Source organism: Sylvia atricapilla, chromosome 10 (assembly GCF_009819655.1).
Source record: "Sylvia atricapilla isolate bSylAtr1 chromosome 10, bSylAtr1.pri, whole genome shotgun sequence".
NCBI lineage: Eukaryota > Metazoa > Chordata > Aves > Passeriformes > Sylviidae > Sylvia > Sylvia atricapilla.
Window position 1 is genome coordinate 13,746,639 of NC_089149.1, and position 141,356 is coordinate 13,887,994.

Genomic DNA, 141,356 nt, shown 5'->3' on the forward strand with positions numbered 1-141,356 from the left:
GAAGGAGGGCACAGTGGGCCGGCCAGCTCCCGGCAGGGAAAGCCGGGCGTCAGCACCGACCCGGGCGTGAAGGAGTCAGTGTGAGCCGTGACCGGGAAGCCGTGGGGCTAAGCAGGCACAGCTGGCCACGGAGCCGGTCTTGTCCTGCCCCGATCCCGGCGGATGGCGCGGGCTGTGGGTGCCAGCCTGGAGGACGCGCTGGTCGTGGCCGTGCCCGCGGGGCCGTGCGCGACCCACGGCGATGCAGCGCATCCCCAGCCCGGGGGCTGCTGGGCCCGCAGCCGCCCGCCTCCCTGGCTGCAGGAGCCGGGCAGCTTTGTGCGGGTAACTTGATGCTGATGACAGTTGGCAGCTGCAGTTCCCCAGCAGACTGAGGCAAATAAAAGCATTAGGGCTCGTCCCCGAGGAGAGCGACAGGTGTTCGCTCCCGCTCCTTTGTTTCCCTGCTTTTATTCTCCTCGCGAATGCGTGTCATATTTTTACCGCCCGAGGAAACGGGAGACGCGTCCCCCGCTTAACTCGGCGGAGCCGCACGCTCGCCTCCCCGTACGTGTCCGGCATAGCTCCTCTCCTGCTCCAGTTTCCTCCCGGTTCGCCTCACCGCGGAAAGCCCTTTGGTTTTGGTGGTGCTGAGGTTTTCCTTGCGGGGAGCTCTGGCGTGAGCTAGAGCCGCTCAGAGCTGCGGGACGGCCGGCTCCATCAGTTTTTATGGATCCGCAGCTGGAAGGGTGCCTGGCGAGGCCCGTGTGGCCCAGCGGGCGCCGGGAAAGGCCGGGCTGCCTCGCTCCTTGGCAGTCCCGCTGTTGCTTAACCCCGCTTTTCATCCTCGAAGTTCGTGAAAACCTCCGTGCCTGCCGTGTGCTGATCCACGTGTGACAGGAGAGAAAGCCGGGATGAAGAAGTTCAGCACCGCCGTCCCAAAGCCAGCACGGAGCACATCAGGGTAAAGCCGGGACGTGGGATATCCTAGCTGGAGACCTAAGCTCAGGCCACTCTTCGTTTTGTATCGCAATGGACAGGAGGTGTCATTTTCAGAAAGGTGCTTCTGGTGTGTTTTTTCCTTTTATGTTAAAGCATCAGTGCTCGGGTTTTGTCAGAGTCTGTTCAGGTGGTGACGAGTTTCCCTGCACCAGGCAGGAGCAGAGCGGGATGTACTGGGGGCTGGATGTCTAAATCTGTCCTTCAGCTTCTGAGGCACCGAATTCTCTGTGTAACACAATGTGGAAAGCAGCCCATTCTTTCCAATGATATAATTAATGCTGGCTAAGCAGAAATGCTGTGTGGACCAGGCCAGGCACAGAACATTTTTTGTATTTAAGCAAGTAGAGACACCTGTGACCATTCTGGGCCTGGCTGATGCACACTTAGCCCACCTAAGTGGCAGGGGAAAACCATGACTGTATGTGTACAAACTGCAGCAAAGTAATGGGTGTCACAATTTTGAAGAAACCATCTTCATTCTGAACCAAAACTAGGCACCTAAGATCATCAGAGGTGTAAAAAAGCCACACAAATGCACACACACATTTGGGAAATGTGCAGTAGCACACAACGTGTGTAATCGTTGGTAAAAGGTGAACTCCAAGCATATGTGAGCTTGTTTTCTCTTCAGAGAAAGCTCAGCTTTTCCTAGAATGGAGGCAGGGGGAAGTGGGTGAGCCTGGTTGCTGGCTGGGGTAAAACCAAACCACACAGATATTCATGTATTCATTGCTGAAACAGTGTGGTTTACGGTGGTGTGAATCGTGTGCAGTCCCCAAACCTGCCAGGCCTCTTTCCTGCTGGTGTGTGTACCAGTTGTGTTTCAGAGCTAATTTGGGTTTGAAGTGCTGCATTGTTAATGTAGGGAAATGAGAAGTGAAGGAGTTCCTGAATTCGCCCCAGTCAAGGTTCAGATGTGTCAGGACTTGGGTGATGAAACTCTGGTGCCTGCTGAACAGCAGTGATCTCCCACAAGCTTCTATGTGAGTTTTTGAGCAGTGGGGAGCTGGAGGCACAAGGTAAGCACTTCTGGATGCACGAGGAGACTTCAGCAGTAAATCTTGGCTAAGAACAGCCAGAGAGAGCTGGCCATGGTTATAACATCCTGTTTCTGTTCTGACTGGGCAGGTGCTGATAGTAAAGCATTGTACACATTGCTGGCTCTTGTTCTGCAGCATGTCTTTTTGTATTTTCTTTGAAAAGCTGCAGGTCAAATGAGTTGACAAATGCTGGAGCTGTTTGTGCTGGGCATTAAAAATGTATGTGCCATAAATATCAGGGCATCACTAGAGCTGCCATTCTGGAGGAGGAAGTCACTGTAGGCTATCTCCTCTAGCCCACAGGGACAATGTGACATTTTAGTGCTACTTTAAACAAGTTCCATCGCATCAGATGAAGCGAATCATGGTAACCTCATGGATTTTAATGGAAATGTCAACTGCAATCTAGTAAAAGAAAACATTCCTTAGATACCTTATCCAATACCTCAGTGCTTGTCCATGTGTGGTGGTTTCCTGAAGATTTCACTAACCCCATGGACTTACCTGTATTTTATCCACGTTAAGCCCATCCTGCTCCCTGCTCAGGGAGAGGTGTACAGGCACTGCTTCCTCCTGCATGAAGGGTGGGAGTTTAACCTCTGCTAGAGCAGGGGGCTCTGTCCTGCCGGATACAGGCTCCTGCACAAGTTATAAATTGCAGTTTGGCCAAGGAACAGCATTGTTTTAGCAGAGATAATGGCATGTGGGTCTTGCTGCATGTGTTCTCCTGCAAGCCTGTGTGTAGAGCAGTACAACACAGCCTATAAAACAGGCTTTGATTCCTTTTAGATGATGCATGAGCACTAATGCAGCGGTGGTGACAGTGGCAAAGGCAACTGTGGGAGGCTATCCTGCAACCTCAGCTATGTGCTATGTGTTTTGGAGGTCCAGGTAAGTGGCGAATCCTCATTTCTGACATGTCACACCCTCACGTGCTTCTGTTTGAGTTGGCAGGTGCATTTGGAAGGTCTCTGGCTCCCAGAAGAACGTTCACAGAGACATAATGAAACTCAAAACATTTTTGAGTACTCTACAGGCAAGTCTGCTGCCATCCATGCTCATCCAGGAGGTGACCCAGGCTCTGCGTGGATAATACAATCAGGCCACAGGATAAAGACATGATGAGCATGCACAAGGTCCATTGGAAATGCTTGAGTGGTTTCTTTCATAAATGGTATAACATCTGTTGTCGCTGGAGGCACAAGTTCCTGTCAAAGAGACACGTCATCCTTATAAATATTAATGGTGCATATAAATGGTGGTGGGTGTGAGCTGTGGATGTGAGGTTAATGGGTGAGCTGCTCCTCAGGCATCAGTAAGCTGCCATCAGACTTATTTCTACACTAACAAATACAAACTGTTTAGGTGGCAGAGCAAGCAAAAAGCTTTCTCCCCCCTCCTCCTCTCCCTGGGGTCCCTTCACAAATGAAATGTGTACTGTAATTAGTCTCTTGCCTTGTCACTGATGAAAATTAGTCCTGCTTGCAGAGGTGAGGAGAAGAGGAGTGAGGCTGGAGCTGGAAGAGCTGAGGATGTAGGTGATAAATGAAGCAAATGAGGAAGGCTGTTGGGAGAAGTCTGCAGCATCCCCATCAGCTTGATCCTAGCTGCCTTCAGTGCCATCGATTTCTCCGCTGTTAATAGCTGATGTTTAAGAGGAAAATAGGATTGAAATCACCACTGAGCTGTTCTTGGACTCCAGTCTGTTTGTTACTGCAAATTGTGTTTGCTGCCTTGAGCACTGAGTTCCTGCTGCCCTTTTCAAAAACCATAAGGCTTTTCCTATCCTTATTTATTTATCAGCAGACTTGGCAGCAGTGCTAGTGTTCATCAGCTGGGGCACAGAGGAACAGTTCATGCCAGCCAAAACACTAATGAGTAGCATTCAAAAGGGTCTTATGTCCATTCAGAGAAGAGCCCCAAGACTGCCTTTGCTGCCTGTGGAGGGTGGGGGTCCTCTTGGCCTCAGTAGATGGGCCCAGCCTTCTGTCACAGGTACTTTGACTTTCTGCCCTTTCAGAGGTGGTGATTTTCAAATGGAAAAAATGGTGAGAGGCTGTGCTGAGTAAGCTGAGAAGAGATCAGAGCCTCTCCCTTAAGGTGAGGGATGGATGGCTGCTGTGCACTGGGGCACTGCCCCAGCAAAACCCTCTGTGCCACATTTCTTACCTTGTCAGCTTGTTGGGCTCCCACAAAGAGAAGCCTAAACTCATAAAGCTTTCCAAACAGCTTCAGCTCCTGCCATTTAGCTGTGTTCTGTCATCAGTGACTGTGGCAGAATCCTGTGCCTTTGAGGTTACAGACAGCATCATTTGGGCATGTTATGTTTGTGGAAGGTATTTCAGGGAGGTGAGAATAACTGTCTGAAGCAACTACAGAGGGTTTTTTTCAGTCGGACAAAAAAAACAGAGTCTGCCTGTAGTGCTTCAGGGAGCAGTTCTATCATGTTTCCAGGGAAGCCTCTTGTATTCGATTTCTCTAATATTTTTGGGTAATTAAAAGTTATCTTTATCATGGGGCTGTCTTCATTGTAGGCTTTATGCTATGTTTGTAACAGGGCTGCATGTATCACTAGTCCTCCTCTGCAAGATATTTCTATTAGTTCCTAAACGCCTTACAGGCATCCTCATTAAAATACATTTGCAACAGAGAAGGCCCTGAAGCCCTTAAACACAATCCTGACTAGGGCTGAAAGCTTTTAAAGTGTGTACCCTTTAAGAGAGTATTTCCTCTGACATGCAGTGCGTGCCCAGGGTAACTCCCAGCCTGAACCTCTGGCTGTGACACTCCATGTTTGTTGACAGGACACAGGTTTTATTTTTATCACATTAACGTGTACATAATCAGGCTCTGAACTTTGCTCCTGTGTGTTTTGTGAAATGCTCTGGAAAATGCCCCCTTTCACTGACCCTCAGAGGTTTGCATTCACGTTACAAATTGCATATCTGTAGGTAAGGAAAAGTCCTGTTCCCTAGAGGAAGTCTGAGATCCTTTTTAGCAATGACAGAATGTATTTCATGGTCAGCTTTGAGAAACACTGGTCTTTTTCTAAGTCAAAATATTTTAAAAGCAGAGACCAACTGAGAGTCTTGGCGCCCCATTTTGTGTTTTGCACAAATACTGGGTTTGATCCAGCTGCAGGGGATGCCTCAGATTGGACAGACGTGTTTTCTGGAGGGATCCATGAACAACCTGGGGCATGGCCACAGCACACAGATATTTGTGGATCTTGTCCTAACTGTGCCATACTCCAGCTCTAAGCTGATGTTTCTTCAAGGGGGTGACACTCTGTAACCCAGGGTCCTTTAAATGGTGTGGGAAAAGGAACCTGAGGGCTTGGTCCGCGGTGGACTGTGGTTTTTAACCACTCTAGAGTGGATTTTAGCCTTGCTGCCCAGCACAGCTCATCTGTTTGGCATAGTGCTCACTTAATTTATGCCCATGGCTGAGTCCCCTAAGCCTCTGCAAGAGCTCTTTGCATCCATTTTGGTGAGGAGCCATGGTTAAAGGGGTGCTGGAAGGCAGTGATAGGTGGTTGTGTGAAGGAAGCTGTGCAGGCAGCTTTGAACAAGCAGGTGAGTGCTGCCATTCCCTCCTCTCCAGATGCATTTGTCCTTTCTGGAGGAGCTTAGCACAGTTTAAGAGGAGAACAACACTTTTGAATACTTGGACTAAGAAATTGCTCTGGCACTTGAGCCCAAAGAAACATGCACTCTACAAGGTCTCACCATGCAGGATTACAGCTGGCAGAGGAGAACACAATTCCTCTGCTTGGATCATCATTTTTCTTCATGCCTTTTTTCAGTGGCACTCAGGTGTTTGCAGAAAAATGCCAAATGTCTTCCCACTGTTTTCCATGTGCTGGCTTTTGGTCACATGGGGCTGCTCAGTACTTCCACTCAGCTCTCGTGGGGTTGTGATGGAAAAGGCCTTCTGAGGGCTGGTGTGAAGGTGCCGTGACACCAAAATCTGTAAGAAATGAGGGCTGCTCCCATGGTTCTGCCCGTGTCAGCAGGCACAGGGCACTGCATTCAGCTCCCCTGGCTAGTCACAAATCACAGAAGCAAAAAATGCTCAGTAAAGAACAGTGGAAACATGGAAAGTCAGGATCACCAGGTAGGCTCCTATTTATGTTATGCAGTGTGACTCAAAAGAGAAAAAATACTAGTTCATATTAAACCACATTAATTTTTAATTAAGAATTAAAAGTTCTTTATTTTGGTGGTGGTTTTTTTTTTGTTGTTTGTTGTTTTGTTTTTTTTTTTTTTTTTTCCCCAAAGTCTGGAGAAAGGGCAGTACTATCCCTGCAGCACACCTGGTTTAATGGGGCATGATGGGAAGGGATTCATTTACTCCATGAATTCAGGATCCAGTTTAACTGGACTCTGAAATGGCTAGTTTGGGGGGTGAAGCCATTTTATTGGCTTCTGGGGATTACTTGATGTTCTATAAACTCCAGTAAAAATTTCTTAGCACAGCCATAGCTTCTGTGTCCTTGCAATTAATAGAAAAGCAAACACCAAGTTTGCTCACATGCACAAGCAGGGGGTTCTGAGCAGAGTGGTAGGATTAGATCCACTCAAGCCTGGTGCACATTGCTGGAACAAATCAAAATCCCAGTGATACACAGCCTAAAATTGTCATTAGAGGGCAGGTCTGAAAAAACAATATACAGGCTGAAAATGTGGGCAACTCTCCCTGGGCTGTTCTTTGCTTCCTTTTCAGAGAAGTGCTGTGTGGTCTGCGAGCTGGGGTGCCTTGTCCCCAGAGCTGCTGGAGCTCGGCAAGCCCATCTGTGCCCTTGGCTGGGCGCTGGGCAGCTGGAGCTCTGGGGTTGGGACCAGTGGCTTCCTCCGTGTCACACAAGGCACGTGCTGGAGGACATGCACAAGGTGGCCCTTGCTCCTCCAGGGGGTCTATAAAATGCCCCTGGCCCATACGGGTACACAGTAGAAGTTTTGTTAGGAAAATTCTGTCGGACCAGAAAGGGAAATCACTGGAGCTTGCCCTCAGAGACACCTCCAGCTCCTGCCCTCCTGGCCATCTCCTCTGGCACCTCCCTCAGCTTTGCTCTTCAAGGCTTTTTGGACAGACTTCACGATCAGGGAAGAAATCAAGTTGTTGGTGCCCACCTCCGTGCTGACGTCTGGGACCAAGCCATCCCCTCCAAGCCATGGGCTCCGGCAGCTGGCCAGCACCAAACCCACAGCTGCCGGTCTGGAGCAGGGCTCACTTCCCTCTCTAACACCTGTCATTAGGGACAAGCCCGGGAGAAACAGGCCTGATTCCTGAAGAGCCCATCTGGAGGAGCAGGAAGGACGGAGCAGGTGGTTTCAAGTACAAGCTCTGAGGCAGGTTTAAGGCGGGTGGAGTCAGCCCCCGGGCCTGACCCTAATGTCAGTGTAAACAGATCCTCTGGGCGCCCATTATGGAAAGCAAGGGCAACACGGCAAGCCCCTACGTGCCAGTGTTGAAATGCAGCCAGCCCGGACGGGCAGGGAGCGCTGGGCTGCCTCCCTCAGCTCTCCGGGAGCCGCCCGACCGGCCTGTCCCTGGGCACAGCACAGCCCGGGGCTGCAGTGCAGGGCTGGCCTGTCCCTGGGCACAGAGGGGACCCGGGGCTGCAGTGCAGGGCTGGCCTGTCCCTGGGCACAGAGGGGACCCGGGGCTGCAGTGCAGGGCTGGCCTGTCCCTGGGCACAGCACAGCCCGGGGCTGCAGTGCAGGGCTGGCCTGTCCCTGGGCACAGAGGGGACCCGGGGCTGCAGTGCAGGGCTGGCGTGTCCCTGGGCACAGAGGGGACCCGGGGCTGCAGTGCAGGGCTGGCCTGTCCCTGGGCACAGAGGGGACCCGGGGCTGCAGTGCAGGGCTGGCCTGTCCCTGGGCACAGCACAGCCCGGGGCTGCAGTGCAGGGCTGGCCTGTCCCTGGGCACAGAGGGGACCCGGGGCTGCAGTGCAGGGCTGGCCTGTCCCTGGGCACAGAGGGGACCCGGGGCTGCAGTGCAGGGCTGGCCTGTCCCTGGGCACAGAGGGGACCCGGGGCTGCAGTGCAGGGCCGGCCTGTCCCTGGGCACAGAGGGGACCCGGGGCTGCAGTGCAGGGCTGGCCTGTCCCTGGGCACAGCACAGCCCGGGGCTGCAGTGCAGGGCTGGCCTGTCCCTGGGCACAGCACAGCCCGGGGCTGCAGTGCAGGGCTGGCCTGTCCCTGGGCACAGCACAGCCCGGGGCTGCAGTGCAGGGCTGGCCTGTCCCTGGGCACAGCACAGCCCGGGGCTGCAGTGCAGGGCTGGCCTGTCCCTGGGCACAGCACAGCCCGGGGCTGCAGTGCAGGGCTGGCCTGTCCCTGGGCACAGAGGGGACCCGGGGCTGCAGTGCAGGGCTGGCCTGTCCCTGGGCACAGAGGGGACGTGGGGCTGCAGTGCAGGGCTGGCCTGTCCCTGGGCACAGAGGGGACCCGGGTGCTCCTGGTGGGACACATCTAGAGGTCACAGCATCTTCTGGGAGAGTCCCCACACACACCCCACATGCTGCTCCTCGTGGGGCAGGGAGAGTGGGCCTCTGCTGCTGTCTCAGGCTGGGTTCTCTGCCTGAGATTTACCTGGTTGAGAGTCTTTTGCCCTCTGAGGGCCCTGAGCCACAGGCGAGAATGAAATGGAGTGTTCAAGGTCTCTTTTTTCTTGGTTTCTCGCGTTGTTTATTGTTTGTTATCTTACAATGTTCTCTGTGCCCGGCCGAGGTGTTCTGCTGCTGGGACACAGGACGATTCCCCTCGATGGGAGGTCACTGCCTTCTTATACAGATAATTAATTCGGTGTCTATTATTTACAGTGATGTGCCGATACCTGACACCTGTACGAACAGGGTCATCTCTGCTCTGACCCAAACCCCTTAAACTCCTTTGTGCCACCGTCACAGCAGGAGATGGAGGCCAGGGGAGAAGAAGAAGAAGCCAGGGCACCACCCTAAATCCCCCATCTTGTTCCCCATTCACCTCCATACTAAGAACCCTAAAACTACAAAATTTTCCACCTGATGATACACTACACTACTGTCTATCACAACTTTATGGTTTGTAATTCTCTCAATGTCAGAAGCTTTTTTCCACAGGCTGAAGTCAAGGCTGTGTCTCCCTGGGCTCTGTGCCAGGCAACCCCCCAGGACTGGCTCCACACCCCCCTGGCCGGGTCTCAAGCCCTCCTGCTCAGGTCCCTGTCCTCTCTGCCGAGGTCTGTGACCTTCCAGGCCGTCCAGAGGAATGCCCTGGACTCCAGCAGTCCCAGTGTGGCTCTGCCAGAGGAGAGCCCTTCTGAGTGTGTGGGATGAATGTCTGCCCCACTGCCTGCCCTCCTGGCCCTCCGGTGAGGAGAAATCAGCCCAGGAGGGCAGGGGATGACACATGGTAGTGGTAGATGACTTCTGAAGGCATCTCTGCCTTGTAGCATCCTGCAGCATCCTGAATGCCTTTGAGTTCTCACCTTTCCTCCTCCCATCTCTTCCAAACAGCCCTGCACACTCTGGAGCTGGGTCAGACAGATGCATAGAGTTTCTGGTCCTGCCCTTTTGCTGTTTTTCCTCAATCATCTGACACTCACATCTTCCTCAGTGTTCTCTATACTGCCAAAAGCATGTGGTGCTTTTTGGGGAAATTGTCTGGTGATAAAATGTAGTTCCAAGTGCAGGCAGAATAAACTGTCATCAGTTTCTCTTGACTCTCATGTGAGTTGTGTTTAGCAGGTCCTGCAAGTGCTGGAGCGTGTGGTTTCCTTCAGCATCTCCCCACAGCTATGCTGACCCAGTCATCTCTCCTAGAATGCTTCCTGTTTTCTAGGATTTTCTCTTCTAGGTAAAGTTCCTATATTATGATGACTATTTTGGTTTTATGTACTCATATATTGCTTTTTATAGAAAAGAGTTACAAGGAGAAAGAGTTGAAGTTGAAGTTCCTTCCTCTGAGAAGGAACGTAAATGCCAACCATCTAAATATAGTGTCTGAGAGCTAAGTCTCTTGAAAAGGAGATCTAGGAAGCCCATATTCTTAGCAAGAAACCATCTTGCTTTTTTGTCAATTGTGAGGAGACCTTGTGAGGATGTGAATGAAACCCTCCTAATCCCTGGAGCGGATTTAAGGCTTCAGCCAGGTGCTCATCCATCCTGGATCTAGACCCATCTTGTGAGGGCGGGCATGCTCAGGGCTCGTGGGCAGCACTGCTTCCACCAGGACTGGGGCTGCCCTTGCTGTTAGGGTCTCTTGGCAAGCCCTTGAAGCTTGGCATCAAGTAGGAGAGTTGCTTTCAATTTTTCCTTTCAGGCCAGACAAACCCACCTCTTGGGATTGTGAAAATGAAGAGGGAAAGGGAGTGTGGACTGTGGGTTAGGGGTTAAGAGAGGGGAACTCTGGTTTCGTGTCCTGGCTACAAGGCTGCTTTTATTCTGTTTGTGTTGGGTCCCAGGAAAAGGTTTTATGATGTTTGAGTTCAGGCTCGTGTGGGGAGGGCAATTGAATGATTTACTCGAGTGTGATGTGCCTCTTTGTTGTGTCAATAATGTTATTTGCACAGAATTCATCTGAAGGAGGAAGCGATCTTGAAAGCTTCCAAATCAGATTCCTGCTCCTTCTCCAGGCAGAGGCACTACCCGAGGCTCCCAAGGCAGGATGAGCCCCATGGTGGTGTGAGAGTCCCTGGGGAGGGCAGGACAAATTTCAGTCAGTATTTGTAGCTGATGGCCACTGCTGTGCCAGCCTGAGCAGGGCTGGCACCCTGGACACACGGGTTTTACACTGAGCAGCTCACTACTGCCCACTATTGTGAGTTATTAAAGGGTCTGCTTTCACCCTGAACTGCTCAGTAGCTTACTGCAACACCTCTTTCATGGTCCTGCTGGATAGAATTTATCCACATCAGGCTGCCCAGCACCGGCTGCTTCACAGCCCCTGAAATGCTGAGTGCTGGAGTCCTGGTCTGTGCAATGACAACTGCAGCAATGTCCAATTCTGGAACCCCAGGGTGAGAAGGGTGGTGAGGGGAGGAGGAAGGGGTCCATAGGGAACTGCCAAAGTGATCAGGACCTGGGGAAAGGGGGCTTGTTTAGCCTGGTCAGGAGGAGGCTGAGGGGAGTCTGGCAGCATCCCACACTGCACTGGAAGTGCAGTTACAGAGTTGTTTGGGTCAGGCTCTTCCTTCCTATCAGTGACAGCTCACAAACCAAGGGGGTCACACATTGCAGCTTGTGAGGTTCAGATCAGGTGTTGGGAAACCCTCTCTGCCACAGGGCTGGTGCAGAACTGAGATGGGCTGCCTGGAGAGGTCAGGGAAACTCTCTCCTGTGAGGCTTTTGAGGCTCAGTCAGATAAAGCTACAAGACACCCTGACCTGCTGTTGGCAATGGCCATGCTTCAAGGAGTTTGGACCAGAGACCTCCACAGGTCCCTTACAAAAGGCTTTTCAGTCACTCTGTTCATTCTGGTAAGACTGCCAGCACGCTGTCAGAGTTTTCAAGAATTTCTGGATCAAAGTACCTGGTGATTTCTGTTTGACACAGAAACCCAGATCTAGATGGAGGCTGTCTACTCCAGTTTCCCAGGGCAGTACGATCTCTATGTGAAGATTACTGGTCCAGGAAGGGCAGTAGTTGTGGAAAGGAGTCAATTTTGCCCCCTGACCAGGAGGTAGGGGTGAGGGGAGGGAGCTATTCTAGCGGGCCAAGGTGGCTGGAATTTTGTGTGAACCCACTCAGGATTTTGGAATAGAAGCAAGGCAAGTTTTCTGGGCAGCAGCAGCACAGGTGCTGTGTGTGCAGAAGACCCTGGGGCAGTAACAACATTGTCCTTAGCATTTGTGCCACACAAGTAGCCAGTGAAAGAGAGGAGGGGTGACATGAAACTCTCTTTAATATTTTTGGTGATGTACTGTGAGCCTCCAAGAGAAAGTCTTCTGCACTTTCCCCCTAGGGAGCTTCTCTGGGAGTGGTGAAGCTTGATTCCCTGTGGCTTTGTGTTGTCTGGTTGGATCTTCTCTCCTTTGTACCCATCCTTTGTGGCTCTGCATCACAGCAAAAAGAAAACCCCCTTGCAGGACCTCTCACTTCAGCCCAGATGCTCATGTTGACAGAATTTATATGAACTTCATTTCCTCATAGCTTTTTCTTCCTTGTTCCTTTGTTAAATTTATCTGGAGAAGTTGAACATTACTGGGAGAGGATTGGCTGAGGCTTGTGGCAGGATTTTTTCCTCAGGAAAGAGGAGGGGAAGAGAGTAAAAAAGGGCGTCCAGGAAACCCAGCAGTTAGTTTATCCATGTCTTGTCATCTGCAGATCTTGAATTTAATAATCACAAATATGTCATCATTGCTGAAGTCAATAATTAAGTTCAGCATTTTACTGTCAGCATAATTGTATGAACCATCTTCGTGTCTTGGTGAGTCTTGAAATGCAGTCTCTTTTATAGGCTCTCTGCCAAATTATTTAATTTTAATGCTGTTGGCATCAGGTTTTTTAAATGCACTTCAAACACAGTAAATACAGTGCGTTCCCAGGGCCTGCCTTGTTTCTGTACATGAATGAGATCAGCTGAACCAGCCAAGCATGAAGATGTTGTGCAGCTGAGCCCTTCTGCAGGGCTGCACTCAGTGGCACTGAGCCACCTCCATGTCCCCTGGCTCTGCAGACAGCTCATGATGCTCCAGATTTTCCAGGAAGACCTGTAAAAATTCCACATTTCTTTCTTAAAATCCAGAGGTTGCCTCAAGAGGTTTGTACTCCAGTGAAATGCATCTCTCCAGGCTGAGTGTTTTCACAGCGTGGCCTGCTCTTAGGGCAGTGAGGAAGACAGTCCTGCTGGCCCTGCAGGCTGTGGTGGTGGGTGTCCTGGGCGGCAGCCAGAGGGGCACCCCCAGCACAGCCCTCCTGGCCCTCGGCTGCCTGCGAGCTGTTGTGGGACATGATTTGTCTGGACAGACTGAGGGCTCCCTGTGCCGGCAGGAGCTGGAGCTCAGCGGGAGGCTCTTCTGGCAAAGGCTCTTCAGTGCTAATTAGCCCTTGCTTGGCCTCCAGCCCTTGCTTGTTTGTTTGCGTGTTTGTTTTTCTTGCACTGACTCATCTTACTCCTAAGATACAGCAAACATGTCATGAGCTGCCTGTTTCAGGCATTATCCATGTTGTTGTTGATATAACCATCCCATAAAGAAAAGAGAGATAATTCTCACCTTCCCCATTAATGCCTGTCCGCTTTCCCAGTGCTTCAGGAACTGGCGAGCTGGTCGTACAGCTCCCTCTGCTTCCCGCTTTACCTCAGACAAGCATCCCGGGCTGTGGAGCATGCACAGGAGCTGAGGTGCCATGAGAAAACCCCCCTGTCTGTATTCCAGCCCTGTGTGCTGTGTGCTGGCACTGTGAACAGTAGGGATGTACTGCTTCTTCTGCCTGCTGGACCTCAGACATGCGAGGAGCAGTGCTGGGAAGAGCTGAGCGACCTGAGTGTGGTGTTTCCTGGGGGAGTGCTGCTCCAGACCTGTGCTGGCAGCGGCGTGCAGAGGAGTGGGCAGTGCCAGCCCCTGCTGGCTGGTGCTGTGGGCTCTCCTTGCTGTGGCACTGCAGCACAATGGCCTCTTTCGTGTGACAGGCCCAGGAGGAGTTGCACTGCTGGCCCACAAGCTCTCAGAAACCGCGTCTGTTGTTGCAGGAGATGGCAAGAGGAAAAGAAAAGCAGAGGTGACCTGCACCTCCCAGAGCTAGGGCAACACCCCTGGATCCTGAACTACTCATGAGCCATGTTTTTTTTACTGGCCATGTCCTGCGTCTTGTGGGAACTCCCTGGAGATCACACCAAGCAAGTGAACTTCCAGAAATGTGATGTGAATTCACTGCTACCCTTATCATCTGGCTGAGTGGCCTTCTGCTTGCAAGTGGACCGTGATACTTGTGAAACCATATCCTCTGCCAGGGCTTCTGTACAGCTTGATTGCTTTGTTAGACCAGTGAAATGGGATGGCCCATCTTCTGTCTCACAGCAGCCGTCTCTTTTGTTGGGTGACTTGTCAGCTGCTGTCTGTCCATCCTGTCATTCCTTCCCCTCTGGAGAGCCATTGCATTCTTGTGGCAGTCACACCTCTGCATATGTGATGCCACTGATAAATTCCAGTCTGGCTCAAGCAGGAGGCATGGTCCTTAGACAGCCCTTTTGAAGGCCTTCCATGATCTCTCCCTGCCAGCTGGCTCAGGGATATGTTCTGCATTAACATCCCTTGATCTGTCTGCTGGTTCTGACACCGTTGACCGCGATGTCCTTGTGGAATGCTCTGAGCAGATGGTGCATCTGGCTGGGGCTGCTTCAGGTTGATTCAGATCATATCTGGGGGAGAGCTGCTCACTCGCTCATTCCATTCCTTTCAGCAGCTTTCTGTGTCCTGTGGCTCTCCGTGGGGACCCTCCCATTTTAGTGCCTATTGATCTGTTTTGGCTGAGCTGCTTGAGTGTACACTTGCTCCTGGCTGCCTTCAGGCACCCCTGCACTCCCTGCTGCCTTGCCCAGCCTTCACTCCAGCAAAGCAGGGACAGATTCGCAGCTCTTTTGAGGGTATGCCAGTGCAGGTAGTGTTGGTCTTGGTGGATCAGTGCCCCAAGAGACCCAGGCAATGCACAGTCTGTCATAGGAAGGGCAGGGTCTGAGTGTCTTCCCTGTGTTCATTGCTTCAAATGTGCACACCTGCCCAGTAGTGTCTCAGCTGCCATCTCACCACAGTGCCAAATCTGAGCTGGTGACTGAGTTGTTGTGCGAGGGCCTGCCTCTGCTGTTGAAAAACCTCCAGGGATCCCTGCCCCTAACATCACTGCCTGAGAGGGTCATACCAGCAGACCCAAATTGTACAGCCAGGCTGCGTGATTGTTCACTGATCCCCTGGTTGTTGGTGTAGTGTGGGGGAGTTTGAGGCTCTCCATCCTATTTGGGTGCTGTTCTCTGCTACGCCGTACACTGCAGTGGTGTAGCATTACCAGGACTGACAGAACAAAGCACACACGTGTGACAGCTGTGGCCAAAGAAAACGGTGTGTTTTATTAATACAGCACACACAGGTTACTTGGGCTTGAGGAGGCCTGTTATGTATGGGACTTTGGTTCTTCAGTTTGCAGACACTGTCATATAAATACTTGTGCAGACTGGAAGAGTTAGGTGGAGAAATGGCATGGCTTCCCCTGAAGTCACACAGCAGACAGCTGGCAGGTGTAGGAACCACCCAGCCCTTCTGGTGCCCTACCCACCAAAGTACACTGCTCCTGTACTTTTCGTTCCATGTTATTCCTTTGTGTAAATCCCCTTCCCTTGTTCTTTCTTCCTTCCAGCCTCTGGGGCGAGGTGGAGAGGGGATGGGTATGGAGAGTCTGGGTTGCAGAGTTCCATCTGGAAGGCAAAGCTGCCCAATTCCCCTCACTTGCAACCAACCCCATTCAAGGTTTCCAACAGCCAAGCCAGCTGTTAACAGGAATAAACTTGGCTGGGTTTTAATAAATTTTTACCATTTCCAGATCTGGGCTAAAAATGCATCTTCTCCCCAGAGGTGACAAACGCTGCCAGTTGTCCCATCTTGTGTCTGTCTGCACCACCCAAACCTGTGACTCAGCAGTGACCCCAGGATGGAACTGCACAGAGTTATTCACTGTGGGCTGCACATTGCACCTGAACTTCACCATGGGCAAGGCTCTCCTGGCCTGTCTGCTGTTACACTCCCCACCTGGAATTCACCACACAAGTAGTAGCAGCACAGCAAAAGGCAATAAAAGGTGAGCTGATTTCTTGTCTTCAAAGTGGGTGCATTTGGTGCTTTTCTGTGCTCAGGTCAGAGCTCTGCTACCAACATCAGGGTTCCAACAGCAGGGAGCCCCACACCATTATAGATGCCTGATGGTTTCACCTTTCATGGAAATCCTGTTTTTTCTTTCAGTTCCTCACAGTTTTTCTTGGTGAAATATGTCTCCTGACACCGGACTGATGGTACACACTGAAATCAGCAGATCTTCTTGGTATCTTTGTACATGAGTTCTGGCTTGAAATCAGCTGTTGTCCCATGGAAGTCTGGGCAGTGTCTGTCACCTCCCAGGGGGATGTTTTTTGGCAATTTTACCTGGCTCTCCACTGAGCCTAGTTCACTAAATTTAGCAGGGCTTTGTGTAGATTAAGTGCTGTGTGCTGTACCTTGGCAGAATCCATCTGTTCAGAGCAAACCTGGGCTGTTTCCCTATTGCTTATTTTCTTTGAGTCTAACTGTGCTACCGGTCCCTTGATCATCTGGAACCAGGGAAAGATCTGGTTCTTGGCAAGACTGCTTCTCATACCTGATGCAGGGTGCAAAGGAGGATAGGGAGAAAGTGATAATTTCTCTGTTCTTGAGTTACCGTGTGTCTCATTTCTCCAGACCAGACACTGGAATAACATCTGTATGCAACCCCTCCACCACCCACAGCAGCTTCTGCTCTGTACAGGCACCAGCCGGGGCTCTGTGTGCCCACACTGCCCCAGAACACCTCACCTGGGCTGGTTTTTGGCTTTGCTCAGCCTGTTAGAGGCCTCCACTGCTCTTGTAATCAGTATTTGTTTCTAAGTTGTGGCTTTGTTTCCTAGAGCTCTTTCAAGTGGGATTTCAGAGTTTCACTAGGCTTTTGCAATAACACACCCACTTGGAGGAAAGAAGGAAGAGATGCAGCTTTCAGAGAAGAAAATACCTGTGGGCTTCAGTGTTTTAGTAGCTCCATCCTAGAGAACCTGTTTCAAATGCCTGTGCCTGTTCTTTCCAGAGCCCAGCAATGACATGGAGTGCATACCCTGGCAGCCAAGAATTTGGGGTTCTCCTCTATCAGTATATTTACCTTCCAGGAGGTCTGGGCTGCGGGGGGCATGCAGCAGCTGTTGAATTGTGGTGTTGTACAAACACAGGGCAGGTGCTGGCTGGCATCCTCTTGTTCCTGTGTCAAGTGTAACTGCAGGAGCTGCCCTGTTTCCACCAGCTGGGACAGCCCTCCGAGTGTTCCTGTGGGTATTGTGTTCCCATAAATATAGATTGTCACAGCGCCCTGGAATGCTCTCCCCAGCAGTGGTGGCTGTGGGGAGCCCCTGGCTGCCCTCTGGTTTCAGAAACCAGCAGGGAGGTGTTGCACACCCTGCCCACACTGAGGCTTCCAGCAGGCCAGCCATGGGGAGCTGGGCTGGAGGGTTTGCAGACTGGTTCACCTCTCCAATCCCAGTTTGGAAAGGGCTGCCTCTGCTGAGAACTTCAACAGGTATTTCTGATTTCTGAGGTTGGAACGTGGAGTCACTCAGAGCAGGCTGTTCCCAAGTGGAGCACAACCTGTACAGGGAAGTCTTTGTTCATGGCAGTTCATTCCTGTACCGGTTTTCCCACAGGTGTGATGTACATGTATTGTTTTTGGCCCCTCAGAGCAGGTCTGGTGGTCATCCATGCCAAAGTTACATGTGAAATGAGGTATTTCCAAGAGACCAACATGGAGTTTCTCCTCCCCTGGCCTCCCTGTGCTATGTTTTCTGCAGAGGCCTTTGCCTCCTTCTCTGCAACTGTCTGTTCCTCTGACATAGATTTGCTACCACCCAGTAGGGTGGGTTTCACCCACAGGCTCTGTTAGTAGGCAGCTGGGCAACTGTGGCTCTGGTAAAGGCGTTGGTTGTGCAGATTTGGAACCAGATCAGAATCCAAAATTCGCCTCAACTGGGGAAGGGGTGGGGTGCCAAAACTCTGAAAACATCTTTTCTCCCTATGAATAGCTCACTGCACTGTGAGCTGAGAAAAGCTGGCAATCCCTGGGCAGACAAGGTGAGATGTGCTCATGTCTGGGGTCAGGTTTGCCATATAGCACAGCGGGAGCACGAGGTGTGGCAAAATTCCTGGAGAAAATGTTCTCCAGTAATCCAGATGGGAGTTCTCGTGTGCTTCAGGCATCAAAGCAGCCCCCCTTTTGCAGGTGGGAGCCTGGGCTGGTCCCTGTGCCATGGCCAGACTCCACACGCCTCTGGTTTTGTTACTCATGCCTTAATCTTTTCATTCCCTCGGGGAAACTCATAAAAGTAATTATAAAACCTTTGGCAAGGTGATGGGAGGAGAGGGGAAGCGTGGGGGAGATCCGTGCCCTGGCTGCTCTGCCTCAGGCTGAGCTGGCCCCTTCCCAGGGCACCCATGCAGGGACTCAGCCATCCTCTTCCCCTCAGCTGATCCAAAACCTCCCCTGTAGAGAATGGGACCATGGAAACCCCACCCAGTCCCCATCACCTCCAGTGTCCTCACCCGTGGGCTGCTGAGGTGGAGGGGCACTGCTGCAGAGACCAGCAAGGGACCCTGGGGACAGGACCTTCTGGAGAGCATCTCCTGCTCTGTGAGGCTGCACCATCCCTTGGAAAATGGGATTAGGGCAAATATTTTTTAGTATCCCCCAGACAAGAGCCCTGAGCTGCGGGGTATTTGATCTCTGGGCGGGATTGGTCTCTGCCCGCCACAGCCACGGGCGGCTAAGCCAGGGCGCTTAGCATCAGGAAATCCCTCACAGCACAGCAGCCTTTGAAGGCAAATGTGACCCTTTGATTGGCAGCCCTAAATCTGAATGGACTTAAAATAGAACCTCAGCATCAGCTCTCTAAAATTCAGCTCTCCAAAATTCAGCTCTCCTCAAGCTTCATTTTTTTAGCCCTGTTTATTCTGATTTCAACGTACAGGCATTATAATTAGGCAATTTGCAAATGGGAACCATAAAAAAAAAAAAAAAAAAAAAAAAAAAAAAAAAAAAAGGGCAGCAAAATAAGGCTTTGCTATGGAGTGACAGCTCTGTGCTTACCCTGTTAACTCTTCCCCTGGGCCATCAGAGATGGGATGCTGTGTTGGATATGCTCCTACTCTCATCTAAAGGGATTCTTATGCTCTGGTTTTGTAACAGGTATTTCAAGCAACGGTGCAAACAGGGGAAATTCCTGTCTCTGACTTGGCTGTTGGACACCAAACACTCCTGCACAGGGGTATCCCACAGCTGAGAGGGCCTCCAGGCCACTTACATCAGTCTCAGTGATGGTGGTGAAGCCTCATGCTAAGAGCTCTCTTCTGCTTTTCTGCCTCCATTTCCAGCTGCCTACAGGAGTTTTGATTACTTACCAAGCCAAAGAACAGTGAAGTCCACATATCCTTCACCACAGAGCTGGGAGTTTATCATCAGTAATTAAACTGTGCTTTGTGCCTACTTTGCAGAGCACCTCAGATCAGACACCTCACACTGCCAACAGCTGCACAGCGCAGGACATTGATGACAAAGATTTGTTTCTTTGTTTGATTTTAATTATTCTGCCTCACTCAAAAATCTCTTCCAGTTATACCAGTTTGAAAGCACTGGGTAAACAAAGCTGATATGTTGATGCCACCAGTGGATTTTGCTGTGGTGGGGAGTTTTACCAGTATAGCTGCACCAGCAAGACTGGTTAAGGGCAGGTGGCAGGAGCTGGATGTATATCAATTGATTGGCAGCCAATACACTGCATCTCCTGCTCAGTCACTGGTGGCTCAGGAATGTGATGAGTGAGGGTGTTTGCTCCCTAAGCCAGTATCCAGTGTGCAGTGAGCAGGGCATGGGGATCCCTGCTGGTACCTGGAAGCAGGAGTGTGTGGTGGGCTTCCCATCACTGGCAGCAGAGTTTGCCAGGGGAGTGTGTGTGTGTGTTTGTGGGCCTGTGCCCACATTCCCTTACTCCATTACACCTGGAGGTTGGGGTTTTTCCTCAGGGCACCCCAAAGTGAGGTAATTCAGCACTCAAAGCCTGAGCTCTGTGTAAAGGCCAAGTCCTCAAGCAGGCAGGGAGCCTCAGATGGGGCTGTGCCCTGGGCTCTTGCTGTGCCCCGAGGGTCTGAAAGGGCTGGTTGGAGGAAAAACTTTTGCCTAACCATTTCTTCCACCATGACTTGCATTCAAACACTTTGTAGTCATCTGCTGGGGAGCTGCCAGTCCCAGACTGCTGCTCTTTGGGTCTGGGTCATGCACAGACACGCAGGGGAAGGAATTCCTGCCCTCACCTCCTTATCTCCCCAGGAGGAATGCAGCGGAGCCTTCATTCAGTGTGCACACACTGAGCTGTCTCTAGGAATAACCTTCTGAAATTACCTTTATGGAGCTGGGGAGAGGGGCATGCTGAAGAGGAGCTGATGGTTTTGAGGGAGCTGGAGAAAGAAGGGAGCATGGAAATAATTAGCATTTCTGAATTCTTCTTCCTGAAAATGGTGGTTCTCTCGCTCTCACATCTCTGAAATGTCCCTTCAGAAAAGGAGGCCCCTTCTCCACAGTGCACATGCTGTATGATCTTGGAAACCATTTTGTCCTGCCTGTGAGTGCAGTAACTCTTTGGAAGCCCAAGATGAAGTTTCCCTGTCTCTCCTCTGTGCCAGGCTCCCAGTCTCTGCTCTGTCCATGGGACACACCAGGAGCTGAGCTGTGATTTCTTCACAATACTTGGGAATCAGCTCACAAAAACTGCCACAGTAGGACTCTGTTGGCAGTGTGTACAAGCCAATTTGCTGCTTGCCTTATGCACTTCACTTCCCTGTCTGTGGCTATTTGTCTCTTCTCGGCTGTTGCAGATTTCACTGCTTCTTTGGGCTGGTTCTTCTGCCCTGGTGGTGTTGACTTTATTGTGGAAAAATGTAGGGAGGCCCTCAAAGAAGCAATTATTTTGTGTACTGGCTTTAGGCTCCTCATGTTTTGCTGCTTCCTTATCTTTCTGTTCCCCAAGAAGTCTTACAGATATTTCTCTATGTGTATATTTAAATGCATGCACACCCATATATATGTATATATATTTATGTATTTACCCATGCATACATATGCATATATACATATGGTGGGCCAAAGAAACCATTGTTGAATTACTGCAGTGTCTCTGAAAATGAGTGTGTATTCCTTTCACGTATTTATTGAGACGGGTTTTCACATATATTTGAAGGAGTTTTACCAGATGGCAGCAGTGTAGCAGCGGTGAGCAGAGTCCCCAGGTCAGCCCAGCATCACACAGCACTAGAGGTGTCTGGAACTCAATTCAGCCATGGATATTTCGTGCCTCTGAGGCAGCCAGACTCCACTCCTCCTCAGCCTTTTACCTCCCTGAGAAGAGGTGACAAGGTTGAAAAGAGTATTGTTGAAGCTATGAAGGACCTCTGGGACAAGGACATCTTGCCTTTGAGGAGGTGGTTATTGTCCACTTTGCTGTGGTTTCTGACCTTTGGCTGGGAATGGCAGAGACATTGATGCTGGAGTGAGCCTCCTCTTGTTCTAGAACACACAGCTGGTGTCCCTGCTGTCCTGGTGGTTCATTTTACTCTCAGCATTTCTTCTTTGGCTGATGACAGCACCAAAAGCAGCATTTCCCATGTAAATGGAGAAATTTGTCCTCTCAAGCTGGCAGCAGCGAAGGGCAACCCCTGTTGGCTCCTGTGCCCTGGGTGTTCTGCTGCTGGCTGCCTGGAGCTGGCCGTGCCCTCTGCTCCCTGGCCAGAGCCACGGCTGTGGAGGTGGCCATGGCACCCGGGCAGCTGATGGCAGGTGGCCACTACCCAAAACCATCCCAGGAGTGTTTGCCCTGCAAGGAGGGGTGTGCCCTGGGTAGGCAGAGCCCTCCTGCTCAGACTTGCCTCCGCAGGAACACTGTGGGCTGGCTGTGCACCCGCGGCTGGAGCGCTGCCCACCTTGGGGTCAGGGCAGGAGAGCTGTCTGCACTCTGGGCGAGGCCTCTCTGATGTGCATGCCAGGAGCTGGATACAGACACAGACAGCTGGATGAAAGGTGAAAGGTGTATAAAATCCCCCCCGAGGGGCTGGGATTGAAGCCATGAAACCAAAAGCTTATGGAAACACTTTAGGCTCCATCTGGAGTAGCCATATTTCCCTCCAGAACCAGTGGGAGTGGAGAGATCATAGGCTCTGACTCTCCTGGTGTTTCATTTTGGAGCAGCCATGTGGTTTTGAAGCAAATTTCTTCATTGTCCTCACTCTCTGCACACTCCATGGGTTGGTGGTACAGATTTTGTATACAAACTGGGTTCATTTTGGTGGAAACCAGATCAGAAGGTCTTGCCTTAGAACCAGATGTTCTCCAGCTGTAGAAGAGAATGTGGTGGATGAAAGCAGCAGTTGTTCCTCTGGGCAGCTGGCAATGACATGGATGTCTAAGGGCTCGGTCCTGGAGATTCAGCCTAGCTGGAAGTGCCATCCTTGAGTAGCACACGTGGGTGTAGGAGCCTCAAAACCATGTGCTTCAGCCAACTGGTCTCTATCACACACAACTGTTTGCTCATGTAGGCACTGCCCTTGGGCTGATGTGACCTTGAGCCCTTGGTGAGTAGTGGCCTCAAGTGGGTGTTGAAGTTTAGCTCTCCAGGGACCACAGGTCACCTCGCTTGTGTCCCACAGCTCCAGCTGCAGCCTGGCCTGTGCTGAAGTGTTTGCAGGCTTTGCTCTGCCAGGGTGAGGGTCGAGTATCCCCACTTTGTGGTTGGGTCAGCATGGGCCATCAGGAGAACATTGGCTGCTATTTTACACAGTAGGTGTTTGAGAGAATGGCCAGAATGGTTTTGTTCCTCCACTTCTTGCTGAGCCCTCCATCAGAACAGATGCTGGATATTCCCTGGGGTCCCTGTGATCTGGAAAGTGACGGCAGCCATCCTGGGACACCCTGGGAAGGCCCCAGCTACCTTCTGCAGCTGTGAAGGCACCTCTGCTGCAGAAGATCAGGGTGTGGGCACTGGGCTGGGAGCTGGAGGTGTTTTGCTGGCAGGGGCAGAGAGGCAGCACCTCGCTGGCTGCTGTGCCCTGGTTGTGCTGCAGTGGGCTGAGCAACCCGACCAGGAGATGCACTGGGCCACGGAATACTGCCAGGAGCACTTCCAAGCTCCCCACCTCCAGCCTCTGTCCCTCAGCTGTCACTGACCTGGGCAGGGCAGCAGAAGTGCCCGGTGAGTGCCTCAGAGCAGTGCCAGATTCCCTGCAGCTGTTGGAGGAACAGCTGGAACAGAGAGCGGCTCTTGTCAGGCTCAGTGCCAAAGTTTCCCGCTCCTCCTTGTCAAGCTGGGGTATCATCTCAACCCACACGCTTCCTGCATGAATCACTGGGGCCTGGAGTGGCCAGGAAGCACCTCCAGCAGGAAGGGGCAGAGCCTGCTGCTCCGATAGGGACATCCCCTCCCAGCCGCTTGATAAGGGGCCAGGATGGGAAAAAACCTCTCATGAAAGCAACAGAGGGTCACTCCTAAAAACTGGGGCATCTCCCAGCCACAAACTAATCTTCCCAAGCACAGCTTAGTGCTTTCATGTTAACTTTGTGTTTGCTGTTGGAGGATAAGCAATGCCTGGTCTGGGGGTACATGTCCCTCATCAGTGAGTTCAGACAGGGCTGGTGCTGTGCTGAGTTTGAGCTGGGCAGTTTGGGCCAGGTGGGGAGATCTGGGTTGGCAGAACCGTTGCCAACACAAGGGCAGAATGGCAGGAGAGCACTTGAGTGTGCCGTGCCTGGTGGGGAATGTGCCTTGGAGAAGGTTGGGAGCAGTGGGGAGGCTGGGCCAGGCACTGCCTGCCCTGGGGAAAGGCTCCAGTGGCAGCAAAGGTGTGTCTGCACAGAGGGACAGGGAAGAGGCCAACACTGGAGTTGGGAAGACTGGAGAAGTGACTCATATGACAGTCGGTTGAAGAGGTGCTTTTCAGTCCTGCCTCATCTCTTTAATCTGTGTAATCCCTGGCATCTTGGTGGTGCTTTTCATCTAGAGATCTCTCTTTTCATCTAGAGATCTCTGAGATGAACACACCTCCAAGCGGGAGGCTGGAAAAATTTAGGTGCAGAGCAGGTGGAGGTGAGACCTGGGACTAAAACAAGAGCAGCTGCCCCACTCTGTGCTGCTGAAACTGCATCTGCTCTGGAGAGCCACGGGGCCACTGCCTCCAAGCCCAAGGCTGTGGGTGAGCTCAGTGTGCTGGTGGGCTCAGGGCTCTCCTCTGGTGTCTTGGCTCTGGGGGGGGAAAGTGCACCCTGCTCATGGATTTTTATCTAGGACCAAGCCCTGGACTCCTGCAGAGGTTTTCTAACAGGTGTGCTCCCGAGGGCAGTGCCAAAGCATGGGAGATGCCAGGAGCCACCACTCTCCTTTTGCCGAGAGTATTTTCATAGAACGTCTCTGGTTTGGAGAACCTGTCAGTGCAGGTATTGCTTTCGTTCTGTTCAGTGGTCAGACTGCTCTTCTATCACACCTATCAAATAACATCTCAGCACTTCTGAGGAGTGCATGAGGTGTTGTGATTGCTATCCCATGTGGATTGCTTGTTCTCACAGTCTCTCCAGTGGGAAGAGTACATATTTTAAAGTGCTTTGTGCTGTAATACCCACGTAGGCTAAGGAGGCTAGGGCAGGGGACAGAGAGATTTGAGGTTCCGTGGTGGCTCCTGAGGGGTTTCTTCCCGCAGTCCAGAGGGACCCAGGAAAGTCCCAGCTCCCACACAGGGATACTCTGCCCTTGTTTTTGGAGCTGCTGCCAAGGAGCTCAGCCGTGGCTCCCCTGCCTCACTTCACCATCCTGCCTAACATTTGCTCTTCTCAACTGCGTGGAAGAGAAACAGCTTGAGCAGTGGGAGATGGTGCAAACATGGGAAGGTGCTCCTGGGGCTGCCAATTAGCCACTTTCAGGATATGTCTGTTGGAGTGAGAAATTGTCCTACAGCAGACTCCTGCTGCTGTGACAGAGAAGGAGGAGGAGGCTGGGGAGGGAAAGAGGCAGAGAGGAGGAGGCTTGGAAGAATTCCTAGTGAAGGAAGGGCCAACTTGGCAGTGGTTTCTCTTACCCCAGGAAGTCATTCCCTGCTGAGCAACTTGCCAATAGCCACTAAAGCTTCTGTGCTGCCATTTCCCCATGCCTCCTTGGGAAGGGACCCTGGAGAGGAGGCATCATTGCTGTTTCTCCTCGATGGCATTTTGCAGAGCAGAATGGACAGTTCTTCAGCCCTGAAGAAGAGCCCTTTGAGCTGTTTCCAGAGGAGCCAATCTCTTTGTGGCAGCAGATGTGGGATTGATTGAGGAAGTCCATTTGCTTGGTGGTGTTAGTCATGGAAAACTTGATTGAAATGTTATCTAATACACTTTTTAATTCCAAATATGTGGTAGGATTTTTGCAATTTATGCTACTTAATGCAGGAGCCATAGAAGAGTCTCAGAGCGAAGTGTTCAAGGCTCTGGTAGGTCCGTGGTGATGCCTCAAGACATGTTCTCACCAGGACTTTGACTTAGAGAGGAAATATCTCAGCAGTGCAGAACAGATCCAGGGGCTGGCTTCAGCTTCTGCTGCATTACTCATGTGAAAGCTCTGAAAAATGTGACAGACTTTGGGTTAGGTCCTCAAGACAACATTGCTTCTCATGAGATAAAATGTGAGCATGTCCCTCTGATGCACTCTGGAAGCTGTGGGATAATGACATATCTAAAGGGAAAGTGAAGTCTTTGGAGTTCTGCTGATGGTGGGTTTGTTTTCACTTTCTTTCCAAGAGGATCCCTTCTGCCTGCCAGTGATGTGCAAGCACTCCCAGCCATGGCAGCATGGTTCAAAGCAGTTTGAAAACATCTCAATTGCCTTTGCAAGGCTGCTTGCTTGAGAGTGCAGAGGCTCAGGAGCCCCTCCAGGCCCCCTGGAGAGGTCACACTGGCAGCACAGAGTCTCTTTTTTGCCAAAGTGAGCACTCAGCAAAGAGGTCAAGTGAAGATAGAGCTCATATTCCCTTTTTCTGTGCTGTGCTCAGCCCACTCAGGGCAGTGATTGCAGGGACTCAGCACCACTCCTAAATCCCTAAAGCATTTTGGCCTTTGTCACTGAGGGTGGCTGTGGTACCCTTAGGCTGGGAGGAGGAATAAGGGAAAGGGCAGGGCTGCTCAGAGGCCCCAGGGGTTGTGTGTGTCCAGGAGAAGACAGCATGGCAAGGGCCCAGGTTTTCTTACATACTGATAAAGCTCTGGACTTTCCAAGCGGGAAAGGGTTTGGTCCTGTTTTCTGAGAAATAAGTGACAGTTTTCCCCTTGGTTTCCATGAGAGCAGGTCTGGGAGTGAAGTTTATATGAAAGGGACTCTTGTGTGTGTGAGTGTTTTGTCCACCTGGGCTTATGTTGCTATAAAGATCAGTAATTGCTTTGTATGGAAGGCATGTGAGGGTCCTGAGGCTCGGGTCCAGCCTTTTCCACATCCCTGTGTACACAGCAACTGCTCTCTGCTTTTGAATTCTCCATTCACAAAGGCCCAGGACAGCACTTTGGCAGGGGACAAAGCCCAGCTCTGCTGCTGTCCCAGCCCTGCATGTGCTGGGGAGATGTGATGCCTCCAGCAAACAGGTCTGTCTGGCCGTGCCGGAGCTCAGGAATCTGGTCTGGGTGCTTGTGTTGGCTGTTGTCAGCCTGCACGTGGAGAGTCTGTGCCTCCAAACCCTGTCTGGGCCTTGGGAACACAGTCACACTGGGAATGGGTGTGCAGCCTGGTCTGGGGACCCATCCCTGGGCTGTGCTGTGGCACCTCGGGCACTCCAGAGACACTGGTGCCACCAGTGCCTGCTGCAGGTGTGGGAGCAGCATCAGTCTGGGCTCTGCTGCTGTGTCCAGAGCCTGTGTGAGGGCAGCTCCCATCAGCAGCTGCCAGGGACTGTGCTCTCCACTCTGCCCTGCTGGGGGTCATCAGTGGAGAGGTGCTTACATTGAAGAGCAAAGTGTTATTGCTCTTGTGCAGTCCTGGCTTTGGTGAAACCAGATGGATTTGAAGTAAATATGGAGTTCCTTTGTCAAACGTAATTAGAAGCTGAAATTCGTGCATTTGAATTGCTTTGAGTAATCGTCTGCCTTTCTGAAGAAACATCTTGGGGTTTTTTTACTGAAAACTATGACTTGCAGTGGATTCCTGCAGTACAGGTTGAATAAAGGACAAGGAGATCGTATAAAAAGTCACCCTTGGTTTGAAATGAAGGCAGTGAAAAAGGAGTGTCTTGTACTAAAACTGTTACTGCAGGTTGTTGGCCAAGTATTGCAGTCTCACTTTCCTATTTTTAAAACTCTCTCACCAGCTGTGACCCTTCCCTCCACACCCACAGCAGAAAAAAAAAGCCCTTACTGATTAGAAACAGGAAATAATAAAACTCACTAACCACAAAGTATTTTCAAAGACACAAAATAAACAAGCAGAGATAGTGGGAAATAGATATTTCCCACTGATCTCCTTTCAGCACAGTAACCATAGCTAATAATTATAGTCACTGAGGATTTACAGCTTTTAGAGGGAATGTGTGTTTTGAAGATGATGCTGTCAAACTGTAGTGAAATATTTTCATCACAGTCTCTCCCAGCATAGCAATAAGGTGGCCACGAGTGCCACGAGAAGCATTGCTGACACCATCTAGAAGCAAAAGAGCCCTTCAGGCCCGGTCTGGGGTAGGGAGCTGCTCTCCGTGCTGCTCACACTGGTGTGCAGTGCAGGTTCCTCTGCTGGGTGCAGCCGGGGGGCTCTCGGGGGATGGGCTTTTAGCTAAACTCAGCAGTATCTGTGACACTGAACTGGGAAGATCTTTAATGTCTTTTCCTTTCTGCCAGGATTTCACGGTGTCCTTTGCCCAGTTGGTTTCTCTAGCCCTGAGTGTTCTGTGTGCTTCGCTGCCGTGGTTTATTTGGGGTGGCCCCACCTCCCGCCGTCCTCCGGACCTTCGCAGTGCGATGACCATGATGATGATGATGACGATGACGACGAGGTGTATTTTTCACATTGGCCATCACTCCAAAGGGCCCCAGCAGTAAAGGGGGAAATTTCCCCTTTATTTTCGGGCAGAGGATGGAAACTGAGATTGAGGTTTGTGCAATTCTCGACCTGTGCAATTCTGTGTCCTTATGTGACATCTGACCTGCCCTGCCTCTTTGCAACCAGGTACAGGCCAGTTGTTCCTCCTACCACCCTCATGCCACTGCTCCTGATGGCTCTTCCAGGGGGTTGGATCTTTTTACAGAAAAAGATGCTAAACCCGGAGGTGCTGGTTTTCACTCCTTCAGCACCTCATCAAATAGATCTCGCTGCATAATGAGCCCCTCCGCTGCGGGGCCATTCATTAGTATGCGCCGTGTTTGTTTAAGAGCTCCCCGCTCTTTTATTTCTGCTGCGAGCAACTTTTAACTGCCTTTGAGATGAAACACGGGCACCAAATGTTGCCGGCAAGCCAGCAGATTTGTCCCAGTCTCCTCGGTCCAATTCGCAGGGAATTTTACCTTCTGCCCTCTGGATGATTTTTGTGATTCAGTTAGAATACAAGCTAAAGCATCGATCCAGGCTGGTAAACCCAACTCCCTGTTTCCTTCCTAACTTTTAAAGTGTCCCTGTGATCCAGGCAATGCTGTCCGCGTGTGTGCTGAACGCTGCTTTCCTACAAAGTATCAGGATCAAACCCCAAAGCAGCTCTTTCAACTGCATCGAGGGAAAACTGTGAAAGAAGCAAACCAACGAAGATGCTCAAACACTCTTTATTCAGAGCACATGGGACAAGGCTGGGAGAAATGTCAGTCGTTATCTTCAAAAGGTTTATTTCGAACTTTTAGTTATGAAACAAACAAAAAATCCCTAAATATAACTATATGTAACATATATATATATATGTATATACACACACATGCCTTCACAAGCTTAAGAGCAATGTCAGGATGTCTGCGTGGCTGGGGACAACCAGCGTGGGCAACCCAGAGAGCATTTCTGAACAGCCTAAAAAGGCCAGACCAACTATCTCCCATTTCCTCTCTTGTTTTTTTTGTTGTTTTTTTTTTTTTTTTTTTCACTCCTAATCATTGCAGCATTTTTACAGGACTCAACTCTGGAATCTCCTACACTGCAAAGGGATAATAATAAAAAATACAAAGCAGAAGAGACCAGCCGCTTACCCTTTTATCCAACAAAGGGATCTCAGTGGCTTATGTGAGATCTGAAAGGTAAACTTGATGGCAGAGAGGGTCGTTGCTTGTTGTCTTGCGTTTTTTTTTATTAATAGAAAGTTAATTATTTTAAATGTAAGACAAGAAAACTATACAATTATTATACACTAAAGGGGGATTCTATACAATAATTTAGATGTATTAAATAAATTTAAAAAAATAATAGCAGCCTTCTACAATGCAGGCTACACATAGGTTTACTTCGGCTTGAAGTACCCAGGTCTTTAGTACACCTACAGGAACAGATCTGCTCCACAAGTGTTTTAAAGAAACATATCTATAAGATACATAAGTAAGAGTGTCTAAGGTTAGGACAAAAATTGAAAGCACACTTTACCACGGTCTCCACATATCTAATGACCCCACTCTGGGGTTGTTATGGGAAAAATTTGGCTGCAGAACCTGTTTGGGAGGTGCAGCGTCCGCCTGGTTAAAAACCGACAGCGAGAGCAGCTGGCAGGAATTTTTGGAAGCTTGCTTGTTGTCGGCAGGGCAGAGGCGCTCCTGTGACGGGTTCGTGCCTCGGGTGCTGCCCTTGGCACTCAGGGGACTTTTCTGCATCAGGAGAGGCTGCTGAGGGGGGCTCAGAGACCTCAGGGCTGCTCTGCAGGTGTCCTCCCCAGACCTGGGCAGGGATTTGAGCAGGTGGTTCAGGAGGCGAGCTCCGAGGGTCTTGTCCATCCACTCGCAGGTGAGCAGCAGGTTGTGCACCTCGTGCATGCACTGGATGTAGCCGGTGCTGTACCTCTGCTGGGCCTCCTGCCCCACCTTGGAGTCTGCTGCGGGGACAGGACACAGAGGGGACGAGTGAGCGGGTGGCAGTGGCCGAGCTGCTCGCTGCTGAGACCTTCCCGAGGTGTTTGTTCGCTGAGCCTTGTGCCCCGCTGCCCGCCGCCGAGGCCAAACTGCGCCCGAAGAGCAGGAATGGGCTCGGGAAGGAACAAACACCTTCCGTGGATTCAGCAGCGGCCGGCTCCATCTCCCCATCTAGTGGAGAATCCGACTAGATTCTCCTCGGGCGGCCTGGAAGATGCTTGTGCCGGGCTGCCAGCGGATCAGACCCGCTGGTGTCGGGAAAGGGACCGGGCACAGGGCAGGGGGCTGGAAACACCCTGAGGGAGCAGGCACTCACCCATCATCTTGCTGCTCTGGATGTTCTGGAGGTGCTTCACTGTCATTTCCAGGATGTCTGCCTTTTCCAGCTTAGACTGCTGATGGGGGAAGAGTGCAGCAGTCAGAGGCAAAGAAGGGTTTGCACCATGCCCAGTTTCTCTAAACATGAGGCATTTCTCTTCCTCACCCCCTCCCTCCAGCCCAATTTCCCACGAGCAAAAGGACAAAAAGCAGTATAAAATGAGCACTTACATCCAGGTGAAATGCACCCACAACAGTCTCCTTCAGCTGGTCTAAGCAGTTATTAATCCTTTCCCTTCGCTTCCGCTCAATGAGGGGTTTCCTTAACTGGCAGAGAAAAGGAGCAGGAAAAATTGCAGTTGATGTTTTCATTTCCTCTCCCTGCTGCAGGTCAGCAAGGCCAGAGAGCCCATCCCCTGTGTGAAGCCAGAGCAGTGCCCAGCAGGGATGGAGTGTGTGCCAGCTCCAGCCATGGCCTGTCCCCGAGGTGGCATCACCTCTCCCTTCTCCCACTTCCAATCATCTCAAACAGAGAAACTCATGTCACCCCATCAAAACAGAGAGAAGACATAGAAAGGAAGCAGAAAAACACCCGCACGAGTTCAATTCGGAGAAAACATCTTTCTAACAGGAGAAAAAGCGTTGTCCCTTTTCTGTGTGCTGGAAGCAGTGGCCTGCTAACCCCTCATTGCCACGGCCGCTGCAGGGGACACTCACCTTCCTCTCCTCCTTGGTGCTGGTCGCCTTGTGCGTGCCCGTGCTGGCCGCGGCCGTCATCCTGCTCCGGGCGGCCGGCCCGCTCCGGCGGGATGGACGGGCCGGGAGGGATGGGTGGGATGGGATGGATGGAATGGGACGGGATGGATCGGATGGGATGGATGGGATGGATGGGATGGGACGGGATGGGAAGGACGGGATGGGAAGGGAAGGAGGCACTGGGGCAGTGGCTCTCTCCCCTTCCAGATAAGCTCTTTGCTGCTCCGCTGCTCCTCGGCTGTATTTATAACCCCGAATTAGCATCTGAAAGGCAACTTTCCTTGGCGGGACTTCTTTTCCCACACGAGGGGTCGAGCCCGGAGGTTTGTGGCCATCAATCAAAGCTGACAGGTCACTGCTTCTTTTCAATGACCACGCCGGCCCCCCCAAACGGCGACAGATGTCCGGCCTCCGACGCTGGGCTTTGGAGGGATCTTTTGTTCGGGAAGAAGGGAAGGAAAATGGGCGCGCTCGGAGCAGCTTGCACGGCTCCTCGTTCAATTTGCACAGATTCCCAGGGAGGCACACAATAGCCGGGAAGCGGTTGAATTACACCTGGGAAAATGCCTTCTACTCATCTTTTTCTCCTTCATCTCCTTGAAGCGATGCCTATTTTTACCTGCTAACCTGACCCCAGCAGTTTCACATCATTGTAACAGCCTCTTAATTTAATAATAGAGTGCTTCAGCCTGGAGTTCCTGCTCCCAGGGATTATTATTACAAGGAAATGATGATCGATTAAAAACTGTTGACAGCAGACACCCGAAGGAAGGTTGTTTCCATCGCAGGAATCCTCTAGGGAAAACATGGGAACTTTATTTACCTCCTGGGAACCTGAATTATCTGTTGCACCTAGGTGGATGTAGGAAATATATAACTCCTCTAGTTTTTGGCTGCTCTGCAGAATTTAGTATTAAATTTACAGGGCATTGAAGATGCAAACAAACCCAGAGATGAGTTAGTCCTGTGGGAGCTTTACTTTGATTTTTCCCCCCCATGCTGCAAGGCTTGGGCGGCTTTGTGAGGAAGGGGGTTTTTCTGTTTGCTCCTCTGGAATGCCGGTGCAGGAGGAGAGGGGCCTTTTGAGGAGGCTTGGTGTGGGGTGAGAACGCACTTTTATACTTCCTCACTTCTGCCTGGCTTGGGGGAGAGTACAAAGACGTTTTTCATGACTTTGCATTTGCTTTCTGAAGCTGCTTTGCTAATGAGCAGGATTTGGCAGTGTCCTGTCGAGTTCCACAGGTGAAGCCCTTTGGATTGGTGTTGAATGTGTCACCTTATTGAAGTGGAGAGGAAGGAGCTGCAGCGGTTCAGAAGCACTGCAAGCTCCCACAATACACTGGTGGGATTTCCCAGCTCCTGGGAAAAAGAAATAATTTTATTCAAATAAATAAAAAACAATGGCAGCCTTCTACAATGCAGGCCACACATAGGTTTACTTCAGCTTGAAGTGCCCAGGCCTTTAGTGCACCTACAGGAACAGATCTGCTCCACAAGTGTTTCAGAGAAACATATCTGTAAGATAGATCGTGCCATGGCTGCAGAGCTGTCTCCAGCTCTGGGTGGGGACATACCCCAGTGACAGCAGCGAGGACATCACGTTGTTCCTTGCCCAAGCACCGTGTGGGTGTGAGTGTGTTTGCTGGTGTGTCGATGCAAACGTACCTGCAGTATGTCTGCACGCCCTGCTGCCTGGGCTCATCACCAAAGCATGTCCCCAGCCACGGGATCTGGCAGGCAGAGGCTGTTTGTCAGGCACATGGAGAGCTGGGGTGCACTTACTTGGTTTTATAAGTGCCCTACTTGGCAATGGCCTGGGACCAGCTGGGGTGGTTGTTGTGCTGGAAGAGGAGGGTTGGGAGGGGAAGGTAAATCACTTACCCTTTGTGCCAGGTAAAGGGGTGGCATTCTTATCTCTGATGTGCTGCCTTCAGAGACAGCAAAAGGATATCCCACCACCCCATACATGAGCCAGCCTGGGCTGCTCACCAGTGAAGACTCCTTTGGTTTTCCAAGCTTTTTCCAGTCCAAGGAAGTGGATTGTTGCTGATATTTATGAAAGGTGTAGCTGAGGCATCTGAATTGTCACAGGATCCCAGCAGCTCGGCCTGGAGGAGGTGGTGGCTGGGCTGGGGCACAGGGTAGCAGGGGGAAGCCAAGGTCACCTCAGCTCCTGGCCCAGCTGAGCATGGCAGGGGTGTCAGCAAGGTCAGAACCACCTAAAAGCTCGGAGAGCTCTGAGAGCTGTGTCCGTGCCTGCTGGCACTGCTGCAGGGTGCCCCTCGTGTTGGTGGCCCCGAGGCTGGCCAGCCCCCGGTGCCACAAGCAAAGATGTGTCAGGTGTGTGTGATGGCAGCACCTCCTTCCTCACCCTCTCTCCGTGCCTCGGCCCCCACTGGCGGCGGCTGCCTCAGCCCCCCTTCTGCCCCTCTGTCCTGCCGGCTGCCCCGAGCTCCGGGGCTGGCCCACGAGGGGAGGTGGTGGCCGGGGGACACCGGCGGGGAGGGTGGCCCCGGTGGCCAGCCCACGGCGGGCATCTGAGCCCCTGCCTTGGCTTGCCCACGGGCATCTGCTGCGGGTGAGCTCATTTCAAGGTTCATTTGTAAGACAGCGCCGCAGTGAAAAAGAAGAGCGGCTTTCGCTGTAAACAGTTATTTTCCACCCCTCAGTCACGGCAGAAGCCTTTCTTTGGGAGGCGGGTGCGGGCGGGAGAGCGGCGCTGCCTTTGGGCGAGGCTGACATCTGCGCTGGGGATTGTAGGGACCCGACAGCCCCATGCAAATGAGCATCACAGGAGCTTTCTGCGAATTCCCGCTCTCCTTTTGCCTTGCCACTGCCAGGTTGCACTGAAAAGGGGATTCTCCTTTGTAAACAATGCCTCTTTTTTTTTTCCCTGGGCTTTTCCCAAAAAAAAAAAAAAAAAAAAAAAGGGAGAGCGAGGGGGGTGAGTACTGCTTAGAGTTTTCTTTTTCTGCTATTTGTCTACGTTTCACACCCTGGAGAAAGAAAACAACTTTTAACATCTGTTCCTGCAGTTCTGAAGAGGGAAAGAAAGGCTCTTGAAAAGCGGGGGAGCGTGGCAGATGTTGGCAGGGTCCCTCCGGAGCAGATGTCTTGCTCGGAAGAAGCCTTTGGGCGGGGAGCGGCGGCCGGGGCTGCTCCGGCCTCGGGACACGCGACCGCCGAGCGGACGGGGGACGTGGGAAAGCGCCGCCCAACAAAGGGCCTTTTTCCAACAAACCTGAGAGCCGTGAACAATCTAATCACCGGAGAGAAATGGTCAGCAGCCCCCGGGCCCGCCAGGGAGGGCTCCGGGCCAGCCGCTGGCCGCGGCACCGGCAGTCTGAGCGGGCTGCGGGCGGGAGTGTCCCGTCCTTGTCCCCTGCCTGCTCCCTGGGGACGTGCCTGGGCAGGGGCCGGCCTGGTGCCCTTCCCGGCTGTGCCACCAGCAGCACGGGGCACGGAGGGCCATTCCTGCCGGCCACGACTGTCCCCGCGCCAGGGACACTGAGCTAGAGGAGGGACTGTGGGACGAGCAGGGGTATCTTCGATTAGGCTTGGATAAAAGAGCTTCTTGCCAAGATCGTAATAATAATAAAAAGCCTCCAATCCTATTGATTGTTGAAATAGCTTGGTGAAATTGACTTTGGTAGGGAAAAAAAAGTTTCTTTTAATGAAAGCAAAAATGTTGAGAGAACCTTGAACTCCTCTTCTTTCTGGCTGATAAAATAATTTAAAATAAGGTTTTGCCATGAAAGCTGCTAATATTTCTGCTTAGGGACTTCATAAGCAACAAGTGAGAAGCCAGAGAAAAATAAGCTGAGCTAAGAGAATTCCCATAAGATAGTAATTCATTCCAATTTGATGTTAAAGCTGAAAAGCTCTGTGATTGGTCCTCTAATTCCTGCAATTTCAGCCTGCTTCATCTCTGTCCCAGTCCATTTCTCTGGGTTCTGGGCAGGGCAGAGCTGCTCCTGCCAGCCAGGCTGCCGTGCACCAGGACAACTCTTCCACTTCCCCGCTCGGGGCGGGAGGGGAAAGGCAAGTGAGTCGAGCTCTGATGCTTCTTTGGAGGCCATGCACGGGGGCAAGGAGCCCCAACCCCTGCTGGGGGTGTCAGCGGTGTTTCTCCTGACAGCAGAGCCCCTCCTGCACGGCAGGTGGGAAGCAGGAGGCATCTCAGCTGGACTGAGGAGTTCCACGCTGCAATTGAAGGATGCTGCACATCATCAGAGAGCTGTACACCCGCCCAGGCTGGTCCCTCCTGCCTCCTGGAGCTTGGGGTGATGCTGTGGCCATGAGCTCAGAACCTGACATGACTAACAAGGGGGCTTGTGCATTACTGAGGCAGTCCCAAGTCCAACCTCAGCCCTGGCTGGTTAATGAATGGCCTGGTTAAGGCAGTTCAGCCTTTTGCAGAGATGGATTTGTTGTGAGAGAGTGGGAGGAGAGCTGGGCAGGTGTTCCTGAGCACTTCTCAATCTGCAGTGTGGGTTACAGGAGGATTACTTGATTCCACTTGTTTTCCAGGCTGGAGATCACCTAGGCTGGATTTGTCCTCAGTTATTAGGAGACTGCTTGCAGCTGCTCTGGGCCACGTCTGCGGGTCGGGTGTGGGGCTGTGGGTGCCCGGCCCCAGCAGTGCCAGGGAGGCTGTCAGAGGGAAGGAAAGAGTCCTGCTCCAGGGCTCCTGCCAGTCCATCGCTCCCAGGCGTCTGTGGGTTTGCTGGAGCTGGTTTTAGGACACCAGCACTGCTTTCACCAGTGATGTGGGCTCTGGGAAGAGAGGAGCAGTGGGCAGGGCAAGGTGGGGACAGTGTCTGCGGCAAGCACAGGCAGTGGGGTGGCCCTGATGTGCAACCACAGGGCACCCTCTGCTCTCTCCCTGAGGAGGGGCTCCAGGCCCACCTTGCCATGAACAAACACTGTCAAAGGAGAGGCTGTTTTACAGGGCCTTACCCACCCTGAATAAAGAGGGTTTTTCCAGCTTCTTCAGAAGACTGGTTCTAGCTCAAGGTTGAAGTTTCAAAATGAGGAGTAAAACTCTCCTTCAAAACATTTAAATCTGGATGTTTCTCAATAGCTACAACCCCCAAGCAGCCTGTGCTGAAGCCCTGCTTCACCGGGGCTGTTTAGCTGCTGCAATAGCCCAGCAGGGCAGGAATGCGAGGAGCAGCAGGACGTGCCGGCGCGGTGACTGGACGCGCCGGGTGCGGAGGGTGCAGGCGGTGCCTGGGCAGCCTGGCTCCCAGCACACTCTCCTCTCCTCTCCTCCCCAGCAGTCCCTGCGAGCTTACTCCCTGCTGCATGGCCCGGGGGGACCGGGGCTGTGTCTGCACACTGCCCTCCGTGCACGGGCTGGGAGCTGCCGTGTCCCATGTCAGCCCCGTGGGCAGCCCTTTGCAGGGGGAACACGCGTCCTGCAGCCCGCCCAGGACAGGACAGCGCTGGGAATGAGCTGGTCAGAACAGCAAAGGATGATTCACCTGCTCTTGGGACGTGGCTGTGTTGAGGGGAATGAGCAGAGCCCCACTGAGCAGACACCACCCATGGTGGTGCCATCAGAGCACCAGAGTGAGGGAAGCCGTGGCTGTGCTGGGGAAGGCTGCTCCAGACACCTTTGTGTTGGAGTCCTTGGGGATGGAGTGACACTGTGTGTACCATGTCACTGTTTTTGGCAGAGGGCTGGGGAGGCCATGGCGTTTGTGGCCGGATGAGCTTTGCGTGGCAAGTGGGGAAGAGGCTCAGGGCATCTGGCAGATGAGTCTGGTGCCTGTGGTGAGTGGCGGCCTGTCAAAGCCTGTGAATTCACCATGGTGTGGGCAGGGGAGAAGTGCAGTTGGGAGTTCACCTGCTCCTTCTGCTACAGGTGGAGAGAGAGAGAGAGAGGTCATATATGACACTGGACAGTGCCACATAGTGTATTTTCACCACAGAGAAAGTCCAGCTCCGAAAGTAGCTCTGAACATCTGGAAATTCTGATGACATCTCTAAATCCACCTCCTTTGCTGAGTGGACCAAGCCTCTGGCCCCAGCTCAGCCTCCTGGGTACCAGCTGGCTCTACCATCTTTGGGAGTGAACTCTTGGGATAGGAAATAAATACAAGGCTGGTACCAGCTGAGTAATTCTCAGCTTTTCTTTCACACACCCCCATCCAGCCTTCGTGTTAAGGATCAGCTGATGCTCTTGCCATTGCTCAAGCTGTCTCCTGCCTGGCAGGTTAGCAGTGCTCCAGGCCCCACAGGAAATCTTATCTGCTGCTTCTCAGCCAGAATGCTTGAAACACAGCTCCTGGGCCAAAAGCACCTTATAGGAAGCAGAAAATCTGATAAGGTGTGTGGGTGGTGGCAGGCTGTAAGGGCTAACCCTATGCCTGTGCTGAGGAGGTGGTACAAGGGAGGAGAGCAGAGGGGACTTGGAGGGACAATTTGAGGAGAATACTTGAACTTTATTTATGCAGCATGCCTTCATTTATTTCATTCAAGAGGGGAGTGCTGGATGTTCTCACACTCTGTGTGAGTTATTTCGTTCAGGAGAGCAGTGCTGGGTGTTCTCACACTCTGTGTGTGTGTGAGGTGCTACCAGATGTCACCTGGTAACAAGCCTGATCTGTAATGGAGCAAGTGCTTGGTTTTTTCAGTAAGCTTCACTTTCCCAGCAGCATGGATGCCTGACTCCCCACGCATTAGAACCCTGGGCTCAGGACCCTGTACCCCAGCCCTGCACATCCCACATTGCAGCCCCTGCACTTCCCACACTGCCTGGCTCTTCTGAGCTTCTTGGTTCTTGAGGCAGCGGAGTGATGTAGGTTAAGGTTCATCTTTATGAGAAAAAGATCTCCTCTGTGAGTAAATGTGGCTTTTGTGCCAGCCTGGCCACATGCCAACATCTGTGTTCTGCAGTCTGTGTGTGTACATGTGGTGTCACCACATCCTGAGCCCTGACACAGGACACCCTGTCAGCATGAACATGGCACAGCCAGGCCAGCCATGGCCCTGCTCTGCAGGAAGAGTGGCCCCAGTCTTGTCCTGGGCCCTGTGTGCTTGGGCTGCCCACGGGGGCACTGATCTTACAGCAGCATTCCCCACCTGCTGCCCGTTTCTGTTGCTGCAGGGCTGGGATTGCAGCACCCGAGGAAGTGGGGAAACACTCACTTGGCTGTTTGGCACTTTGTGGTTCTGTCTTGGCACAGCCTGGCTGCTGCCGTGACAGTGGAAAACAGGAGGGTTTAGGAGGGAAAGGCATGAGCTGCAGAGTCTCTGGTCTGTGTGAGCAAAGTCCATCCTGGACTGTGTATGAAATCTCATTATGTTCTCGAAGATTTGGTTTTTAATCTGTATTTTTGTAACTAAGTTTAACCAATTAAAGCAGAAGGTTTTATATATGATTTTGTTTTTGTTTATGAATACTGTCTGCTTTAAACCAACTCTCCTCCTCAATTTCCTTACTTTTTTCCCTGTCTTCAGGTATATCTAGGAAACTGTCCTTTATTACAGGGATGAGCATTTCTTATTCCTGTGAAGGAACCAAAAGGTGTCGGAAGTCCTGTTAGCTCTTGGGGCACAGTCCCTTTGGGGTAGGAAAACCACGGCTCTGACAAGATGAGGAGCAACCAGAAGCTGTGAGAGGGTGGATGATGCTCCATGGGCTGGTTTGGGAAGAAGAAAAGCAGTTTCCACTTGTTTTGGCTTCTCCATAATGAGAAATATGTAAAATAATGTAAAATATGTAAAATATGTAAAATAATAACAAAGCCCTCACTGCCACAACCCTTTTTCTTGCCTATTTTTAACATTAGGAGCTGTGCCCTGGGTTTGCTCTGTCAAAAAGCAAGAGGCCATGACACATGAGTTCCCCAAGGAGTTTTCCAGAAGAATACCTGTGATCAGGGGGTGTCTTGTGTTTCTAAGATGATGTTTCATCCCCTCTCCCCGTTCCAGGTGTGTCTGTACACCCATGTGCAGTCAGGGATGCCCTCTCACACCTGCACACAGACAATCTTCAGAAGATACAATTTTGTAGCCTTTTTCCAAAGCAGTGCCTGACTCTGAAGGTTGGGACAGGAGAGTTCTGGAGTCCTCTCCTCATTGGGAGCCAGGGGTGCCATCAGGAGAAGGAGGAGAGGTGCAGAAAAGCTTTAGAGGGTGTCAGGAAAGGTTGTGTATGCATTTGCTGGTGTTGTCAAGCGATGTAGCAAGGGCTCCTGTGCTAGCTGAGCCTGAATCCAGCTGAAGAGCAGGACTAAGCCCGTGCCCATCACTGCTTTCTGCTGTGAGAGGTAATTACTTCGTTTCTGCAAAGCCCTTTGGAGGGGTAAAGGAGTAAACAAGGGCACAGCAGCTTTATCCAGAGGCTGTGAGCTTCGGAGTTTAACAGAGTTAACATATTTAACTTAAATATGAACTGAGTTAGTCACCTTGTAATTTCTTTAAAATGTAAAAGAACAGGGAAAGTATCTAAAAAAATAACCCAACAGTCATTTTCAGCAGTGTTCACAGCCTTGTGTCTTTCTGCATGATTTGGGATACTAAGTGTATTTGCTTCCAGTTCTATTGAATTAACAGCTGTATTTGACTGGGTCTTTTTGTGTATGGTGTATTGGGATTTTTGGGGGGGTGGGTTTTTTGTCTGTTTGTTTTGTTTGTTTGTTTGTTTTAGCTCAGGAAATGCATTCTACAGAAGTGCTGGGTGACTTCTTGGGGTGACTTCACTTCGGGTGACTACTGTTACTTCCTTTCATGTTTACCATGCTGATGGAAACCTGGTTTTGGCTTTAGTAGTAGATTCTCCCTGGAATGAATGCTGTGCTCTACAGCTAACTTCCAATTGTTGCACAGTAATAAAATGCTTATTAAGATGACTGGCTCTCCAGGAAAGGAATTTGCAATGGATTTTTTTTCTATGATTTTTCAGGTAATTGTTTTTTCTTTGACCATCTTTACATGCTAAGCCTTAGTTCTTGCAGTTTGCTATAATGTTTTTAAAAAGTGTTCTAATTCTGAAATGGAACCTTGAATTAAAGATAAATAATGGAATCTCCACGAGGAAAAACACTCCTAACTGATATGAAAGACAATTACATTTAACTGTGTTTTCCACCGTAAATAGGATTTTAGGGGTGTGACTCTGCTCATTATGTATTAATTGAATTAACTGAAAGATAAAAAAATACTCACCCACAGATGTTTCCTTGAGAAAAGCTTTAGGAGTCTGCAGTGAATGTCTCCAGGTGGTAACGGGTGAAATGCACTTTCAGGAACAGTCACTTGTGAAACCTGGTGACTAAATTCAGCCACTGCAGCTTGGTTCAAAGTCCATGAAAAGGCTCAGGATTCTTCTTCTGCTGAACTTTAAACAGAAAAAATTCTGCATAACTGCACTTGTCCCTACTTCTGATATTTCCTCCCCGAAGCCTTTTCTCTGAAGCACCTTGTCAGGAGCTCTGCTCCGTCAGTCACACCAGTCCATGCCCAGTTAAAACATTAACTGGGTGTTGCTTCTGTTCTCCCCTCCTTGTGTGTTTTGCCAGACAGCTGGCAAGACGACCCAGAGTATTCTTTGAGATGACTGTTTTTTGGATTTTGGTGGGTTTTGGGCTGATCTGTGTCAGGTGCCCATGGAGGTGGCAGAGCTGCTATGGCATTCCAGGAGGGAATGGCTGCCCTGCCTGAGGTGAGGGCTGAAGGGGGAAAAGAGGGGAGCAAAACAGAGCTGCTCGAAGGAGGATTAATTTCACAGGCTGACATATTGTTTTTCCCCAGTTTTGCTGTTTTTCAGCGTGGGATGGTGACGGGAGGAGGTAGAGCTGAGCTGTAGGGGCTCCCTGGGCCTCCCACCAGCAGCAGAAAGCCCCAGGATCCCATTCAGCTCTGTCCTTCCTAAGCAAAGCACCTGCATGCTTTCCTTTCTAAATACCTTTTTTCCCTCCAGTGAAATAACTTGGATTTTTAAAAAATGTTTACTCACTTCCTAATTTGCAAGGATTAATTAATTCACAATGGATCTCTCAGTCATGGCTGTGAATTAGCGAATCATTAGTTTGCTGAGAGCTCTCTCACATGCTGTATTTAATCCCTTCTAAGAGCTTAGAAAAATCATGCTCTCTCTGCTCAGGGATTTCTCTGCAGTGTGCAGGGACGGTGACTGCACTGAACTCATTTCTTGTGTGATCTCTTTTGCAGTGGTCATTTGTAGAGCAGCAGTGTCTATACTCCAGGAGCTGATATTGAATCCCTTCAGCAGTGCTTGCCTTTAGCTGCTTCTCTCTTCTCAGAACCCTGATTATTATATGTTTAAACTCAGATGGTTTTAGCCTAAGTATGGGTAAACAATTTGAGCTCAGAGGTGCACACCCTTTCCGTGTTGGCTTTGAAATCAATTATTCCCAGCTCACAAGTGGGATATATGAACCCCCACACCATGGGTCCAGGTCACCATGAGGTCCCATCACCTCACACAGGCACCATGACCCCTCCTGCTTCAGGCCTGGTGCTGCTCCATCTCTTACATCTTTCTACAACAGCAAGTGAATATTTGAGGGATGTTAGCAAGTGGGTATAAATAAATGCTGTGTGTACACACACACTTGTTTATACCCCCATGTCCTGTGCCCTGAGGTGCTGAGCATGGCAGGATTGGCTGGGGCAGACCCCCGTGGCACCAGCACGGTGCCAGGCTGGACCTAGTGCCCGTGGTACCTGTCCAGGGAAGTGTCCCTGGAAGCAATGCTGCTGCAGCCACCCAGCCCCACTGCTCACTGGCAGCCCCTCTGTGCTCCCCTGCTGTCGGCTGCTGGCATGGCTGCAAGTGTGCTCAGATCCATTTTTCCATGTCTGAGCTGGAGCACACAGCTGATGAAGACCCCCAAGAGGTCAAGAGGCAGCTCTGCCCACTGACATCTAAAATTCACCAGCAAGGGAACTGTGACACGTGGAGTTTGGAGCAGCAACACGCTGCTGCAGGAGGACATCGAGAAGCCCAAGCCAAAGCCTCCCCAGCAGTGAGACAAGGAAGTGCAGCAAAGGGATGTGGAGACATGCAGTCAAAAAGAAGCTGAAGATAGAAGCTGTCAGCTCACGAGAAGCTTATGGACACTTTGGGAAAGCAGGTCCCACATGGCTGCATGTCAGTACTGCATCAGACCTTCTGGGGCAAGGTTTCACCTCGTGGCTTGTAAGAAATTCATGACTTGTTCCATTAAAAATGTATTTTCTGCTTTAAATGTATTATACCACGCTAATGGACAATATCAACTTGATGTGTGCTGGGAGAGGTGTAGGCTTTTCTCCATCCAAGCTAATTTGCATTTGTCACAGTGACAATAATAGGTATTACATACAGGGATGGAAAACCAGTCCGGAGTCCTTCCATGCCTTGTTGGAGGGTGCAGAAAACCTCCAGAAAATCGCCAGCACCTGATGCATCAGGGCAATCAGCCCTTGTCCAAGGCACAGTGCCCAGTTCCAACCCAAGGCTGAAACCCTGAGGGTCACGGCAGGGAAAAGAAGTTTTGTGACACTACAGAGGATATAAAGGGTATGCAAAAGGGCAGGGCAGAGCTGGGGGGGTAAAAATGATGAAAAGAACAGTAAGTACAAATAACAAACAAATACCAAGAAATAAAATTTAAATACTAATTGCAGAGAATGTTAATTACTAATAAAGAATAAAGGAATAGGTTGCACCCCAAGTTCTGTGTGCAGGTTTGGTCTCCTCACTTTAAAAAGGACATTGAGGTGCTGGAGCGTGTCCAGCAAAGGGCACCAAGGCACGTGAGGGGTTTAGAAAACTTGTCTTGTGAGGAGTGGCTGAGGGAGCCGGGGTTGTTTAGTCTCCAGGAGCTCAGCAGGGACATCCTTGCTCTGTACAGCTCCCTGGCAGGAGGCTGGAGTGAGATGGGCCAGTCTCTTCTGCCATGTCTGCAGTGAGAGGACCAGAGGAATTGGCTTTAAGCTGAGGCGGGAGAATCGGGTTAAATGTTAGAAACATATTTTTCTCTGTTCAGGAGGTCAGGCATCATCAGAACAGGCTGCCAGGGAGGTGGTGGAGGCGCTCCGAAGGCGGCTGGACCTGGTGCTGGGTGGTGTGGTCTAGTGGCTTCGGGGTACAGTGGCAGTACTGGGCGGATAGTTGGACCGTATGATCTGGAAGGTCTCTCCCGACCCTGGTGACTCTGTGGCTCTAATAATGACAAAGAGCATCGCGAACAGTAACACCAGGGAATGAGGAGAAGGCGGGCAGGGTCGGCAGCGGCCCGGGTCCTCCGCGGCGGCAGGGGGCGCTGTGGCGGGCGCGGGCGGAAGCGCGGCGGGAGGCCGGGCCGGTGCGACGCGGTGAGCGCGGGGCGGGGGGGACGGGCCGGGCGAGCGGGGCCGCGCCGCCTCTGCCGCAGCCGCAGCGCCGGAGCCGACAGCCGCCAGCGGGCGGGCGGGGCCCGCCGGACGCACAGGTACCGGGGCGCCCGGGGCTCTGGGGGGCAGAGCCGGGGGCATTGTCCGGCGCGGGGCCGGGCCGTGCCCTGAGGGCCGCGGTAACGCGGCCCGGCCGGTGCCCGCCGCGCTCCGGGCCCGTTTCTCCGCTGGGCGCTGGGAGGGAGCGGCCGAGTCCCGGCGGCCCGGGCAGAGGGCAGGGCCGGGGATCGCGGCCGCCGCTCCGGGGGTGCCGTGCGGCCCGGCCGGGCAGCCCGAGGGGAAGGGCACGGCCGGGGCTGCGCTTCCCGTGCGGCAGCGCCGCGGTCCCCGAGCTCCTCAGGCGTGGGGCCCGGCGGACGATCCAGGTAAAGCCGCGCACGGCTCGGCCCGGAGCGAAGCGCGGCGCCAGGGCCGCTCCCGGCGGGGCGGAGGGGCAGCGCGGGGCCGGCCCGGGGCGCTGCCGGCGCCCAGCGCTCTTTGTTCGGCCGCGGGCCGGCCGCAGGCGCGGAGCCCGCACCGCCTGCCGCGGCCTCCCGGCTGCCGGGCCTCTTCCTACAATTGTTGTTGTGTGGGGAGCCCCGGCAGGCCGCCGCGGCCGCGGCCGTGCGGGAGGGCCGCTGGGAGCCTGCTTCTCTGCAGGCTGCCCTACAGCCGGCTAACGCAGCCTGCGCTCTCTGCTTTGTAGGGGGAGAAAAGTTTGGTCATTTTTTTTTTTTTCCTGCAAATTTGTTGAATGTTACCGGTACTGAAACTAGGACGTATCCGCTTTTGGTGTTTTTAAATTTTCTGAATTTTAATTTCTGGTGAGGGATCATGTAGGTGCCCAGGATTTATTTAAAACCTATATGCTGTCTTGTGGGAATGGTGTGATTTAATTTGCATGATGAGTCAAAGATTAAATTACATGACCTAGGCTCTTCAGTTTCAGGGAGGCAAATAACAATGCGTGGAAGAACAGTTTCAGTGTAGATCAGAAATGAAATTTGATCAACATCAAAATTTTGTAAAGTTTTGCCCGCACGTGGTTTTTTTTTTTAACATACCTGTCAGAAACTATTAATTCAAGTTTCTAAGCGGTGTGGTTCATCAGGAAGTGTGTCTTCCTTTTTAACACCTCGAGTTCATGTACTCAGAGGAAGTTTAACGTCATGAACTTGCACCTTGGTATCAAAGCTTTTAAATAATAGCTTTTATTTAAGATACTGTGTACTTTTAATTAATAGCTATTGCCTAATACTTGTTGATGTGGCACATGCCTTTAACTGCAGAAGAAAAGAAACAAAAGACCACAAAATAGTTTGTGAAGTAGAAATAAGCATAGTACCTGTTCTGGGCTGAGGAGTAACTTAATTTTTTGTTGTTTTCAGTTGTCCTGTAGAAATTGGCAGCTAACGTGATCTGTAAGCGGCATGATGGTGCCTCGATAGGTTTCTGTCTGTGGTGGCCTGGCTGTTGTCAAAATATTATATTTCACATTTCATGGTTTTCCCGTTATGTGAGAAACTCTTGGGTCAGCCAACGGGGAGGCATTTGGCTTAATTTTTTTTTATTTAATGTGGATCTCCTTTGTGGTGTAATGTACCTGTTGTTGGGCCTTTCCTCGGTCAGACAGAGGCACCTCAGGAGAGGAGGAGGTTGTGTCTGGTGATGTTGGGGCCAAGCAGAATAGTCTCAGAATGTGAGTTTGTACAGAGGGACTCTCATGCTGCTGAATTTTTCTGAATGCTCATAGCATTGATTTTTTTTTCTGAAGTTTAGCTACATCCTCTTCTTTATGTTTCAGACACAGAGTTCTGAAATTTTGATGTGTTCTGTGTGCATTGAACACACGATTGTACAAAACAGAATTCATGTTTTTAAAAATAGAGGTATTTACAAATAAACGAGACCATATAAAAGCAGCAGTTGAGTAATACTTTATGACAGTATGTCTTCGAGAGATAATTATGCTCTTTGGGTATTATCAAGGCCAGACAAATGTATATTCCCAGTGGGGTGTGATAATACTAAAACTGCACCTCTTGGAATTCCTCGATTGGTTTATTCAGGAGGGAATGGTATCTACTTTGCATTCTGTCATGTAGCTCTTATTAATTAATGGCTGGTAGTTGAATGGGACTTGGCTGTTGCCCTGTATGTGCGCTTCCTAAGGTTTTGTATGGCATTTTGGGGAGAATTACTGGCCAGTGTCTTTCCTTCTGAATCATGTCTTTGTTCAGTTTTTGTAGGTTCTTTTTACATGAATTGTTTGTGGCCTAAGTTTTTGTGTAAAATATTTCTGAAAGCTGATAATCTCTGTATGTGCTTTAGAGGCTTTAGACACTTGGTAAAATAAGGATTTTTTTGGTGCAGTTTCAGAAAGGTGCTGCTTTGAAGCAGGGGGCAGGAGAAGCCTGGTGGCCTTTTGAATTCCCTTCTGGCCCTGCTTTTCTGTACTTGTGACACTGTGTAATATGGTTTAATTACAAGAGCAGCTATTAAAGTATGATTATCTTTGTCTAATTGGAGGCATCTTGCAGTTACCTATCAGAAATAAGATTTGACTCATCTGCTCCTTCAAAATTAATAGTTCCACAACAGCCTGCAGCTATTTATGTAAATAATGTGCGAAGCAAAAATGTGAGTTGAATATTTTTCAAATATTATCATTTCTGCATTCGTGCATTGCCCGTGTTTTCTCTCGATACCGTGTTTCTGGCGCCACGGGGTGCAGAGGTTTGAGCCGAAAGGAAGCTGAATGTCTGCAGTGAGAAGGTGAAACTGTATGCTGAGATCCCTCCCCACCCCCCAAGTGCAAACACAAAGGTTAAATTAGAAGATGAGGCTGTCTTGAATTATTTTAAAGGACTTGAGCTGGGCTGTTAAATGCATGATCGGGAGGACCTGAGGCTTACACTGGTGTCATGTGAGTTTGGGCTTTCTTTAGCCTGAGCAGATTTATGTGCTTTCCTTATTGCACCTTGTGATAAAATAACACGTTCATTTGCCCCTATTTAAATACTCCTTATAAAGGCTTGAATTCACGATTGATCCAAACTGGAAGCAGCCAAAATTCTGTGTGTTTACAGGAATAACTGTGGTTGTTCCTCAACAGCTTTCGTGGCCTCTTTTTTTCAGACAGTGTTAATTTAGGAAGTAAATGGCTTAGGTTTAAATAAACAACTCCAATTTGCTTTCCAGCTCCCTTGGTCTGAGTATTCTAGCTATGCTCGATATGGTCAAAAGACACTGCAAAAAGTTCCTGACTGTTGACTTCTAATTTACTGAAAGGAAACAAATATTAAGCCTATCCACAAGGTCATAAAATTCTGGGGGATATTACTGAATGTTGTAGCTAATCTTTCTGTTTATTGAAGTTCTGCTACTTGTAGTTAAATTCCAAGTTCCTTTCTAAAGATCCGTTTCCTCTGTAATCCTTCCCTCCCCTTCAAACACTCAGAGAATCCATCACCAAAAAGTTAAATATAGCAGGACAGTTCAAAAACTGCCGAGTTATAATTAGTAGAGAACTGTAGTATTAGTGTGAGGTGTTTTCCTAAGTTCACAAACATCTTTGGATGAAGATATTTATGAGTTACTACGTAGATGTTTAAAACATGGAATATTTTAAAACATTCAGGTATATTGCCAAGTGTGGGAAATGGCTGCATCAGTGAAAAATTACTCTGTGCTGCTTTTGATCCTTGCCCTGTTGTGTATTTTTTAGTCAGTCTTTATTGATAGCAAATCGTTTTTTCTTACTAAGTGAATGTAACAAATTGTTTTAACTGCTAACCCTGCAAGATTTGAAACACGAGAGTTAAAAATAGCTAAGATAGAACTTGGCTGTAAATTAAATAGAATTAATTTGTCAGCTTTTCAGGGAGTTGAATGTATGTGACTGTGAGAACAGTACTTATGTTCAGTCACTCGTGTGTGAAATGCCTTATCTCCTTTGAAGTTTATCTGTTAAAACACAGAATGAAAAAATGGAGAAGCATTTCCAGAAATGTGGAATGAGTGATCCTTTTCTGACGACTAGAGCTGCCCAGACAAACAGCTTGACATGTGAAGAAACATGTCTGAGAAGTTTTTTATTGTTTTATTGACTGACTTTGAATAAAGCATGGCAGTGCCTAGGTTTGGGAGGGAAGGCAGCTACACAGAGCTGTAGAAGATCTCGGTGACACCCCAGTGTTGCTTCAACTGTGCGACTTTCTGTGCCGTTTTCTCTTCGCTTTCCTGGCCAGGCACACCTGGGCTCCTCATGGATGGATGTATTTTTCCAAATATTCATTCAGAACCACAGCAGCTTCTCAGCTCATCTGCTGAGATGCTTGCTTTGAGAAAAGGTCTGTAGACACCGAGTGACACCCTGTATGGAGTGGTAGATGTGGGTGCTGATCACACCCATTCAGAGCATCCTGCTGCAGTGGAGGCTCTGAGCTTCTCCACTGGGTAAGCAGTTTCAGGAGGTTTTGATACACTCGTAGAAATGAGGCAAAAGTTATTTGTATCATTATGTTTTACTTCTGACTGTTACATGTGAAGTTACTGCTCTGGCAGATGATACCCGTTTTAATAGGTGTCAGAAGATGTAATTTTTTTTGTCTGTTTGACGAATTGCAATAATTTATAATATTAACCACCACATAACATTTTGACTTTACTGAATATCATGTATAGACAAAGAATTAGCAAAGGTAAGGTCTATTCTCAGAGACTCAAAATTTTAGCGAGGAAAATGTGTGTGGGGGTTTATTGTAGGAGACCTTAGCGATGCAGACATGCACTGAGTAAAACACAGGGATGCCTGAGAAGTCTCTCCCACACAGTTTATGAATGCATGGTTCTTCCAACCTGTCACACCTGCTATTCAAGTCCTCAGTTTCTTCTGACTGGAGTTTGGTAGTGGTGGAGAAACTTCTCAGGAGAATTTAAAGAGATACCTTGGAGGAGGTCACTTGAGGCACGATTCTTGATAGAGACTTTGTCTATGCTTGGTACTATATTAGACTAATGTTAACAAAGCAAAGTTAACCTCTCAAAACTTAGCAAATATCCCAAACCTTGCTTCGTTTATACCGATTTGGTACAAAAACCTTCTGGCATTGTTTCCAGGTTTTTTCAGCTCAGACCACATAACCTCCTTCAAATGTATTTGTTTAGTTGCAGTGTATCTGGTCCTTTGCCTTACTGCAAAAGAAGGCAGGAGCATCCAGGTCCTTGGGGTTTTTTCCTTTGGTTTGCAGATACTCACGACAGTACACTTCAGAGTATTCTTCAGCAGCACGGTGCTTCTTCCTCCTTTCTTCTGAGAATGATGCTTAAGCACAGAGAGTTTCCTCCTCTGAGTGGGTGATGTTTGTTGTTCGCGTTGTCTGGTGGAGCACTTGAGAAGCACACACTTCCTAAACTTTTTCTGGTGACACCCATTTGTGATGTGAAATTCAGTTGCCTAAATATAGTTATCTAGTTTTATTCTGGATACTCCAAGGCACCTGCCTTAGGGGTTTGTGTTTTTCTGAAGGGGCAGTTGGAGAGCAGCTGTGCTGTTTCAGGGCATTCACAGTGGTGTTCGTCCATCAGGCACCTGAACAGATACTGTGATATTGGTTGTTAGCCTTGGAATCTCATTTTGGCCTTCCAGAAGAAGATGGAAACTGAAGCAGTGACCACTTTACAGGCACCTGGGTTATGTGTCACTTAAGAAGAAAGGAAGATTTGGGATCAAATTCTGCTGCCCAAGGCAGTACTTGGGAGTCTTGTCCGAGAGACAGACCTGGTTTTGCTGCCCTCTGCCTTGTTGCCTGCTTTCTAGCTTCATTAAAGGAAAAGTTCCTATGGAAATTTCCCTTTTTGTAGCCTAGTGTAGTTTGTCAGTGGAATGAATGAGGGCTTCTCTTAAGAAAGTACGACTGAGGAAAACTAAAATAATCAAGATAATTGGAAAACCTTTTATCGGGTGTTGGCTGTTGGATTTGAGGGTTCAAATATGAACCTGAGAAGTTCAGCTTGTCTTAAAATATGATTGAAAGCAAACGAGCTCCAGTCACCAGGGCAAATAGTCTTTTTTCCATGAATTACAGAGACAATGACTGACAGCAAAGACAGCTTCTTGAAAGTAGTCTGTGTTGGCTAAACATGCGCTGTTCTGGAGGTGATCATTTAGGTTTGTAATCTCTAAGAAAAGCAGTAGATTGACTCATCAGAATTGACTAACATAGTTCCGTTCTCTGTCTGTAATTGACGTTGAGCAATATCCAAACTCTACTGACTCTGTAATAGGGTGGAGCTGGAGTAAACAGTTTTCTCTGAGGAGCTCCATCCATTCACAGAGCACTTTGAGCAGAGTCCTGGCATAGCTGTGCTGTCTGACTGGTGTTGCCCTTAACTCGTGTGTTATGGTGACAGGTTTAGCATCATTAGCCCCAGAAGAGCCTCTGCATTACAGGGTTATGGAATATTTTCCCAAAAAGTCACAAAAACTTCAGGGCATTTTGTGTGTGCTGACAAACTTATGAATATTTTTAAGTTCTGTGAGAGAGTTGCATGCCAATTTTCTTCATTCTTTTAACCTGGAAAAACCAAACAGCCTTCAACTCCCCAGCTTCTTAATTTGTGATTGCAGTTATTACTTTCTGCCTGTATATACATTTTTTCTTTTCTCTCAGAAACAGAAATAAACTCTGTTTAGTGAGTTTTCCTTCTTGCCTGGAGACTTATATGTGTGTGTAGATATGTAAAAAAAAAAAAAAAAAAAGTTAACAGCCATACGGAGCTGGATTTAGAGTCTACGTCCAACAAAGGTGGATTCGATTTTTGCTTTACGGCTGACGGTGCAAGGCTCTTTGCCTCCCTTAGGACTTGTACTGGGTAAAGTCTCAGGTTGTTGGAGTAGAGTCTGAAGAGTTGTTCTGCCCTCCCTTTAGCACTGGCAGTCACTCCTAGTGTTGGTGCAGGTTGAGGACTTAACACTATCAAATCTAGGAAGAAATGTCAAATCCGTGTTTCAGAAGTAGCTGTTCTTGAGCTCTTTAGTGAACAAGGAGAATGATTGTTGCTCAGAAATACAGAAGCTTTTCTCTCAAACTAGGCTGGGTTTAACTTTCAGAATTACTAGCAAGCATTGAGAAATGTAAGTATAATAGAAATTTCTACACCTTGCCTCTTGTATTCATTATGGTGCTCTAACTTGTGGATTGATGCCTTTGAGATTTATACAAAAACTCAGAAAATCCAGACTTTGAGCAAGTCCCTAAATTAGATACCCAAGCTAAATTGATTTCAGAACTACTGTGAAGGGAAAATTAAAATCTGTATTTTAGTAGCTAAACAGAATAGTTTGAAAATCCATAAATTACAGTGTGTCTCGCATTGTTTATTTAAATCTTGTTTGACTTAGTAGCGAAGAATCATTTTAATGGATTTCAATTCATCTGAATTCTGTGACTTCCCCTTATTTACTTCTGTTTCTAATGGGTGGTTGGTCAGATTCCAAAATTGTTACTGCATGCCTTTTATTTTTGTAATTTTTGGGGAATATAAAGGCTGCATTACAGTTGATGGGCTGCATCACAGGCAGTGAGGGCAGCAAGGCGAGGGAGGGAATTTTGATTTCTTGACTGTTTCATCATTTGATTTAAGAGCTCTTTATTGATTGAAGCCTCTTAGTGCTGTAGAAAGTGATGATATTGTAATGTTGTAAACTCCTATTTAAGTATTTTTTATAATCCCTAATTAAATAAAGTTATGTTAAGCTGGTGCACCACTTAGTAATTTCAAGGGTTGTGAGGTTTTTGTTTTTCCACATAGCCCTAAGGATACTGACGTAGCTGAAATAAGTAAAAATGCACAATCTTAGGAGTACAGGTATCAGCTAAAACACAAGGAGTTCCACCTGAGCTTGGTGTCAGCCCTTTAGAAGAACTGCTGTCCTGCAGAATGTTTTTTTCACTCATTTCAGATAATGGTGTGTGATCGTTCCTCGGGTAAACTTGTAGAGATGGAATATTCTTTTGTAGTGTTCAAGTTTCTCTTGGTAGCACTGCACAGTAATTGCATTAGGAGAAAATCAGAAGTGCATATTTTAGTATTGTGAAACCATTTGATGGTTCCCTTTTCCAGTCCAGCTCTTCTTAGCAGATTAATTAAGGGAACTGTCTCTCTGAGGTGCTTCCCACCGTATTAGTTGACCTAATATGAGTCACATTAGTCACTTCTTGTTGCAAACCTTGTTTTTCATGTGCTCTCTGTGGCCAGGCAGCTCTCAGGCAGTTTGTCATTCCTGGCGCTGTGTTTTAGGGGAGGTGCTGAAGGGACCTGATCTCCTGGAAGGGGTATATCAACAGTGCTGGTTTGTTACATTTCTGAGCCCTCAGGGCTCTTCTGCCTTGGAGAATCATAGCTACAGTTGCTTTGAGGTCAAATCAGTTGGGAAGTCTTTCTTTTGGAAGGGCGGCTTTATGCAGGGGTGTTCCCTCCAGACTCCTTTTTCTTTAAATGCAAACATGCTTTTAGAAACTTTTGGTCACCAGCAAGCAGGAACTGCAAGGTACTATCTTATGACTTTTGGCTGGAATAAATTTAGATGTTAAACTTTTTATGAAGAATTGCAGCCTGTCTGTTCCAAAGTGGTTATTTTTTTTGTATTTGTTACTCTCATGGAAGCAGAGAGCTTTGCTAAGCATGATACGCTCTACCTGGAAAGGGAACTAAAGTGTCTCCGAAAAAAGAAAGACAGATGCAAAGTAGAGTGTATCAGCACAGACATCTGACACATTGTTTATCTTCCGTTTTCATTAGAATACAATAACTTTGAGTGACTGAAACTCTCAGGTGGTGTCAGGAGGGAAAAGGATTTTGACCTGGGTTTTTCAGGAAGAGCTGGCTTTTCAGAGTGTGTGTGCTGAAGCACCCTGCAGTAGCAGATCTTTGGACTGGTGTCTTGTGAGTCATCAGGAGGACTCTTAATTAGGTTGCCATGGCAAGAGCTTGAGCACATTTTGGGAGCAATCTAGATCATTCCCCCTTTTTGAGTCCTGTGCTGCAGAGCATTTCCTAACATGGAGTTGAGTTCATGGGTTAGCTGAAACTCTTCTGCCTCTGCCTCAAAATCTATAAAAGTAAAATACAGTGGTGTGGTGTTAAATGTTATGACTCTCACCTCATCTCTCCTGCAGGTTTGTGACTTGGATAGTTCTCTTAATCCTGGGATGCAGCACTCTGCCTTTGAGGATATCTTCCTATGCTCTGTGTTGCCCCAGAGGAGCACACCTATCCTGGCAGTCGAGATGTGGTGTGGTTTATGTATCAGGAATTGAATTCCATTGGTGACTTTGAAGATTCACACCAAACATTTAAACTGGTGGAAGAAAGAGAGGTGATTTAGAGGAACTGTAGAAAAATACACTTTTCTACAGCCACTTAAGATATATTGTGATGTTGAAATTATTTATGTGAAATTTCTGTATTGCAATGGCTGGATCTTCTCTTGGGAGAAAAAGGTGAATTATCCTTTAAGGTCTAGATTTTTTTGCTTGCTCGTTTATTTTCTTGGCACAAAATCTGGTCTCTTATTCAGTAATGGTTCATTGTTTCGTTTTAAAGGGAGATAATTTTATTATAGAATCATTGAATGGTTTGGATTAAGAAAGGACCTTAAAGACTGTCCATCTCCAGCCCCCCTGCCGTGGGCAGGGACAGCTTTCACAGACCAGGTTGCTCAGAGCCCCATCCAGCAACACTTTGGACACTTCCAGGGATGGGACATCCACAGCTTCTCTGGGCAGCCTGTGCCAGGGCCTCTCCACCCTCACAGGGAACAATTAGTTCCTAATATCTAATCCAGCCCTGACTGCTCTCAGTTTGAAGCCATTACCCCTTGTCTACCCCTCTGCAGCTCTCCTGTAGCCCCTTAGGCGGCTGGAAGGTACCTTAAAGCCTCCCCAGAGCCTTCTGTTCTCCAGGCCAGGCAGCCCCAGCTCTCTCATCCTGTCTCTGCTGCAGGGGTGCTCCAGCCCTCTGATCATCTTTCCAGCCTGCTCTGGACTCACTTCAGCAGGTCCATGTTGCTCCTAGAGCGGGCCCAGAGCTGGGTGCAGCACTGCAGTGGCTCTCAGCAGGGTGGGGCAGAGGGGTACCGTCCCCTCCCTGGCCCTGCTGGCCACGCTGCCCCTGACACAGCCCAGGACATGGGGACTTCTGGGCCACAGTGCACATTGCCATGCCATGCTGGACTTCTCTTCAGTCACCGCCCCCGAGTCCTTCTGGGCAGGGATGCTCTCAATCCGTTCTCTGCCCAGGCTGTGTTCCTGCTTGGGACTGTCCTGTCCCAAAGGCAGGACCTTGCAGTTGCTGTGCTTGTTGAGCTTCATAAGGTTGCATTAGCCCACATCTCACTCCTGTGCATCCCTGTGGATGGCATCCCTCCCCTGCAGCATGCTGGCTGCAGCACACAGCCTAATGTGATCAGCAGCCCTTGCTGAGGGTGTGCAATCCCACTGTCCCTGTTGCTGACACACATCTGAACAGTGCCCGTCCCCTTGTGACTCCTGAGGAATCCCACTCCTTGTGGGGATAATACATTAACAAATGTTGTCTTTTTCCTGAACCCTCGATATCAGGCTGGATTTTAGCCAGCTCTTCTCATGAGTTTATTTCTCTCTACTTTCTTGGTAGCAATGAGATAGATGTGCACCTGGGTATCCCAGATGTGTTGTGGCCTGTTAGGCATTGATTTTTACTTTTTTCTTTCAAGGGATGCTCATGAAATTAATTCTTGGTCTCAAGGAACTAGGGGAAAAATTTCTCCTGGTTAGCCTCTGATTCTGCTATTCTTTGTGATGTGTTCCCCTTTGCCACATTGTCCTTGGTACAGCATACCCGAGAGGAAGCAGGGAGTCTTGTCTGAGGATGAGCTGTGTGAGAGTTCTGTACTAAAAGGCACCTCCGCACAGCTAACTTGGGCAAATTGGACACTTGATTGATGGTGTACTGAAACTGGCTGGCAGTGTGAAGGAAAGAGCCCTCTTCATAAAAGTACTTAACCAGTAAAGCCCTAGCACATTTTCAGTTATCATGGTCGGAGGTTGTGGTTTTTACTCATCTAAGCTGTATCTGTCCTGGTAGGATTTGCTAGCAGAGCTGTGTCAGTAAACCCTTTGTATTGTCATCAAAACTGTCTTTTAAGTGCTGGGGACCATGGCAAAAAAAAAAAAAAAAAAAAAAAAAAAAAAAAAAAAAAAAAAAAAAAGAAAGAAAGAAAAAAAGTGTGACAGAAAGCAAATTTGTCAGACGGATAATGACCTGTGGATCAGCACAGATATTGCCTGTGCTTCAGCTCCTAGTACTAGGTAAGAGGTAATTTAAGGGAAAAAGCCCTGAACAACTCTTTTCCTTTACTGAATGAGGATGTAATGAACTTGAGGGAAAAGATTCCCAGTAGTGGTGGTGTCATGGTTCTCAGTCATTTATTGATTGCCCTCTCCTGCTTTCTCTGTGAGTCAGTACATAACTCCTGCAGGATCATTTGTCAGGAACTGCCTTTTGTCGAGGAGGTATGGATCACTGGATCATGCACCAAATTGTCTTGGTTTCATGTGGCAGGAATCATCTGGGATTCATGAGAATTGGTCTCCCAGTGATTGACATTTTAATGATTGTGTCACAGTACTGAGATCTCGCAGTAGGGGTGACAGTGGCAGAATTGAGGAGTCAGCTGTGGCCTCAGCCACCTCTGGGCAGTGTGAGCAGCTCTTTGCACTGCAGCTCGCTGTGCTCGTGGGGTTTGTATCAGCCCTACTTCTGCCCAGCTGAAGTGAAGGTTCCACAAAAGTGAACCCAAGTAGTTAAGGTGTGCTTGATTGCCTGTCCCAGCTGGTTTGTAAAGCTTATGGAACTGAGGTGAACTCCTCAGTAGTCTCACGTGAAAAGTCTTTAATTGTGAGCTCCCAAATATCCATTTTGAGAGGGAAGCCTTCACACAGAGTGTGGCAGAGCAGAGATGGATGGAGTTCATTCCATGCTGCCTATGGCAGGAGCCAGTAGTAATCTCTATGGGAAGAGGGGGGTACTCCTTGGTGTGCCTGCCCAGTTCCTAAGTCAGTGTTTTCAGGATGTTCCTGAGCTATATCAAGGTCACTTCTCTACTGCTTATAATCTTAATGCTTCAATATTGTTGTTCTTTAAGGGATCTTAGTCTTTTGTAGATTATGGGTGTTAAAAATTTCTTGATCTTAAGGTAAGTTAGATAAAGAGCTGTGTTGTGTTGAACTTTGATAAACTTAGGTTGAGCATTAGAAGTTACTGGCAGGCCACAGAGTATCGTCTCCAAAGAAAGTAAAGAAACCATGGGAAAAATATTGTTTAATTTCTTTAAAGTAAGTTTTTAAAATTATACACTTACTGAAATTGTATTTGGGTAAACACTTTATTTATTTTGATTCTTTTTTCCCCCTAGCTTTTTTATTTGTGCTACTAGAGAATGGGTTCACTGAGAGTAGGTTTTTGTTTGAGAGAATATTCTCTAAAGAAAGTTATGCCTCAGAGGACTGTGGCTGGAGCAGTCCCAGACCTGTTCTTGCAGTTTAATTGCACTCAGCTTCTGTTGAAAACCAAAGGCCCCAAAAGCACATGTGCACTTCCCCTGTGCTGGTGTTTGGGATTCTCATCCTCCTTCCTCACATAACCAGCTCATGTGTAAATGATGTTTTCCCCCTGCCCATTGCACCAACTTTCTGGTTTGGGCTCAATCCTGATGTCGTGGTGCTGGGGGGTTTCCTGTCCTTCACCTGGCTGCTTTCTCACATTCAGCTGATTGGAGTGTGAGCTCTAGGCTGTGTTTCATAATGTAAAACAAATCAGAAATGAAGCTGCAGTGTCCCTCTGCCTCCACTTTTGCCACTCCTTCACACTCAAAATTGACCCTTAGATGTATATCAGGAAATCTGGTACAAAGAGAACCCCTGGAAAGCAATGGGAGTAATATATGCAAAGGACTAGAAATAGTTACAAAGGAGACTCTTGCTTTGCATTTTTGCTTCCAAGGGTGGGTAGAATGGCACGGACAGGATTGCAGCATTTTTTGTCATGTAACAAATATTCTGGAGTTTGTGATGATGCAGTATGGGCAACTGAGCCAACAGGGGATTGACTGTAATACCAGGTTAGGAGAAAACTCTTTCAGCTCCTCCCTGGGCAGAAATGGGCATATTGTCTGAGAACTTTTCTTGAAGCTTCAGGTAAGTTCTTTGGGTTTTTGGTGCATAGTGTGCTAGAGATAGTAGTTGCCTTTTTGTGATGAAATGTAGGATTATTATTGTTTTTATTAATTTTTAAATATGCATCCTAAGGAATGGGTGAGGCATTCACATGCCTGTCTGTGTACCATATTGCAGTATAGCAGTAAGGTTCGTGGGGAAATGGATGGGTGGGGTAACTCGAAACAGCACACCAGGGAAAGAAGCTGAGTCATAAGATTTCCTTCGACATGGAGAGGGGCTGGGATCTCACATTCTAAGCTTTAGTATTAACAAGCTCTTCTGCTTATGCTGGTCTCTGAAGCCCCTTAAAAGCAGCAGTACTATTTAAAATCAGTTTATACTTAATGTTTCTGTGCTGTGTGTTAAACTGCAGTTTCTGTAATAATGTACAAGCCACATGTAGTCTTAGGGGGCTGCAGTGACTAGTGGAGCCCAATGGCAGTAGGTGCCCTTTTCTTTGTCCAGCATGTTGCAGGTGTCTGCTGGAGAAGGAGGCTCTTGAAGAGGCAGAAGGATCAGTAAATTAATTGAATGGCAAGAGGGAAGCCTGCTTAATGAAAGGAATCAGGTGGCATTTGGTGCTAAAGAAACAAGCAGGGCTATGAACTGCCAGGGTTTTAATTGCTTGGAAATTTTCAAAAAGTAAGAAGCTATGTCACATTATTAATTTCATTTTTATGTAGAAATTTATTTTCCAATTTTACCCTTTTTTTCTGAATCCACTGAATTAATTTTTTTGTTCACCATTCTTCTGTGTTACAGGAGGGATTTTTTTCTTAATGATTTTCATTTTCCCCTGCATTAAAAGTTGCCATTTTTAAAGAGGGGATTTTTTTTCCATTTTAATCTTAAAGTGGGTCACACCACAAATAATTCCGTGATGCAGAGTTGTGAAACTGCTTTTGGATCACATTAAAGCTTTTGTGTGCTGCTTGATAGAAGAAGTTAATAGTGAGTTTTAAGAAAGATGCTAGTGTTCCATGCTGGGTGGGACATGCCAAGTATGAGATGAACATGCCTGTCCTTCAAGAAAACTTGTATGTATGAATTATAGGTCATTGGTATAATGCTTTATCCGCATTTTAAAATTATATTGAAAGAAATACTGAAAAGGTGTGTGGAAGTATTTAGAGGATAGCAAAAATGCATTCAGACCTGGACTCTACCCTTAAATTTTGCCAGTAATAACCATATCCAAGCACAGCCATGCTCTGCCATGGTTACACTGAAGAGTTCCTGCTGGAGCCCTGAAATACGTTGTGGTGTGGCTGCTGCTCTTTATCAGTTCCATTTCCTTTGTGACAGGAAATCTTTGCAGGTGAGCTTGGATTAATAAACTGTGCTGCTTAGACACATATTTTGGATGAGGGGCTGATGTGTTTCAATTCGTTTGACATATCCAAAAGAAAAGTAAATAACTGCTTTTGGTGCAATACTGAAGCTCTGGAAGATCTTTTGATCTAGTGGGAAACCATATATCCAGAATGAGGATACTGAAAGGTGTAGCAGAACCCAGCAGATGAAAAATGTGCAAGATTGTTTTACTGAGGAATGTGAGTACTCAGTTCAAGTAACACAGCGGCTGCTGCCCTGGGTCACTCCACTTGTGCCGTGAGAAGCGGGAATGCCTTTCAGGAGGATGTGCTGCAGGCAGGAATTGGCAGTGCTGAGCTGGCAGCAATATTCCAGATGCTTCCCAGGGGCACCTGGCTGCTGACCTGCCGTGCTGCTGCTGCTGCACGTGTCTGGGACAAGCCACACTGACAGAAAGTACAGGCAGGAGCTCCATCTGCCTGACTGCTCTGATAACTGATGACATTTCATAATCTTGTACGAGAGGGTTGAATCCTTAATAAGGTGCCCCTTCTGGCTTTGAAGTACTCTATTTTATTTTTTTTTTCCCAAGGAGCTTGCATAAAAAGTGGTTCTTGGATCAAAGGCATGGCTGTCAGTCTTCCTTTGGGGTGCTGGGCATGTCTGAGAGTGAGACAGTGCTTTTAAAAATGCATAATTTCTCGATCTGTTTCTGGTTTTATCATTCCAACCAGACCTAACAGTGGTGGATTCTGGCTGAGGTAACAGCTGCTTGTAGCAATTACACCTGAAGAAAACTGATTTATGTTACTGTTTTAATTAGTGGCTTAATGATCCCTGTTAATCTAAGAAGTGTGCAGCAAAAGAGTGAGTTCTTTGGGAAATCAGGTCTATCAAGACAAACATGAGCTTGCTGCATTATATTTTTTTAATAACAACCTGCCCCTTTTTAGCAAGATGCAACATCTTGTGTCAGTAATAGGCTGCTAAATTGTCAAATAAATATCCAGGTGCAGTGCAGCCCCAACTGTTCATTGTGAAACTAGGTATTTTCCCTTTGTAGACTCATTAGTTTATATAAGTGTATTTGCTTAAGCCATTCTCCTACATGTTATTAGCACTGTGGAAAGTAATTGACACATGATACGATTTCAGGATAGAAGTTGGCAGCTTCCCTCTACCTGGAGGAGAAGCTGCTGTGCCCTTCCCTCCTGACTGTCTCAGCCCTCTCCTGTTCCTTTCCTTGGGCTGGGTCTGGCTCACAGCTCAGGGTGTCTTCTACTGGTTTGTCTTAAGAACCTTTCAGATTTTTTATTTTTATTGATTGTCTCTCATTTTTGTTGCCTTTGTCTTCTGCCATTTTGGTTGGTTCAGTCAGCACCCTGGGCACTTGGACTAATATCAGGTTTCTCAAAATAACTGATGGAAAGTGACCTTGCCCCATCCAGCCTGCTGTTGGTTTGGCTCCAGCCTTCCCATGAAGTGCTCTTCTGGAGAGATTGGGAGCTGAGGGAGCTGATGGACAACTGCTTGCTGCTCAAAGGGATGTTTTTTCTACATTCCCTACCCTACTCATTGTTTATTTTCCTTTTACATGTTCATTTTCTGGTAGCTTGGTGAGTGGCTCAGCTCATGGATGGGTCTGCCCTGGCATAAAACAGGGGGAAGGGTGTGGTGCTGGGAGCAGAGGGAGAATGGGACCTCCCCATCAGCAGTGGCCAGCTCTGGCCTTGGCTCATGTGCCATGGGGAACCTGACTGGTAATTATTTGGCCTTACTGAAATTATGTTAGTTTTGTTTGATCTGCAGCAGTTTTCTTCTTAGGTGCACATTGAATTGAGACTACATGGGCTTTCTCACTAGGCTTGGATTTTTTTAATGTGTGCAGTTGCAGCCAGGAAATAGCTGAAGAATTTTTTTTCCTCCTCTTTTCCTCATTAGGAGCTTGCAAAAGGAGTCAATCTCTAGGTGTGTATAAACAAGGCAGCAAGATGCAGCTGAGGACTTAATATAGTGTAATTAAATGGTGAGGGCCATAATAGAATAAGGGTTGAGTTTATTGCACCTGTTTGTTTCCCAAAATTGGAAATGTGGGGGTTTTGTACATTAGTTAAGTAGCATTTTGCATGGGGATAGGTGGTGGTTTGGTGGTTTGCTCTCTGGAGTTGAAATATGTGTGAATACTAAGTGATGCTTTATTTATGGGCTACACTTCTGTGCAGAGAAAAAAAGAGTTTCAACTTTATGTTGTGGTAAATTTGTGGTATGTCTAAAGCAGAAAGACTTGAGTTTGCCTTTGTGTCCTTGCTTATGCTGTTGGGATGGCTTTCCATTCAATTTAATCATTCTTCCCTTTAAAAGTCTCTGCTGGTGGGACCTTGGTGCCACAAATTCATTTGTCTGTGGAGTAACTCTACACGTTAGTGCAGTTAGGAGTGTAATTGTACCATTTCTTGTACCAGTATTGTTCTGAAAATAGTAGTGCAGACATCTCACAGTAACAAAAACGTGCTTCCTACAAGAGAAAAAACTGCTTCTGCTAGTAAGTAACCAGGTTTTAAACAGTGGCACACACTTCTGTTAGAGAAGTAGCATATTTTGTGACCCTTCAAATAAAAAGAGCTCAGCTACATGACAGACCATAGTCCAGGCTAGTGTATCTATTCTTTAGAGAATTTAAATTAATTAAAGGAAATGAATTTGTTTATTGTGTTTCTGTATTTGTTCCTGTCGCTTTCTTTTTTCTGCAGGAGGGTTGTTCTCACAGAGAAACACTGTTTTTTTCACTCAGCAGACACCTTAACATCTTATGTATGGAATGCATTAAATTGCATTTGACAAAATGCATATTCCATTGTGTGGTCAATCCAGTGAATAAAAAAGACAAAGCCTTATAGATGAAGCAAACTGCATGGATGCCTGTGCATTGACAGAGCTGGAAGTTAGATCCTATCTGAAACAGTGGGGTACTATCTCTGGTTATCACAAAAGCCCAAATGTCCCAGTGTCCTGAGTGTGTCAGTGGAACTTCAATCTCTGGGTGCTTGGCCGTGTGCTGTGTTGTTGTTTGATGGCCCACTGGGATTGATAACACCACTTCAGATTTCTAATTGTCACTTTGACCCCTGTGCTTTGGGGACCTGACATTTTGTTACCTGTGGCCTACCTGAATACTGATGAAATAAAATGCACGCCTGAGAAGGCCTGAGGTTTGTGTAATGTTGTCCATGGTCTCTTTTAACAAATGGATGAACATGAGGTTTCTGGAAGATAAAGCAAAGCAGAGCACAGAGCTGGCCGTGCACTTGGTGCAGTTCAACTCCTCAGGAATCCTGTGATCCTTTGTTTAGCCACAATCAGCGTTTTATCCTGAATTTGCAAAGCAACCAGGTGCTAGTATTGTGAATCAGTTATCATTTGACATGATGTAAGGCCTATTCTTATTTACAGAAAATGTCATTTGATGTTGTTCCCTTTTTTTCTTGTGTTGCAGATGTGGGTGGTGGCAGCTCTTTCCGATCCCACACAGATGTTGTCATTGTCTATTGTGCACACAGTGCTGCTGGGGGTAGTTTTCCTGGGCTGAAAAAGGAACAGCCTGTCTGTGTTCTCCTGCATGAAGTACAGCTTTGAGAGACAAAGCACTGCTCCTGCTTTTTTTTTTTTTTTTTTTTTTTTTTTTTTTTTGGCAGGATGTGGCACAGGTTTTTCAGGAACAGAGTTTTGCTTCAGGGTTTGTGGGATCTTCAGTCTTGAGGCCCCAGATGATGTTCCCAGCAGTGCCATTGCGTTCCTTCCAGTAATAAAACTGAAATGGCATAAGCAGTGTATTTACTCCATTTTATAGGATTAAAAAATATACCTTGAAGCAAAATGTCACCTTCAGTTATCAAGGATGTACATTTCCTTCATGGTCGTTCCTGATTTTTCTAAATTGCTTATGAGAGGTTCATACAGGACCTTACCTGGATTAGGAGAAAATGTGTAATATAAATGCATGCTAGTGGGCTGTTATTAAATGATTATTTTCACCTAGATATGCTAGTAGATAAAGTGAAGCTTGTGTATGACTCGAGTATATGTATCTGATTTACACAGAACCTGGAAGGTTTCAGGAATAAATCCAAGCTATGGACTAGGGTTAATTTAAAGAAAAAATTAGGAACTGTCTAAAGACAAGTCAAGTTTTGCAAACCTAGACCTTGGGCACACGTGAGGACAGTTGTTTATCAGTATCCTGTATTTCCATAGGTTTTCCATTGTCCTTGTATCTTTTAGACTTGAGGAGTAGCAGAGTTCTGATCCAGAGAATGAGTCTGCAGAGCTGTTTTCTTTGGTTTGATTTATTTTCTTTGTATATTGGTGTCATACCAGATTTTGTGGTTCCATATGTTTTTGTTGTCTCAGCTGTTTTGATTCCTAGTGGATTTGCTTTTGTTTTAATGCATAATCCAAGGAATTAAGGCTGGCAATTTCTCAAGGCAGTCCTCTGTTACATGGGTATAGCCATCTTCCAGAATGAATGGACAGAGTAGTTGGTAAGCACTATTATTATCAGTGATGAGATGCAAACATGAAAGAATCCACATTTGTTTTCAGGGCCTGTCTTAATTTGGCAGAAGTAGTAATCAAAGGGGGAGATAAAGAGAACATTTAAAATGTTGCTGTGATGCTCAAGGTATGCCATCTATGTTGTGAGGAAGTTGTGCTTACTTTCACACTGTCTCTTTCTAGGAAAAAAAAAACCACCTTGTATGAAAATATCATAATTTTCCTTAAATGTTGTTTTAAATGCCGTTGTATTTTCTTTAAATAGCAGTCAGTAGTGGTGCTTTTCTTAGCTGTAGGTTTCTGTTCCACTAGATGTGGTAAAGTTTGAGGCATAAAATTCTCTTGTCAAAGGAATGACCTGTGGGTGCTTTTTGATCTCTTTTTATCTCCTGCATTTGTAATTTCAGTGCTACAGCCCCTTCTTTGTGCAGGCTGTGAATGAGAGATTACTGTAATGACCATACTATGAAATAAATGCAACACAAAGTCCTTGTGATCTCTTAAAGAATGGAAATGGTTGGTGGAAGGTCTTGTTTCTTTTATCTGGAAGCAAACTAATTAAAAATTACCTACCTTATGCTTTGTTAAGTCAGGGAACAGTGAACGTATGATCTCTGCAACTGCTTGCCTGAAATCTCTATTTATGGAAATTCACTTGGTTAAAGAACCAAGCTCTTCTGTACTTACCTTTTAAATTGTTGCCCTTGGGCCAGACAAACTTACTTGTTTTAAAAGTAAAAATAACTCCAAAAAACCCATTACATTAAGATTTTTCATCCCTGATCAAAACTGTTGAAAAAGTTCAAGAGTAATGTTTTAGAGTTCCTGATGGATGTAATCAAGGAGCAAAGTGCACTGTGTCAGATAAGAAACTTCAACAGGTGCTGGGGAGAGTTGATTTGTTACTCGCTACACAGACACTGCAGGGAGATAGAAATTCAACTTTCAGGATAATACCCCTTCTTTGGAATGACAATGTGGGCTCTGCTCTCCTCTGCCAGCTTCAGCTGTCTTTTGTGTCTAGCAGAAATAGCACTTGTCAGCATTTTAAATGGAGGATTTCCTGTTCTTTTCTGTCTAGATTAGAGTTGTAGAAGTATGCTTTATGGAATTCACTTGTAAGAAGGTTTTATTATTGTTTAAATGTGGGTGTATGTGTTTAGTAACAAAAGCTTCAGTACACTCTTTTATCCCAGTAGTACTTCTATTTTGTACACAAGAGAGTGTATTTATGTGTCTGTGTAAAAGTAAATACATGTAAATATACAGAAGAATAAATGGGTTTGGATTCAAGAGGCAGATATTTTTAGGGAAAGAAACTTTCTCCTGTAAGACACGTTTTATCTTTTTGAGAAGGATACACATCAGATGTTGGTTTTAATGTTTTCAAGTGCTATATGTGTCCCTGCTAGGTGTCAAATTTTATTTCCCATAAAATGTGTGAGGGTGAGACTATTTCAGTATTATTATAGATATGAAAATGGCAGGACATGCCAGGTGTCTTGGCAGGAAGAGGTTGCTGTCTGTAGCCTTGCCTGCTGCGTGTTCATAGGTCCTGCACTAAGGTGCAGACTTTGGGCTCTGCTTTGCATTTGCAAATTCATTATGGAATGAGTCTGGGTAAAAGCATGTACCTGGGCAGTCATTGCAGAGCCCTGAGACACGAGGAGCTGTGTGTCAAACACCTCATGTGAGAAGGCATTTTACTTGACAGCATTAATTGGAATAATTGATCCTTCTAAGTCTTGCCCATTATGGGGTGTGTGTGCAGTATGTGGCTTTGGCTATAATTAGTGTACTCTTTAATTTGCTCCTGAAGCACATGATGATGATCTTAATGTGAGTTCTTGGATTGTGTATCTTGTGTTTTAAAAGAAATGGAAATACAAGAATTTAACTTTGTCATGGCAAGCTCTAAGTTCACCTGTCAAGGATCATTGTTCCATGTGTGACTAACTTTGCTCTTCTCTCTTGATCTTTGTGTGTGTTGTATTACAGAGCTCAAGTTTCTATTTTTGATGTACTTTCTTTCTCCTCCTTTTCCAGGTGAAGCAGGAGCCATAGAAGGAAGACCTTGTGGTTTGCAATCATGCCATTCCCCTTTGGCAAGTCCCACAAGTCTCCTGCAGACATAGTGAAAAACCTGAAGGAGAGCATGGCAGTTCTAGAAAAACAAGACATCTCTGACAAAAAGGCGGAAAAGGTACAGTTGTGATGGTCCAGTTACTAAACTGTATTTGAAAGTGGGGGGAAGGGGAAATTACAGCTGCTGAAACAAAATCAATTAGGAATTATTTTGGTGGTTTATACTCTGATAAAGGGTAATTTATGAACCTTTGAACCAGGTGTGTGTCCTGTTGGTTGGTTGGCTTACGCCAGTGGCAGCTGATAATGATACTTTAAATGATTTGGAGCTGTAGGACACTGCATTTGTTTAGTAAGCAGCTCACAGCTGTACAGTGCTCTGGTGCTTGTGACCACCACAGTGCCTTCACTACTGCACAAGTAGTTCTGTCTCTGCTTGTCAGTGCAAATCTTTACAGAGCAGAGTGTCTCTTACTGATGCTGAAGAACTTTGTCTCTTCATGGATAGAGAATATATTTTGGCTTTCCTGCCTCTTCTCCAGCTCACAGTAAGAGATGAGAAGTTCCTGTGCTAGTGCAGTTTCCTTTAGATGGATGTCTTCTTACTGCAGGCTCTGTATCTGTCCACAGTCATTTACTTCTCAGCTGGCACTCTTGATTTTACAGCTTTACAGAACTAACCTCATAGTTCAGCCTGTGTGCAACTGCATCCCACCTAGTGAATTGTGTGGAGGTTTAGATGAGCACCCTCCTTGGAGGCCCTCCCAGCATTATTTAACTATTATGTGCCATTCTTGGCATCCACAGAGTCCCATGTAAGAGTTAGTTACAATCTTTTCATGTTCACCTATATTTTTAAGCAGAGCTCCTCTACATTCAGTTTTACCTAGCTTTGGCACTACTACTTTGAAGGATCTTAATTAAATTGCCATCTTAGTTCTGCTATTCTTTAATAATTAGCATCTTCTACCCCTTTGCCACCGTGTGATATATTCCAGATATCTTGCAGTGTACCACAGTAGTTTCCTCTGATGCTTTTCCTCTCTTATTGGACAGAAAAATGTTACATTCTGTTATCCAGGCTTGTTTGAAGGATTTTCATTTGCTGCTGCTTTTCTTCTTTTTCTAAAGGAGCCTCCCATCTCCCTCCAGGAGAGGAGGGATAGAGGCATTCTGAAGGGTCTCTGATGAGACTTGGCACTGCCTCCTTTATTTCGGCCTCGTTATTAGTATCTGGAGATGTGGTCTGGTCTTAAAACCTATACTCTTTTGTGTCCTCCCTTTTTGCGTAGATCCCTGATGGGGAGCAGAGCAGCTCATCCCATTCTGTGTAGCTGTGTACTATAGCACATGCCTGTTTTCCTCATGCTGTAGCTGAGGGTTGGTATGTACCATTTCTTCCTGCTGGCTTTAGTCCCACACCTCCATCTTTTGAAAGACCTCATTTATGTGAGGCTGCTGCTCTGACAAGAAGTGATGTGCTAAGCCTATGGAGTGGTTTTTCCTGTGTCATACAGAAGGTAACACACTTTGCTTGCAGCACAAAGGCAGCCCACATTCACTAGGTTCAGTGTGAGGAAGGCTGAATGCTGACATCCAGGAGAATGAGCCTGGCTGTGGTAGTGCTGCTCCCTGTCATCTTTGCTAATCACAGAGGAGCTGCTCAATCTGAACACTCACACCACCAGAGTCCACACCTCCGTGCAAAGATTCATCAGGAAGTATTTGTTTCCTTGGCAAGCCAAGACTTCAGGAAGATAACTCTGGCTGTGGCTGTGGATGGTTAGCTGGTTTGATGGAGAAAGTTCTTCAGTATCTTATAGACCAGTAATTTATGGACCAGATCTTTGAGGGCACAGCTCTGAGCAGACACTCTGAATTTGTGCCTCCTTCCTGTCCAAGTCTGTAGAAATGACTGGAGTGAATTTTGGAGTTAAAAGACAGGAGGGGTCTGAGCAGTAGCCTTCATTAGAAAAGAACTAACATTTCTTCATTCCCGTATCTCACTATTTAGGCATCTTTTTCTGTTTCGTTATCCTTTTTATTATGATGATCCTTTCTGCAATGTAACTTTTTGGCCTCCGCAGAGAAGAATTCTGTGCTGGTGGCAGGGTGGATTCTGCGGCTAGTAGTGGAACAGAAATGGAAAAACTCATTCTACATGAACCACAAAAATTGCTGCCTGATCCTAGAAGGGGAGAAGGATGCAAAGACTGGTTTTGTTTTTATGACTTCATTTTATTAGTGGTTAGGCATGTGTAAAATATGGTTTGTCTCAGTAATTTTGGCATTGTTGCTGTTTAATGCAGGGGTATGCTTTTGTCACCTGTCACAGATCAATGGTGTCATTTCAGTGCTGGGTCAGCGTGCTAGATACTCAGTATTGGTTATAAAAGTACCAATTTGGGTAGAGACTGCCTACTTCTCTTACACTGTTCTGTTTCTTATAATAGTTAGTGTGTTGCTACAAGAAGAATGGTCTTTAACAATTCTGTTGCACAATTGGAAATACAGATTTATAAGAAAATCAGACAAATAATTTTCCCTGAAAGTTATAAGTGTAATTATGTTTGAACAGAATCCCTCATTTTCTTCAGGGCTTAGGCTGAAGTTTAAAATGGTTAATGTTTTGTGACTGGAAACAAAAATCAAATGAGGAAATAAAGATTTTTAAATCTTGGATAGTGTGTGTTCCTGTCCATTCTTTATCATCAAAATGGAAGATATTCTTCAAAGTAAAAGATGTGAACCAATACTAATGTCTCGTTCAATTACAATTTCCTGTAATACTGGAAAATTTGTTTTATAATCAAAAATCTGAAATTCAAGTGTATCCTAGTTACATGTTAATCTACCTTTTGAGCTCTGTGAAGACTGGAGAAAAATTAACCAGGTAGTTCTGCAGGTCATTTGAAATGTCCTTTAAGCTGTGGTGCTCATTTAGGAGCTGGGCTGCGGCTCCCTGCTCCCGTGTCCCTCGTGTGCCACAGCTCTGGTGTTTGCTGGCTGCACTGCTGGCCTTGGCACAGAGGTCAGGGCTTGCTCTCTGTCAGTATTTTGGAAGGGAAATGAGATTGTCAAGTGCTTTATAACCGAAACGTGTTCAGCATTCCTGCTGTCCGTTCTCCGTTGCTTGTGCTCTCTCAGAGGGGGGCTAAAGGGAAGGGAAAGTTCACCTCCTTTCCTCTAAGCAGGACCTACCCTCGATCCAGTCCATTAGTCAGTCTTTATTCACATCTCTTCCTCCTCTTCGGCTGATCCCAGCATTTTTTTTCATACTACAGTTCCCTCGGTGTGTAGCACACATTTACTGTTGAGCAGGTAAATATTGACTTGTGCAATCAAGTTGTTCTTTGCTACCCTCTGACCTCGGGTTAAGCTGGTGTGGGCTGTGGGGGATTGTTGGAGGCCTGTTGTTACCCCAGGCATGGTTAGCCTCTCTCCTTCACATCCCAGCAGTGTGTGATGGCAGCACACGGAGTCCCGGGGCTGCCCCAGGAGCTGCCTGCCCCAGCTGACCCAGGGTGATGCTGTGCCATGCTGCCATGGGTCAGGTTTTGCTCGGGGAGTTAATGCTGTCATTCAGAAAGCAGTAAAGACTTTGATTTGTTACGCCTGTGTGTACAATAATCTGTGGTTGACAGAAGGCTAAAGGTTAAGTAATAATCTGCCTGGCCTCCAGTGTAGGGCTCTTACTCAAGGGGTAAAGATGAGGCTCCTTCAGGAAACAGCAGGTGAGAGGACATGCTTCTCTTCTGATTGAACTTAGCTCTTCTGTGCTGTCTCCATGCTGAATGTTTACTGGAAAATCTTACCATCGTTTTTGGCCTTTCAATGTACTACTGCACTGATGGAGTTACTAATACATTTATGGAATTGTATGTATTTGTAAGCACTTTGAAATCTGGCCAGTTTAAATAGTTATTAAAATGATGCATTTTACTTGTGATAGATACTGCTCTAGACTAGTAAAATGATTCAGCCAGTACAGGCTCAAAGCTATATCTGGTTTATCTTTTTGATGAGTATTTTCATTACTAGGGCAGTTTCTGTCACTGCATTGTCCATGTGTAGAGAACTCCCTGCCGCTGGGGTTCCATAGGCCTGGAGGCTGCCAAGCTCACTGGAAATATTTCAGGACTGGCCATGTGTTCTTTATCTTTTTCTACTGTTCCTAAACCCTGAATAATCCAGCTGTACAACTCTAGATAGAGTCTCTGGGGTTTGCACTGCTTACCATTTAAAGAAATACTAAATTTTAGGGTATTTCACTGATCTTTCCAGAGGCTGGAATAAACCATAGCTATAAAGACATGCAGCTCTTCTGGTGTAACAATCATATATGTGACTTCATGGTGTCTGCTTTTATTTTTAAATGGTATCTTCCTGTCCTTTGTAAACATAGAGAAGTAAGTACTTCCTTTATTTTCCTTGCTTTACATTTGACTTTAATACTGTGGCTTGGTATTGATTTTCTGGCACCATTGAATTTCAAATATGACTTGCCATGAAATTTGTCTCTCAAATTCAGGTTGCTCCTTCTCAAGTGTTGAGAGCATATAAATAGAGATGTTAGTACTTAAAAAATATAATTTTAATATAAAAATATATATACTTAGAGACAATAAAATATATAGAGAATATAGATAATTCTGTATATATAAAATACACCCTGGTCATATTTTGTACTGAGACGTATTTTATGTATTTATATATCATACGGTGTCTGATTGTTAGTTCCACTTCTGGTCCTGGGATGAACCTCATTGTGTATTTTGATATTTAGAGATTTTTTTTTCCCCTCTTAAGAGAAAGCAATGCATTAGGCAGTTTAGATCTCAGTATCTTAGAATATCTTGCAAGTAATGCTAGCCAGCCTTGTCTTATCATTCTTGATTTTATTTGTTTTTAGTGTTTTTTTACTTGGTTCTTCGCACCAATATTTAACGTAGCATTATATTTCTAAGTGTAACCATCTAAATTCCCTTCTGCATCTGAAATGGCAAAAATAGGTCTGCATATCTTGTATTTGGATTATGTCTGAGAGTTCATGGAATATGCAAGAGTAAGGAGGTTCTAGAAATTTGTCAGAATGTATTTCTAGTCCTTTTGATGTTGAATTTTAGAGTAGAAGAGATGAAATATAAAGATGGTACATTTTATGAAAGTGTAGTGTGCATCAAAAGACATTGGTTACTGATACAACACTTGCAGAAACCCTCGTACTTCTGTTTCCAGAAGATGCCCAGAAATGATAGCTGGAGTGATGCAAGGCAGACTCTTTGGTGCTGCAGGTGCTCAGACACTGGTCCAGGTTTCCTGGAGAAGTGGTGGAGTGTCCATCCATGGAGCTGTTGGGAGCGTGGCTGGTGTCAGCCTGGCTCCATCCATGGAGCTCTTGGGAGCGTGGCTGGCCATCAGCCTGGCAGGACTGAGGTGGCCCTGCCTTGAGCAGGTGGCTGCATCCTGGTGGCCTCCTGAGGTTCCTGCCAGCCTGAGCTGTGCTGCTTCTTGGGGATGTGGTAGCCTTGAGCTTAAGGGTCTTTTCCAGGCTCAGTGATTCTGTGTCTCTAGCTACTACTTCCCACTAAAGCTTCATGCCATGCCAAGTTCAGTAAAGCACATTTAGGTGGTCTTGACGGTTGTGAAGAGCACTGAAGTCCTGCTGTCTCTTACTGAAGTGCCCGAGCTGTATGTTCATGTTGGGCTAGAAGGCTTTTTTGCCTTTTAAAGCCCTCAGTGTTTGGAAACAGTGCCTTATTTTCTGCCTGGTTTGCAAGCATTTCCACTGCTGGGGTCTGTCTTGGGCTGGGGGTGAGGGAGAGCCCTCAAGTGCAATTATTGAAGTTTTGGGGTTGGGAGGCTTATTCTCTCTCCTGGGGTTTTGGTAGGACAACTTCTCCACTTGCATTCTTAATTACAGGCATGCCCTCAATACTGCCATCATTTTAGCTGAAACTGGCAGTTACTTGAGCTGCCTTTCTTCCTCTTTCAAATCTTGCTTTCTACATTAGTGTGCAGGGACAGACTTGGCTTCCTCTTCCCTCGGTAGCCATGCATCAGAGATCTCTCTTCATATCTCCACGTCTGACAGATGTTCCTGTTCTTCTACGAAAGAGCTGTTTCTTCTGAATTTCAGAGAACACTTGTGTGGTGTAATTCTGCTCCAGTATGGTGAGCTGCTGTTCCCATTTCATGTCTTCAGGAGCTGGTGTGAATCAAACTAGTCTTACTGAGCACCTGCTTCTTGCTGTCTTACTAACAGTGCACAGAAAATCCTTTGGAATTTCGATTGAGGAGGAGACAACTGGGACTAGGAACTGAAGTTAGCAGGAAGAGGGAGGCAGCAGGCAATGGAAAGTTGTGGAGGAGCTAAAAATGATACAGACCCTCCTTAAAGGTCATGGAATCCTTGCTTGCATACCTGGCAAAGCTGGAATGGCTTTAGCTTGAATAGCACATGGGTCATGCTGATCTTAAACCTGTCTGGATAAAAAGCACAAATGAGAAATCCTTTTACATACCCTTTATAAGACTGGCAATATCCAGAAAGTGATAATTTTTTCACTTTAATTATTTTCCATGAGCTATCAGTCATAAATACTTTACATTAAAGTGTATGCATACTTCGTTGGCATGTTCATCTAATTACTAAAAATCAGTGCACTTACAAACCATTCAGACTTTTTAGGCATGTGAAGAACCATTATAATTAAACCAGCTATTTATGATGATCATTTTCAGCATTTTGCCCCCAAGCTGAGTAAACTGGTTTGTTTTTTTTTTTGGTCCAATACAACCATGTTTTAAGATTCAGAAGTGGGTGTTGAGAATAATTCTTGTTGATTTGTATTTATTTAGTTTTACTTGTGAGTTAACTGTGTTTCCACTGCTGAATGCTACTCCAGCTCATCATGGCAGCTTAGGAGTTCCTCACAAGTGACAAGTCAGACAGGCCTGTATGGCTTCTGTAAAGTGGACTTCAAGCAGGGAAGGGTTTTAGACCTTTAATTCTGTCCTCTTGAGTGTATCTCTTTCTGGATCTGTTGGTGAGGTTGCTCTTGTGTGCTGAGATAACCTGAAAATTAAAGTTGGTTCTCCTTGAGGTTTTGTTTGTTGGAAAGACTTCACCCACAATAACTGGAATGGGAGCCTAGTGTTGGACAAAACGTGATGTGTGCAAAATCTGTAGGAGGGATACATTTGCTCTCTCTGAGCAGTTCACAAGGCACAGGCATGAGGCTCCATGTCATGTTTTCCAGTCTGATCATGCACATCTGTGTTACAGAATGGAAATTTTGTCAGGTTCTTTTCATCCTGTTGCTGTTCTTTAGGGGATTTTTGAATGAGAAGTTAAAAGGCAGTAAAAAGGAAGAGATTTTTACCTTTGGTAACTAAATGATGTATGTCTTGCCTCTGCTTTTTATTGTCTGGGTGGTGTTTTTTTTTGGGGTTTGTTTTTTTTTTTTTTAATGCCAGTGTCATAACAGTCTTATTTGCAGGAAGAATATCTATTTTTTTTTTTTACCCAGTTGCAATTTCCAGATTATTCCCCCCCCAATGGAAGTTTGCAGACTTGAAGAATAAAGGAGTGTGCAGTTAGAAAGACAAATGGCATTGTGCTCTAACTGTATTTTTTTCTCATTTTCTTTAGGCGACGGAGGAAGTCTCAAAAAACCTTGTTGCCATGAAAGAAATCTTGTATGGCACAAATGAAAAAGAACCCCAAACAGAAGCTGTGGCACAGCTTGCTCAGGAGCTGTACAACAGTGGTCTTCTTAGTACCCTAGTAGCTGACTTGCAGCTCATTGATTTTGAGGTAAGAAGGGAAGTTTGATATTTCTTACATTCTCTATGTTAAAACAAACATCTAAATTCCTACCACTTGAATTGATTAAGATGTTTCAGTCTTCCTCTTTTATTTTGTGGTTATGACACATCCATTAGAAAGAGAACTCACTTTTCCAAACTGTGTCTAGATTGAGCAACTATAGGATATGAAATCTGTGAATTTTAGGCATGTAAACAACACAGATTTGAAGTAGATAAGTCTCTAATCTGGTGGTACAGTTCTGTTAAAATTATGGAATAATTCTGACTTGTTGTGTGCACTGGAGGGTTAATCTCTTAGTAGTAATCCGGTAGTGGACACAAACATTGATACTACAAGATGTATCTATCTGTTAATTTTGCTACATCAAATTACTAGGAAAAGTGATAAAATTATTTATGAAGAAGTTTAAATATATAATTTAAAGCTGTTAGTTTTATTAACAGTCCAGTATTTCTCTCTCTTTTTAGAAACAACTGATGCAACCTTTTTGCTTTTCCTTGTCTTTTTTTCTGCTTATTAAAAAAACAAACCCAAGTTTTTATTGATCAATTCAAAATAGCAATACTTACTTATATTTGAAGGTATCTCTCTGCAAGCCTCTGTAGCATTTGTCACCACATCACATGGAATAATTGACCTTCCCTGCACCATGGAGAAAAATCCTATATCAGTTATGAGATGTTGCACTGCAGTTGGATTTTTCTCTTTTCCCTGAGGTCTCACAAGAAGCATGTGCTTGTCTAGGAAAGGAGCCAAACCCTTGCATCTCACTCCACAGCCTCAACCATAACCATCATTGCCCTTAAGAGTGCTTAAAAATGGGATTGTTCATAAACAAGTTGCTCACAATACAAACACAACAGTTTAAAGTCCTATTGTAGTCTGACATTCCAAAAACAATGGCTTTCTTCCCTGTTCTTTCTTCTCTCCCCTGCACCCCACCCATAACTCCCTCTGATTGTGTTTAATTGTAATACAGTGGTATTTCTTCCCTACCCACACAAGTGTTTATACCATACATAAAACATTCAGGTTATTAAATAAGCAAGGAAACCTGGGGAAGCTGAGAGGGAATGCCAAGATGGGATGGCCTTTAATTGCTGAAGAAAGGAAATCATGAAACGTCATCTGGATTCTGCTGACCTCTAGATTGGTATCAGCCTGGTGTTTACTCAGTCCTGTTATTAGCAAAGGAAACCTTCATTATCTCATGGTAGTGAAGAATGATAACGATTTGCACAGGCTTGCTCTCATTAAGGAGAACTGTGCTTTTGATTCTAAGAGGACATGGAAAGATTTAAGAGTTGTTTCCTGCCTGTGGCTCCTCTGCTGCTTTGTTTCACGAGGATGTGATGGTTTCCCTTGGAGGGAGAACAAGTCAGTCACTGCTTTCTAGGCTGGACCACGTCTGCTTTTATGGGTGGGAGCTGGCAGACTGTCCAGCTATTGTTGTTACCTAGAATTCATGTCAACACACCTGTGCTCCAGATGTGCTCCAGCTTCCCAGCTGTTCCAAAGCCAATCAGATGTTGCCTTTGATATCCCAAATGTCTGTGTGGGTTTACTGCATTTGAAACAATTTTTCCATTACTGATAGAAATACTTATTTGATTTTCTGGCAGTTTTTAAACTTGAAGAATGGGTCTAGAATTTTTTCTTTCTGGTTTCTCACCACAGCTGGGGGTTATTCAGTGACAAACTTTTTTTTCATTTCAGTCTCACTTCTGAAGAAGGTTTCCTTGTAGAACAGGAATAGACAGGTTATTGATACACAGGGACTGTTCATTGTGGCTGACTGTCTCAAATATACTTGAATCTAAATTGCTATGGTGAAAACAACCCATAGAAAAGTAAGAAATAAAACCTAGAAAAATAAAAAATTTGATATTTTAATAAAGGAAACAGTAATTATCCAGCCCTTGCCTTGTGCCCAGGCCTGTTTAGTGTTGCCCTTCCCTGGAAGCTTGCTTTCCAATGAAGCAGCCAATACAACCATCTCCTTACCAGTCTTAACACTCACCAGTTATCTCCTGGCTGCTTTGCACTGAAAGAGATGGTATCCCGGGTGGAACTGGGTTTTTTGTTCTGTTGTTCTGGGATTTTTAAAACGAAGAATAAAAAAAACCAACCCAAAACAAAACTGCCTTTTGCCCAGGGGAGCTGAATCCTTCTGCTGAGAAGACAATAGAAGCACAGTGTCCTCTCACCTCTGGCCGTGGTGACTGTTGGCACAGGTTATTGGGCCATGAGGTCACTTGGCAAGGCACAGGAAAGTGCCAGAAGCTGGCTGTGGGATTGGGGTGGGATCATAAGGAGAAGCTGTTCTTGCTGGGGACTCGGAGGCAAACGCCGTGACCAGCACAGCACTGGCAGTGCTGGTGAATGGGACTTGATGATTATATTATGTGGAGTTTGAGTAAAGCAATCCCTGCAAACACTGCTCTGCTCATGTCAGAACAAAGAGTTCTGCTGTTGCTTTGGGCTGGCTTTCAATGGAATTGTAGTTGAGAAAACAAGCGTTTACAAACACTCTCTTATATCCTGAAAACAACACTCCAGCAAAACTGTCCGTGGTAATTCACAAACATGCCATTTGTAAAACTCCAGTCCTCCTACGTTTTCATAAACATTTCATTTTTTTTCTCATGCAGTCTTTTTTACACTGATTAGAAAACGGAAAGAATTTTAAATAATTGATGTTGTTTTTAAAATTCTTCCTAGTTAAGTATGCCCTGCATTTTACTCAAAAGCTTCCTGGTGTTACTCAGGAGATTTACAGCACAGCTAGAGCTTGTCAAGAAATATTATCTCCATCTAGGTTTGGTGTAGAACATTCAGGGAACCTGTAGGTGGAGTTGCTTAACAGGCTTTTATTTGCCGGTCTAAGCTTTGTACAAGTTGGCCTGGTCTTTTTCTGGAATAGATCTGATAACACATGATCCTGAAGGTGTCTTTGTGCAGTCCAGAATGGACAGTAAATTGCAGAAATCTGGCTTTTAAATGGTGCATGTGAATGACACTGAAAAGTGCTTATGTTTATAATCAGCTTTTTGTTCTATGTCTGTACCAGTTCGTCATCTTCAGCTGTGGTCTGACAGAAGAAATAAACAGGAGATGTATATTTATTCAACAAAGAACATTTCCAGTTCCTTTTACACTGTCTGGTGCTATGCTTGTGCATTTTTTTATGTATAATTTGTGCTGAATTCCAGCATCCTGGTCTTATTCTTGTTTTGTGCCTTGAAAAATGTGAGACTTGCATTTTAGGTCAGTGGATGATTTCTGTGTGTATTACTCATTCATTTATTTATTCCACTTTCATAAGTTGCAGTTCTAAGTTGGATGTTAACACTGCAGTTGGAAATGCTCTGCACACTCTTAATGGTGGCATTGTGTCCCTAGACAAGGGGAGAGGATAATGGAATGTTGAAGAAATACACTTCCAGGCAAGAGCACAGTTAAAAACTGTTATGCTGTTAGCAGAATCAAATATCAAATAAGCCCAGGAGACTGATGCTACATAGAAATATCTGATGAAACATCAACTGCCTTTACTTCTGAATGTAAATTCCCCATGATCTGGCTGCAACGTGGTGTCATGTTTTGAGTGCTTTGGCATATTTGAAATAGGCATAAAGAAAGAGAATATTGAATCTGTTCAAGATCAGAGTATGGAGGCTGCCTGAGCTGCAGAACCCCCCCCCCCCCCAGTACAGCTGCATGAGGTGATGATAATGTTTGATTGTTAACTTGTCTGTGGACTTCACTATTCTGTATTTAACTGCTGCTGTTTTTGACAGGGCAAGAAAGATGTTGCGCAAATTTTCAACAACATTCTCAGAAGACAAATTGGTACAAGAACTCCCACAGTTGAATACATCTGCACTCAACAGAATATCTTATTCATGCTATTAAAAGGGTATGTGCACTCTGAAGCATAAATAAGCTTTTACATGAAGCAAAGGCTTTTTTAATGCATGGAGAAGAGTGAGTTCGGACATGTTTGTTCTTCCCTTTGCAATATGCTTGGTTTTATTTTCCTTTGCTTGGTTTTTAAGTAAAGGAAAATTTAGGAGATAGAACACCAACCATCTATTTTTGCATGAAATATAACTGAAAATTGAGAACTGTTACTACTCTGAAATACTCTTACTGGGCTAATAAGACATCTTCCTTTCAGTATACTGTTTAAGCCCTTTTTAAACTATTCTCTTGTGAACTTACTCATCAAGAGTTGAAGGCTGTTCTTTTTCCTTTTAACCACAGTACTTTCCAGTTTGTTGGCCTATCTTAGACTTCTTATTCATAGTGATTTATATTGCTGTATTGGCACAAACACACCAACACAAACCTGACCAAAAAAAGAATGATTTGAGGCATATTGTGCATTCCAGACAACTGTTTCTTCCTCTCTTCTTTTAATATCTGGTGTGCTGGGTATTGGAGGGTCATGCCATACTGAATACATGTAGAGCTGCAGCTCTCAAACATGAAAGCAGAAAATAATTGCTTGCATTACTAGTGACATTAATTTAAAAAGTTCTGAAAATTGCAATTCCTCTGTTTTATTTTGGGACAGACAAGCTCATGAAACATTAACAAACCATTAGAAATTACGGCTATTTGTTATTCTGGACAACTATTTGTAATTCTGGCTACAGCTGCTGGCTAAGTTTGCTGTAGTTGGGGAGTACTTATTCCACCTACTGGGATAACTCAAGGATGTATGAAAGGACCACTCATCTCAGTGGGATATTTGGCAGTTGGTAGCATTACTTGCCTCTCATGTCATTTAAATGTTAGACAAAAAAAATATTAGTTGTGACATAATGCAAAAAATATTATTGATTCAGTGCTTCTTCAAAATAATTTACAAAAGAAAGCAAAGATATTTTAGGTACAGAGAAGATAAAACTTTTTTCAGTGTGTTCTCATTGGCTAATGAGGGCTGCAGCACATTGGTGCTCAGTGCTTTTAGTCTGTGTTGTCACTCTTCAGAGACCTTTATTCTCACAGGGCTTACTGAAACTCATATTTATAAGTCAGGATGTTTAAAATGGGTATTTAGCAACTTATATGTTACATCTGGTATCCAACTGAGACAAATTTATGTCAATTTAAACTGTGGCATGAATTGCAAACAGTTCAGTAGATTTCAAATCTCCATGACAGGTTGAATGGGATAGTATTGCAGGATTTAATGAAAATTATTTCAATTTTTTTGTAGGGTAATATAGTTAATGCTCAGTATCCACAATGATACTTTTCTGCTGAAATTTTGAGGAATTTCAATTAGCTTCCACTGGTTTAAGAGGGGGGATTCTGGAGGTGTAAGGCAGGAAGGCATGGGAGAGGCTGTGCCTACTCCAGAAGCTGGAACCCCATGATGTGCAGCACAGTCAGTGATGCTGAAAACTGTTGAAATGGAAAAGTACATCCGTATTTATGTCCAGTCTTGTTAACCCCTCATGGAAAGTTTTATGTAAATTGTTGTCATGTTTAAGCAAGCAGCTTTCAAGGCAAATAATTTACTGCTTTTCCAGATGTCTGCAATCCCACCAATATGAACACGAGAACTGATTTTGAGAGAAAAGAAAGGATTTTTATTTAGTCTTGTTTCCCAGTTTGTGAAAGTCCTTTGAATTGGCTATAATTCTAACTGGCAGCTATTCCAGCAATATTTTGTAGCAGTATTTAAAAGTGGATTTTAATGCAGGAATAAATACCTCTAATTTTTATGGGTTTGTTTATTTGATAGTACTGAACACTGTAATTAGCAATGTGATGCTGCAGTGCTAATTCGTGAAAATTTATAAATTTATAAAGAATCTTTGTTGGGTTTTTTTAATAGGTACGAATCTCCAGAAATTGCTCTAAACTGTGGGATAATGCTTAGAGAATGCATCAGGCATGAACCACTAGCTAAAATCATCTTGTGGTCAGAACAATTCTATGACTTCTTCAGATACGTGGAAATGTCGACGTTTGACATCGCTTCGGATGCGTTTGCCACCTTCAAGGTAATTTCCTCACTGCCTTGGAATTGTTACTTCTATACTTCTCTGCTCTGTGAGCCCGCTGCTGTGTGTGATGTTCTTGGCAAAACAAGCCTTGGGAAGGGGAAGAAAACAGGAGTGATGCAGATGGGTAAGCTGGACACCGTTCTTCCTTTTTTCTCAGGATGCAAGCCACACCTGTAAATACGTATTTTGTATTTGCTCCTCAAAATTTTGTTCTGGAGAGTAAGCTGTATCATGCATTACCTGAATGGAGGTTTACTCCCATGCCAGAGGCTTTAAATCTGTGTCTGCAGCTCCTCCTGGGAATATTCAATGCTGTTGCTTTGTCTGGGGACATTTTCTGTGGCCCATTTTTTGTGTCCCTAAAACAATGAGTTATGGAGACAATAAGTATAATATTAATCAATATTAAATGGTGGGTCCTAACCTTGGTTGTATGTAGCTGTGTGCAGAGTATAGCCTTGATCCAAATAGCACTCTTCAGTGATAATTTCTCAGGCTGTTTCTCTGTGAATTAAAGTAACTCATCACAGATCAAGTGATGCCACGATCCTGAGCAGTGTCCAGGTAATTGCATTCATGTCCTAAACTAGTGTGGTTAATGAAATAGCAGAATTTTGGATTAAATGTCTTATGTGTGTGAGAATGTCTTTGTACTGTTTAAATCCTTACAGTGACAGTGCTGGGTTTGTGCTTTTTTACAGGATTTGCTTACAAGACACAAGTTGTTAAGTGCAGAATTTTTGGAACAACATTATGATAGGGTGAGCAGACACCTTTTCATATTTAGAGCTCTCTGGTACTGTGTATCTTATTTGAAGGAATTGGCGGGTTTGTTTCTTGTTTAGCTCTGATTTGGGAGATTTCCACACCATATTAAGTCAACTGAACTTGGGCTTCAGTTTCACCCCCAATGCCAAAACAGAGAGTGTTGGAGAGTTTCATTTATCACAACATTTTCAGCGACATGACTTCAATACTTTTGCCTTTCAACACATTATTCAGAACAAGTTCCACAAAGATACTTAAGTCTTTAAATTTTACTGTGATTAAAACTCCCAGACTTCCCAGGCAATTAAAAAAAAAAAAAAAAAAAAAAAAAACAAAAAACAAAACCAACAAACTTGGACTCACATTGATATTTTTAAAGGTTTGTCTCCAGGCATGTTCACTAAAGCACAAATATCTGCTCTGAGTGACTCAGCTTTGAACAGGAGACAAAAATTTTTATTCCCTTTTTGACTACTTCTTCTTTAGCCCTGAAATATCTACTGAATAATGCTTTAGACACTGTTTGGGAAGCAGTTAAGAGGCTCTGAGAAATCAGATGTGTAGAGCTGATACTTAGCTGACCTCTTCATCTCCTTCAGAGCAAAGTTCTTCTTTCTGTGAAATCATATCTGAAACATTAAGAGAATTTGGTCAGTGTATTTCTAAAAAAAGTGACAGTGAAACTGTATTTAACAGTGTTACAGCTATGAAACAGACTACTCAGGAGTAATAAAATTTGACAATATTAAAAAAACTAAAGAGTGTGCAAGGTAAATGTTTATTTTGGTCCTGCCTGACTCAGTGATGTCACCACGTTTTGACACATTGACTGGCAACTCCAACTGGTGACTCTGGCGTTTGTTAAGCCCTGCACAAATTGAAAAGTCAGTTGGATCTGGTGAGTGCAAGGCATCCTGGTGTTACACTGGACGTGGTGCTGCGGGAGCCAGGCCTGGCTGCTCCTGCAGAGGGAGCCCGTGCCGTGCTTTCCAGGATATCCTGGGAATGGGAACTGGGGAGCAGTGCCCGGGGCAGGAGCTGTCACCTCCAACATCCCCTGCCGTGGACTGCCCTTGGACACTTCAGGGACAGGGCAGCCGCAGCTTCTCTGGGCAACCTATTTCTAAAAGGAATAAAGAGCAAACTCCTGCTACTTCCCAGTAATCTAAACATTAAAGTCTCTTGAAAGAGTAAATACTTATTTTTTAAAGTGTATTTATTATTCCATGTTTAACTTTGTATACGCTGTAAAAGTCTAAGTAGTGACAATGTAGCGATTTACAGGAATCTACTGAGACTTCAGAGTTAGTTTGGTTTTGTTTGGAATTTGCATCTCCTCCTGTTATTGCATTAATTTGGAAAAAGATGCCTATGACACTTGAAAAAGTCCTAACCCTTCTCTTTATTCTGTGTTTAGTTCTTCAGTGAATATGAGAAGTTACTTCATTCAGAAAATTATGTGACAAAGAGACAGTCACTTAAGGTAAGGCAGTTTTATTTTCTTCTTAAATGCAAAGAGATTCGCTTTATTTTCAAGGTGAGTTAACTTTATTTGAAATGGCTTCTGTAACAGCTTTGAATAGTATTTATTATAATTCTCTGTACATTTTAATTCTTGGGATCAGATATTTTTTTTAGTCCAGTTCTTACATGATTTAGTGTGCAGCACAGACCAAACTAATTTCTCTCCCTATGAAGAAATAGCTCCTCAAGTTTCTTCATTTTTGTTGATTTTTCCCTTCAACAAATCTGGTTACATTTAAATAATTTAACAAAGATTCATGTGATGTGCCTAAAGCAATACTGATCTTACATTCAAGTAGGTAAGAAACAGTGAACACAAATGTAATACAGAGCTTGCAGCAAAGGTGATCCTTGTGGGAAAAATCCTTTTAAACCCTTTAGGTAGCAAAAGAAGCGTCAGTATTTCACTTTAAGTACTAACCTGTTTTATTGGGTTTTTGTTGTTGTTTTTGGTTTTTTTAAAAGGCATTCTTTCTATGCTGAATAGCTTCTGTATAAGTGAAAAAAACAATGAAGTCATGAGGGAAAAAAATGAAAGATTTCTCTGTCCTTTCCAGTTCATAACAGGGGGGAACAAGTGTGATTTTTCACTTTTTGTGGAAAAGAAGTAACTGTGTTGTTGAAATAACAGGCTAATGCACCTGCAGTTGAAATTTAGGTGCTTAGTTCTGTTGTTACTTTATCTGATGACCACTGGTACTGCACACAGAGCATCACAGAGCACCACACCACTTCAGGAGGTTTGAAAGCATTTGTAAACAAGTTGATTCTTACGTCCAGTGTTAGTAATTTTTTCATTTGGGCTTCTTTTCTGCCTTCAGCTTCTTGGTGAATTGTTACTGGACAGACACAATTTCACAATTATGACGAAGTACATCAGTAAACCTGAAAATCTCAAACTAATGATGAACCTTCTACGAGACAAGAGTCGTAACATTCAGTTTGAGGCCTTCCATGTCTTCAAGGTATGTTATAAAACCCCACCAGGAAACAGAAAGAATCTGAGCAGAAGTTGTTTAATTGACTAAACTGCTTAGTTGAGCCAAAATGGAGCTTATCTTAATGTCTGCTAAGTGATGAAATAAAGGAAGCACTGATGTTTGCTTTATTATGGTCCATCTTTACAAATAGATACCTTGGTTATCTTTTGAGTACTGTTTAGAAACCACTTAGGGAATTCATGGGGTTGTCAGAGTAATGTCTCTTAGAAACTTCTGGAATTAAATGCAGTAAGATAAGGAGGAATGCATGATTCCATATACAATCAAGGGGTTCAGAAGTGGTTCTGTCACACTACACTGCATGATCTCTGAAGGTCAGGTCACCTGAATTGTAATTGGAACATTATGACAGATGGCTTCTGACTTGGCAGCAGACAGGCAGCAAGAGTTGTAACTTGAGGTCTAAAACTTTGCAGTGAAGTGTGAGATACCCATCAGATGCTGCACATGATATGAAACCATAAATTTGCTATAGAATTTAACCATAAAGTGTCTTCAGTGGTTTCTGCAGAGGCTGTTGTGGCTGGTCACCTCCCACAGACTAAATTTACTTGGGCACTGCTGTTCAGCTTATGTCTTGATTAAAAAGAATAAAAAAGGAATTTTGTTTTAAAACTTGCATTTACCCCATTATTATTTTCTGTGGGATACTGGGATAATTAAAGCATAGTTTTAATTTATCATCAGTATTTTGTTAGATAATTTTTTTAACTTAACCTCCTGTTTCTCGCTGTTGTGCTCAATGCCTTTTATTTTCTTGCAGGTGTTTGTAGCCAATCCTAACAAGACACAGCCTATATTAGACATCCTTCTAAAGAACCAGACCAAACTTATTGAGTTCCTCAGCAAGTTTCAGAATGACAGGACCGAGGATGAACAATTTAATGATGAGAAGACCTATTTAGTTAAACAGATCAGGGATTTGAAGAGACCAGCGCAGCAAGAAGCTTAAACTCCAATAAACCTTTAAAATATTAAACCCAAATTCAGCATTTGCTGTTAGATATTCAGCATCAGGCACTCTTATCGATTCATGAGGAACATTACTGCTAATCTGCTGTTCAGTGAACGGTTTTTGTTTTTCTCTTTTCATTTTTAGTCCAAGTTGAGAAACATAGCTGCTGCTTTCTTGCACAATGTGGACTTTCTTGATATTTGTGTCATTTCAGAATTCAAAGACACTGCTTGTTTTAGGAGTCCTGAAAAGAAAGATTCTAGGTTCGTGAAAGCAAACATATAGATACTAGTTTGGTCTAGGAGAGAAGGTATTCATGTAGTTAAGTAACAGGTTGCATGCTTGCAAATCTGAATAAATCTGTATGTTTGCACTTACCTTGTTTGAGATAATGAGCACAATGTGACCTGTGCATACCTGGCACCATAGTATAAGATTATATGCCTTGATTTAAAAAAAAAAAAATGTGCAGTGCTTTATTTGTAATCAAAGGGGAAATGTATCTAAGATGTGAGCTTATTGGGATAAACAGTTGTCTTGCAAATAAACTGATATTGAAACTTAGCAACTTTTAAAAGAGTGAAATCTCAAGGTTCATAAGGAAAATGTATATATGCCTTTCACTGCTTTATAGAATTTTTTTCGACATGATTTGATTTTTCCGAGACTTGACTTGTAAACTTGGAAATATGTTCTATGGGGTTTTGTTAATTTTACTTTAAAGGTATTTCAGACAGTAGACCTAGCAGTGACATTTTGCATTTCATTTCAACAATGCTTGCTGGTTTCTTTTGTATATAACTCCTAGGCTGCTCATTTCTTTAAAATATGATTTAATTTGTACAGCAGAGGAATGTTATTGTATTAGTCTGTAACTATTACCTAATATTGAGTTTTGCAAAATGAATGCTCATATGTAATTGAATACTTCAGATCACATGGAAATGCTGATTTAACAATCTTAAGTACTGCAGCATTTAAAAGGAAACAAAAACCAAAACCCAAACAAATTCTTTGTATTCACTTATCTAATGAGGTGCCATCAGTTAGGGTAGGCTGAAACAGAGAACTGGAACCCTTTCTACTACATTCTTACCAGATAATATTGGCCTTATTTAATTAAACCAGCATTGTGCTCACCAGTTCTGCAAATGGCAAGGATTATGCTAAATTAATATCGATTCCTCTGACTTCTGGGGAGCCTGCAGTGCGTCATTTCTTACAGTAAATAACCCAGTACAATAGTTGTGTGAGTGAGTGACTTAATTCCCTCCGACCTCAAGGAACAATTTCATAGCTGTCCTAGGATAACAGAATGATCTCTTTTTTTTTTTTTTTTTTTTTTTTTTTTTTTAATTTTCTTCTTTAATGCTGCAAACTATCAGTGTTTATAAAGACAGAAGACCCAACTGATTTTGCACCATGTTTTTGTTACTGTGACCATACAAAAGGAATCTATTAAATATAGCTAAATGATGTTATTAAAATTGTATCTATTCATCATATAGTAACGCTAAGATCACAACCAAGCAAAAACTCGTGGATTGGGGTCTGAAAGTTCCAATTCTGCATGACTGAGTGATTGCGAATGCTACAGAGATTGTTTGTTGCTTCCTGTCCTCTTCCCATTTGAAATATTTCGCAATCAGTGATGTTTGAGCTGATTTGAAACCTCCACAAGGGAAAATCTCAGAGCTCCAAAAAACTGAGTATTTTCCCTTGGTTGTTTAAAACTGCTCATAACATTAAAATTGGTCTTTTAAAGGTTCTTCACGTGTCCTTTGCAAACAGAATCATTTTGCTTACAGGAAAGAGAAGAGCTGACTCTTCCCGGAGATGCCAGGCCAAGCTGGCACTGAGGTGGTGTTGTAGTTCAGTACTAACAGTCTGTTATATTTGGGTTTATCATAGCTTAGTGGAGGAAAACATTATTTGCCAAGTTACTCACCATAACATGTAAGACTTCCTCTTTAGAAAGATGTAGACGTGCTAAAGATTTCTGTGTGTAAAGAAGTGAAAACATTTGGACTGGAGTAGAGGTTTCTCTCTATTAGGCCTTGGAATCAGTGGCTATGGTGACTTTTTTAATATGTGGAAACATTTGAATGTTGGCTTTCGAAAAGAAGTTGTATTTAAATTAAAGCTCCTTCGATGTGCTGTTCATATTAAAAAACTTGTTCTGGAAGTGGTTTCTTATCTGCTTGAAGGCTTAAGGGTATTACTAAAACATATTTAAATGCAAGCAGGTTTTTGTTTGGCTTTTTTTTTTTTTTTTTTTTTTTTTTTTTTTTAATAAGAGATGTATACAATTGTAATTCTATTTCCGTGGTAGCATTTCATTTCTCCTGAGGAAAATGCATTTCGTATCCAAAAAAATCTGGCTGGCCCCATAATTTAAATTAAAATAAAATTTTGAAGAAAAAATTGTGTTTTTTACTGTGTTACTGAAGAGGATCAGTTCCTTGTGGATGTGTGTCAGGTCTCCTTTATTGCCTTAGAATGGCTCAACTTTCTCCCTTTTAAATATGATATCATTCTAAATCATGAAAAACTCTGGCTTGCACAAACATTTTTAAAGAATTGAGACAAAGTGCTGTATTAAAGATGAAATCAATTTTAATTAATTGTTGGTAGCCTCGCTTGCCTCATTGTATTATTATAGCTGATTCTATTTCTTTTTGGCATGGCTGAGGGCAAGGAGAAGATGTTATTTCCTGCATCGTGGCTGCAGACAGGACCTGATAGGATTGGTTGATGAATTTTTGGCCCTTCACTTCTCTCTGATTTTCAGGACCTGAGTGTGTAATTCATCACCAGGGTCTCCTCACTGCGTCTGGAGCTGCTGTCACAGGTAACACCCAGCTGATGCCATGTGGTAAACGTCAGGAGAGTGTTATGTTTTGAACAACATTCAGGAGCTTTTGATGCAGATTGTGCAGATGGTTTTGTTCAGCAACGTGGCTGAACAAAAACTTGCCCTTCAGGAACATAATTACTTTGCAGACAGAAATATTTGGTCTTTGATAGCCCTCACTAGAGACCACACCTGTCTGAACCTCTACAGGAAATGTTAGCATTTCTCTAACTCACAGACAGGGAGATCACAAATCACAGGGGGAAGGAGTAATTTGTACTGGTAGTCAGACAAATGGCAAATTTTAATTGAGTGGACAAACTGGGCCCTTGACAAGCTATGTGAAACAGCCCTGGTGGGAGGAAGCACAAGAAATGCAAGGAGGTGTTGCCCTGACTTCCTAAAATTTGCTTTCTCCACAGAGCTGATGAGCAGGACCTGCCTTCTGAGCTGCCACCTCCACAAGCCCCAGCAGGAGCTGTCCTTGGAGCTCTGGGATCAGCTGGTGGACAAAGCTGCTTTCAGTAAGTCTCCCTCTGTTCACAACCTGCCAGGTCATTCCCTGCAGGCAACTTCATCAGCTTTCCTTTTGCTTCTTCCCCTTTTCTCCCCTCTTTGTTTGAGATTTTTGCTGGTTGCTGTGTTATTTCCCTGTCTGTGCTGCTTTTCTTCCCGTGGCTGTTCACTGGTGCCATCTCTTTGGGTGCTGTGCCTTTATTTTCTGTCACCTCTGTGGTTATTTCTCATGATACATCTGTGTTCCTTTCTCCAAAGGTTTTGGCCTTTGTCAGGCAGTTTTAAGTGCTGTTTCTTTTAGCTTTCCAGCACATTGCAACTCAAGGTGATGGTTAATGTCATAATAAGGAAAACATTACCCTTCTTTTACATGTTACCTCTTTAAATCAGTGTTCAGCTTAATCTGAGCACACTGAATTTGTGAAGAGTTGTTTCTGGCATATATCATCGGTATCATCTATATCATCTATATTTACAAGTGTACCAGGGCAGATCCAGTTTAAATCCCACATGACTAGAGGCAGTCAAAACATCCAAAGAATCACAACCTGGAAAAAACCTGGAAGGAGGTAGCAGTGATCTGCATCGATATATTGCATTCTTTGAAGGAAATAGCCTATTTCCTGAGAGAATAATGATGGAGAGAGACTACTTGCAAGAGCATGGAGTGACAGGACAAAGGGGAATAGCTTTAAACTGAGAGGGGGCAGGTTTGGATTAGATAGCAAGAAGAAATTTTTTACTGTGAGGGTGGTGAGGCAGTGGAACAGGTTGCCCAGAGAAGTTGTGGATGCCCCATCCCTGGATGGGGCCTGGAGCAACCTGGAATAATGGGAGATGTCCCTGTCCATGTGGGGGGCTGGAGTGAGATGATCTTTAAAGTCCCTTCCAACCTAACCCATTCTATGATCATGTGTTCTCCTGCCTATTTTGAAATATCTGTTGATGCACCTCTGTTTAAAAAAATGCCACTACAAAACCACAAGTTATACAGCCAACATAGATTTTTGGTGAGTGTGTTGTATTCACAACAAAAAATAAAGGCAAGCTCTTTTTTAGAGGGCTCCTACTGGAGGTTCTGATTTGCACAAGTAAGGATATTTTGTTTCCTTGCTCAGAAATGCCCTGGCCAAAACTGACACTCAGACTTTCCATAAAGGGGCACTTAAGGCTAAAGACTTTCCACTGCAGGAGAGTTTTCCAGCTTTGTTGTGGGGGGGCTGTGTAATTCCAGCGTACAGGATTATGTCCTCCAAGGGAGAGTGTCCCACAGCTGCAGGTGGTATAACCTGAGTGACACTGGCCTTGGATGTTCAGATGTTGGCAAAACTGCAGAATTTATCAAGGGGGCATGTTTGGAATGAAGGAACATAAACACTATGCAGTAATACAAAGATGCAATTTAGATATGCTTTAGTGGGAGTGGATATGTTTGGAAAAAACAAGATAAATGACTGCAGTTGTCTGTTCTCCTTGCTTAAAATTGGACCATCAGTGTTTCTCCATTTCTTCCCTTGCAAATTCCTGTACTGAGCTGTGATGGAGGATCCCATTATGAGCTTTTTCTTCCTCTTGTGGCAGCCTTTGGGAATGTGCCTCCCATCCCACCAAGGAGAAACTCAGGGTAATAAAAATGTGAATGTTGCTTAAGAAGGTTCTACAATTAAAAGATGTTGAACTGAATTTAATATGCTTAATGTTATTCAGGGATTTGAAGGAAGGATTAGTTTTGTATTTATTTGAGCATAGAACAAGAATAAAAGCTGTTCTAAATAAAATAAAATCTAATCTCTTCTAAAATAGGTTTCTTAGATCTGTTTTAAGTTTAAAAAATGTTGTATATTGTAACATTAATAAATAAGCCTTTGTAACTATGAATTATGGCATCTAAATAAGGCATGCAGTGTTGAACAGTGTTTAAACAACTGGGGGGTGAGCCAGCCAAGCTTTTGGCCTCAGATCTTTAACAGCATCTCCAGATTGTATGGAATTAAAAGAAAAAGTGTCAGTTTGAGGAATCAGACTGTAATTCAGGTTTTGGGCATCTAGACAGATTGAGAAATACAGTCTGGAGAGACTAAAAGGTGCAAAGGTTCACCTGACTGTAAAATTTCAGATTGCAGCTGCTGAATTTCCTCACCATCTTCCATCTCTGGAATTACAGAGTGCTGGGATGTCCCAGCTAATATCCAAATTACATGAAAATAGCATTTAAGGATTTACAGTAATACTCCTTTTGTAAAACATACTTTTCCCTGGAAATTGTGTTTTGAAGTAGGATACCAATCTCACAGACCCAGTTTACGGCAGAGCAGGGTTTTTAGGTTTCTTCAGGCTGTTGCAGCAGCAGGGAAATCCTTTGGGCTGAAGTTGGTGATGCTGCACATGCTGCAGGTTTGAGGAGCCCTTACAACACACAGAGTTACAGGTTGGGGCTGAGTCTTGGCTGTAAGTTATATCAGAGGGGTGTTCTGGAAGGAAAAAAAGCCCAGGTAAAGCACACATAGTAGGATTAGTTACAGACTTCTGGAAACATGTAGGATGAGTTCACTGGAGCTTGTGAATAGCTTGAAAATACCTATTACGTAATTGAAGGTGATTTTTAGATTAGTTAATTTAAAGTTAATTTAAATGAGAAGGTGATTTTTCTTGCCATACTAGGTTCTAGGCCACCAGAATGTAATATATATAATATGCTACACACTATACAGGGAGGCTTGGAATTTTGGCTTCAGTTTATCTAATATGAAAAAACAGGTACTTGACAAGGACCAAGGTGTGAAAAAGCTACAATGGGCAGATGCTGGAAGTGTTCTTGCTTTGTGGTATTATTTGGGAAGCAGGAACCCAGTTCTCACATTTCTAATGCCAGTCTTTCTCTTGTGTGTTCGCCAAGGTTGGGTGAAACCTGCAGGTGGAAGGGGAGAGACATGGTGACAAAAATGAAAATATTAAAATACTACACAAGACATTCCTTACTGCTGCTCTGCAATTTTAAAAGGTTTTCTCTTTATGCCTTTGGTACAAGAATAACCTAAAAGCTAACATTGGGATAACTTAGATTTTTGTCCAGAAACTTTTAAGAGAGCATTAAGTTATGAGTTACTTCTTTTTGCTGAATGTTTCTTTTGAGCAGTGCTTTTTCTGTCAGCCTTGACTGGTGTAAATTAAATTTCCCTTGACTGCACATGGCAGGTTGCTAATTAGTAACATATGACTGCAGTGCACAGTTGGTGTCACATTTGTGGGGTGCTCTGGTGTAAGGTTCATATGGGAAAATTCAAGAGGACTAAATTCATGCCTACAGTGAGCATGTCAATTTTAGACATCCCAGTTTCAAACAGAAAGTCTTATTTTACTAATAAAGGTGTGCAAAACCTAGGAATTGATAATGATTGCATTGATCCGTTGCCTGATGGTTCTTCACAACGTGCAGTAAACTCTAGTCTAGTTTTGAAAAATAGCTGCCAGGCAGGTAACAGCCCAGTGCCACACTATTGTGTGGCCTGTGGTTTTGGCTCATTCCCACCAGCTGTGGAGGCTCTGCCAGCTCCCAGGAAGAGAATGTTGGCTCTGCTGCTGCTTCAGCTGCCCCTTGCCGTGGAGGCAGCTTTCTGCAGGCTCCTGGCTGACCTGATGGCTCTTACTCATCCCGCAGATGAGCTTAAAACCTCCAGGACAAAGAGGCTGGAGCAGGATAGGGCAGTGAAGCACAGGTTCAGAAGAGATGCAGTTCTGCAGCAGAGCAGTGAGCAGCAGCCTCGTGTTCCCTGTCCTTACTCAGGTAACCGTGTGCTCAGCCTCATGATCTGTCTTTTCTCTGGGCATGTAAGATGGTTTAAATCTTCTTTATCTCTTTTGCTGCTCCCACTCCTTGCTTCTGGACTTCCAAGTCTATAAAGGATATTTTCTGCACTTCTGTTTTCTATTAGTTAATCTCTCTTTTACTGAGTCTGATTCTACACTGACAAAATCCCAATCCTCTTGGCAAATCACGTCTTTCACTCCTGCCCTTCCCTTCTGATTTCTGCCAGTTGCCTTTTCAGCTCATTTTTCAAGGGCTCTGTGTATTCTGTAATTGCATGTAAGAAGTGCAGTCATTTGTCTGATCATTTTTATTCTGGGTGTAAAGAGTTTATCATCCAGTGTCATTGCTGCAAGTAACATGATTTCCTGCAGGAAATACTACTTGTATGTTATCAGCAAATAGAGAACAGGGTGAGATCCCAGGTACTGCAGGTACAGGGCTCAGCACTGTCTGGCACAGGAGGATGTGGCTGGGGATGTGGAGTGGGATGGAGGCAGCAGCAGCACAGTTTGACCAGAGTGACCCTTGCTTTGAGAGGCCACAGGTTTGGTGTGTGGTTGGTGGGCAGACAGTGGTGGGAAGCTCTCAACACCCACACACAGCTGTGTGGGGCACTCAGTACCTGCAGCTGAGAACAGATTTATAAACCAGCCAGTGCTTTAGAAACCTGTTTTCAAAATGCTGCCCTATTTGTATGAGCACCCAGCTTTGGGTTTTTGGTAGCAGGGATGGGCTCTGTCAGTGAGATTTGTCCCTGTCCCTTCTGGGCTGTAGGGGGGTGGCTGGGACCATCTCCCCCTGATCTCAGGCTGGCTGGCAGGGTCAGACACTGCCTGCAGCAGAGATCAGATCTTCGGTTCCTGTTCCCTCAGTCTGAAAGACTAAGTCTTTCATTAGTTCTGAAAGACTTCCTGCTGCAGCTGTGTGATGCACTGTGCTGCCACCAGCAGTGACAGGTGTCAGAGTGACCTCTGGCCCTCGTGCCTCTGTTCAAGACTGACCCTTGCAATTTCCATGCAGCCCCAGTGCATCAGCCAGGCCCTGCTTCCCTGCAGTGCTGTCTGCCTGATCAGCACTCCCAGGGAGAGAAAAGGCAATTGCAAATCCCACAGCATTTGAGCTGGTACAACAGAGGGGCAAATGAGCTCCAAAAGTTACCCAAACAGTGTCTTCATGGCCTGACACAAAAGCTGTTCCCAGGACTGGCCTGCAGCCTCTCCTGGAGAACACTGGGGTATGATAGCTATGGCACTGTTACCTGCTGCTTGATAGAAACTCTTGATGTGCCAACATGTCCACACCTCTCCAGCCTTACCTTCTGACACAGTTTAGAGCTGTCTGGAAATAACTGCTGCCCAGAAATCTCTGCTTCCTTCAGGTCCTTCCTGTAGCTGCTCAATCTCTGGATATGTGTGGTCTGCTTCTGAGAGGTCTGCAGTGTCTGCAGGGTTGCACTCATGGTACAGGGAGGTTTTGCTTTATTTGGAGGGGCATGAAGGAAGATGTTCATAGATCAGGGGACAAAAGTCCAGTGACAGCCAGAATATATTAATTTGAATGTCTTTATCTTACTGTGTGACCTTCAACTTGTGGAAGCAGAAGGTGAGTGAGAAGGTCTCTACCCAGGCAGAGTACTGGTAGCTCAGATCTGAGTTTCTCCACACTTCAGAGAAGGCTCCAAAGAGGGCAGTTTTCCATTCCTTTTTGCCCCTACAGCAGCAAAGTCACAGAACCATATCCGGGCCATGCAGTGGTTGTTTGTGGTGACATCAGTTTCAGAGTTGGGATCTGGTTTCCTTGGTGTTTTATCTGCATATTGTGGCTTAAGCCAGAGCCCACTGTAACAGGGAAAAAAGATTACTGCTGGCTCAACAGTCCAGATGCTTCAGATCTCAGGGCATTCCTGATGATCCTGGGAGGTCAGAGGACGGACCTCCTTATGGACAAGTATGAGAGGTTGTGTAGTTTTGTTTGTAAAACAAAAAGAAATACAAATGAAAACCAAGCTTTGGAAACATTTTCAGCTGTAGGAGAAACTTCTGCTGAAGGGGCAAAGGACTGGAGAGCATCAATGGATTTGTCTCCCATTCATATCCCTGGTGGGAAGCAGCCTGGGCCCCTAGAGCTTTCCATGTGGGATTGGTAGAGTCTGTGCCTCTGTGGGGTGAGGACAGGCAGCCAAGGAGGTGGGATGGGGAGGAGGAGGCAGCTCCAGTGAATCCCAGTGTGGAGCTGCTGAGGGGCAGCAGCAGCAGGTGCATTACTGTGGATTGGCACTGGGGATGTGAGGGGTGAGGAAACAAGAACAGGAGCTATAGGGGATAGGGATGGAAAAGTGGAGGAAGTGGTTCCAGCAGAGAGGACAGGATGTGGAGGAAGAAATTCTAGCTCAGCAAGCTTCTGGGGATTATTGGGATGTGCATCCTCCTGCACTGGAAAACCTGTCTGTGTGCTGCTGCTGGAGACCCCCTGCATGGGGCTGCTGTATAACTGGGGATTGGTGACCCCCAGCCCTGCCCTGCCCTGCCCAGCAGGCACATGGGACACTTGTGGCTGTCAGGAATGAGCAGTCACACTGGGCCATCTGAAAATTGTAGTCACAGCCCCTGCTTTGTCTGAGGCTGGGCTCTGGCTGGGCTGTCTCCATCAGAAAGTATCTAAAATTCACACAGATCATCTGGGGCATTGCAGAGTTTGGTTAATCCAAGTCAATTCAAAATGGAATATTATCTTTTGATCCTTTTTACAAACAAACCTTTTCAAAATTTTTTTGGCAGAAACAAACTTTTTTTTCCCTCATGGAAAATTCCTATTTTCTCAGAAACAGAAAATCTCCCCTATGGAAAATTTCCAGTGAGCTCCAATTCTAAACCCTGATGCCAGAAAACATCTAGCAGGCATTAGCAGAGGGTGACTCAGGGTGTAATGTATCATTTAATTCTGACTAGGGCAACACAGCCACAGGAATTTGAGAACATGAGCAGGCTCTCAGCATCCCTAACTCAATATTCAGTCAGCAATCCACCAAAACCACATATGCAGAACAGGGAAAAAGTGTTACAATAACACTTCAGTTTTGAAAGCTCAGATCTACCCTGAGAAAGAAACTGGGAAAATGTCATCAGATGCACCATCTCTGCTCCCTCTTGCTGACTTCCAAATCCAGCATGTTCGTGTTGTGAGAAGATGCTTTATGATCTGAGAAGTTTCCTGCTCTTACCAAGCAGGGGAGAAAATTATCTGGCATTCTGAAGGTACAACAGTCTTGAAATTTGTTCTTCTCTTGTTGCACAAGAAATAGTCTCCAGTCCTTCTCCAACAGCTCTGGTGCTGCCTTCCTACTCAGAAAAGAGACGAGCTGGCTGAGAAAGTATTTTCCCTTCAGCAGAAAAAGGGTGTGGGATACAGGTCTGTTTCAAAAGGTAACTTAGAGCCTATTCACCATGACACAAAGGCAATGAGAAGGCATTTTATTTATCATTAATTTCACTTTGAATATGAAGGACAGGGTTTTCTGCCCAAACACAGCATTGAATTTTTGGGGGTACATTTTTTTTTTTTAAAGTTAAACCATTAGTAATTTAAAGATGTTGATTTTTTACTATTTAAAAGTCTTTGTTGCAGCTGAACTAAATTTGGTTTGGTTTTTGAATCTTCAAATTTGTTGACTTTTATCTGCAACCTTAAGAATGCAGTACAAGATGGGCACTACCCAAATGTCCTTACCAATGTACTTGATCCTGACTTGTGCATGTCTTTGATGCTGTTTGCCTCAGAGCCTTCTATTCAAGGCAAGGCTTGAATTTTTAATGTAAAAGAGAAGCAGGAACCAAAAAAATTCCTTTAGAATAAGAACTACTGAAAAACTTCTTTCATGTCCTCTATGCATTATAAAAAGGGAAGAAAAAAAGTAATCCAAAGATTCTTTGCCCCCTTTCCTTTGAATGTCTCCTTTCATGATCTTTTCAAGCAGTTCTCTCCTGGTTTTTTGGGTTTTCTCTACTGTGAGCCTTCCCCACAAAGAAACAGATTAATGAAGTTTCTTTTGTTTGTCACTATATAAAATACAAAGGTTTACATTCCTACCTCTCAGGTGCCATCTGGAGCTGCTCTTTGCACTTTTCCACAATAGACAAAATCTTCCTGCCTTTTCCTGTTGCAGTCTTGGTTTTGAGAGTGATAAAAATGAAAGTCAAAATGGGATTACAGCATTTAGGACCCATTTTGTTTCTCAGAGGCATGGAGTTGGAAACATTGAGCATTTCATTGCTCCTGCAGGAAAGACCAACAAGATGTTTTGTGAAGGAAGTTTTGTTTGAGCACCATCACGACCTCATAATGGCAAGATTTTCACCTGAGCAGCTGCTGGCAGTTCTGCAATGTTCACTTAGCCTGTTATCTTTTCTAAAGATATAAATATAAATAGGAATTGAGGAAGAAAAAGGGTAAAAGTAATAGGAAGTTAAATCATGCAGGATGATTTGAAGTGTTCCTTGTTTATCTTGCATCTCTACACTGAGTGCACTATTGCATAATGTCACAGAGGCTGGATATTTTCTGCAGTGTAGACATGCATTTTAATTAAATTCACTGGTTAAAGTGCAGTTATTCACTAAAGGTACCCAGTTGTCCTGAAAGGCATGCTGACCTTGGATATCCGATCCTCTGAAGAGGACTGTTAGAGATATGAAATAAAGAAACATTATTTCATATCATTCCCAGACAAAAAAACATGGAGAGTTTCTTGAGCAGTTGGCTACATCCATGTGTTGTGTTCACCTTGCCAGTCCCTCTGGAAGTTCCTAAGTCACACTGTTCCCCGTCTGACATCAGCAAATCAAGGCAGGTATGTCCTCCTCACACAAGGAGCCGAGGTGTGTCCTTTGGCTCTTGAGCCTCAGCTCTCCAGGCAGCTCCAGCCTCTCCAGGGACAGGGTGGGAGCCCTTGGGCACTCCTGGATCACCTCTGAAGGGTGTTTCCATGAGGGAAACAAGCAGATACAAAGCAGATACAAAAGCTCTGCAAAATTCAAGCTGCATTTGTCAGCAACAAAGAATCTACAGTTCTCAGCTAACAATAAAACATTTATTCATTTCCATGCTCTGATTTTTTTGTTTTCCACTGCTCGAGTGTTCTCTGTGTTGAGGTTGAATCTCTCAGGCCCCAGTAGATGTCTTCCCTGGAACAGAGAGGCCCTGTTTTTTCCTAGAATCTTCTGCCCTTGTCTAGCCTCAGTGTAAAATATCCTTTGCTGCAGAAATGTGGTTCTTATTTCTCTCACCTGCCCAAGGTTCCTTTCTTTGTGAATTTTTTTCTTTTATCTTCTCAGATCCAGCCCTGTGACTTTGATCTTGTTTTCTTCTGCTGATGTTATCCCATCATCAGCCAGTGAGAGACAGACAAGAAAACTGGCTTTATCAGGAAGACAGTTATTCTTTTGTTCTCCAGGATTACAAAGGGCTTGGCTTCTAAAGGTCTTTACTCAACCTGTGCATGGTTAAGCAGGTAAAAGACACCACTGTCTTTCCTGAGCACAGGAACAGGGGGCAACAGGCAGTGAAAGAAGGATGAGAGTCAAGGAAGCAAACAGCTGGGTTTCAAACAAATAAATCTAATTGAAGAAGTTTCCCCACCTCCTGAAGTGTCAATGAAGCTGTAACAGCTCGGTCTACTTTGAAAATTTAAACTGCAGCCCCAAATCCGAGTGTGCTTCAATGAGGGTAAAGGCTTGGAAAGGTATGACATGCTTTTTGGCTCTGACAAGATAATGTAATCTCCTGCTGTCTAGGAAGTGGTGATCAAAGAAAGGCTGCTGGGTAGGCAAAGGGAGGGATGTGTAAAGGTCACACTGCTCTGTTGATCGGGGGATGCACTGAAAGGGCACGAGAACCACAGAGGACTTCCTGTGCCATTACAGCAGGTGCCATAGGAAGCTGAGAGAATAGCTGAACAAAGCAAACTACAAGGGTGGCAGGATATTTAAAGCAAAATGGGGAAATAATGAGTCATCCCTATTTATCAAAGTGCAGGAAAAGAGATTTCTGTCTCAGTTAATTTCTCGATGGGCTATAAAGGCAGCCTTTAACAAAAGGGGGAAAAAATCTAAATTCTATTTAATTTCCTTTAGCCCAAGCAACCAAAATCCCTTCAGATTACAGAAGTTACTAATTATGTAACATTGTTACAAAGAAGTCACTCTTTTCCAGGAGTCTGGAGTTGAATCTGACCCTGTAATCAAAGTGATGTGTTGCTTGGTTGTAAACAAATGTGTCTGTACTCAGGAGTGTTCCTCAGATACCCAAACAGCATCAATGAAACATTAGAGAAACATCTTATTTGGCCTTATTTGGAACAGATCACTCCCATGGAATAGGTAAGGTATTGATTTGGGAATTTACTGGATTTGGTGTTCCTTGTTGAAAGTTTGGCTTCCCAAAAGTAATGGTTCTTTGGGGGAAGACCTTGCCAATGCCTCAGGACATTCTCTGTTCTGTGTGGATTTATGCTTCAGACCCTCTGCTATGTTTAGTGGACTCTTTGGCCATCAGAAGCTTTTCCAAAGAGCTTTCAGGCAAGTTGCTACTTATTATTCTGGTGGTAAATCAGGTTACACATGTTGGTTGCCTCAAGTGCCCAGCACTTCCACAGGTGGTGCTGTCAGAAATAATCCTCCTTAGCATGGCAGGCTGGTGCTGTGAGGAGAGCTCACCCCTCCTGGGGACTGTCCGTATGCTCTGTTACTGCCCATCTGTTGGTATGAAGAGAAACTTCCAAGAAATGGAAGGCTGGTAATGTGCACAGTGTGAGGTTGTGTGTAGGGATAGGTTAATGCTGATATCACTGGTGCTTGGTCACCTAGGTGATGGATCTGGCTGCTATAGTAACCTGCAGGCTGCATTGCTCATCAAATACAAATTTTTACAAATAGGGCTGTTTTAAGGTGCTGTTGCCCTGTCTGCTGTCCTTTTAAAATTTTTATGTGAGTTGTAAGATAAGACTTTGGAGTACAGGTTTTATTCTCTGTTTTTTCCTTGAAATTTTGTCCTGGAAAATACATGATGTTTATGCCCAAACATTGAACTTAGGCTAGAGATGCTTGAAAAAGGCCCATGCTGTTGCTTTTCACCTTCTGCAGTCTTGCCTCTTAGGCCCATCCTTCACCGTGGAAGATGATGTTTTAGTGGAGTTAGAGCCAACTCAGTATATATATCCTAGGCATCCACGTGGACTGCTGACATTCTTGTGCCATCGTGCAAACCTGCACCAGGGTCATGTCTGGAACCTGGATATTCTGTGTATGGCTTGTGGTGCATGGTGGGACACTGCAATGTCTCTCTTGACCCAGAAAAGAAGGAATTTTAATCCATGCAGTGCTTTCAGCTCATGAACAGTGTAGTATGTTCATCCAGGGATCCACCTGATATGCTGCTGGGTGGGAGATTTTCATGGGTTCATTCAGCAGCACATTATGGGGTGCCTCACTGAGATCTGTGGAAGCTGGGTCAGCAGTGATGAGGGCACAGAGTGGGAGAGCAGCTCATAAGAGTATGGATTTTTCTTTTGGATCACTATAGAAGAGTTGGCTGTGTTTTCAGGAGTCCCACAGTGTGTTTTCTTTTCCTCTTGGGCAATATTGGTAGTAGGAGATTTTTTAATTCCTATATATTTTTATATATAGAAATAAAAAAAAACAGATTTATTTTATATATCTTTAATTCCTATATATTTTAAATTCCTTAAATCAAGAGATTTTTAAGTTCCTCTTGGCAGAGCAGGATAGGACAAGGGGGAGTATGTCATGATGGCTTGTGGAGGGACAAACTGGCATGTCCTTCACAATGTGACCTGACTGAACAGATTCTCTGCTTTCTGGAAAATTTTAGAAGGCATAAATAAAAACCTGGAAAAACACTGATGAAATCAAACCCAGAAGTGATTAAAAATGAGACTGCCAACTTTCTGTCTCACACAGGGAACTGCAGGTTTACCACAAAGAGCAGGGTCAACATATGCACCCCAGGACTAAACCAAGACAAATCTTAATATAAATGGGGGACCACAATGTACAGCAGCCTTTTTCTTAGAAGCAAATTTGTGGCAGTACCCCAAAGAATAACCCCAGTCACACTTGAAACATTCAAGGGAGTGTTCTGATGTCCCACCCTACAGTACAGAAACTGCTTTGCCTGCTCTTGGCAGAGCCAGCTGTGCAGCTGTTGATGCAGCTGTGTTGGGTGTTTTGAAAAAGCATGAGGGGAATAGCTGTTCATGGCAATCCAGCTGTAATATCAACCTGAAAATATTGCCTCTGGGCAATGACAAGACTTCAACTGCTCTGCAGACCAGCATCTTTGCTGGCAGAACAGGCACAAGCTGTGTCCACGTGGTCTGCCAGCTGATGGTTTCTCATGTGTGGGATGGAAGTCGAATACACATTCCCAGGAACAGGGGTGGTTGGTGGGCAGGGATACAGTTTGGCAGGCCTTGAAGATAAAAACATAGGGGAATGGAAGCTGCCATTAAAGGATGCTCTGTGCATGAAGTCACCTGGATCTGCTATGCCTATGCTCCAAAGAGAGGGTGGCTAGAGGAAGATTGTGGTGTAGTTTGGGCATTTACTGGTGAACTGGGGCATCTACTTCTTATTTGGGTTGCTCTCATTCCTGGGCAGAAAGGTGTCAAGCAGTGTAGGGGACAAGAAGAAAGTGTAGGGAGATTGTTTCAGCTGTGTGAATATCGGGCCCATGAAATCAGCTGCATTGGAACTAATCCAAGTATGGTTTTCATTGTTTATCCATTGGCACTATTGACTTCTAAATGTGCTGGAGTCCAGGTGACCCCACGAGCCTCTTCAAATCAGTGGGCAGATCTCCTCCATGCCAGTTTTCAAGGAAATAACATCACTGAACATCATCATTGATGTCATCTTCATCCCCTTGTCCCTGGAACCTTCTGAACAGGAGCATGGCAATTACTGGATGTAGTTTAATTTGCTTGCTTTGGCTTTTATTTCATTTGGGCTGTGAAGCAGAGGATTCTTACATAGCAAGGTTAGATCAATACTTCCAGTTGCTGACTCCAAGCTTGCTTGAATTTGTGTAACGTGCTGATGCTGTAAACAGCAGTGGTTCTGTCTCTTGCTGCAACTCCTTGTCAGCTGTACAATACTGATATTTTGTTTGGTATTAATTGAGTTTTGGGTATGATAGGAGATGTCACTTGTTGCTGAGGGGTTGGCAGGTTCCTCCCATGTGACCTGATCTGCAGCAGTTTTGGGTGTGACAAACCAGGTGTCTGAGCAAAAGAATTGTTCCCTGAGTCACCCTCCTGAAGAAGTCAAACCTGAGGATGTCCAAGCATGTTTGCTTCACACACTTCAGTCTGCACCTCTGTTTAGCGTGCTGGCTGTGGGTTTGTTCTTGTTTTCTCTCATCTTCTTGGTGTGTATTTTCAGGATGCATTCAGGCAAGGCAATGAACTACCAAATCTAAGGAACCAGAGCAAGCAGGAGAGTGCCTGCTGTGCAAATATTTTGGGCAATGGTGGGGCATCACTCAGAAATTTCAACAGAGATGGAAGAAGTGAAAGAGGGCAGAGGAAATCCAGGCTCTTCCTTTCACAATCCTGCACCTGGTTAACATGAAAGTCTCTGTCTCCTATGGACTATTAGTATTGTTACACTGTCTTGTGATACCTCATCCCTCCTGGGTTCAAGGTAATGATAGTTCTCTAGGAGTACAAAATCCTGAGATGTTCATGGAGACGTGCTAATTAAAAGAGACAGCAGACTCACTCAGAGGATAAGGCTGTCATGGAACACCACAGTTATTACAGCTGAGCTTTCAAAGCAGTTCTTCAACAGTCAAACTGCTGGCAAGAGATGACACTTTTCATTCCCCCTTCCCAGCCTAAACTGTGCTGGAGAACTGGTGCTGGTTTTCAGTGTCATGTTCCTTTCCCTTCAGTGTGTTCTGCTCTTGCCAGAAAGCATTTTGTTCAGGCTGTGTTGTCACTCACTCTTAACAAATCCTGAATCATAGGGTGATGTGGGTTGGAAGAGACCTTAAACATCATCTCATTCCAACCCCCTTGCCGTGGCAGGGACACTGTCCACTGGACCACAGTGTCATCCAACCTGGCCTTAAACACTGCCAGGGATGGGTCATCCAGAGTTCCTCTGAGCAATCTCTTCCAATGGCTCACAGTAAAGAATTTCTTCTGATACCTAGTGTAAACCTGCCCTCTGCCTATTTGAAGCCACTCCCCCATGTCCTGTCACTCCATACACTTGTAAATAGTCCCTATTGAAGGAGAGGTACACTGAGAAATAAGGAAAAGGTGGAGCCTTTGCTCACACGCATGATGGATGGGCATGAGCTGGTGAAAACTGGGGGCTGCTGGTGTAAGCTAATACCTCCTCAAACTCCCTGGCTTTTCTGCAGCTGACTAAAACATGCATTATGCTCAGAACTGTCATTGTAGACACGTTTTCTTGGGACTGGGAACCTGACAGCACAGAAACTGCAGCCAGTGGTGTTCCCTCCCCACATCTGAGGCTGGTACTGTCCTGCCTCTGCACTTAGCAGCCTCCCACCAGGATTCCGTTGGTTCAGACACTGCTCTGGCAGAGCGCGTGGTGAGGGAACATTTGCCTACACCTGCCAGAAGATGGGTTTTGCAAGGCTTACGACTTTGAGATAACGGCCCTTATGGTGAGGGGAACACAAGCCAGCCTCCCCAAATCCCCTCCCAGACTTCTGGTCTGCAGGCCCCTGGCAGGCACGATGGGGGCTTTGGTTCAGTCTGTGGTTTTCCACATCCTTTGGCTCTCTCAACATCAGACAAGCAGAGTATTTCTTGGTTGGTGCAGGTACTGCAAAAACCCATTTCTAGTTCTTGAGTACAGAACTAGAAATGAGGTGACCGAAGGGAAAGGGGCGGGGAGAGCTCAGGTTTCATCTTCTCTTCTGCCTGGGGCTTTGTCCCTCGCTGGGGCTCTGGAGAGCAGCTGAATTCCGTGGGGCTGAGACCTCACACCGACTTTTCTCCAGCAACTACTTAAATCTAGCCCCAGCCTTTTATCCTAAACCAGCATCTGCCTTACATTCCCTTTCTCCCCTTGTGCCTAAAGCTGTATTTTAACTCTTGCATTTATATGTAAAGGTGGGAAATAGGGCCCTTCCCACTCCCTGGGCTTTCTTGGCTTTCAGGTTTGTATCCTGTTCTTTTCACTAGTGCTTCCTCGACAACTCAAATGCCCTCCCTGCTGGTTCCAGAAATTATATATATAAAGTTGAAGTATTTTGTTTGATTCATGGAACCCCAAACAAGTTTCCAGGTGAATTACTTCTATGGAAATTCTCCCTCTAAATCATAAAAAGTATAAACTATACAACAGTCCTGGAAGTTTTGCTGCCTTGGGTATGCTCCCTGCTTACCCCATGACATAGAAATCCAGCTTGGGTATTTTGGCTGCTGTCTCCAAGACACGTTTTCCCTTCCTGTTCTCACCATCCCTCCTTACTTTTTGGCACATCATGTGAAGGGGTTTTGATGCCACAACATGCAACCAAATGTTAAGAAGCCCCTGGCTGTGGCTTTCAGCAGTCCTGCCACCAGTGGTAAACTGAACATTGTTCAGGTCAAAGCCATTGTACATCTGGTCTGTGCACACCTTTAGAAATGTGAATACTTTCTTCCAGCTACTCACTGAAGGATACCAAATGTTGGCCTTTTATATACCAGAGTTTGTAAAAGAGAGAAAACCAAGATATCTGGAGCTTGCTAGTTTCCAGGAGGGAGACTAATCTGGGATAATTTCTACTATTAGGAGAAAATTACTCTCTTGTTATTTTTGAAGTACATAATGGTAATAGTTTTCCATCTACCCTTGTAGGTAGCCCAAGGCTTCCTGCTGCTGAACCATCAGGGTTTGTCTATTTTTTTTTTTTTTAAGAAAAGAAAAGAAGGAACAAAGGATGTGGTTCCTGATAACTGTACCAGGGATTAACACATTGCCCCAGCGGGTGTGGCAGGTACCCAGGAGTGACAAGAAATTCAGCTCAGTTCAGCTGCAGATGAAATCTATAACTTTCCATGGAAACCACTGGATTGGCTCTCTACCTTTGGCTGCAGGTAATTGCTTTACCTCATGCAATTATATGTGGTAATTAGAAGTAGATTGTGTGAGGAATAGCAAAAAACCATGAGTACATCCTCTGTGTTTGTGGTCTGTTCCTTTGAGAGCAGTTATGATTTTTTTAACAGTTTCTGTTTTTTAGCCCAACTTGTCTCTTTGTTTAGTCGATGAAGCATGAGAAGGAAAAATAAAAGTATATTTTCAGCACATTACAGAGTTCTGCTCATTTTTAGGCACGCTCTCTAGTGCAAGCCCTTATTGGAACTGCAGTGGAAAAACAGAATGATTTAAGGACTCTAAAATTCTCATTTCCTTCCAGTCTGATACAGTGAGGGATGACAGCTGAGACACCAGGCAGGCCTCAGAAATAGATGCAGCTCAATACGTGACAAACACATTGTGGTTGGCTCGGAATATATTAAAGCAGGTACCTTGTGCTCTCTCTTAAATATTGGTTTGTTTGGGGTGTTTTTACGTAAGTGCTTTTTTGAAAAGTGTGAAGTGGCAAGGTAGAGGACACTTTAATAAAGGTTATTAAACGTTCATAAAGGTCTCACTTCTTCCTAACTTGAAAAGTGCTGTCACACTGCTATTCCTAATGAATGGTCAGTCAACTAAATTGTCCCTGGGATTCCACTTAATTACATTCAGGGATGGAAACTTTGTTGTCAGGGACTAACAAACCAGCAGATGGCTTTAAGGAAGTCGGTAAGGTGGAAGTTTTAAATAGAAACCTGCTTTGCTTAAAAATAGAAAAGATAGCAGATTTGAGGGAGATGTTCTGTAAGCAGCATGTCACTTCTCCACTGCAGGGCAAGAGACACGGTTTTAAGCTGTGTTAGAAATGTTGAGTTCATTGTCAGTGTTTATCCTCTGAGCCTCTGACTGAAGGGCCTGTAGCTGGAGATACCTTACTGAGAAATCCTTTAGTCTGAAACTCGGCCTGTGATAACTTGGGTGATTTTTCTTAATGCTTCCAAAGCCATTTATCCAAGGATGTAATTGAAATCCTGAGACTCCACAGAACGCTGGGGCTGTGACCAAGACCCAATCTTGAAATGTTAAATAAAAACACTTAACGGTGAACACCCTTAATGTTGACCCATTTTATAATTGTTTTGTCATTTTTCTTTACTTGTTTTGGGTTCATTGTTATGCTGAGAATAACTTGCCTTCCTTGTCAGTCCTGCAGTTTTTTTATGGTACAGCAGAAGTAATATTCCAGCATTCCATCTATGTTCACAAATATTGCAAACTCAAAGACTGTTTGAGGCACTTGTGCATATTACCATGTATAAAAGAAAAATCATTTTAAAGAACACATGAACATTAACAGCATCCTGCAGGTCCTGTGCCCTCCCCAGGAGCAGTTCTTGCTCTGGCTGTCCTTGTGTTCATGCTGCACAGGGTGCTGCAGTTCAGGCTGTGCTGGGCATGAGGCACAGACCCTGCAGGGAGGACAGTGGCTCCAGCTGAGGCTTCCTGCTGGAGAACTGCCAGGCTGGCCCCAGCTGTGGGCAGGGGACAGCCCAACACCTACACTCCATTGTCAGTCTCACTTATTTGATCAGTACTTCTCCCCACTTGAAACAGGAAATCAGTTGTGCTCTGGAGAAGACCCAGGCTGATTGAGCAGTTGACCTGATGCAAGAAAGGGCAGAGTCACTCTGTCACTGCTGCCTGATGCTGCGTTGCTGGCTTGGCAATGATGTGCTGCTGCCTTTCCATTTGTCTGCTCTAAGAAAATCAATAGACTAGTTCTGTCAGGAGCCCTGGTGAACATCAAGAGCCTTGTGCCTGTTTCTCGGTATCTGTCACAAATGACCTGAATATTAGAAGAGGATTCTTGACTCTCCTGACTGCAGAATTGTCCCACCAGTCCTGCAGACTGACTGACCGGGGATGGGGGAGCAGAGTCACATTACACAGAAATGGAAACAACAAACCCTAACTTTCTTTAACTTCTGCCTTTAAACTGAAGATTTTAGGGTTAAGCTTTCTCTGGTTTTATGAGATGGAAGACTTTATAATCACTTTTCCTCAGCTGCATCCTGGATTTGGGGTTCTCTGTGACAAGAGCTGCCCAGTGGACCACTGGGCTGAAGGAGAGGGGATAACAGTGTTTGTCACACAGGCCTGTCCCTGAGGAGTGAGCTAAACTAGCTAGGACAGGCTAGGCAGCAGGATGGTCTGGTGGATTGACAGGACTCAAGGGGATTTCTGCCCTGTTCTGGTCATTTCCTTGCTCAAAGGCTACATGTGATACAGGATAAACTTTATTAGAAAAGTTAGCATTTGCCTTACAGCTTTAGTCAGGGAAGACCTTGGTGGGCTGTCTCCAGTTTGCATGTTGAGTGTGAGATGTTTGGATCTGGATGTAAACACCGTCATTTCCATAAACTGAGGACCATCTTGTCTCAGTTTGAGCTCCTGAAATTAGAGGCTGTTGTGGAAATGCAGCCCCTTATCTCTGTGTGAGGTAAAACTTGTAGTCCCGTGTTACCCGCAGGGTGGGATGCTGGGAGGACCAAACAGCTCCAAATATTGAACAATGTAAGTCAGCATTATGAGCAATTGTTGTTGTGAGTCAATGTTGAATCCTTGCCAAAGATGCCTTTTACAAATAAAATTTAGCACTAATTTATCAATGGGTTAGTTCAAAACATGATGTAAAGCACTCAATAGATAATGAAGCCGTCTGGATCGAAAGAAAATGCTCATAACAACTTTATTATAATAAATACTATTTTTAAGTGGACCAAACCAATGTAAGGCTAGTGCTGTGTTTATCCACTGACAATTTCCTACTTTCCTTATTACCTGTAGCTGGCAGAGACGGCTTTGTTAATAGGTTATTTTCCATTTTGTTACTTAACAAAACTGTCAACATGTGTTCTTTATTCCTTGCTGTGCTACCTGCTGCTCCCCAGCCATCACCTGGTGGCACAAAAGCAACCCAACCCTCCCCCAAATTCTCTTCTGCATGCCACACTCTGCTTCTGGCAGCCAGGGCATTTTCTGGATCACTGTTCCCACGACGAAGGCAATCCATCTGTTGTGGTGCCAGAGCTGATCCCGGGGGAAAGGCCGCCGGAGCGCTCTGTCCCTGCACGGGTTCTGTTCTGCGGCCTCCAAGCGAAGGGCGGCTGGCTTCTCCCGCTTTCCCCAGGGTAACCCCTGCTCTGTGTACATCTGCCGCAGGCTCGGGGCTCGTTCAGCTTTGGTTTGCTGTGTTGTTTCCCTTTGCTGACCCGATGTCAGCAGTGCCGCGGGCAGGACTGACCGTGCCGCGCCCCAAGATCCCGGGGGAGCCGCTGCCGCCGCTCCGTGTCCCGCGGCCCACCCGGTCACAGCGGGGCCGGATGGCGCTGCCGGGGCTGCTGCGGGCAGCCGGGGCTCTGAGGGCCCGGTGCCCGGTGCCAAGGGCGGCTCTGAGGGCCCGGTGCCCGGTGCCAAGGGCGGCTCTGAGGGGCCGGTGCCCAGTGCCAGGGGCGGCTCTGAGGGCCCGGTGCCCGGGGGCGGCTCTGAGGGCCCGGTGCCCGGTGCCAAGGGCGGCTCTGAGGGGCCGGTGCCCAGTGCCAGGGGCGGCTCTGAGGGCCCGGTGCCCGGTGCCAAGGGCGGCTCTGAGGGCCCGGTGCCCGGTGCCCGGGGGAGGCTCTGAGGGGCCGGTGCCCGGTGCCTGGGGGAGGCTCTGAGGGCCCAGTGCCCGGGGCGGCTCTGAGGGCCCGGTGCTCGGTGCCCGGGGCGGCTCTGAGGGGCCGGTGCCCAGTGCCCGGGGGCGGCTCTGAGGGGCCGGTGCTCGGTGCCCGGGGCGGCTCTGAGGGCCCGGTGCCCGGTGCCCGGGGGCGGCTCTGAGGGCCCGGTGCTCGGTGCCCGGGGCGGCTCTGAGGGCCCGGTGCTCGGTGCCCGGGGCGGCTCTGAGGGGCCGGTGCTCGGTGCCCGGGGGCGGCTCTGAGGGGCCGGTGCTCGGTGCCCGGGGCGGCTCTGAGGGCCCGGTGCCCGCCGGGGGCTCGGCGCGCTGAGGGCGGGCGCGGCGCGGCCCCTCCCCGGGGCGGTGCCGGGGCCGGCGGCGGCGGCGGAGCGGGGCCATGGTGAAGATCGGCGTCCAGCAGCCGCCCGCGGCGCTCAAGCCGGACAAGGAGAAGGAGAAGGCGGCGGGGGGCGATGGGGTGGCGGGCGCCGTGCTGCTGCCCCCGGGCGCCGTGAGTGGGGCGGGGGCGAGGGCTGCGGGCGGTGCGGCGCGGCTTCGGGCAGGCACCGGCACTAGTGTCCGGCTTTAGCGGCGGCTTCGGGGGCTCGGTGGGCACCCGAAGTTTAGAGGAGCGGGGAGGGGATGGGGCAGGGCAGCGGCAGCCGTCCCTGGGCACGACAGTGAATGTCCAGCGCACACAGCGGCAGCAGGACTCATCCCTTCGGGGGTTTAGCCTGCGGGAATGTAATTTCGGATTGGTCATACATGGGCGCATTTCAAATCCGAACATCTCTGAAGGCTTCGGGTTGGCACGGGGAAGAGGCAGGAGGAGGAAAGCAGATGGTGCCGGAGCAAGATGAGAAGCAAGGGGCTAAGAGCACACAGCTCTAGATGCTCTGCAGATGGGAGTTGATGCGGAGTTGCTCTGCTGGCTTCGGGGAGAAGGGGGAACAAGTGCTCATGCCTGCAGGGGCTGGGATCCCTGCGGGCACAAGGGGAACGAAGGCACTGGAACATCCATGGCAGATACAGAACAGGGGCCGGGGCTGGGCAGAGTCGCATGTGTCGCTCCCGAGCTGTGTGAGCCGTGGCCGGGCGCTGTCGGGCAGCGCCGGGCACGTACCAGGGCTGGTCCGGCCGGTGCCCCTCACAGCACACACAGTGACCCAGCCACTGTGGTGCTTGGCAGGAGCTGCGTGTTTCTGAACTCTCCGGTGCAAGGAGAGAACCCCACTTGCCAGTCCTGCTGCGAGGGTGGACCTGCGGGGTGAATTCCACACTGTGTACTGGGAGGGTGTTGTCCTGAGCTACGCCTGACCCACAGCAACAACTCTGCATTATTACAGCACTTCCATTTCAGAGGAGAAATCCTAAATGTATTCCTGTATTCCTCACAAATCCCTAGGCTGTGCATGTGGTCTGATCATTTACTGAACCCTAGCATCTCTCTGACTCAAAAAACAATATGGGAGCTGTGGTTTTGCTCTGTTCCTGAAGCACTGCAGAGTGTTCCTCCTTGTCTACCTCACCAAAAAAGTGGGAATTGCCCTGGAGAAATGCTTTGCAGCAAGAGCTTCAGGAGATTGCTCTGTTGTGCAGAGTTCAGGGAGTCACACCATGATGATCTCTACCATCACACATGATGTGCTTGCAGCTCTTGGCTGTGCTGCCAGGGTCTGGCTGTGCTCAGTCTGTTGTGATTTCATCTGTTAACCTCACACCAAGGAGCTCTGCAGGGACCTGGGGGAACGTGGCTGACTGTGACTTCTTGGTCATTTCCCAACTGTATTTCCTAATTACAAACGAGGGTGCTAGTTTTCTTCCTGCCTCTAATATTCAACTCTGGAAGCTGACTATCACATTGGACTTCCAGCTCATCTTGTCATTAAACCAGCTTTCCACAGCCAGAAACTCAGTTCTTCTGTTGATCCTGTGTGAGTTCAGGCAGGATCTATCTATTTCTCATGAGCACTGTGAGAAAAAGAGTTTAAAAAGTAATAAAGTAACTGCACCTTTTTTTTATCATTAGTGCTACCAGATCCCAGAAATCAAAATTATTCTGATTCAGGTCCTGCCAGATATATGAAATTGGCTTAGGTAGCAAATAATAAATTTCGTGGTTTTTCGTTGCCTTGGGCCTTTCTCTGACTCCTGGGAGGCATGGTGGTGTTCTTTTAAGCTCACCCTTGTGAGCTACAAAGGAACTTAAAAACATGAATTTAGAACAAAGACTCTTCAACAGTCTCTTGATTCCAGCAGACAGACATGTAAGAACATCAGCACGAGACCCATGAAGTGGGTTACAGTGAGCCTGTGTGGCATGACGACATCTAGGGAGCAGCACATCCACTGACATCAGGTGGCATTTTCCTGATTGTGTTTTTCAGACTACACCAGTGGATTCTTTGGTGTGCTTGGGCTTAGCTGGACCTTTACCTTTGTAAAACACCCAGCTTGTGGTGTTGGTCTTTCCTTAGCCAGGCTTTCTTGCCATACTCCTGCTGCCAATAATTTCTGTCTGTGTGTGTCTTTCTCTAGCTGCCTCGCAGCAAAATGGCATTGGTGACATGCAAACAAGATGCTCTGCATTCCTGTTCTCTTTGATCTCATAACTTCAATCCCAGTGATAGGAGCCAGAGCTGGGAAATGATTCAACGGCAGCTTCCGCAGCCCGTGAATTTTGGCAGGTGCTGGGTGAATGCAAAGATGCAGCAGGCAGAGAGATGTCTGTGATGCTAATGTGGCCTGAAAAGTAGTAGGTGAGGAGTCGTGACAGCAAGCCTGCATGTGCTGAGCTTTGTTTCTTCCCTGCACAGCTTGGCTTGAATCGGGAAGAATATGCAATTTAAACTCCTGTCAGAAAAATCCACATAATTTTGAGACTGTTGCAAGATTTTAACAGCTTATAGAAGAAACAGTCTCATCATTACTGGGAACTGTGGGGCTGTAGTGGCCTTGAGCAGGAGGCAGCTCGAGGTTATGCAGCCAGCAAAATAATCCGTTGTGTTCACTGGAAAATGTTTTTTTCAGATGCAAAATAGTATTCAATGAGTTTTCATTGAACTTCATATTTGCAATCTGAAATGGAAACAAATATATAGGTTGTGTCTAACTGCTCTGAGAAATGTGCTCATTGTGATTGTGATGGATGTTGAAATCAGGAACCAAATAAAACTGATGGCTGGAGCTCTCTGGTCAAAATGTGGGTTGGGTTTTTGGGGAGGTGTTTTTGATCCCTTGTGCACCCCACTAATAATTGCTCATTATTTGGCAGAGACAGCATGAGAATCAGAGGAGAAGGGGTTTCATTAAAACCTTCTGCCTCACCTGGTGTAGATGAAAGTACTGGAGGGCAGAAGCACCTCTCAGCCCTCTCTCAATCCAGAGTGGACTTTGGCTGCCCCTGGCCGAGGGCTGTGCCCAGCACTTGGTGCTGCTGGCTGGGGAATTGTGCCTCACAGCCAGCACTGCAGCACAGGCTGGTGTCTGGGGGTTTGCAGGTGGTGGGAACACATCTGCGTGATCCAGGGGCTGCTTTCACAGAGACCTCTTGTCCTGCCTCTGGGAAGGGAAATAGCTCCTGCAGTCCTGTTTGTCACTGGAAGGGAGAGCGAGAAAGGCAGGGCAGTGTTTGCTCAGGTCTGCCTGATGGGAGAGAAGAGCTTTATGGGCCAGGCAGGACTGGGAGAGCTCTCTCCATATCCACGGGCCTGGTGAGCCTGCTGAAACACCTTGGCAGTGGCTCACAGGCCCAGGGACTGCGAGGGGCTTTCCAGGGTGCATACAATGGTGTCTGCAGGGCATGACTGATGCTTTGCTCTTGGTTGGTTGCAATCATACGAGGCTTTGATTTTGTGCCTTTCATCCCATCTGCATTCCCAAAGTCTGGACAAGACTCAGTGCTCTTTGGATTACACCCTTCCTGGTTGTGAGGAGAAGTTTCCCACAAGGAGCTCCTTGCTGCCTGGCACTCGATCCATCCAACCCTTCCATGTCTGTGTGGTCTCTGTAGCTGCACCTCAGGACCTCTGTCTGGTGGGTGCCTCAGCTCCTCAGCTGATGGCTGAGCTGCCCCAGCCTCCTCCTTGTTGCCACAGCTCCCACCCCCAGCATGGTTGCCCTGTTTGGCAGAAATAGTGGGGCAAAGCCTGGAAACATGTGAGGAGCACGTTCCCTGAGGGCCCCTTTGCTGCCCAAGAGCTGCCCAGGAGCTCTGTGTTCCCTGTGAGGAGCACATCTCCCCAGGGATGAGCAAGTCAGCTGTGGATGTGGAGCTCTTAAGCAGGCAAGTAGTGCCTCACTGCTGGGGCTGGTGCTGTGTCCTTGCCCTCCTGCCTTTCCTGATGCTCAGCTGGGCATGGTGAGCTGACAATGCTTTGAACTTAGCCGAGCAAGCCCAAGAGGATCAGTGCTGCATGGTGGCAGCACGACAGCAATTCCACTTCTGGCTCTCCCAGGGGTTTGGTGCATCAGTTGAGCAGTGATGCTCCAGAGCTGGTTCCAGCTCACGGGGCAGGTGGAGGGGCAGCGGCTCTTTGGGCACTTTAGGCAGAGTCACATCAGCCTCTGGACTCTGCCGTGCCAGTGCAATGTTGGGTTTTGTGAGCGACTTCTTTGCAGAATGTTGTAAGGTCGGAGACAGATGGCGAGGGAAGGGGATGTGAGGAAGAGCCTTCTAAAGAGGCTTTTTCACAAAGCAAGCTGTAAATTTGCCTCTCTCCCTTCAGAGAGAGGAAGGGAAAACTTGCTGGCAGCAGTGTGGATTGATTGTGCTCATTGACATGTTCGCAGGCTTGAGTCCAGGCTTGAGGCTCTCGAGCTGTGGGGGCTTTCACCATGTTCAGGCTTAGGGACCTGAATATGGTAGATTACGATTTTAAGAAACAGCCTTCTGTAACAGGAGGTTATTCCTGGTCTTTGCCCAACCCTCTTATAACCACGTGGGCTGAAGTGATGACTTCTTTTTGTGGCCTATATGGAGTTGTCAGCTTAAAGAGAAGCACTGTCATTTGGTTTTGGTTCTCTGTGGTTTGAAGATGCCTTGGAAGCAGAGGAAACGGTCCTAATTGAAAAAAAAAAAAAAAAAAAAGGTCTGTGGATCCTTGCAGGGTCTGCTCTAATGAAATACTAGACTTCAGTGTCTTATTGGACTCCAGACATGAATATTTGATATTCCAGCTGAGCATGACAAAGGATCTGGCTAAAACTGGCAGAGGGATTAGGACTGTGAGTGTCTATTCCAACCAGAAACATTATAAATGCAACTGAATTTTGAAACATGTCGCTGTCTTTCACCAAAGAGATGTAGACTGAAGAACTGGAAACAGAGGAACTGGAAATATCTGTCTAGAGGTGTGTGTTCTCCCAAAGCTGGGGAAGAGCTGGAGCCAGCCTGGCTTTGCATGGAGGAGCTTTTCACCTGGGAAGAGCCTGTTGCGTTTACCCGCTTTGGGCACAGTGTTTCTGGTGAGATTTTTTTGGCAAAACACAGAAAACCAAGAAATACCTTTAAAAAGAAGAGTTTCAAAGGGCACAAATGAACCAAAAGTAAGTATGGGACAGAAGCCCAGAGGAAGGGAGCTGCATCCAGCAGAGCACTGCAGCCAGGTCTGGAGAGATGGGAGGATGTGTCCTTGTGTGCCACTCTGCAGTTCCTGATTTTGTGCTACCAAATGTTTTTGCTCATTACAAAGTTTACAGGAGATGGAGAAGGCATTTTCACTTGTAGACATGTATTTTCTTCCCAAGCGATGTGTGAGAACTTAGGAATGGTTGGGGTGTTTTTTTATTGCCAGTGTTACCATTTGAGGGAGGACAGTGTGAGGGTGCTGGGTTTTTTCACTCATCTCTCTGCACTTGCTTTGCAGAGTTGTCTTCCTTGGTGCCATGCCCTACCTTTGAAGTCAGTTTGAGCAACAAAGAGAAGGGTAAATTTGCCTCCTCTCTCTTGCTGTTAAACTAGACACCTCTTCTTTCTGGTGAATTTTCAAATGTAGCATTGACTGTTAGAGTTTTTCTATGCTGTTGCTGGGAGAAGAGATAATAGCTGTCAGTGTTCCAGAAGGGAGCAGTGACTTCATTTTATGGTGTGACACTGTGCAAGTCCTGATTTTCAGGGAAGAAGCAGATGCTCTAACCTGAAGTCTGGTTCCTTGAAGATGATTGAACTTGCCCTCCAGGAGATGCTGGACTCCTCCCCTCTGCTCGGAGTGATCGGTGCAAGTTTCTGGCTGTGACTGCCCCTCTTGTCTGCAGAACCAACAGAAGGCAGGACCTTGAGTGATGCTGGGCATGGCTGTGTCCTTTGTGTCCTTTCTTCTCTTTTTTTGGGAACCAGTCACATCTAGAGGAAGAGTGAGGAGGGACAGTGCTGGCTTCATTTGCCATAGTCAGATCAGCAGCACTTGGCTTGCTCTTGGTGCGATCCAGAATGGCTGATTTGACCATCTCTGCCTGGCTTTACTGGTAAGCTCTGAGGTGGGTACTGTGACTTTAAATTGTACACACCCAAAAGCTCTCCAGACATGGAGCTTTCTGGGGGAAGCAGTGTGAGAGCCCAGTGGCAGTGTCCAGGTGAGTTCTGGGCTCAGCTCTGCTCTGCTCTGGTACTTCATTAGCATCCAAAGGCATCACTAGAGGTGAAAAACTTCGGGTAAAATCATGTGAAACCTTTTATGTGTCTTCGCCCTGTTATATTTCCTGCTTTAGATGCATTGCCACAGCACCAAATCCTTCACACCTCTTGCAAAATCAGCCTCTGTCTCTCTTGGCTTGTGCCCAGGGCACTTGCCTGGGTTGGTAGGTGGGTTTGTTTTACATGGGAGCAGTTGTACAATTGCAGTCTGGGAAAAGGGGCGTGAGTCCTGAGGGACAGCTCAGCACTTTGGTGAGGACCCGGGCTCCTGGCTTGCTTCTTCCAGGCCATGCATGACGGTAGAAGCAAACAGACTGGTTTTGGTAGCAGCTCCTCTTCCCTTCACCTGGGAGGAGAAGGAAGACTCGACTACACCAAGAGAAAGCTGAAAGCTGTTGGCAGTTCCTTACCTCAGTTTCGCAGTGTTCTTGAATATTTTTGGCATTTGTGAGAGGTCTTTTAAGGAGTCAGGTGTCTGCCCACCTGCATATGTCTTTACCTTGAGTCAAGGCTCTCTTTAAATTTGCCAATCTCTGAGTTTTAAGAGCTTCCTCCATTCCCAGAGCAGCTGCTCTGCCTCGCTCTTGCTTGAGCTGCCTTTTGCCTTTCATTGCTCTAGAGAGGTTTTGTGACCCAAAGTTTAACCTCCATTCTTCTCCCGGAGAAGATTCCCATTCTTTTAATGCCACCTCCCACTTCAGGGAGTCTTTTGTAAGAGAACCCTAAACAGCCCATGGCCTTCACATGGCTGTGCTGGCTCCTTCCTCTCCCTGGTGAGGTCTGCCCAGGTGCTCCAGAGCCTTTTAGCTGTGGTGTTGGAGCTGCTCTGTGGCAGGGACTGATTTTCCCCATCATTGCAGTGGGAATCAGGCTGTGTTTATCAGAATCAGTATTTTGGCAGTCAGGCTGTTAAATGCCCAAGCTGGGATATTTTTTGCCACTTTGTCACAGCTGTTTATTTTCTCTCTGCCTGCCTCTCTGTTCAACGTGATGCTCAGGGCTTCAGCTGCGAGCGTGGTAAGAACAGCCTTGTTTTTAGCAGGGGCTTTGTTGGCTCTGCTAATGCTCTGAATGGTTGTACTCCTGGGAAAAAGGAGAGGGAGGCTGGAATCATTCCAGCTGGACGTTATTGTGCCTCTGCCAAAAAAAACAAAATAAAAAAATGTGGAAATTAATTCCTCACCCCTGTGCAAAGAGGGAGGAGAAACAGTGCCTTTGTTCCAGAAAGGGATGAAAAAAGGAGAAAAGAAGAGATTTTATTTCTCTCTTGCCGATGAGGGAGAAGGAAAATATGATCACTGAGTGCTTAGGAGCTCCCACATGCTAGGCTGCATTTTTAACATCCTGCTGTCTTTGTCATATAGCAACAAAGCTGGGGGTTTTAATTAGCCAGTGGTTGGTTTTGATATTCTAATTTCCAGCACTGTGAAGTGACTCCTGAGGCAGGTGGCTTTGTTGCTAGTCACGTGCTGTGGTGTCACTCAAAGGTGTGATTAGATTCATTTATTGCAACTTCTTTGCCTTCAGCTGTAATAGTCTCTTAAGTAAAGGCTTGCTTTTGGGGTTTTCTTGCTTCCAGGCATTTTTGTGTCCACAAGTCATCAGTTGTGCTCTCTGTGGAAATGCTGTTGGGTGGCCAGTGCAAGCACTGCTCAAGGACTGTGAGCAGGGATTTTGGTTGCCTTGGAAACTGTGTGCCATATATATATTTTTATATATATGTGTGTGTGTTTTCCTCTCTGTCTGCATGTACATGTTTCCTTTTCTAACCTAGGGCATCAGAAATGCCCTTCAGCCTGGAAGGACTCTCCTTCCATGGGTGGGTTCCTTGAGATACCTCTCTCTGCTAGTGCAGAGCTTTGACCCCTCTCAGCCAGGGCAGTTCCTCAGGCAGTCTTCCCCTGTGAGCTCACCTGGTATTTTCATTTTGCTTCCTCTCCTCTCTCCAGACATAACTGCTCTTGAGGACAGGACTCATTTTTTGTTCATCTGGCACAGGAGCCTTCTTTGGAGTGTTGGGGATGCTTTGATGGGTGCCAGGATGCCTTTGCTGTGATATTTTCTCTCTCTGTTCCTCTCCCTCTTCTTGTCTCCCTTTGTCTGCCTTTTTCCTGTGTGTAGTCTCTCACCTCCCTTCTGCAGGGCTTGGCAGGTGCTCCTGTCTGGAGCCTGCCTGCCCACCCAGCCTGCTCTGGCCTTCCCTGAGGGCTCTCCACCACTGAGCTCCCCACTGTTGGAACTCCTGAGTACAGACATGGTTGTCTTTGGGAGGCAGCTCTGGATTTCTTCACCCTTCAGCTTATCCCACAAACTCTGCAGTGTTTCTCCTGGAGCAGGGGAGCAGCAGTGAGTGCCAGCAGTGAGTGCCAGCAGTGCCCAGCACCTGTGGTATTGGGGGTGCTGGCAGTGGGGTGGGTGGATAAGAGGGCTTTGCTTCACGTGCAGAAAGAGCAGGCTCTTGGTACAGGCATGGGGGTCACTTTCCCAAGAGGGGACACTCAAAGCTAAACCATCCCATCAGAGGAGAGCTCAGTCCCTTCCAGCTTACACCTTCTGTAAGAGGCAGCACTGCCATTTTCCAGCAATCAGCTGTGGGGTTTTTGCACTTGAAATCAGTGGAGGTGCCACCATTGCAAGGCCTTATGTTTTGTAAAGCAGTAGCTGATTGTGCTGTGAATATGGGGCTTGATGTGCTGGAGGTAGCAACCTTGAACTGATTTCTTTCTTTCTTTTCCCATAGTCCATACTGGCCTTTGGCTACCAGAAATGAGTGAGCAGCAGGGTAAGTTAGATTGTTCTGATGAGGATTTCTTAAGTTTGGAGCCTGCATCCTTTGAGGAAGCCATGGCAGTGTCTGCAGTTATGTCAGTGCTTCAAACATTGAGAGCTCAGGCTGCTGCTCCCTTGAACAGCGTCCGAGAGAGCAATAATGTATTTTAGATGGCAGTGCTCTCCAAACTGCATCCCTTTGCATTGCATTTCTCTTCTCACTTGTCAGTCATCAAAATCACATCTACTATTTGTAGTCGCCCCACGCTTCTTTTCCTGTTGGGTGTGTATATTTAGACACTTGCCAATCTCTGTCCCCAGTTTGTCAGGCCCCGATACACCTAAAATGAAAGATTTGAAACCCATGTGCTTCAGAAATGCAGGAAAAAGGATTTGTGGAGGACTCAGAGCTGTTTCCAAAGCTCAAGAAGCAGAAAAGGGCCATGAGCTGAGCCCATCTCTGCCAAGGCAATGTGCAACTCAGGAAGGGATCGAGGAGTGACACTGCACCTTTAATTTTCTCACTTCTGTCATCTTCAGCAAGACATGGGCGATGAAGGAGCAATAATGTCACATTTCTATTTTTATAACCTTCTCCTGTATTAATGAGAAATTCCAAAGGCAGCATCTCACCAGGTATGGTTCTTGTGAACAGCTCCTCCAGTGCTGTGTCCAGAGGCTCGGGGGTGTGGGGAGATTGGTTCAACCACAGGTGCCCGGGAGGTGTCCTTTGAACTTGATTTCCAAACCTTGGGCCAGACATTGTGCCCAGCCAGCCAGGCTTCTGTCCACCACCTCCTTGTAGGAGAACTGCTCCTTCACCACTCAGTACCAAACAGGGATAACAGGACATCAGCCATTTTCATCATGTCCTCAGCAAGACCTGAAATTCCAAAGAAAGTCCACAAAGACTGAATTAGGACTTTTCCCCACTCCTCAGGCTACTTTCAAGCCTCTTCTACCCCATGGTCTGTATCATGCCTCCATCCTTTCCTATCTGCTGCCTGTGATCTGTTCCTGTGCTGACCCCATAAGCTGGCAGGGCACTGAATCATAGTGAAAAGCCTGTTTTGTCCAAGGAAATAAATTCCTTTTTGTATTCCAATATCCTGTCTGCTGCCGGGCGCTGGGTTGAGTGTCTGAAAGCAATCATGCCTACACACTGCAGCAGAGTCAGCATGTCTGGGAGCTCAGGCTTGTCCCTGGAGCTGTCTCTGACTCTTCCCAGTGGAGTGAAGGATTAGCAGGACAATTCCAAGCAAAACCCCAAGATGTGCAGGTGCTCTTTGTGGCAGGTGCATGCTTTTCCCCCACTGCCCGTGCAGGGGAAGAGTGAGCTGTGCCTTCCCCTTGGGTTTCAGAGTGTAAGGAGCTCTACCCATTGCCTCTTCTGAAATGGTCCACTGGAAAGGGAGCTGGCCCAGCCCTTTCTGTAGGGTCAGCAAAGTGGCACTGCCAAGGAAAAGAGAGCAAAGGAGGGATCACTGTGTGAGTGGCAGTGGGATGCTCTGCAGAGCTGTGGATGTGTTTGTGTGTGATCCTCCCCACGTGCACATCTGTAGTGCCTGGACCATGGACATGCTGCCCTTCTGTCCCTGCTGTTGCTTTTCCTTCTGTCCTTTCATGGAGAAGCAAATGAATGTTTGTCCTCTGCTCAGCCCATGAAGGAGAGAACGGGCCTTATGTTCATTTTTGTGCAAAGTATGTCCAGCTCTTGGAATATTGTGTTTAAAACAAGGAAAAGAGGAAAGCCCATTTACTCAGCTGAAATACCTGTCCCTGCCTCTGCCCAGGGATAGTTTTAACTCCAACCTTTTCCATTCCTCTTGACCAAAAAATCCCCAAGCTTGATCAAGGCAGAAAATTAATAGGGTGACTTGCTGCAAGCAGTATGTCTGCTTAATGAATTCTCTAGAATATCCTTAAACATCTGGTGAATGTACAGCATTTTTGTGTGTCAATATTTTGATTTTTTTCTTTTGGAACTGCACACCTTGAAGACATGAACTGGTCTTCAGGAAAACTCTGCTGCCAAGTCTGATTCTCCCCTTGCTGGGGAGCCAGGCATTCCTAGGCAAGAAGAGATGGACATCAGCTGTGATGGATTTTCTGGTTTTTAGAGTACCCTATTTGTAAACAATTGTACTGGAGGGAGTGGGGGTCCTATGGGAAAGGAGATGTGTAGTAGCATGAGCAGGACAACAGCCTGTGGAACAAGCTGCCTGGGTTTTTCCAGGCTGTGGCAGTTCAGTTATCCTGAGTGAAGAGCTGTTAGAGCAGGCTGTGCACTGCTCCATCCGTGGGCTCTCAGCACTGGGGATGCCTCCAGCCCAAGCTGAGGTGCAGACTGATGTAGCTGCTTTTAAATTGTCATTTATTCATAGTGATAAAGGCTGGTGGCCTCACCATCTGCTGGACTGGGAGATGGAGACACAGTTTTAGTCAGGTTTTTCCAGGTGACTTTTATGCAGTGTTTTGCAGGACTGTGCTGTTTCCCTTGGCCTGGCTGGCTGCATTTTTAACCTCACTGTCTAAATTGCTGCTTCATCAGAATGGTTGCTGTTGATTTTTTTTTCTTTCCTCCCTCAGAATTTGGGGGGTTTGTTTAAAAACTTCTTCCAGAGCAAAGCTCTGCTTTGCTACTCCCACCTTCTCCCACAACACAAGGCTCAAGCATTTTCCTGAAGCCAGAAATGTTTTGTAGGGAGCAGAACTCATCTGTGGCAGTAAGGGGTGGGATGTCTCAGTGTCTTTGGTCATGCAAAGAAGACAGAGCTGCCATAGCAAGTAGGAAACCATTGAGGGCTTATTTCCTTTCCCTACCATTTTTCAAACACAGCTTTTATTTTAGTAGGAGTATATTTTTTTTTTGCCTTTTGAGTTGCTGTGTCCTCGTGAAGCCTCTCCAAGCCCTCCCTGGAGTCAGCACTGGCGGGAGCAGCAGTGCATTAGCCGCCACAGCAACCTGGCACCTTTCGGATATGGTTCACTTGCAGAGCATTAAACATCTTCTCAGCCTTGCTTCAGTGTCAGGAGGTCTCCTCCTTCCTCTTCACCCCTCCTGTCTGCACTCTTTCTGTGATGACAAGTGTCTGGGGAAAGCTGTTTTTGTGAAACACTTGACATCCAGCATGACTTTCTTGTCCTCGCAGTTCATGTTAGAGAGCCTTTAAACTTCCTCTAGTAATGTGAATTTTTTTTTTCTGTTCTTTGTGGCTTGTCAGAGTTGCTGCCCGTTGTGTGCAGAAGGAGAGGGAAAAGGTGATATGCTCATCCCTTTATTTGCTGGAGGAACAACAGCAAACTGATTACAGTGATCCTTCAGTGCAGGGAGCTGGCAGTGAATCGAGGTGCTGTGGGTCTTTCAGCACCTGGGATGAAGGAGAAATAAATGTAGATTAATTTCTTCTGGAGGTGTGCTGGAACTGTAGCTCTCCCAAAGCAATTTGGTCTTGGCAGCTATCAGGCTGAATGTGGCTAGGAATAAAGAAGTCAGTATCTGTAAGTCTCCGTTGGCTGGGGGTGAGCAGGTAGGAGAGGGGCTGCAGGCTCCTGGCTCTCTTCCTGCATCTCAGTGGAGCTCAGGTGAATCCCCACCTGGCTGCGTCCCCACGGGTGCCTCAGTGACGCTGGGGTGTCCTAGTCTCGGGGAGGAATGGTGCCTCCAAGCCTGGCACTGAACTGCTGCTCTTGCAAGGGCTGCTCCAAGGTAGGGAAAGGGGAAGGAGGTGTTTACTGCCAGCTGGGCAGTAAACACCACCAGAGGGTGGCAGGGGCCCAGGGGCCTCTCCCATTGGGGCTTCAGCACTGGCACCCCCCTGTGGGTCTTGGCCATGTTATCCTGGAGAAGCATCTTTTCCTTTAAGAAGTGAGGAACCTTAGAAATGAGTGGCTGATGTGTGCTTTTCAGTCTGCTGCTCCTGTTTGTAGCAGTCTCCAATTAGCTGTGGAGAGATTGTCTGTGTAGTCAAACACATCAGATCACAAACTGCACAGAGGGAGTTAATCTGCAAGAGCCCTCCCTGGTGCCTCTCTCCTGCCTGCCTGCTCAGCTGAGGGCAGCTTTCAGCTCTTCTGTGTGGAAACTGGGGCATCTCTGAACCAGCTTCTTTCATCTGCTGCTGAAAGGCCTTACATCGTCCTGCTTAACATTTTGAAGGGTTATTTTGGTAGTGAAAACAAGAGCATCATAGGTTGGGATGAGCTGTCTCCAGAAGGTAACCCTGTCTTTGCACTGCCCTCTGTTTTCAGGGCTGTGACAAAGTGAGCTGGCTACTGTCTGTATAGACTGGGCAGCACTCTGAAAAGGACAGGTATGTTTCCTTTGATGCTCTGTCCATTTTCCTGGGAGCTGTGCTGCAATGTGCTTGAAAATGAAGTTGGGTTTAGTGCCATCTGTTTGTGTCAGCTCACCCCAGCAGGGCCAGGAGGTACCTCTCTAGGACCAGTAATTCCCATCACAAAAATTTCCAATGAGAAATTCTGCCATGAGTGGCAGCATTTCAACAAAAATTTCGACTACAAATACATAAATGCTGTTACATTCAGTAGCCAAAACCTCTTAATTCCTGATTTTATTTTTTATTTTTGGTCAGTCTGTATCTCCTACTAAAAGAAAGTTTGTCTTTGTTCTAAACAATTGGTGGGAAGCTGATGATCTATATGTCTCTGTATGTTCACACACATGCACACCCGCATTTTTTTAAATATATATAACTATATATGTATATAATGCATGTAGTTTATGTGTCTGGGGTAAGGGAGGCAAAATGCACAAGAAGTGTTCTACTGCTGCCAGGTGTGAAGTAGCTTTGCAGGGCAGTGCCTGCCCTGTTCATTGCACAGCACAGCCTCTTTGGACGGAGGAGCAGGGTGCAGGTGCCCTGGAGCAGCCCTGGGGTGCAGCAGCAGGGTGCAGGTGCCCTGGAGCACTTTTGGGGTGCAGGAGCAGGGTGCAGGTGCCCTGGAGCAGCCCTGGGGATGGAGGAGCGGGGTGCAGGTGCCCTGGAGCAGCCCTGGGGTGCAGGAGCAGGGTGCAGGTGCCCTGGAGCAGTGGCTGACAGTGCCGTGGTTGTGTCCCGCAGGAGGAGCCGGGGCCCGCGGCGCAGGGCCGCCGCTCGTCGCTCAGCGGAGTGTGCTACCTGACCATGGGCCTCCTCGTGCTGCTGCTGGGGCTGGTCTTTGCCTCGATGTACGTGTACAGATACTTCTTCATCACCCAGGTAGGAGTGACTTGGGGAAGCACTTCTGGCTCCATTAGCCTGAGCAGCCAGACCACCTTTGGGAGAGGTGCTGCTGATTTTTGTTGTCCTGCACTGTGGTAACTCAGGAGCCAGGCTACTGGGTACTGGAGATGAGGCATTTCTTATGTGGTATCCTCAGGTTGGCCTCCATCCCCAATGTCAGGAAGGGCCTTCCAGAAACCTTCCCCTTCCCTTATGGCTTTGTTTTGCTTTCTTTTTAACTGCATAAAAATATCCTGTCAGTTGTACCTTTTAAACCCACATCCCTGCTGTCTGGGGTACGGCAGTCTGAAAGCATGGCTTGTGAGGGGAGAACAAGCCTGGAGAGAACAGGGCGGGTAGAGGCAAGGGAACAGCTTTTTGCAGTGCATTTTGTAGGCTCTAGAACAGAAAAACTCTGTAGGTGTGACAAAAATAGGTGCTGCTATTAATAAAGCAAGCAGAAATGTAAGAACTAAGTGGGAGATGATGTAGAAAGTGAGCCCTCAAACTCCGTTAAATTCAGCACTTTTTCTTCGACATAGTCTTTGAAAAGCCTAGCCTGGCCTGGCCAAGGCACTGGGCTGGCAGCACTGTGGAGGGTCAGAACACAGGGAATGAGGCAGGGCAGAGCTGCTTTTTAAGGAGGAAACTGCTGAGCTCTGGCTTGCTGACTGTTTAGCCAAGAAACCCCCCAGCAGTGATTTGCACAAGAGCCTTCGTCGTGCTATGGAGTGGCCATTAGTGAGTGAGTTCTCCCAGGACTGCTGCTGCCTTCATCTCTGCAGCCAGCACTTACCCACTCAGCAGAAGAGTCTTTTTATGTACTCCTTTTGTCCATAAGTTTCCTTGCTGTCAAATTCATTTGTTTCGAGAATCATTAGTGCTTTATTACCCACTGTCATTTACACCCGACCTGGAAATGCTGTGACAGCCCCAGGGTTGCTCCCCACTCACACACAGCCCTGTCCCAGGTGAGATTATCTGTCACAAGGCTTTAGGTGGAGGCACTTCCCTAGGAGAAGCTGGCCCTGACGGAAGCCCTGGCAGGGACACCTCCCAGGTTGCTCAGAGGGCAGCAGCTCCTGTTTTGCTGTGAGGTGAATCCACTTTGTTTTGCTGCATTTGCCACTCCAAGCTACAAGGGCATCTAGAAACGATGCTCTGCTCAACCCAAGCTTCTGTAGAGAAATGCAGTTACTGGAAGCCGTGGCTATGGAGGGATGTGAACAGCCTGGTGAGGAAATAGAAGAGCTTGCAGGCAGTCAGTCTGCCTTTCTGAATTACTCCTCATGAAAGCCGGCAGGGAATTCTTTATTTCCTGTGGACCTGGCTAGCATCAAGTGAGGTGGGATCATTTCACAAGGGTAGTTTGCACTAGGTTCACCAAGAATCTTTGCTGGTAAAAAGATTGATCTTAAAATATCTTCAAGCATCTGATGAATGTTTTACCCAGCAGGGGTACATTCCTGCCCGTGTTTGCTGTAGCTGTTGGGGGTGTGTGTGTTGTGCCCCTGCCTAATCTGTCCCCACAGCTTCCCCGCGAGAGCGTGTTCCACTGTGGTGTCCTGTACGAAGACTCACTGTACTCGCCCTTCAAAGGGCAGCTGGAGCTGCATGAAGATGTCAAGATCTACATTGAAGAGAACTACGAGCAAATCAATGTCCCGGTGCCCCAGTTTGGAGGGAGTGACCCTGCGGACATCATCCACGATTTCCAGCGAGTAAGGAGCTCCTGGGGCCCTTGGGGGCACAGCATGGGGCTGAGCTGGGTGCACCAGGTCTGTGTTCATGGCCTTGCACTGTCACTGTTGTCACATGGTCCATTCCTGAGCTGTCCTCCTGCCCAAGGCCCTCTCTGGATTTTTCCAACCCTCTCTGCTTGCTTGGTAGGGAGGTTTGTTTAACACAGTTTCCTGTCTTCCCTGAATTCCCTCTCAGCCATTTTCCCAGTGCCAGTTCACTGTTCAGGTTCAGGAGTGTAATTCCTGTGCTTGGAACGCAGGGTCTGACAGCGTACCATGACATAACGCTGGACAAGTGCTACGTCATCGAGCTCAACACCACCATCGTGATGCCTCCTCGCAACCTGTGGGAGCTGCTGGTCAATGTGAAGGTACAGCTGCAGCCCTGCTTGTTCTGCATGCTTTCCTTGACTTGGCTCTGGGGTGCCAGCTGGCAGCTCCTGGGAAGGCAAAACTGCTGTCTGGGAAAGTAAGACTTGGCCCTGAGTCCTCATGTAGAGTGAAGGCTTCAGCAGGTTCAGCTGAAATAGTGGTTGTGCAGACGGCACAGTAAGGCTAGCATCATGATCAGCCTGACCAGGGAGACACAGAGAAGCAGCAGATTCCTTCCCTCTTGTGTTTGCTGATTGTAGGAATCAAGGATAAAAAAGAAAAAAATTCCTGTCACCCTCCTGTGGTTTGCATTGTGGTTTGCCAATTGCAGAGCTCTCAGCGTCCCTTGGGGAGGAACAGGCATTCAGCATTCACCTTCTTGGGGGGGAATCTCTGCTGCCCTCCCTGTACCAGGCTTGGGCTCATGCAGTTGTGCTCACAGCCAGCATTAATATGGTTTAGTACCAGCGATTTTGTTCAGTTCAGAAGCCTGGGCTGCTGAAAGCAGCCATCTCAAAATAGAATACTATTTAATCTTCTCAGCAGGAAAAAAAGCACAGGATTTTTCAGACTGCCAAAAAGTACATATCTGTCTCAGTCTTCTGTAGGTAAATCAAGGCACTGAGCTTGGGTCTATTAGCACTCCTGTGAGGATCTGTTTAAAAGAAAGGGAAAAAAAAGACAATCTACTGCTTACTCTTTCTTAAATTCCCTTTGCTCACTTCCTGCTATGTGCAGTGTGGTGAACTTTGCAGCAGTTAAGGCTCAGAGGCAAACAGTTATGCCTGGAGAGATGCCTGATCTCCAGTCCCTGTCAAACTCCTGGTTTGTTTCCAGCAGTCCTCACAGTTTCATGCACTGCGACTGTTTGGCAAATGTGCTGGGAGCCCCGCTGGGGTACAACACACATTTACTTACAACTTGCTCCAGAGCTGTCACAGCTTCTGACAGTGGCAGGTGACCAGTGCCCGGGGCAGAGGGAAATGGAAAGACAGGATTGCACAAGCTGAGAGAAAACAACTGGGAGATTAGGAGTGCTGGTCACATCCTAAAATAACAGATATAAACTCACAGTCAGTGAAAATTATGCAGTTATTGAATTTAAAAAAAGGATAACAAGACAATTAAAGTGGCCTTACATGCTTGAAGAGCCCAAAGTAGATGTGGGTTTAAATAACCTCCTGATTGTTGAGACGGGTGTCCAGTCTGTCTGTGAAGGCTTTAACCTGTACCTTAGAGATACTGTTTTAAAGTGGTTAGCTTGGTTTGGGGCTCAGAAAAAGTTTTTCACCACAAGGACAGTGAAGCAATGGAACAGGGTGCCCAGGGAGGTTGTGCAGCCTCCTTGAAATTCTTGAAGGTTTTCAAGACCAGATGGGATAAAGTCCTGAGGTCCCTCCCCAGCTGTGATCCTGTGGGCCTGTGATCTTCATGGCCTCATGCAGGAGGGCCTCGCTGGTCAGACAGAAAGCTCAAGTTTCTTCCTGCTGCAGGGAAGATCTTTATGACCTTATGACTTCCCCACTGCTCAAGAGTGCTGCTTTTTGGATTCTGAGCTTTGTTGGTCCTTGGACTTGGAGACTTTTGCCTTCTCTGCATCTCTGAATGCAGCCAAGTCCCTAATAAATGAGACTAATTCCCAGCAGAAAATTTAGTTTTGGACCTGTTTAGTGACTGCAGTCCTGTTTCTAGAATCAGATCACAGTCAGCAGATAACACCAGTGGTTTGCTCCAGCAAACCGGGGCAGCACAGGGAGTTGGGGAACCTCCTTTGCTCTTTTCCTCTCGGCCAGCCTGGTGGCAGGGTGCCCCTTTGCAGAGTGGCTGCCGTGTGCCCTGTGCCTGTTTCTTTCAGGCTTTATTCTGTACAGCTGTGACAGTTCAGTGACCAGGCCTGCATCAGTGTCTGACATAAAAGGATGGAGGGATGCTCCCCCCATGCAGCAGCAGGAGATTGGAGGTGACCCAGTTAAATGATGGATGATCCACATCTCTTGCAGAGTGCAAGATGCTCAGAGCTTTAGCTTGCTGAAGTTCTTGGCAGAGACTTGAAGGTATTGCCCTTGTTGCACAGTCCTGCGATGGAGGAGTGGTAATTCCCCCTTCACCTGCCACATGTATTTCTGTGGAAATAGAGACAGTCTGAGACTGCGAAGAAACTGGCTTGTGTCTCATGTCTGTGTCTCTGAGTCCTCTCCTCCAGGCCAAGGGTATGGCACATCCTGAGCCCCAGCTCTGGCTGTCGCCATGACAGCCCCTGCCAGGAACTGCCCATATCTCACAGCCCCACTGCCTTCTCCCCCTGAGAATCAATAATGGCATTTCTTGCAGAACTGTTGTGTTAGTGCAGTACAAACTGGCACTAATTGTCTAATCCTGCAGTGTTAGAGGACAGCCCTATTGATCCACCTGGCTGTGCCAGCCCAGCATCACAGCACTGAGTTAAGGTAGTATGTTTCCAGGTATGTCTCTGTGGAGATAAGCAGTCCTGGGAAACAGAAGAGGTGATGTTTGAAATGGTGCTGCTATTGCTTGTTTTTCACCTTGAGTATGCTTACCTTGGCCCCAGTGTCTGACAGTTCTTTTATTTCTTTGACTCTGCTTAAGGAAAGGGGACCAGAGGTGTTGCTTTGCTTCATGATCTAGTTAGCATCTACTCACAAGTGCCCCCTGGCCCAAGCTGCACTTGTTATGCAGCTGTCTGTTGCTACAGCGATGTCCAAACATGAAAGATGCCCTGAGCACCGGGAAATGAGCTTGCAGAGAATCTCCAGTGCTGAGCTGAACTCTTTCCCATGGAAAGATGTGACCTCCATCTCTGGGGGGCACATAGAAACCCCATTTTTTCCATCTACTGGTAGCTTTCTGCCATGACACCTGACTCATCACCCTGGTCTTCATAGTGGCCTCTACCCCAACAACAGGGATGTCACTGCCCCAGACACTCCTGGGGCTATGGAGGTGCGTGGAGAGCTCAGGTCTTCTCTGAATGTGGTGCCCATGGCCCATCTCTAGTCCCCATTCCTGTGGGCAGTAAGGGCAGGACATCATTGTGGCTGTGCTGAATGGACCAGAGGGGAGAGGGGAATCTGAGCTGGGCTGGTGGTTTTGGGTTTAGCCTTTTGGAGTAAATGTAGAATGCATATTTCAGTGGAGTTCGTGGAATTTTGGGTAAGCTTTTATTTCGCTCCAGATGGGTTTGTTGTACTCCTAGAATTACAGTTTTGGGCATCCTGCTCTGAAATTTGGGTCAGTTTATAACAGGGTTGATCCTACACTGACTTCACCCCTTATGTGCACATTCCATTTTTGGATCTAATGTGGTTTGTGTTCAGTGTGCTAGTAGAAAGGGACAGTTTCCTGCAAGGACAAGGGCACGTGTTAACTGGCCTCAGTAAGTAGAGCCTTCCAACAGTGACTGAATTTTCTTCAGTTTGGTTGTCCGTGGTGCTCTGTGTGAAACAGTTGCATTGAGGGAGGAGATTGTGGCAATGTTTGTGCCTTATTTTGGTGGAAACTCTGTCCTTTCAGAAGGGGACATACCTGCCTCAGACGTACATAATCCAGGAGGAGATGATTGCCACGGAGCACGTCAGTGACATGGAGCAGCTGGGCTCCTTCATCTACCGCCTGTGCAGCGGCAAGGAGACGTACCGACTGCGGCGGCGCGGCGCCCGCCGACGTGAGAGCCTGCTCTGTCCTCTTCAGCCTGTATCACAGCCCTGCCCCATCTCCTCACCCCACATCACAGCCCTGCCCATCTCCTCACCCCACATCACAGCCCGCTCTGTCCTCCTCACCCCACATCACAGCCTTGTTCTGTCCTTCTCACCCCACATCACAGCCCTGCCCCATCTCCTAACCCCACATCACAGCCCTGCTCTGTCCTCCTCACCCCACATCACAGCCTTGTCTCATCCTCGTCATCCCACATCACAGCTCTGCCCCATTCTCCTCACCCCACATCACAGCTCTGCCCCATTCTCTTCACCCCACATCACAGCTCTGCCCCATTCTCTTCACCCCACATCACAGCTCTGCCCCATTCTCTTCACCCCACATCACAGCCCTGTCTCATCCTCGTCACCCCACATCACAGCCCTGCCCCATCTCTTCACCCCACATCACAGCTCTGCCCCGTCCCCTCACTCTACATCACAGCCCTGCTGTGGCTGGTGCAGCCATGCTGGCCTCTTCATGGCCAGTGGGGTTTCCCTCTGGGGTTTCCCTTGAGGTATTTCCCATCCAGCTGATGGAAACCCAGCTTCAGGATGCTGCTGCAAATTGGTGTGCTTGTGTTGTCCATCAGCCTGATAGAAACTTTGCAAAAATGGTTGCAGGAGCCAGCAATTCATTTACACATGAGCTCCTGGGACTGAACTAATAGCAATGCTGTTGGGAACTGTTTGGAAAATATTCTTAATGAAGGCACCCGACTCAGTGGCAGCCATTAAGAGCAGATTAAATCTGCAAATTGCCTTTAATTAATTAAGTTCCTAATACTATGGAAAATGGTGTGAAGAGGGAACATTGGAGTGTGTAAAAATGATTTCATGGAAATCAGCAATATGTACCTTATATTAAAATGGTAACATTGCTGCAAAATACTCTTTAATATTGGTATTTGTATTAATTTGCTTTTAAGGTATACTTAAAGGCTCACCTGGAACGTGGTCCTACAGTCAGTTGGGTTTGGATCTCTGGGGAAGCTGCAGGGTGCCGAGGTGCCCATGGCTGTAGCTGCTGGTGCTTTCCCAGTGGGAGCTGCACTGACGTGGAGGAGCTGCTGGCATACAGTTTGTTGCTCCCATGGAGCCCTGGCACGGTCCTGCTTGTCATTGGGGCACCACGAGTTTGCTGTCAGGGGGAAGAGCTGCCCAGAGCTGAGGACTCGCATTTGAAGGGCATGGGGAAGCATTACCCAAGGCTGAGGCCACAGTGGGATCAGGCAGGCAGGGATACAAACAGCCAGAGAGGAAGTGGCTATTTTAAACACTTCTTGGCTGCATACAGGGCTGTGCTCTGTACCAGCCTGTGGCTTCTGCTGATTTCTTGAGGCTTTCTGGTCCCTGAGATAAGACTGAGATGCTGTCAGCTGAAACCAGCTGTTTCCAGGTGACTCCTTCAGCCCATGACAGCTCTTACTGCAGGACTATATCCTAGAGAAAATTGTTAATTCTTCCAAAGGCAGATAATGCTGCTTTCCATATGGGCTGTGTTGTCCCTGTATTTCAGTGTTCAGAAGCTGCATCTCATCTACTTTCCTTCCCCTCCTTGCTTTGGTTCTTACAGATTATCATTTGTTGATTCACCTCTCTCCTCTCTTTCATCACTTTAGGTATCAGTCGACGGGAGGCTGGAAACTGTCATCGCATTCGTCACTTTGAAAACACTTTTGTGGTTGAAACTGTTATCTGCCAAAAGTCATGAAGCCACTCTCCAGATGTAACCTTCCTTGGCTTTGCTTGCACACACATGCTCTCAGCCCTCTCTTTAGACATGGTAATCTGGCTACTTTTTATACTTCCCCCAGCTTGTGCAGCTCTAACCTCTGGGGTCCTTTGTGGCCTTTTCTTCCCTACTACCTACCCAAGACATTTTCTGGGCTTAAATTTACACAGTGCTCAAAGATATCTGGGGGTAGATGCAGCTCCTTCCACACCACAGGATGGAAATCTCTTTTGGGAGCAGGTTTGGGTAGAAGGGATGACTGAGAAATAAGAATGCTGGAAATAGGTGTTCTTTTCCTGGCTGAGCAGTTTCAGGCTGGGGTATTGCTCTGAGGCTGCCTTGGCACTAGGACAGAGGGTGTACGCACAACAGGAGGATTTCCATTTTGGTGCTGAAGTAATGACCTAAACCAGGTGCACTTAGGAAAGGAATAGTTGTGAGGCTAGAGACAGGGCAGTTTGAGAGCACAGCAGAGGGAAGGTGGTGTCAGCAGCAGAACTGGTAGCTACTGACAAGTGAAGAAGCAGGTTTTTCAAATCTTTTAACAGTGTGTATTCTTGTGTCGTTCCTCCAGTGAAAGCTGTTTTGATAGTAATCACTGTAATCCAGCTGTGTATCACATTATCTGCAGGCACCAGTGGAGTACAGATACTGATACAAGGCAAGATTCAGCTGATCAATATACTGCAGAGAAACTGCTTGAACAAAACTGCATTTCTATTGATCGTCAGACAGAAGAATTGCAGAGTAATTAAATATTCTTCCCTCTGTTCCATAAATATAGTTAAAACTAATTAGGTTCTTGAAATGCAGGCAGTTTTTTGGCTTGAAAGAATGGGGTGAGTTTCAACTTGGCACATTTGTGTTAATTGGTTTCCAGCAAATCTGGACTCGTTCACCATCTGTTGAAATGAGCTTGTTGTTTTGGAAGAGGAAGGATAAAGTAAATGCAAGCACAATCATTAACTCAGCAGAACCAAAAAGCAAAGTTAAAATATTTTAAACTTTTGAGTGTTAATTCTATGAGTTAGTTATGTGAAAACAAAACAGGATCTCAGGATGGTCATGTAATGCAATAGGAATTAGTAGGTCCTTAGAGACTGAGTATTTATTATTTTATATAAATATAGTCAGCTATAAACATTAATTTCTGTCAAGTAGAGGAGGACGCTTTGGTCTAATTCTGCTTTAAGCTTGATGTAAAGCGAAGAATTACATGCATTTCCTGCAGGTTGGTGTGGAAAATTTCCCACTGCCAGATGGGTATTTACTTTCTAGCATTGTGTTTTCCCAGCAATAACTTGCTGCTAGCCCCAGCCTTTAATTGCCAAGAGGATGACAAGAAGTGGGTCAGAGAATTGGTTCACTTAATGGAAGCCACTGGTAAATTTAAGCCCTGTGTTTCTCTTCATTTCTAGAAGCCTGAGCCTGCACTCAGGTGACCATACAGGCCTCTTGCCCTCCCCTCTGGTTCTGCATGATTTAACTGGTCACTGGATATGCTAACTGTGCAATCCCGCAGCTGTAAGGACAAACCTTGGTTCTTTGGGGTTAACTAATGTGGTCACTGTTCCATAGGATGAGAATGCAGTTGTCTAGAAAGAAAACATAAGATGCTTTGTATATTTTGTCTGGTGGGAATCTTACTTCTTAGGAAAAACCCATGGGATAATAAAGTCTTTTACCTCTGATCTGTGAAGTGTGTGTGTGTTTGGAATGGGGAGCACATGCCCTCCACAGAGCTGCTGCTGATGGGAGGCATCAGTCCAGCCCAGTGTGATGGCAGAGCTGGGCAGTGGGAGCTGGCTGCAATGGGGAGGCCTTTCCCAAGGCCATGGAAGAGCTGCCCATGCCTGCAGGCTCTGGAGGCCCTTCCCCTCTTCTTGCACATCCCTGGGACACCCAAGGGCAGCCTGTGTGGGGAAGTTGCCCAACTGAGGTCTGTGAAGCAGGCAGATACCTCTGCTGCTTGGGTGGCTCGTGGGCATCGGATCTCTGTGCTCAGCCTTGCTTCTCCAGCTGCTGGATTTCTACACAGAAATGTGTCCAATGTGACCCAAGCCTGCAGTTGTCTTCTGTCTGGCTCTGCAGGGCCAGTCTTTGGTCTTTTTCCTTTCCTTACTACACACAGCCAAGGGGGTCCCTTGGTGCCCTCCCAGGCTTTCTACCCCTGTTTCATCCTTCTGGTAGGGAAGTGTCAGAATATTATCCTTGAGCTTGACTGTTCCTCTTTCCACAGTTAGTCTCTGGTCAATCAGGGAGGAAGTTCATGTTTTGCTTGTTACAGACATTTTTGCTGCATTTTGCATTTCCATCACTGGAGTTCTGAAGGGAGCTGCCCCTTACAGTAACTGTGTTTTCCAAAGCCTCTGGTCCAGCCAGCTCTGCCCGACTGCCCTCTTCTTCCATCTTCTTCCATCAGCTCTGGGCTGAGGAGGCAACCCTGCACCACTCTGTGGGAAGCCTAAACCTTTCAGACATGCCTTTTGAAGACTGAAATGCTGATATAAAGAATGTGATTGATGCATTCCAGTAAATCCAGTTAGCAGTGAGTCAGCCAACTGAAACTTTTCCACTGCAAAGAAAACCAGCTTGTGAAAATTTGTATTTTCAGAATTTCCCTCTTGGTTCAGTTTTTCATTTTCTGAGGTTGTATTTGTTGCCCCTTGCTCTCAGGAGAATTTAAAACAAGTCAGTTCTACTTCCTAATCTTGCTCACACTCTGGCAGGAGGCTGCTTTATTTGATTGAACAATGGCACATATAAAAGCTTGGCAATAAAACCTGCTTTAGGAAGACTGGCAGAAATGCAGCTGAAACTCTAAAATATGGGTCACTGTCATAACAATTGGCATCTAATAAAATTTACTTTCTAATACTTGTATATTGCAGCATGGCTCAAGCAGTTGTTTAGCTCTGTCAGACTGCACAGTAAGTCAAAGTTGGTCTAACTCTAGGAGCATCCACTTCCAAGTTCTAGGCTTGTGTTTGTTGGGTTTTTTTAATTAAAACCGCTGGAAATCTATTAACTTAGCAGTTGAGGGGTGGTAACTCAGTGTCTCTTGTAAAACATAAATGACTTTTTTATTTTTTACAAGCTCTCTGCAGTTGCATTTACAGTCCAGTCCCATCTCATGATGCGCAGCCCTTTGGGATCTCTGCAGCCTTGGGACAAGGGCTATTCAGGCCATGATGGACCACAAAGGTGCTCCAGAAAGGGGCCCAGCAGGAACAGCTCTCTGGTGTATTGTGATTCCAAGCTACTGAAAGCCTGTTCTCTCTCCTACACATGCCCGTGTATGTGCCTTAGGATGTGCAAGTTGTTCCCAAAGCATTTTGCTGCTCTTGTAGATTCCACCCAGAATGTTACATGGAGAAGTATTGTGGATATGTCACAGCTTCCCAGAGAGAAAAAGGCATATTTGGACAACTGTGTGCTCAACAAAAATAGCTTCCCAGGTTGCAGGTAAATGCCTGTTTCTTGCTCTTTTAGCAAGTACAATTTCTGATGTCCCAGTGAAATCACTGAGGTGCTGCAGCTCCATCGCAGGGAATGTTTTCTGGATTAAATGAACAAAAAGCAGATTGTGAAGGAACAGTCTCTAACACATATGGGTTGAGCTTTAGTGAATATTTCCAGCTAGGAAAAAAAAAGCATAAAAAGGAATAGAAGCAGCTAAATTTCCTGATATTAAGATAAAGTATTTGTTTTGACATTTTGGTAATTGAATTATTATTTCTTGTTTCAAAACAATTTTTATCAAAAAATGCTGAATTAAAATTGTGAAGTAACAGGAATAAATTAAACACTGTTCACTTTGTGTTAAAAGAAACATTTATGTTGATCAAAATGTCTACAAAACATTGTCCAGCCTTACTTGCCAGCAGGGCCCTATCAGACTGGGAAGGGAACTGGAGCTTGAAGCACCATTTGGACCATCCAACTTGTCATACTTTATTTAGGAGCTTTTGTTTCTGGAGAGTAAGGACATCTCTAGAGGATGCCTTTGACTGCTCAGTTGAGGAATTCCTGCATACCTGAGTTTCTTAACTTTAGCAATGTGAACACTCTTGTGTATCAGATACTTCTAATGAGTGGCCTTTTTAACACAAGACTGACTTTAGGACAGGGTGACACTGGCTGGTGTTTTTCCTGGCTGCTGTGTACACGACCCTTTGCTGTATTTCTCTGCTTCCTGAGGAGCACAGCTGGCTCTGACTTGCTGTGTCTGCAGGTAAGGAGTGCTGGGCAGAAATGAGCATTCCTGTGTGGCTGCTGCTTTTAGTCTCTATTAAATGAAAGGAAAATCTCTTGATTTAGGTTGGAGTTACCTCCACAGCAGTTACAGCTGATCACTGTAACCTTCCCCACCATCTCCTTTTGGTATACTGTTCCCTTTCCCAAGAGGTGCTCACAGCTCACAGGAGGGTCCCACCAGGACTGATTGTACAGGCTTGGACACCTCTGGTGTTGGCAGCTCACGTCAGAGGAGGGGCTGGAGCTGGCACATTGGGCAGGAAGAGCAGAGGAGCTGCTCATCAATTACCAATGAACTCCTTCTCTCTTATTAAAATCTTCGCAGAAGTGGGTAGGCTGAAGAATCAGGAATCAGCTGTTTCCTCAAGTTTGCTGAGAAAATTTGCTCTGGGAATATTATTATTCCTGCTGGATATGGAAGGTGTTTGTGCCAGCTCTAATTAACTGTTCTCACTAGGACAAAGATGTTCTCCAGTGAAAGCCAGTGTGTTACTCTATTCATTTGGATTAATTAATGTGAAAAGGCCAAGGATGTAATTTAGTACTTGAACTTTTAGATCTGTATTTGAATTGAAATCACGTTATGCAACGATTGAATATTCTCCTGGTCTGACTGGGGAAAGAAGCTTCCAAAAAGAAGACAATTTCATGTTGAAGAAAACCTCTGAAATTAAAACCTGTTTTCTTTTCAAGACACTTCTCTAGAATGTCACTTTGTTCCCCCAATTGTTATTCATGTAGTAACTTGTTCTCCATGAAGTAACAGGAAAGGCTTTGGATCAGGCCCCATCTCATTTCTCCCCCTTTATTATGTGGTTGCCACTGCCAGAATGACAGTCAATCCCCTAAGTCATTCTCCCTTCTCCAAAAATTGTTGCAAGTAAAACTCAAGGAAGTAGATATAAACTGACTTGCCCTGGTACTGTGGATGCCCAGAGCTGCCATCTGAAAATGCTCCAGCACCAGCAGAGTTGTCAGAGCAATACCTTCTGCAGAGGTTTTGGGAGCTGCAGCCTGGCCCTGGCCCTTGGGCACCTTCTCCTGCAGCGTACCTGGATCTGGTGGCACTGAGGAGGCTGGAAGCACCTGTGGGCTGGTGGGCAGTGGCTTTGCAATGAGCAAAGAGATTTGGCAAGCTGGATTTGAGAAATGAAGGGTTTACACCTCAGTGGTTTTGAATGTAAAGGAGCCTTTGTGGCAATTAAACCAGCAGCACCGTGTTAATGGTCTCTGGGGGGTGTGTAGGAAAATACAGACCAATGCAGTTACCCTTTAGAGAAAGGCTTGGACCTGACACAGCTGTGGGTTTGGGTTTTAAGGGCTGAAAGTAGTGTGAGACAGGATTTTATGACTTGGCTGAGTTCAGCTTGGTCTCCAAATTAGACTGATAATTTTGTGTGTCAAATATTTGGGAGCAACCTAGTAAACAGCTGTATTGTTGTTATACAAGCTAAGAATAAATACTGGAGGTCACTGCTTAAACATCCAGGAAAAAAAAAAAAAAAAAAAAAAGCCCAGGATGGAATAAACCATGCACAGACACCCACATCTACAGGCTGGATTTGCATGGCCATCTGCAGCCCCAGCTCCCAGGGAGGGAAGCAGGGGAGGTTGTGTGGGTTGGCAGCCCCATGTTCCTGTAGCAGGTTGTGCAGCTGATTGCTTTTGGTTTTGTAATGGCTTTAGCAAGATCTTGGAGTGAGATAGGGCTGTCAGACCAGCTGTGGGGACAGGGAGAAGGAGGGAGGGCTCAGTGTGTTGGGTTGGATGCTCACTCCAAATTTCTGAAAGTACTCCCCATCCCTGGCCTTCTCCAGTGCTACTGAAGATTCCCTGAACTATAAGGAGCTTTATACATATCCCAGATGGCCCTTTGCTGTAGCACGGTCTGCACACACTTGTCATGAGGAACACACCTGTCATGAGGCACACACCCTGCAGGGCTGCAGCAGCTGCCTCTGAGGCTGCTCACTGAGGTATGAGAGGCTAACACCACACCCTCCTTGAAAACCAACAGGATGTCCAGTTATTGAGCAATGCTGGAAAAATCCCATGGCACCACACGCGGCACCTGTGGTGTGAATGTGTGGCAGACAATGAATAGCAGGCAATGAATGTGGCTGGGAATAACAAACAGGTGACATCTTACCCAAGCCCTGGCAGGAACTATTTAAACGTGCTGTGTTTCCCTGTGTGGGCAGGGTGGTTGTGAAACTGTCCCCCAGGGTAGGGTCAGTGGGGTTAGCCCCAGGAAGGCAGCTCTTTGGACGGCCAGGAGAATGGCAGCTGTTTTGGGGTACATGAGCATGAGCTCCATCCCATGCATCCTGGCCTTGGCTGTCTCTGTGCACCCTCCCTGGTGTGCCAGCCGCAGACACTGCCATAAGTAGGTCCTTTTCAAGCTCTTAGTTGTATTTTGGGGACAGCTGCCTGTTTGAAGGGTCACAGCTGTCAGCCTTGCCTCGGCTTGAGCTCAGGATTTGGGAAGGAAATGAGGGCCAATTAAGCATATTCTGTCTGCTGCCCTATTTTGGTCTCAGTTCTCCATTCAGTTGAAGACATCCAGGTCCCCGGCACTGCAACGAGGGGCTCCTCTCTTGGCAGCAGCAGGCTGGGGAAAAAGAATTGCCTGATCAAAGTGCTTTGAGAAGCATTTTGCTGTATTTGGAAAGGAGGTGCTTAGAACTGACATTCACCCCCCTCTCCAAGAAAAATGAATGCTGCAAAGTACAAACAGTTGCAATGTAGCTTCAGCTCCTCTGAAGCAGGTTTGTAATAAGCCTTTTGGACCGTTTCTTTCTGTGTTTTATAACAGCTTTTAAAAAAGTTTCAATTAACATGTCATGGATAGAAATGCTCACTCTTTCTCCCTGACCCAGTATTTCAGCTTTAGCCCACGAAATCCGTGAGCCAACAACAAGCAAACTCAAACCGAGTTGCCTTTATAACAGAAGCTACCAAATATCAAATGGCTGGCTGAAAAGTTAAGTGGGGAGAGGAAAGCATGACAATTCTCTAATAAGATTTGCAAAGGAAATGCACTTTGCTTTCATTTGGTGCTTTTGATGAAGTTGTTTAATTGCACTAAAAGGTAAATATTTGGTATTAATCTCCTTCACAATTTGGGTTCATCTAGTGTAGCTGTTCTGGAAGCGCCGCCTCTGCCAGAGTAGCGTGTTGTGCTAAAGAGCTACATCTTCAGTTTGCCTCTTTCCCTAAATTTTTCATTAACAGCTACTGTTCTTACATTCTGACTGCTGGAAGGGCAGCACCATGTAGGGCTGTTGGCAGGAGCTCTAAAACTGATTAAGGCCTAATATTTGTTTGTCTGAGCACGTTCAGTTGTGTGCTGTGACACCTGTGGGCAGGGTAACCTTAGCCCCATGCAGCTGTAGTATGCTGGCACTGCTTACATCCACCTGCGTGGCCAAAAAGAGGGGTTTTCCAGGTTAGGGGAAAGTTCTGTGTCTGCTTGATGCCTTGGGGTGGCTACCTAGATCAAAATTAAGAGAATAAAGTGAGAATTTATTAAAGGCCTTCAATAGATACACCTTGAGCAGTCAGAAGCCTCCCAGAGACTACACCCAAGGTGGCCAAAGGAGAAACATGTCTGGTCCATTTGTGTATCAGAGGTGAATGCTCCAATTCCAGCTTCATTACAGGTAATGAAGTAATTTACCCCCAGTTTGCTCCTCCCAATTCACTTTTTGTTTGTACTTTCAGGGCCTGAGGCAGTGAGGTGTCCTTGTATTCCAGGCCCAGAGGAATTGTTCTGTCTCACCGAAGTGTGAAGACAGTAGCTACCCCCTTACATGAAGTTTAGAGCTATGCACTAAAGAAGCACAGGATGTGAAAAATATAAAGGCTGAACTCTTCAGGCATCATGCTCCCTGCTCCTGAGGCCGTGGTGACTGCTGCTGTCATGGCCCCAGGCCTCCTCTGCCAGCGGGGCCAAGGGCTGCCATGCCACAGAGTGATTTGTTAAAAAATATGGATAATGATCTAATACCGATATCCAACTATGACGGACAAAGACTCTCTAACAGTTTGAAGTTACAAAGTGTGTGTTTATCACGACGCCGGGCAGCGTGAGGGATAGCTCCCAAATACACATGCGCAATTTACAGATGATCACAGGGTCTTTTTATGTACAAAAGTGTTGAATACCCAAAACACAAATGCATATTCATGACTCTGGTCCATCCCATATCCCGCTTCGTATGGTAATTAGCCAAAAAGCAATTAAGCATGCGTAGTTTGTTCTTTGAAATGGGTCAGTGGTCCTTCTTATGGGGTGGGGTCTCAAAATGATGAAGTAAGATGGGTCTTCCTCGCTTTGACTTTTTAACCTTTTAGTGTTGGTGACACCTGGATCCTGTTTTCTCAAGACTATCTGATTTATGATCACATTGTGTTCTTGGAGTCTATTGATTAAGTTGACAGATCTCCTGATTTATCAGTTCCTTAAATCCGGCTTCTGTTAAAAAAAGGGACGTTTACCTCAACAATGTCTAGTTAGTAAAGGGAAGTCTATGTCAGCAATATCTAGTTTAACTAAAGTCCTTAATTCTTCAAAATTAATATCTCACCTACCTGTGGTTTTCCCTCACGGAGACGAGGCTCCAGGAGGGGAGGCAGCACTTTGTCTCTGTAGCTGTGTTTCAATGCAAAACCCTCCCTGGGCACAGGAGGTGTTTAAAAGTAACGCTGTTTTTCTGACCAAAACTGTTGCTGAATTTGACAAATGGCTTTGAGGAGAAAGAAGTTAAATATCATTTGCTGTCTGTGTTTGCTATAAACTCTGGTGCTGCGGCGTTGAGGCACAGTCTGCCAGCAGCCGGGACTGCCCTCACGGTCCCCTAGGCTCCTGGGTCACCCCAAGTTTGCCTGCTTTTCATTGTTTGTCCTTTATTCTCACACAGCTTCAGGAAAACTATGTCTATTTTTAGAACTTATCTATTTTGTTTATGTATTTCTCCTCCAGGAGGAGAAAGATGATGGATGGTGATGTTCACCAACGAGGTCCAAGAGGCATGTGTAGCCGATCTTCTGCCTCCTGATCAAAGTGTATCTAAGATAGGGTACGGAAATCCAAGTCAGAGCTTTTCCTGGTGCCCTTTCTGCTGCCTGTCGGGTCTTTCGTGTCCCTAACAGCGACACTCCTGGATCATTGCAAAACAGGACCCTGGGACACCTCGTGGAGGCAGAATCCTGAATGTGGTGGTGTAGTTAGGAAAGTACTGGTGGGTGGGGGTTTTTTTGGTTTGGTTTAGATTTTTGTTTGTTGTTGTTATTATTAATATTTTTTTTGTTTCATTTTTTTCAAACCAGACAAACTAGCTGTGTGCAATGACCCACCTTCAAGGGGAAGGATGCACCGTAAGAGTGGGTTGTCACACCACGGTAGCAGGAGGAGAAAGGGCTGAGGATCCTGATTGCACTCAGGGATGTGTGGCATCCTGAAGGGTGGCATTGTAATTTGCTTTGTCATTCTAAAAAAATGTGGTAAAGGTGACTGGCATGGTTGGAGTTAAATGCTGGGCAGAAGTGAGCCCTTTGTGTGTTGGATGCAATGTGCTCTTGGTGTGGTCCAGTGGCAGTGGAGCAAGAAAACAACAACAAACCAAACAAAAAGACCCCTAAAACAACAACAAAACCCAAACCAAACCAAAAACCGAACCAAAAAAACACAAACAAACAAACAAACAAACAAAAAACCCAAACCAAAACAAAAAAAACAAACCCACCCCCCCCCCAACAAACTCACCCCCCAACCAAAATAACCCACCCAAAAACCCCCACAAAAAACCAAACCAAAACAAATGGGTGTCTTCTGTCACCGGGGCTTAGCATGAAAAAAATTTGCAAAGCAATACATGATTTATTTTAAGAACTACCACTATATATACATTTTCCTGGCACTTTCCCTCTGTGACAGTTGACGACGAGTTTTCCCCAGGGCTGCAGGTGTCGCCCCTTGCTGTCCCACTGCTTGCCAGCTCTCTGCCTGTGCCGAGGGGTCCCTTAGCCCTCCCTTGTCTCCCACCACCCCCTCTCCTGGCACTCCAGGGTGCTGTTGCCAAGATCTTCCAAAGGAGCCCCTTTCACAGCCAGCACCTGCCAAGGAGAGCTGTTGGCATTGCTCTTTACGTTCTGCTTTTTACGGCATTTTTCTAGCCTCCTTTTTTATAAAAAATTCTTTTTTTCTTCTTCAGAAGTTTGGTAACAGATGTTGAAATTTATTCCCATCTGAGGGTATGAATAGGACCTCGGGGACAAAAAAGTTGAAGCAATTGGACACTTGCTTTTGGTTGCATCTATCAACTCCTACCCAGGGACGCAAAAGCAAATACAAAACCCCTCTGAAATCTTGTTAACAGTTTAAGGAGCAGCTGATACCTCCTAAAAACCTTCAGACCATAAAGACTCTGTTGCTTTGTCTGACTTTACTTCTCCTTCATTGTTCTTCCTAGTGAATGCTATTTTGCATGAAAATGGGACCTTTATTTTTCTGAAGAGCTGATCCATCCATCCCTGCTGCTTATTCCTCATTTGGACACTGACCATTGGAGCCTGAGTCTGTCCAGAGAGTGCAATTAACTCAAATCCTCCAGACTCTAATCCTCTGGGATACTGGGCTCATTTCCACAGCATCTGACTGTGATGTAAAAAAGGGTTTCTTGCTTCAGGTGGATTAAGTATGCAGCAGAGGTTGCGGGAACGTGGTTATAATGGAGAGTGGGTGCACAAATCTATGTTGTATCAGTGGAAGTTATACCCTTCTGACAGGAATTTCCCCAGAGTCCTCCAAGGGCCAAATGTAGCTGTTTAAAAAATGAAAGAAATTTTCCTGCGTTGTTTCCAGCTGTGTTTGAAACCCCACTCTTTTGCTGGGGGCTGAGAATCCTGGAGCTGCAGGCACCTGATCTGCTGCCCCTTTGTTCCAGTGGGCCACCTGCAATGCAGCTCCATGGCTGGTTTGTCACTTGCAATTGGCTTGTGGTGTTGCTGCCTCGTCTTGTTTGATTGGAGAAACCTGCCTGATGGTTCTTTGTGCTGTCTTCATTAACACTCACAACATCACAAGATTTCCAGGTGCCCTTGAGCTGACCAGCAGTCTTTCCTTCTTGGCTCCCTGACAGAAAGACATTCAAGTTTTGCTGTTTTAACATTTTCTGTATAACCCAGAAAATAATACTGTTTATCCTGAGCAATGTTACCAAAGCTTGGACAAGAGAGATTGTGACCTACGTGATTCTCTTGGCATCTGTGTTTAAAGGACATGAGCTGGGACCTGGATTGTAAACCTCTAATGTGACTAAGGAGAATGATAGAAATAAGATTCTTGGAAATATGCAGTGGAGTTCTAGATAAACAAATGCTTCATGTAATGCAAACAAAATAGTTTTTGGTACAGGAGTCTGGCTGCTGTGGTGTTCAAGTTAAACAATCTGATAGCCTGATAGAATGGGTGTATTTTCTCACAGGACTGCATTTTTGACTGGCAAAAAGTGGGAGAGAGATTTGGGACATCTTCTCAAGATGGTTTTGACAAGTATATGTGGGCATCCCAAGGCAAATGACACAGGCTAATCTGAGAGAGAAATAACCCATAATAGCATAGAGCATAAAAATATTCTGAATGGTGTGATTGTGTGCAGCAGTGAAATCTGGGCTAAGAGTCAGTGATATTGCTTTGTTTCTGCCCAGTTTTCCCAAACCAAGGTAATATATTATTTCCAGCCTCAGTATCTTATGTAGCAAAGGAGAGGGGTATTAAAGGTCTCACTATTGCTGCTGAGTGTCATGTTGAGCTTTTTCTTATCATTCTAGCATGGAGTGGGTTACAAATGCAAATGTGTCCATGGCATTGCTTTACCTCTTCCTTTTCCTAATAGCCTACATGTGATTTTTCTGAGTAATCCTTAGGCAACGTGTGTCAGGCTGTGGGTTTGAATTAGGGGTTATCTGGCTCCTTTTGTGGGATTTTTGCCGTGAGAGATGGGCAGAAGTGAGATGGACTAGGAATAGCCCATCCCTGCTCGATTCCACATTGGAGGCTGGTGCGATACCACAGGGGAGCTCAAAAGGGAACAAACACCCCTCTGACACAGCAGAGTCCCACCCCAAGGTCTTTGTGCAGTCATTGGCAGGAGCAGCAGCAAGAGCTGAGCTCAGTGAGTGTTTTATCCCTCGGGCTTCCCTTTGTCTTCTCACTGCTCAAACAAAAAGGTCTAAATAGCATGTTTATTATTAATACCAGGTTACTTTGCTCTGCATGAGGGAAACAAACGTACCTGCAGGGCTTTTACTGCTATGCCGAGCTGGGTCTGGCAAAAGTCACAATCCTTTTTTTCTCCCCCCTTCCAGCTGCAACTCTTTCAAACCACACCACTTCCTATCAGTATGAATTAAGTAAATCAGGTCTCTGCTGTCTGCAACTCCTTGTGTTTTCTTTCCTAAGCTCTTCTTTAAACTGATAAAAGTTGTGTCAGACAGTATCCTTCACTGTCTCAGTAGTGATGGCAGGCCAAGTAAGCCCAGGTTAAATGCTGGGCTCTGGGAGGTGGCTTTACTTGTAGTCACAAAGTTAATACTTACCCAGGAATGGCTGGGATTCTTGTGGTGTACTCCGAAGTGTAATCTAAATTGGATTTCCTGGATTTGTAATGCTTAGTTTTGGATTTACAATTGCCCACCAGTGTTTATAGGTCTAAACTGCTGACACTTGCTCTCAAAGAGTCCCAGTTTAATGCCCTTTTTGTCTTGGAATAGAGGGAAGGATTAATAGGAATCTGTAGCATACAGCAGATGTGAGGTTTTACATGGTTTGATGTCTGCAAATGGCACTGATTCAGCTCTTCTTCCAGGGCCACATTTCTGATTCCTCATAGATTTTTCATTTTAACACTGTCCCACAGCAACATTAGAAAACGTGGTAAATGCCATTCTTCTGAAGGGACAGTGTATAAAACCAGAATAATAAGAACAAACAAAATGAAGGAGGTTGTAGGCGTCCTTTGCATTTCCCGGTAGCTAAAGACGCCGATTCATTAGTTTGTTGCTATGGTAGACCTTTCTCAGTAGCAAGAAACCCGATGGAGGGAGAAGTGTCAGCGTTGCTAAAGGGTTCAGTGCCTCCAAAAAGCTGAAGGCAGAGGCTTGTGAAAGGGGAGGAAAGATGAGGACAGGGATGAGTTAGGCGAGTTGGAGCACCTGATTGCACTGTGGCTTTGCACTGGCCAGCTGCAAATGCAGGAGCAAACTGCACAGGTCAGGTGT

At 46.4% G+C, this 141,356-nt stretch overlaps 3 protein-coding genes across 5 annotated transcripts; 2 read left to right on the top strand and 1 right to left on the bottom strand.

Moving 5' to 3' along the window:
* Nucleotides 1–28,849: 28,849 nt before the first annotated feature.
* On the bottom strand, nucleotides 28,850–30,945 carry LOC136365770 (transcription cofactor HES-6-like). Of its 2 annotated transcripts, none has more exons than XM_066326473.1 (4): nucleotides 30,870–30,945; nucleotides 30,384–30,479; nucleotides 30,151–30,226; nucleotides 28,850–29,797 (listed from the first exon to the last, which is right to left on the bottom strand). In XM_066326473.1, exons 1-4 carry the CDS (start codon nucleotides 30,927–30,929, stop codon nucleotides 29,352–29,354), a joined length of 678 nt encoding a protein of 225 aa, XP_066182570.1. In that variant the 5' UTR covers nucleotides 30,930–30,945; the 3' UTR covers nucleotides 28,850–29,351. The 2 variants fall into 2 exon arrangements, with proteins under 2 accessions (XP_066182570.1, XP_066182569.1); XM_066326472.1 differs by having other exon boundaries at nucleotides 30,151–30,229.
* Nucleotides 30,946–43,234: 12,289 nt separating this feature from the next.
* CAB39 (calcium binding protein 39) lies at nucleotides 43,235–84,800 on the top strand. Of its 2 annotated transcripts, none has more exons than XM_066326010.1 (9): nucleotides 43,235–43,357; nucleotides 64,472–64,628; nucleotides 72,165–72,329; nucleotides 76,145–76,263; nucleotides 78,196–78,364; nucleotides 79,069–79,128; nucleotides 80,553–80,618; nucleotides 81,481–81,624; nucleotides 82,424–84,800. In XM_066326010.1, the coding sequence occupies exons 2-9, from the start codon at nucleotides 64,515–64,517 to the stop codon at nucleotides 82,610–82,612; spliced, it is 1,026 nt and encodes a 341-aa protein (XP_066182107.1). In that variant the 5' UTR covers nucleotides 43,235–43,357; nucleotides 64,472–64,514; the 3' UTR covers nucleotides 82,613–84,800. The 2 variants fall into 2 exon arrangements, with proteins under 2 accessions (XP_066182107.1, XP_066182108.1); XM_066326011.1 differs by lacking the exon at nucleotides 43,235–43,357 and adding an exon at nucleotides 44,701–44,719.
* Nucleotides 84,801–105,978: 21,178 nt separating this feature from the next.
* On the top strand, nucleotides 105,979–129,508 carry ITM2C (integral membrane protein 2C). The gene is made up of 6 exons (XM_066326012.1): nucleotides 105,979–106,135; nucleotides 120,112–120,249; nucleotides 121,785–121,973; nucleotides 122,255–122,365; nucleotides 125,898–126,048; nucleotides 127,705–129,508. The coding sequence occupies exons 1-6, from the start codon at nucleotides 106,022–106,024 to the stop codon at nucleotides 127,794–127,796; spliced, it is 795 nt and encodes a 264-aa protein (XP_066182109.1). The 5' UTR covers nucleotides 105,979–106,021; the 3' UTR covers nucleotides 127,797–129,508.
* Nucleotides 129,509–141,356: the final 11,848 nt, after the last annotated feature.

Excerpts from the sequence above, each read along its gene's own strand:
- LOC136365770 (XM_066326472.1), bottom strand. The coding sequence starts at position 30,929 with ATGACGGCCGCGGCCAGCACGGGCACGCACAAGGCGACCAGCACCAAG. Across the intron at positions 30,230-30,383 it reads TGGGTGCATTTCACCTGGAT|CAGTCTAAGCTGGAAAAGGC; the intron begins GTAAGTGCTCAT and ends TTCCCCCATCAG. Across the intron at positions 29,798-30,150 it reads CCAGAGCAGCAAGATGATGG|CAGACTCCAAGGTGGGGCAG; the intron begins GTGAGTGCCTGC and ends CTGTCCCCGCAG.
- CAB39 (XM_066326010.1), top strand. The coding sequence starts at position 64,515 with ATGCCATTCCCCTTTGGCAAGTCCCACAAGTCTCCTGCAGACATAGTG. Across the intron at positions 76,264-78,195 it reads TTATTCATGCTATTAAAAGG|GTACGAATCTCCAGAAATTG; the intron begins GTATGTGCACTC and ends TTTTTTTAATAG. Across the intron at positions 79,129-80,552 it reads TGGAACAACATTATGATAGG|TTCTTCAGTGAATATGAGAA; the intron begins GTGAGCAGACAC and ends TTCTGTGTTTAG.
- ITM2C (XM_066326012.1), top strand. The coding sequence starts at position 106,022 with ATGGTGAAGATCGGCGTCCAGCAGCCGCCCGCGGCGCTCAAGCCGGAC. Across the intron at positions 121,974-122,254 it reads TCATCCACGATTTCCAGCGA|GGTCTGACAGCGTACCATGA; the intron begins GTAAGGAGCTCC and ends CTTGGAACGCAG. Across the intron at positions 126,049-127,704 it reads GCGGCGCGGCGCCCGCCGAC|GTATCAGTCGACGGGAGGCT; the intron begins GTGAGAGCCTGC and ends TCATCACTTTAG.